The sequence below is a fragment of the Bufo gargarizans genome, chromosome 6, assembly GCF_014858855.1.
Source record: "Bufo gargarizans isolate SCDJY-AF-19 chromosome 6, ASM1485885v1, whole genome shotgun sequence".
In the NCBI taxonomy this organism is placed as follows: Eukaryota; Metazoa; Chordata; class Amphibia; order Anura; family Bufonidae; genus Bufo; species Bufo gargarizans.
In genome coordinates this window covers 241,284,801-241,428,979 of record NC_058085.1, presented here as the reverse complement: position 1 = coordinate 241,428,979, position 144,179 = coordinate 241,284,801, and the positions used below count along the sequence as shown (strand labels likewise).

The following is a 144,179-nucleotide window of genomic DNA, read 5'->3' as shown; positions in this document are numbered from 1 at the left end:
AACAAGTACACTGGTCAGGGATCTGATATGTGGCATATACCAAGTAGACTGGTCAGGGATCTGATATGTGGCATATAACAAGTAGACTGGTCAGGGATGTGATATGTGGTATATAACAAGTATACTGGTCAGGGCTGTAATATGGGGCATATAACAAGTGCACTGCTTCTGGTCAGGGATGTGATATGTGGCATATAACAAGTAGACTGGTCAGGGATGTAATATGGGGCATATAACAAGTGCACTGCTTCTGGTCAGGGATCTGATATGGGGTATATAACAAGTACACTGGTCAGGGATCTGATATGGGGTATATAACAAGTACACTGGTCAGGGATCTGATATGGGGTATATAACAAGTACACTGGTCAGGGATCTGATATGTGGCATATACCAAGTAGACTGGTCAGGGATCTGATATGTGGCATATAACAAGTAGACTGGTCAGGGATCTGATATGTGGCATATACCAAGTAGACTGGTCAGGGATCTGATATGTGGCATATAACAAGTAGACTGGTCAGGGATGTGATATGGGGCATATAACAAGTACACTGGTCAGGGATGTGATATGCGGCATATAACAAGTACACTGGTCAGGGATGTGATATGCGGCATATAACAAGTACACTGGTCAGGGATGTGATATGGGGCATATAACAAGTACACTGGTCAGGGATGTGATATGGGGCATATAACAAGTACACTGGTCAGAGATGTGATATGGGGCATATAACAAGTACACTGGTCAGGGATCTGATATGGGGCATATAACAAGTACACTGGTCAGGGATCTGATATGGGGCATATAACAAGTAGACTGGTCAGGGATCTGATATGGGGCATATAACAAGTAGACTGGTCAGGGATCTGATATGTGGCATATAACAAGTAGACTGGTCAGGGATCTGATATGTGGCATATAACAAGTAGACTGGTCAGGGATCTGATATGTGGCATATAACAAGTAGACTGGTCAGGGATCTGATATGTGGCATATAACAAGTAGACTGGTCAGGGATCTGATATGGGGCATATAACAAGTAGACTGGTCAGGGATCTGATATGGGGCATATAACAAGTACACTGGTCAGGGATCTGATATGGGGCATATAACAAGTACACTGGTCAGGATCTGATATGGGGCATATAACAAGTAGACTGGTCAGGGATCTGATATGGGGCATATAACAAGTAGACTGGTCAGGGATCTGATATGGGGCATATACCAAGTAGACTGGTCAGGGATCTGATATGTGGCATATACCAAGTAGACTGGTCAGGGATGTGATATGGGGTATATAACAAGTAGACTGGTCAGGGATGTGATATGGGGTATATAACAAGTAGACTGGTCAGGGACGTGATATGTGGCATATAACAAGTAGACTGGTCAGGGATGTGATATGGGGCATATAACAAGTAGACTGGTCAGGGATGTGATATGGGGCATATAACAAGTAGACTGGTCAGGGATCTGATATGTGGCATATGACAAGTAGACTGGTCAGGGATGTGATATGGGGCATATAATAAGTACACTGGTCAGGGATGTGATATGTGGCATATACCAAGTAGACTGGTCAGGGATCTGATATGTGGCATATACCAAGTAGACTGGTCAGGGATCTGATATGTGGCATATAACAAGTAGACTGGTCAGGGATGTGATATGGGGCATATAACAAGTACACTGGTCAGGGATGTGATATGCGGCATATAACAAGTACACTGGTCAGGGATGTGATATGGGGCATATAACAAGTACACTGGTCAGGGATGTGATATGGGGCATATAACAAGTACACTGGTCAGAGATGTGATATGGGGCATATAACAAGTACACTGGTCAGGGATCTGATATGGGGCATATAACAAGTACACTGGTCAGGGATCTGATATGGGGCATATAACAAGTAGACTGGTCAGGGATCTGATATGGGGCATATAACAAGTAGACTGGTCAGGGATCTGATATGTGGCATATAACAAGTAGACTGGTCAGGGATCTGATATGTGGCATATAACAAGTAGACTGGTCAGGGATCTGATATGTGGCATATAACAAGTAGACTGGTCAGGGATCTGATATGTGGCATATAACAAGTAGACTGGTCAGGGATCTGATATGGGGCATATAACAAGTACACTGGTCAGGGATCTGATATGGGGCATATAACAAGTACACTGGTCAGGGATCTGATATGGGGCATATAACAAGTACACTGGTCAGGGATCTGATATGGGGCATATAACAAGTACACTGGTCAGGGATCTGATATGGGGCATATAACAAGTAGACTGGTCAGGGATCTGATATGGGGCATATACCAAGTAGACTGGTCAGGGATCTGATATGTGGCATATACCAAGTAGACTGGTCAGGGATGTGATATGGGGTATATAACAAGTAGACTGGTCAGGGATGTGATATGGGGTATATAACAAGTAGACTGGTCAGGGACGTGATATGTGGCATATAACAAGTAGACTGGTCAGGGATGTGATATGGGGCATATAACAAGTACACTGGTCAGGGATCTGATATGTGGCATATGACAAGTAGACTGGTCAGGGATGTGATATGGGGCATATAACAAGTACACTGGTCAGGGATGTGATATGTGGCATATACCAAGTAGACTGGTCAGGGATGTGATATGTGGTATATAACAAGTGGACTGGTCAGGGATGTGATATGGGGCATATAACAAGTAGACTTGTCAGGGATGTGATATGGGGCATATAACAAGTACACTGGTCAGGGATCTGATATGGGGCATATAACAAGTAGACTGGTCAGGGATCTGATATGGGGCATATAACAAGTAGACTGGTCAGGGATCTGATATGGGGCATATAACAAGTAGACTGGTCAGGGATCTGATATGTGGCATATAACAAGTAGACTGGTCAGGGATCTGATATGTGGCATATAACAAGTAGACTGGTCAGGGATCTGATATGTGGCATATAACAAGTAGACTGGTCAGGGATCTGATATGGGGCATATAACAAGTACACTGGTCAGGGATCTGATATGGGGCATATAACAAGTACACTGGTCAGGGATCTGATATGGGGCATATAACAAGTACACTGGTCAGGGATCTGATATGGGGCATATAACAAGTAGACTGGTCAGGGATCTGATATGGGGCATATAACAAGTAGACTGGTCAGGGATCTGATATGGGGCATATACCAAGTAGACTGGTCAGGGATCTGATATGTGGCATATACCAAGTAGACTGGTCAGGGATGTGATATGGGGTATATAACAAGTAGACTGGTCAGGGATGTGATATGGGGTATATAACAAGTAGACTGGTCAGGGACGTGATATGTGGCATATAACAAGTAGACTGGTCAGGGATGTGATATGGGGCATATAACAAGTAGACTGGTCAGGATCTGATATGTGGCATATGACAAGTAGACTGGTCAGGGATGTGATATGGGGCATATAACAAGTACACTGGTCAGGGATGTGATATGTGGCATATACCAAGTAGACTGGTCAGGGATGTGATATGTGGTATATAACAAGTGGACTGGTCAGGGATGTGATATGGGGCATATAACAAGTAGACTGGTCAGGGATCTGATATGGGGCATATAACAAGTAGACTGGTCAGGGATCTGATATGGGGCATATACCAAGTAGACTGGTCAGGGATCTGATATGTGGCATATACCAAGTAGACTGGTCAGGGATGTGATATGGGGTATATAACAAGTAGACTGGTCAGGGATGTGATATGGGGTATATAACAAGTAGACTGGTCAGGGACGTGATATGTGGCATATAACAAGTAGACTGGTCAGGGATGTGATATGGGGCATATAACAAGTAGACTGGTCAGGGATCTGATATGTGGCATATGACAAGTAGACTGGTCAGGGATGTGATATGGGGCATATAACAAGTACACTGGTCAGGGATGTGATATGTGGCATATACCAAGTAGACTGGTCAGGGATGTGATATGTGGTATATAACAAGTGGACTGGTCAGGGATGTGATATGGGGCATATAACAAGTAGACTTGTCAGGGATGTGATATGGGGCATATAACAAGTAGACTGGTCAGGGATCTGCATGTGCTATGGGGCATATAACAAGTAGACTGGTCAGGGATCTGATATGGGGCATATAACAAGTAGACTGGTCAGGGATCTGATTATGTGGCATATAACAAGTAGACTGGTCAGGGATCTGATATGTGGCATATAACAGTAGACTGGTCAGGGATCTGATATGTGGCATATAACAAGTAGGACTGGTCAGGGATCTGATATGTGGCATATAACAAGTAGACTGGTCAGGGATCTGATATGGGGCATATAACAAGTACACTGGTCAGGGATCTGATATGGGGCATATAACAAGTACACTGGTCAGGGATCTGATATGGGGCATATAACAAGTACACTGGTCAGGGATCTGATATGTGGCATATAACAAGTAGACTGGTCAGGGATCTGATATGTGCATATAACAAGTAGACTGGTCAGGGATCTGATATGTGGCATATAACAAGTAGACTGGTCAGGGATCTGATATGTGGCATATAACAAGTAGCACTGGTCAGGGATCTGATATGGGCATATAACAAGTAGACTGGTCAGGGATCGATATGGGGCATATAACAAGTAGACTGGTCAGGGATCTGATATGGGCATATAACAAGTAGACTGGTCAGGGATCTGATATGGGGCATATAACAAGTAGACTGGTCAGGGATCTGATATGGGGCATATAACAAGTAGACTGGTCAGGGATCTGATATGGGGCATATACCAAGTAGACTGGTCAGGGATCTGATATGTGGCATATACCAAGTAGACTGGTCAGGGATCTGATATGTGGCATATACCAAGTAGACTGGTCAGGGATGTGATATGGGGTATATAACAAGTAGACTGGTCAGGGATGTGATATGGGGTATATAACAAGTAGACTGGTCAGGGACGTGATATGTGGCATATAACAAGTAGACTGGTCAGGGATGTGATATGGGGCATATAACAAGTAGACTGGTCAGGGATCTGATATGTGGCATATGACAAGTAGACTGGTCAGGGATGTGATATGGGGCATATAACAAGTACACTGGTCAGGGATGTGATATGTGGCATATACCAAGTAGACTGGTCAGGGATGTGATATGTGGTATATAACAAGTGGACTGGTCAGGGATGTGATATGGGGCATATAACAAGTAGACTTGTCAGGGATGTGATATGGGGCATATAACAAGTAGACTGGTCAGGGACGTGATATGTATTGCAATACTTGATTCCATTCGATGTCCGTGTTAAACCTTATCTGCCCAAGCCTCCAATCTATCCAGATCCCTCTGTAGTGGTATACTGTCCTCTTCAGTGTTACTTTACACAGTTTAGTGTCATCTGCGAAAATGGATACTTTACTATGCAAGCCTCTACAAGATCATTAATAAATATATTGAAGAGAATAGGACCCAATACTGACCCCTGAGGTACCCCACTAGTGATAGTGACCCAATCTGAGTATGTACCATTAATAACCACCCTCTGTTTTCTATCATTGAGCCAGTTACTTACCCACTTAGACGTTTTCTCCCAGTCCGAGCATTCTCATTTTATATACTAACCTTTTATGTGGTACAGTGTCAAATGCTTTAGAGAAGTCCAGATACACGACATCCATTGATTCGCCGCTGTCAAGTCTAGAACTTATCTACTCATAGAAACTGATTAAATTAGTCTGACATGACCGATCCCTCACGAAGCCATGCTGATATGGCGTTATTTGCTTATTTCCATTAAGATGCTCTAACATAGCATCTCTCAGAAAACCTTCAAACAGTTTACCCACAACAGATGTTAAAGGGAACCTGTCACCTCCCAAAACCATCCCAAGCCGCCAGCAGCGTGTTTCTGATGATGCCTTTCTTCCCGAAGGCAGATGCAGCAAAAGTACTGAAAACGTTGTTTTATCCCATGCCCGGAGCGCTTTTCCACACATGCTTGAAGTCAAGGAGGCAGCGGCACTTTTAATGGGGAATTTACTTTTACATTTTGCATTTTACCCGACAGTTTATTTTTTTCAGTGAATACAGTGGAGAAAGAAATAGCTTTTGCTTTTTCCTCATCGCTATTAATATTTTAGTAGTTAAGATTTTTATATATAAAATTGGTAAAGGTTGAGATTTAAACTTTTTAATATTTATTTATTTATTTTTGGCACAGTTCTTACTTGTATTTTTTTGTACGGTGTTCATCTGAGAGGTTAGGTCAGGTGATATTTTTTATAGAGCTTGTTACGGACATGGCGATACCTAATATGTCTACTTTTGTTATTTATTTCACTTTAACACAATAAAAGCATTTTTGAAACAAAATAATTATTTTTTTGTGTCTCCATATTCTGAGAGCCATATTTTTTATTATATTTTTTTGCCGATTTTCTTATGTTGGGGCTCATATTTTGCGGGATGAGGTGACGTTTTGATTGGTACTATTTTCGGGGGCATACAATTTTTTGATTGCTTGGTGTTGCACTTTTTGTGATGTAAGGTGACAACAAATGGCTTTTTGACATATTATTTTTTATTTTTTAATTTTTTTTAGGGAGTCTGTCACCTCCATATGGCCATATACAGTGCTTACATGTCTTTGTAGCACACCTATGCAGGATTGTAATGGTACCTTTGTTCTTTTCTTTAGACATATGCAAATGAGCACTCGCAAGTGCCCAGGGGAGGAGTTCAGTGTGTAAGTGCCCAGGCTGCCCTGCCTTCTTTTCACTTTACTCCTCCCCAGTCTCTGCCTTTGCCCGCCCTTCAAGTCTCTTGCCTCATCGATAGGTCCGGACTTGGGGGCGGGCAAAGGAAGAGACTGGGGAGGGGTAAAGTGAAAAGAAGGCAGAGCAGCCTGGGCACTTACACACTGAACTCCTCCCCTGGGCACTTGCGAGTGCTCATTTGCATATGAATTTAACTTCGTTTTTCCTGCTGGTGCAAGTCTAAAGACAAAGACAAAGGTACCGTTACAATCCCGTATCGGTGTGCTACAGAGCCATGTAAGCACTGTATATGGCCATATGGAGGTGACAGACTCCCTTTAATGGTGTTTGTCTGAAGGGGTAGATTATTTGACATATTTGTAGAGCCGGTCGTTAAGGAGGCGACGATAAATAAACCTGTTTTTTTAACTTGAAACTTTAGTTTTTATTATTAAAAACGCTTTTTTTTAACTTTATTTCTGTCCCACTCTAGGACTTGAAATTTTGGGGGGTCTGATTTTCTCTGCAGTGCATTACAGTACATCTGTATTGTAATGCATTGACTATTAGTTATTTTGTATTATTTATATTACTGTGTAATACAGGTCCTTCTAAAAAAATTGCATATTGTGATAAAGTTCATTATTTTCTGTAATGTACTGATAAACATTAGACTTTCATATATTTTAGATTCATTACACACAACTGAAGTAGTTCAAGCCTTTTATTGTTTTAATATTGATGATTTTGGCATACAGCTCATGAAAACCCCAAATTCCTATCTAAAAAATTTTGCATATTTCATCCGACCAATAAAAGAAAAGTGTTTTTAATACAAAAAAAAGTCAACCTTCAAATAATTATGTTCAGTTATGCACTCAATACTTGGTCGGGAATCCTTTTGCAGAAATGACTGCTTCAATGCGGCGTGGCATGGAGGCAATCAGCCTGTGGCACTGCTGAGGCGTTATGGAGGCCCAGGATGCTTCGATAGCGGCCTTAAGCTCATCCAGAGTGTTGGGTCTTGCGTCTCTCAACTTTCTCTTCCCAATATCCCACAGATTCTCTATCGGGTTCAGGTCAGGAGAGTTGGCAGGCCAATTGAGCACAGTAATACCATGGTCAGTAAACCATTTACCAGTGGTTTTGGCACTGTGAGCAGGTGCCAGGTCGTGCTGAAAAATGAAATCTTCATCTCCATAAAGCTTTTCAGCAGATGGAAGCATGAAGTGCTCCAAAATCTCCTGATAGCTAGCTGCATTGACCCTGCCCTTGATAAAACACAGTGGACCAACACCAGCAGCTGACATGGCACCCCAGACCATCACTGACTGTGGGTACTTGACACTGGACTTCAGGCATTTTGGCATTTACCTCTCCCCAGTCTTCCTCCAGACTCTGGCACCTTGATTTCCGAATGACATGCAAAATTTGCTTTCATCCGAAAAAAGTACTTTGGACCACTGAGCAACAGTCCAGTGCTGCTTCTCTGTAGCCCAGGTCAGGCGCTTCTGCCGCTGTTTCTGGTTCAAAAGTGGCTTGACCTGGGGAATGCGGCACCTGTAGCCCATTTCCTGCACACGCCTGTACACGGTGGCTCTGGATGTTTCTACTCCAGACTCAGTCCACTGCTTCCGCAGGTCCCCCAGGGTCTGGAATCGGTCCTTCTCCACAATCTTCCTCAGGGTCCGGTCACCTCTTCTTGTTGTGCAGCGTTTTCTGCCACACTTTTTTTCCTTCCCACAGACCTCCCACTGAGGTGCCTTGATACAGCACTCTGGGAACAGCCTATTCGTTCAGAAATGTCTTTCTGTGTCTTACCCTCTTGCTTGAGGGTGTCAATGATGGCCTTCTGGACAGCAGTCAGGTCGGCAGTCTTACCCATGATTGCGGTTTTGAGTAATGAACCAGGCTGGGAGTTTTTAAAAGCCTCAGGAATCTTTTGCAGGTGTTTAGAGTTAATTAGTTGATTCAGATGATTAGGTTAATAGCTCGTTTAGAGAACCTTTTTTTCATGATATGCTAATTTTTTAGATAGGAATTTGGGGTTTTCATGAGCTGTATGCCAAAATCATCAATATTAAAACAATAAAAGGCTTGAACTACTTCAGTTGTTTGTAATGAATCTAAAATATATGAAAGTCTAATGTTTATTAGTACATTACAGAAAATAATGAACTTTATCACAATATGGAGGACCTGTACACTACGGCTGGGTTCACACGGGCGAGATTTCAGGCCCCATAGAAGTGAATGGGGCTGTGTGAAAATCGCAAGTATCCGCAAGCAAGTGCGAATGCGGTGCAATTTTTCACGCATGGTTGCTAGGAGATGATTGGGGTGGGGACCTGATCATTATTATTTTCCCTTATAACATGGTTATAAGGGAAAATAATACCATTCTTAATACAGAATGCTTAGTAAAATAGAACTGGAGGGGTAAAATAAATAAAATAATTTTAACTCCCCTTAATCCACTTGTTTGCACAGCCGGCATCTCTTCTGCTCTTCTGTCTTCATCTGTGAGGAAAATGACCTTTGATGACGTGAATAACCATGTGATGAGCATAGTGACATCACCACAGGTCCTTTACCCAGGTCCTGAAGAAAGAAGACAGAAGAGATGCCGGCTACGCGAACAAGTGGATTAAGGTGAGTTAAAAAAATGTATTTATTTTTTAACCCCTCCAGCCCTATTGTACTATGCACTCTGTATTCAGAATGCTATTATTTTCCCTTATAACCATGTTATAAGGGAAAATAATAATGATCGGGTCTCCATCCCGATCGTCACCTAGCAACTCACCTTAATCCACTTGTTTGCGCAGCCAGGCTTCTCTTCTTTCTTCTTCTTTGCTGTGCAGGAGGAAAAGGACCTATGGTGATGGATCATGTGATGGACCATGTTATGAGCGCAGTGATGTCATCAAAGGTCCTTTACCCAGGTCCTGAAGAAAGAATGGAAGCCGGGTTGCGCAACAAGTGGATTAAGGTGAGTTTTATTTTTATTTTTTTACCCCTCTTGCCCTATTTTACTAAGCATTCAAGAAAATAATTACATCTACACAACCTTGAACCGAAACCTGAACTTCAGTGAAGAAGTTCGTGTCTGGGTACCACATTCAGTTTTTTATCAGGCGCGTGCAAAACGCATTGCACCCGCGCGATAAACTGACTGAAATTGCGTACCTACTCGCACGGGTTTGCCCAATGCACACAGGACGTATCCTAAACAAATCCGTCACGCCCGTGTGAACCCATCCTAACAGTTTCCTAGAAGACCCAGCTTGGGGCTGGATCTCTTAGGCTTCCATAGAAGGCAGGTCCCGATTCCTCTGCAAGGAATCGGGCTGCGTTCTCACCCATCGGGTCCCCATCACTGCAGCAAGGGGACCCAATGGAGATCCTCACTCGCCATGAACACCCTGCTTGTGGCATAGAAAGGGTTAATCTGCTGGCATAAGCTTTTACAACGATGCTGGTGAATACAGCAGGGGCCCGGCTGTCAGTGACTGCCGGGCCCCTGCTCTGATCGGGCGGGAATGGTGCCTGCCCGATCAGCAGGACCTAATAGTACGTCAAATAGCAGGAAGTCACTAGTGATTATTATTATTATTATTTATGAAAAGGAGTATACATAGATAATACAGACAGTTGCATAAAAAAAAAGCATAAACAAGACGAGTTACAAACTGGTACAGAAGGAGAGAGGGCCCTGCCTTCTCCCATACCACGTACAATCTACGTGGTATGGGAGAAGGACACAATAGGTGAGGGTGAAGCCGGTCATGGCGGTAGAGGCAGCAGGGTCACTGGTTGTAGGCTTGTCTGAAGAGGTGGGTTTTCAGGTTTCTTTTGAAGGATTCCACTGCAGGTGAGATCTGATATGTTGGGGTAGCGAGTTGAATGAAAAATGAAACATCCGAAGTTGATTTGCATAAAACTTTGAATACTGTACGCAGCGAGTGCTCCATACAGTATTAGAATGTATTGGCTCCTATGAGCGAAAGTTATAACTTTGCGAAGTCTCGAGGCTTCAGGTAATAACTTCATAAATTGATTCCTACTGTAAAAAAAAACATTTTCCGAACTCGGGTTTGGTAAAACGGCTAGGGCTGTGCTAAAGCCTGCCGATCAGAGTGAGTGATGTCACCGAACACACTGCTGAGCGGAAGCCTCCGTCTCGTAGTGTAAAAACATAAACAAAAAAGCCCTTTCACTGCGCATTCCAGCGCGGGGCAAGGGAGAGTATCGGAGCACAGAATACTCTGATGCTCATGGCAGGGGGGCTGCCTGGGTGAAAATGTGGGTATGTCCAGTTTCAGCTCTGAACCCAGACAACCCCTTTAACTTTATTATTATACTACTATGTAGTATTATTCAACCTCTGGACATTCGAAGAAAGAATTTTAAGTAATCCATGCAAAAAATATATATACGGTATATCTTCTCTCCTCCCCCACTTCTCCGGAAAGCCAGTAAGCCTTAGCTACTATTTCAGTCGTCCTCTCAATCTCAATAAATATCACTCTGTTAAAATGTGGATTTACACTGCCTGAATATCGGACAGATTATTGGGATCGAACATTCGTGCGAACGCTTATTCCCGGCAATCTCGCTGTGTGTAAATGTGTTGCTGATGAACGAGCAAAACTCTTGTTCATTAGGTGATCCTGTTCTTAAGGCAGGCACATCAATCATCCTTCCTGTGCAGCAGACTGCGCTGTCTAAACAGCGTTCTGCCACCCAAAAATAGCGCAGCTGTATGGTACGAGCGATCGCTTGTTTTCATACTGTGAAGGAGATCACTGCATGTAACTGAACGAGCAGCCAACTGTCGGGAATGAACACTCTGGGGTCCTCTGGTGGGCGTAATTACTGCTGGGGGGCCACGCTCTGGTGGGCGTAATTACTGCTGGGGGGCCACGCTCTGGTGGGCGTAATTTGTACTGTAGGGTTTAGGATAAAAAAATAAAAAAAAATTAAAATCATCTTTTTAAGGGTCCATTTATGTCCGAAAATGGATCTGCATCCGTTCTGCAATATCGGGAACGGGTGCCGATCCATTCATTCTCTATCGGGCTGGAAGAGATGCGGAGAGCACACTATGTGCTCTCCGCATCCCTATTTCCGGAGTGCGGCCCCGAACTTCTGGGCTGCGGCTCCGAAAAACAATTGAACATGTCCTATTCTTATCCACAATTGCGGACAAGAATAGGCAGTTCTGAACGGATCCGATCATATTAATGCAGACGGAGGCTCCGTTCAGTACGGATTCGTCTGCATTAATAACTTAGAAAAATTTCGCAAGTGCGCAAGTAGCCTGAGCGGATCCGTTCAAACTTTCAATGTAAAGTCAATGGGGGACGGATCCGCTTGAAGATTGAGCCATATGGGCTCATCTTCAAGCGGATCCGTTCCCATTGACTTACATTGTAAGTCTGAACGGATCCGCTCGCCTCCGCACGGCCAGGCGGACAGATGAACGCTGCAAGCAGCGTTCAGCTGTCCGCCTGTCCGTGCGGAGGCGAGCGGAGGCTGAACGCCGCCAGACTGATGCAGTCTGAGCGGATCCGCTCCATTCAGACTGCATCAGGGCTGGACGGAGGCGTTTGGGTCCGCTCGTGAGCTCCTTCAAACGGAGCTCACGAACGGACCCATGAACGCTAGTATGAAAGTAGCCTTAGAAGTAAATCTTGACATTTTTCAGAAATTTTCAAAAAAAAACAACACTTTTTAAGGACCAGTTCAGGTCTGAAGTCACTTTGTGAGGCTTGCATAATAGAAACCACCCAAAATGTACCCCATTCTAGAAACTACACCCCTCAAGGTATTCAAAACTGATTTCACAAATGTAGTTAACCCTTTAAGTGTTCCACAAGAGTTAATGGCAAATGGAGATAACATTTTAATCCATTTTTTCCAGTAACAAAGCAAGGGTTTGCAGCCAAACAAAACTCAAGTTATTGCTCTGATTCTGTAGTTTGCAGAAACACCCCATATGTGGTCGTAAACTACAGTACGGGCACATGGTAGGGCGAAAGGAGCGCTGTGTGGTTTTTGGAAGGCAGATTTTGCTGGACTGGTTTATTTACACCATGTCCCATTTGAAGCCCCCCTGATGCATCCCTAGAGTAGAAACTCCATAAAAGTGATCCCATTTTGGAAACTACAGGATAAGGTGGCAGTTTTGTTGGGACTATTTTTAGGGTACATATGATTTTTAGTTGCTCTATATTACATTTTTGTGAGGTAAGGTTACAAAAAATAGAAATTTTGAAATGTCATCTCTTTTTGCCATAAACTGTTGAAGAAACACCTAAAGGGTTAATAAAGTTTGTAAAATCAGTTTTGAATACACTGAGGGGTGTAGTTTCATAGATGGGGTCACTTTTATGGAGTTTCTACTCTAGGGGTGCATCAAAGGTTCTTCAAATGAGACATGGTGCACAAAAAAAAAGGCCATCAAAATCTGCCTTCCAGAAACCATACGGCGTTCCTTTCCTTCTGCGCCCTGCCGTTTAGTCATACAGCAGTTTACGACCACATATGGGGTGTTTATGTAAACTGCAGAATCAGGGTAATAAATAATAAGTTTTGTTTGGCTGTTAACCCTTGCTTTGTTACTGGAAAAAAAAAGGATTAAAATGGAAAATTTGCCAAAATAGCTGTTTTGGCACCGTTTTTTATTAGATTTTTTTGACCGTGTTCATCTGAGGGGTTAGTTCATGGGGTATTTTTATAGAGCAGATTCTTACGGACGCGGCCATACCTAATATGTCTACTTTTTATTTACTTCGGTTTTACACTATATTATGCTTTTATAAACAAACAAAAAACATTTTAGTATCTCCATTGTTTTGTTTTTTGCCGGGCTCATTTTTTGCGGGATGAGAGGACTGTTTTATTGGCACTATTTTGGGGGCATATGACTTTTTGATCATTTGCTATTACACTTTTTGTGATGTAAGGTGACAAAAAAAAACCTTTTTTTTTTTTGTACCGTTTTTATTTTATTTTTTTGACCGTGTTCATCTGAGGGGTTAGGTCATGGGGTATTTTTGTAGAGCAAATTCTTATGGACGCAGCGATACCTAATATGTCTTTTTTTTTTTTTTTTCCCCAAAATAAAATTTTTGAAAAAATTTTTTTTTTGTTTTAGTGTCTCAAGTCTGAGAACCATTTTTTTTTTTTTTTCGATTTGTCAGTGGCTAAATGGAATTAGAATTGGGGGAGGAGATTATAAATTGGGTACTCCATGGAAGTGTGGTACTCCCTGAAGCAACCGTCAATGCCGGATTATCGGGGCACTTGTCACACTGAGTGACAACAACTTTGTATGCCCGGGTTTCACGCATGGCGTTATATGGCTTGAGAACTTGATCAGAGAGATCAACTCCTCCCATATACCGATTGTAGTCGACGATACAATCGGGCTTGAGGACCGTTGCCGTGGTACCTCGCACCGGGACAGGGGTGATGCCGTTACCGTGAATTGTGGACAGTACAAGGACATCCCTCTTGTCCTTATATCTGACCAGCAACAGGTTTCCACTGGTAAGGGCACGGGTCTCACCCCTGGGGATAGGTACCTGGAGGGGGTGGGTAGGGAGGCCGCGTTGATTTTTCCGCACGGGGTCACAAGCGGATGTGGATCTGGCGGCGAGGGACTAAAATAAGGGGATACTAGTATAAAAGTTATCCACGTACAGGTGGTAACCTTTCATCTAGCAGTGGGTGCATAAGGTCCCACACAAGTTTGCCGCTAACACTTAGAGTGGGGGGACATTCTGGGGGTTGAATACGGGAATCTCGCCCCTTGTACACACAAAACTTGTAAGTGTACCCTTGCCCGCTTAGAGGGAACATACTGGCGGAAAATGAGTCTCCCCTTGAAAGCAATAAGAGACTCATCAACCGTGACCTCCCTTCCAGGTACATAGGCCTCCAAAAATTTGGCCCCGAAGTGATAGGGTGCCGTTGACCAGTACTCTCGCAGATGGTGCAGAGTACAAAGTGTAAATAGCTCTAATGAAGTCCTCGGGGAAGCCAAAGGCATTTAGTTCTTTACTCATATAGGCCCAACTGACCCTATCGAACGCCTTCTCCGCGTCTGTGCCTAAGAGCACAAGGGGGGACTTAGTTTTGATGGCGTGGGTGATCGCATGTATCACTCTACTAATATTATGCCTGCAACAAAACCTACTACTAGCCCAGGAAGCAACCTCGACATCCTAGTATTAAGCAATTTAGCCCACCATTTCAGATCAGTATTCAGCAGCGAAATCGGCCTGCAACTTCCACAGGCCTCCTTATCCTTCCCTTCCTTGTGGATAATCGTTATGTGTGCCTCCTGGGCTTGTGGGGTCAAAGAACCACCCCTAAGGAGGAGGTTACATACATCAACAAAATGGGGGATTAGAATGTCCTTGAATTTTTTATAATAGGAGATTGGGAACCCATCAGGCCCGGGACTCTTGCCGGAAGGGATAGAGGCTAGGACCTTGTCTACCTCTTCTACTGTAAACTGCTGAAGCAGCTGGTGCATATTATCCGCAGATAGCTTCGGGATAGTGATGGAGCTAAGAAACTCCGACAGTGCGTTCACCAATTTGCTGTCTGGTGAGGGGTACCGGGAGGTTATACAAGGTCGAATAAAAGGAGCAAAACTCCTGAGCTATCGCTGGGGTATTAATAAGTCGGGGCCCGAGTCTGATTTGATGGCTTGAATAAAGGACTTGTTCCTTTGGCCCTTGATAAGGTTGGAGACTAGTTTGGAGCCCCTATTCCCGTGAAGGTATTGTTTAAAACGTAGGGTCCTCAATGCCCTAGCCGCTCGGACGTTCAAAAGATCAGTAACCTTATGCCTCAAACACCGAAGCGACACCAAGACCTCATCTGATCTTGTTTTCTTGTGAAGAGTTTCAAGTGTGGAGATCAGCTAAAGGAGGGAGTCTAACTGTTTCCGTCTATGTCTCTTGGCACTAGAGCCTAAGCTTATAAGTTCCCCTCTGACCACAACATTATGTGCCTCCCAGAGTGATGTCCCATTAGCGAGATCTCCAGCATTTTCCTGAAAGTAGTTTTCAAGACATTGCTCAACGGCCCGCCTATGTAGTTCCTCATCCAGGAGCGTCTCATTCAACCTCCAGATCCAGGATCTTGGAGGTAGGGCGTGAATTCTCACCTTCACACTCACCGGCGCATGGTCAGAAACAACTATGTTCCCTATTCTGGCCTCAGTAACCGAAGACAGCAGGTGGTTAGAGATAAAAATATAATCCAGACGCTGATATGTATTATGCGTCCGTGAGTGGAAGGTGTAATCTTTTTCCTCAGGATGGAGGAGGCGCCAGACATCCGAGACCCCTAAGTCCCTGAGGGTGATAAGTAGTCTCCTCAGCTTTCTCCTAGAGGGGGGACGACCTGTAGAGATCGAGTCTTTGGAAGGGTCAAGTGTGAGGTTAAGGTCTCCCCCCATGATGAGGTATCCCTCCTTAAATATTTTTAGAGTATCCAAAGTGTGGAGCAGCCAAGTGAACTGCCCACTGTTTGGAGAATACAGGTTCACCAGTGTGAACATAGTGTTTGCTGCTTTACCTTTTAAAAACAGGTAGCGCCCATCAGGGTCAGCTAGTTTGGACGCCAAAGTCAAAGGAAAATTCTGCCCTAGGGCTATAGAAACTCCTCTGGCTGCTGAGGAATAGGAGGCATGATGCCATACAGGAAAATGTTTGTTTACGGTTTTGGGTATGTGTAAATGTCTAAAATGGGTCTCCTGCAAAAGCACTAAGTCAGTACACTCCTTTCGGAGCAAATGGTAAATTTGACTCCTTTTCTGCAGGGTGTTCATACCATTCACATTAAAAGACAGTACCTTCAAGTCAGACATGTCAATAATGGGTGGTTCTGAGCAGATAGGCTAGAAGACCAGGTGAGGGGGGGGGGGGGGGGGGGTGACACGGGGCAACAGATAAAACACAAAATATGAACATATCAACTGATAAAGCTATTGAAGGTAAACACTGAAAAGGTAATATCTACCTAGGGGGTCACGGACCCCGGCAGGGGGGGAATTAGTGTGAAAACACCCAAGAACCAGGTCCCACACACTAAGCCCAACACAGGGAGAACAGACAGTAGACATATGAAAAGCTATGTAGAGCAGGAGCGTGGTATATGCAACAAGCTCTCTGAAATACTGCATAGTGTCACCGCCGCAAGCGCAAATAAGACCAGGGTGACTGGACCCCATGTGCGATCAACAGAAAGCGGTCGGGCGGCGCACACTATACTAAAAATGGCGGTTTGGTAACAGAACAAAAAGTAGAACAAGGGGGAAGGAAAGAGAAGCAAAAAAAGTGGAGGGGTATGGAAAGGTGAGGGAAAAGCAGGTGAGGATAAAATCGACAGCATGGAAATCAAGGAAATTAGACTAATATAACATACAAAGGGGGCAATGAAGGGGCAGTTAGGCAGGAGACATAGAACCTGAATCCTGCAAGGCTGAGACACAGCAGCCGCCGCAATCTCAATGGCGGTGGGCCCCGGAGTCCCGTATCAGATAGACCTCAGGAAACTCCTGTGGGAAACAAGCTAAGGGATCCTCTTCTTTGGGGATCTCTTCTTTTGCGCTAGATGCCAACCCTCCGTCTGTGGCAGGCTTGGAAGGTCCGTTATCGGGTTGCATGGAAGCCATGATGAAATGTCCAGGGCTTCTGATCCCCAGGCCTCCCATATAGGCGGTTAGTCCTCCTGGAGTCTCACAGTGCACTGTTTTCCTCCAATAGCGATACTAAGGCCGAAAGGAAACAGCCATCTGATCGGTAATTTCTTATCTCTTAACAGCGTGGTTAATGGGCGCAGGTTCCTGCGCTTGGCTAACGTGCTCGCTGCCAGGTCTTGAAACAAAAGCACCTTATGGCCGTCCAGGGAGACATCGCCCTTCTCCCTAGCCGCTCTTAGCACTGCTGCAGTATCTAGAAAGTTCATGAGGGCACAGACAACGTCTCTGGGCGGTTCACCCGCAGCCGGTTTGGGCCGAAGAGCTCTATGAGCTCTCTCAATGACAATGGCGGCGGCCTGCTCTTCACCTACTAGAGAGGCAAACAGAGAGCATACAGTATCGGTCAGAGATTCGCCTCAGGCGAAAAATCCCTGTTTTCCTGGTCCTCCAGGTTCAGGAAAGCCGTGTTAATCATCTTGGACATAGCCGTCAGGTGGTTGTGAACACCAGCTTCATGCTGGACTAATAAATCATGGCTATCTTCCAGGTTTTCCACCTGGTGGCCAAGCTGCTGGAACTCGGCCTTGATATCCGACAGTTCTTTCATGACCGGGGTAAGGGCCTGGGCCTGCGATTGCTGTAGGAAGCTTCGGGTGAGAGTTAGGGAGTCCGACTCGCCTCTATTGTATGTTTCAGTGTCAGAGCTATCAGCTTCCGAATCAGCTCCTTCCCGCTCAGAGAGGTTGCGCGCCATCTTGCCGCCATCAGGGTGCGATGTAGATCGCCTATTAAGGAATTTGTTCAGGTCCCCCTGGGTCTTTTTTGTCTTCAAAGTGGTCCCCGAAGCTCAGTTTCTGTCTCTGAGAGTTTTCCCCATCTTGGGATCTGCGTCTGCTGATAAAGCTGGGCTAGCAGTGTGGAGCTCTGGTGAAGACTACCTACACCATGGCTTGCTGGCACCCCATTCTGCAAACTACACCCCTCAAGGAATATTTCAAGGTGTGTAGTGAGCACTTAGACCCATCGGGCGTTTCACAGAATTTCGAAACGCTTGGCTGTGAAAATAAAAAATTTAAAAAAAATTCCAGAAAAAGTAGCTTTACACCCACATTTTTCACTTTCACAAGGGGTAGCAGGATGAAATGCTCCAGCCAATCGCAGCGCTGGGAAGGGACACCTGTGTCTGGTGTCCCCTCCCTGACCTAGGAGAAGACATGGGCTGATGTCATCCTCCCCCTCCCACCTCTCGCTGAGCCCCCTGCAGCTCTATTCATTGCCAGCGCTACGATGGGCTGGTCTTCACTAGCCAGCCAATTGCAGCGATCGGGGCTTCAACGGGGTGGAAAAACTTCATCTAAGATGGCTGACTGCCGATTAGTGCTGGGGGATCAGTCAGGAGCTTCCATTGCACTGCCTCTTTTTGTCTGTTAAAATGTCAGTTTTCTTAAGCTGCATCTTTTAAAACATGTAGGTTTTCTAATACAAACCAGATACCATTACAGTTAGTGCAGTCCTTCAGGTGGCGTTCGTTTTATAGATAATGCCATCTGTCCAGGGGTGTTGATTATTAAGTTATTGTGGTCTGTCAGGTAGCGTTTATTTTATGTTCAGTGCGGTCCATCATGTTCATTTTATAGTGCGGTATGTCAATAGCTGTTGAGTTTATAGTCCGTGCAGTCCATCAGGTGGTGCTCATTTCTGTCATTTGATGGAAATACCTCTTCTATTAATTACATTTTTTTTTTTCTTCTACAGTGGATGTTTTTTGTGATTGTTATTTATTTTGGGCCACTAAATTTTGTGTAATTTCTAAAATATATTATAAAATTGTTGTTCTACTTTCTACTTTTATCCTTTTAAAAAAACATCTGTGGATGGCACTGCTGTGGGGGGGCATCTGTGGATGGCACGGCACTGCTATGGGGGGCATCTGTGGATGGCACGGCACTGCTATAGGGGGCATCTGTGGATGGCACTGCTATAGGGGGCATCTGTGGATGGCACTGCTATAGGGGGCATCTGTGGATGGCACTGCTATGGGGGGGCATCTGTGGATGGCACTGCTATGGGGGGGGCATCTGTGGATGGCACTGCTATGGGGGGGCATCTGTGGATGGCACTGCTATGGGGGGGCATCTGTGGATGGCACTGCTACGGGGGGGGCATCTGTGGATGGCACGGCACTGCTACTGGGGGGGCATCTGTGGATGGCACGGCACTGCTACGGGGGGGGCATCTGTGGATGGCACGGCACTGCTACGGGGGGGGGCATCTGTGGATGGCACGGCACTGCTACGGGGGGGCATCTGTGGATGGCACGGCACTGCTACGGGGGGGCATCTGTGGATGGCACGGCACTGCTACGGGGGGGCATCTGTGGATGGCACGGCACTGCTATGGGGGAGCATCTGTGGATGGCACGGCACTGCTATGGGGGGGCATCTGTGGATGGCACGGCACTGCTATGGGGGGGCATCTGTGGATGGCACGGCACTGCTATGGGGGGGCATCTGTGGATGGCACGGCACTGCTATGGGGGGGCATCTGTGGATGGCACGGCACTGCTATGGGGGGACATCTGTGGATGGCACGGCACTGCTATGGGGGGGGGGCATCTGTGGATGACACATATATAGCATCTTATCTAATGTGTCATCCACAGATCCCCCCCATAACAGTGTCATTGGCAGGGGTGTAGCTAAAGGCTGATAGGTAGAGATGAGCGAACTTCTGTTTTAAGTTCGGCGTCTAAAGTTCGGGGGCGGGTTAGCGGAGAATCCCGATCTGGAACCGGATATGGATTCCGACTTCCGTTGTGGTCCGTGGTAGCGGAATCAATAATCGGCCATTATTGATTCCGCTACCACGGACCACAACGGAAGTCGGAATCCATATCCGGTTCCAGATCGGGATTCTCCGCTAACCCGCCCCCGAACTTTAGACGCCGAACTTAAAACAGAAGTTCGCTCATCTCTACTGATAGGCCCTGGTGCAAGAGTTCAGTTTGGGCCCCCCAGGGCTCCAGATGGCGACCAAAATGGTCGCCAATGCGACTTAGAATTTACAAATGGCGACAAGAATTTTTAGTCTTGTCGCCATTTGTGACTAGACCCGCCGCCGCAGCTCTGCCGTTGAATACAGCGGCGGGGCACAGGAGATGATAGTTCTCTGCCCTGCCGCCGCTGTTCTTCTTAGCAGCACAGTGGAGGAGTCTCTCCCTCCCTCCTGTGCTGCTGCCGCTGCCTCCGCCAATGAGAAGAGTGACGGGAGGAGGAGGGGAGGCCTGTGGCCACTGAGCCACCAATGAATATAACTGACCTGTTAATACAAATACAGGAGGCGGGTGCCGGAATCAAATAGCCGACACCCGACCTCTGACAGGGAGCTGCGATCAGCGGCAGTTGAGTTAACCCTTCAGGTGCGATACCTGAGGGGTTAACTGCCGCTGATCGCAGCTCCCTGTCAGAGGTCGGGTGTCGGCTATTTGATTCCGGCACCCGCCTCCTGTATTTGTATTAACAGGTCAGTTATCTTCATTGGTGGAGCAGTGCGCCCCCCCCCCCACCCCCCAGTATAAGACACATTGGTGGCACGGTGCTCCCCACCCAGTATAAAAAAAAAACATTGGCACAGTGCGCCCCCCCCAGTATAAGAAACATTGGTGGCACAGTGCGCCCCCCCCCCCCCCCCAGTATAAGAAACATTGGTGGCACAGTGGGAAGTGCCAATGAGGGTTAAAAAAATAAAGAAAAATTAACTCACCTCCTCCAATTGATCGCGTCGCTGCCGGTCTCCTGTTCTTTCTTCAGGACCTGTGACGTCGCTGAGCTCATCACATGGTCCATTACCATAGTGATGGATCATGTGATGTATCATGTGATGAGCACAGTGATGTCACCACAGGTCCTTTGACAGGTCCTGAAGAAAGAACAGGAGACGATCAATTGGAGGAGGTGAGATAATAATTTTTTTATTTTTTAACCCTCATTGGCACTGCCCACTGCGCCACCAATGTTTATTATATTGAGGGGGGGGGGGGGGGGGAACACTGCGCCACCAATGTTTAGTATACTGGGGTGTTGAGGGGGGCGCACTGAAAAAGTTGCAAGAAAAAGTATGTGAACCCTTTGGAATGATATGGATTTCTGCGCAAATTCGTCATAAAATGTGATCTGACTTTCATCTAAGTCACAACAATAGACAATCACAGTCTGCTTAAAGTAATAACACACAAAGAATTAAATGTTACCATGTTTTTTATTGAACACACCATGTAAACATTCACAGTGCAGGTGGAAAAAGTATGTGAACCCCTAGACTAATGACATCTCCAAGAGCTAATTGGAGTGAGGTGTCAGCCAACTGGAGTCCAATAAATGAGATGAGATTGGAGGTGTTGGTTACAGCTGCCCTGCCCTATTAAAAAACACCCACCAGTTTTGGTTTTGCTTTTCACAAGAAGCAATGCCTGATGCGAATGATGCCTAGCACAAAAGAGCTCTCAGAAGACCTACGATTAAGTATTGTTGAGTTGCGTAAAGCTGGAAAGGGTTATAAAAGTATCTCCAAAAACCTTGCTGTTCATCAGTCCACGGTAAGACAAATTGTCTATAAATGGAGAAAGTTCAGCACTGCTGCTACTCTCCCTAGGAGTGGCCGTCCTGTAAAGATGACTGCAAGAGCACAGGGCAGACTGCTCAATGAGGTGAAGAAGAATCCTAGAGTGTCAGCTAAAGACTTACAAAAGTCTCAGGCATATGCTAACATCCCTGTTACCGAATCTACGATACGTAAAACACTAAACAAGAATGGATTTCATGGGAGGATACCACAGAGGAAGCCACTTATGATCGGCCCTTTAAGACTGTAATAAATGTGTAAATCACCTACTGTCTCTAATTGCAGAGGTACACTCCCTCAATACATGAAATTGCACAATAGAAATAGAGTGCGACCACACTAATATCCAATAATAAAAAAATCTATTGTATTCATATCAATTGTATTACAATATATAAATTAGCAGGGACATGACACAGTCATACATCGCCCTGCCAGCAGTCCCATCACAATAAGGCCTCATGCACACTCCGATCCGATGGTATAAAAGGGACTCCTGACTTTACAGTAAAAGTCAATGGGAGACGGCTCCGTTTGCAATTGCACCATATTGTGTCAACGTCAAACGGATCCGTCCCCATTGACTTGCATTGTAATTCAGGACGGATCCGTTTGGCTCCGCACGGCCAGGCGGACACCAAAACGACTTTTTTTTCATGTCCGTGGATCCTCCAAAAATCAAGGAAGACCCACGGACGAAAAAACGGTCACGGGTCACGGACCTACGGACCCCGTTTTTGCGGACCGTGAAAAAATACTGTTGTGTGCATGAGGCCTAATGCTGAGAGATATACCCCCTTAATCTATAACACATGGAACACATGACGGTAGAAGTTTATCCGTCAGTAAGCAGCTTTACAAAAGTCGCAAGTTTTTATGAAAAAGTCGCACGTTCTATTAAAAAGTCTCATAAGATAAGCATGGTCCTCACTGGAGTGAAATTGCGACTTTTTTGAGACTTTTTAAATAGTCCCAATAGTAAATCTGTCTAGAGATTCATTTACATTATAAAACACGCCTACTTTCAGAAAACTGGCGAGCATAGTGCAGAGCAGAAAAAAGTCGCAAATTTGTGTGCAGTTTTAGCACTTGGGACTTTTTTGGGGACTTTTTCACTCCATTATTCTGACCTGAGCTAATGATAAATCTGGCCCTATGTGTGGAGAAAAAGAGGCACAGCACACCAACATCAAAACCTCATCCCAGCTGTGAAGTTTGGTGGTGGTGGCATCATGGTTTGGGGCTGCTTGCTGCGTCAGGGCCTGGACGGATTGCTATCATCGAAGGAAAAATGAATTCCCAAGTTTATCAAGACATTTTGCAGGAGAACTTAAGGCCATCTGTCCACCAGCTGAAGATCAACCTAAGATGGGTGTTGCAACAGGACAACGACCCAAAGCATAGAAGTATTATCAAATATTTAGAAAAGGCTCAACCAGCAAACTACTGGAGCACAGCCTTTCAGTTACCAACTGAAAAAAGAGAATAAATCAGGAATAATATAGGTTGGCTCACAGTATTTTTGCATAAATGTTTTATTAATACACTAAATCAATTGTTAAAAATTTGCTAGCTTTGTGCCATCATATCAGCATACATACATACATGTGTACAAAATAGGTTATTATGTGCGGAGCTCTCGCACAAACCTAAATAGTTGGAGTACTCCTAAAATGAGACCAAATAGCTACAGTGAGGCTGCAAGAGATGATTGCTTGAATTGAACCGCTTGAATGTCCAGGGCATGGATATCACTTTGCCAGAAAATTGAAACAAAGGTTGCAAAATGTCTTTGCTATAGTTGCCACAGGAAGGTTCTCTATTCATAGAAGTAAATCAACAACAGAATGGCTTAAACAGAAGAAAATACGCCTTCTGGAGTGGCCCAGTCAGAGTCCTGACCTCAACCTGATTGAGATGCTGTGACATGACCTCAAGAAAGCGATTCACACCAGACATCCCAAAAATATTGCTGAACTGAAACAGTTCTGTAAAGAGGAATGGTCAAGAATTACTCCTGACCATTGTGCACGTCTGATCTGCAACTACAGGAAATGTTTGGTTGAAGTTATTGCTGCCAAAGGAGGTTCAACCAGTTATTAAATCCAAGGGTTCACATACTTTTTCCACCTGCACTGTGAATGTTTACATGGTGTGTGCAATAAAAACATGGTAACATGTAATTCTTTGTGTGTTATTAGTTTAAGCAGACTGTGATTGTCTATTGTTGTGACTTAGATGAAGATCAGATCACATTTTATGACCAATTTGCTAAATAAACACCATTTCAAAGGATAAGGACAATGTATAAACAGCAGGATAAAGTGCAGTAATGTATGTGTAATGTATAATATCTCAGTAGCAGGACAATGTATGGTAACATTTATAGAGTACATGCACTATAACAAATGAGCCGCAAAACTTTTGATGTATATTCTACCATGGTGTTATACACAGTCAAGTCACATTAATATGACCAGGTATGCTTCGGCTCCCTCTGGCGGTGATCGGAGGAGCCGTAGCTTGTATGCAACAGCCCCAGTCAAAGAGAATGACAGGAGGCTGGGGCATATTGTTTCCTATGGAGCCCCTGTCTGTAGCAGGGCTCCATAGGAAACTAGTAAATTTTTCGCAGACTCCAATGCTCAGTGCATTAGTCTATGAGAATAGCAATGATGCTTCTATAAAAAAAGTGTAAAAAAAATAAAAAAATATAAAAATTCAAATCATACTATAAAAACTCAGTTTTTTTCCCCCCACAAAAAAAATCATTAAAAAAGTGATCACAAAATCATACTCAACCCAGAATTGTATCAATGAAAAGTACACATCTCCCAGCAAAAGAAGAATGCCTACTCAGCTCTATACACAAAACTACAAAAAAGTTAAAGGGGTCAGAATAAAGCGTTTTTATTATTTTATGAGTATCAGAACACAAGAAAACAATTATTTAGTATGGGGACGAGTGATTGCATTAGCTATCACTCGTCCCCATAATGAGGAGATCAGTGCATGTAATAGCAGCGGTCTACTCCGCTACCAAGCAGGCCATTGCTGGGAAGAAGCGCTTCCTTCCCAACAATCAACTGTAGAATCTGTAGCTGTAATAGGGCCCCTAGTGACAGACTAGTACATGCACAGTACTATACTATAGTGTACACCACCAGCATAGGTCATCAATATGGGTTAGTGTGGGTCCGACTGCCAGCACCCCTGCAAATCAGCTGTTTGAGGAGACTGTAGTGCTCCTGTGGATGCTGCAGCCATCTCCTGGCTTACCAAGCACAGCATTGTAGATAGATAGCAGCTGTGCTTGGTATTACAGATCAGTCCCATTCACTTGAATGGGACTGTTCTGCGCCTTGGCCATATAACCAATTTACATGATGTCACATGGCCTAGGAAGTTTGGTATAGTTTTCTTTAGCCCCTTCTACCTTGGACCAGTTTTCACCTTCCTGCCTAGGCCATTTTTTTCAAATCTTACATGTCTGATAGATTAACAATTTACCAAAAATTTGGAAAAATTCAAAATTTTCTAAATTCGAATTTCTCTACTTTTAAGACAGATAGTAATGTCTCTTAAAATAGTTATCAGTCATAATTCCCCATATGTCTATTTTATGTTGGTATCATTTTGTAAATGTAATTTTATTATTTAGGATGTTTAGAAGAATTAGATTTTTAGAAGCAATTTTTCAAATTTTCAAGAAAATGTTGAAAACCATTTTTTTTAAAGCACCAATTCAGTTATAAAGTGATTTTGAGGGGCTTATGTAATGGAGACAACTTATTTGTTAATCATTTAGGTATTCCACAAGGATTAAAGGAAAATTGAGTTTTTTTGCTGATTTTTCATCATAATTTTTTCTTGCAACACAGCAAGGGTTAACAGCAAAATAAACCTCCAATATGCATTACTCTGATTCAGCAGTTTACAGAAATACCCCATATGCTATAGTAAACTGCGGTAGTGGCACATGGCAGTGGTCAGAGATGTGCCATATGTTTTTTTTTTGGGAGGCAGATTTTGCTATAATGTTTTTTTTGGCACCATTTTGTATTTGAAGAGACCCTGAGGTACCCCTACAGTGGGAACCCTCAAAAAGTTACCCCATTTTGGAAACTTCACCCCTCAAAGAATAGATTAAGGGGGGTACTGAGCATTTTGACCCCATAAGCGTTTTACGGAATTTAGAAACACTTGGCTGTGAAAATGACAAGTTTCATTTCTTAAATCTCTGCAACGGTGCACTACAATATATGCAAATGAAAATACAAGGCTAACCTCTCACGCTAGATGTTAAAATCAGACTTTATCCGATATATTCAGTTCAAGAACATATTGGAGCCCGCGCACCCTGTCCAGATATTTCAGTTGGTGTGGGACCTACCGCTAAAACCTACCTATATTGTGTGAACACTGTCTGATAGGTGCTAAGGTCTGACTCGCAGCCAAGCTTCCACAAACCTCCAAAGTAAGATCACAAATGCAATGGGAGGAGAAAGGAGGCGTAAAAATGGCACATTCCATATATATATATATATAGAGACAAATCACTGAATAAAGTGGCCTAAATGGGAGGAAATGCTCTGAATCCCAAATACTGTAGCGTATTTATAACTGTGGGAGCAAAACCTCCACATGGGATCCACTGCAAACAGAAATCCCCATCATACAATGGAGGATGCCGGCAGTGGACCACATGTGCCACAAAAAAAAAAATCCTACACAAGATGGAATAATGTGTGGATTAAACTATGAGAATAAATAAAACGCTGCAATATATTCAATATATATAAATATATTCAAATAAAAATACAAGGCTAAACCCTCACGCTAGATGAGGTTTCATTTTTTCCAATAAAATGTTGCTTTAGTCCCCAGTTTTATTTTTTATTTTTTTATTATGTAAAAAACTTTTTTTGGTCCCACTGTGGGACTTCAACTTTTGGGAGTTGGCTGTAAGAGTATTTACACTTCCACACACCCACACTTGCTGTGGTCAGCATCTGCGCTGGCATCTGTGTTTTTACCGATGCCGCTGCTCGGCTGTCAGTGACGGCCTGGCCCCTGCTGCTGATCTGGTTCCTGCACCCGCCCGTTCAGGACTGAAGCCGGTAGGGAAGGGGTTAATATTTCTTTGTTTACCAGGAAAAAAAAAACTATGCAAGGGAACACCAAGAGGGGATAGTCAGTCAGTAAAAAAAGGGGGGAGGGGACCAGTTGGGTAAACAGCCTCTAATGCATTTAATCCACCCCTGATATGAATATTGGGTCTGAATTATGAAAGGATGAGAATTAATGTTTTTTTAAAAACTATAGCTCTCCAGACTTTTGTCAGTCCATAATGTTCCAGAGATTGACGCTTGTACAGCATATTAATCTTTGTTTATATAGCACCAACATGTTCTGCAGCTCTTTACAATTCAGGGGTTCGTAGCAACAGACATCATTTGCGTTATTGATGGCTATATTTAAAACTTCATTGTATTTATTATTTTTGTTTCATATTTTACTTGGTGCGATGCAGTTTTTTCAGCATCTATGATCACCTGAAAGTGCTCTGGGGTCTGGATGGAATATGTTCTTTCAGGAAGAGTTCACCCTGCAGAATTGGCTTGTATTGGCTAAGTTTCTTTCTCAGGATCCCATGGTTGTCATTAGATTGTCACAAAGCTAGATTTCAACTTTTCCATATTGTTGTTTTTTTCCCTTCAGGTTCAAGAAATTCTTGTTGAGTGCCATTGCTTTTCATAAAAGCTGCCTCAAGCATCTGCTTTCTTCAAGAATGTTTTGGTTTTAATAGTTTCCCCTTAATTGAATAAAACTATAATCAATAGATAAGGCCAAATGGTGGGCTATGAATGAAAGAAATTAAAAGCAAGGCTTCTTCCAGGCTGCTATCCCAAATGAGTAACACCACTAAGCCACACCTCCACATAATATTAATAACAAATATCTTTATTAAAATCTCATTAAAACATATATGACAATAATTCACTATATAAAAAAAAAAAAAAGGATCCCATATGTTGCAACCAGGAGGTAATCACCAGCAACTCTGGTCAGTGTGTGTGTGTGTGTGTATATATATATATATATATATATATATATATATATATATACACAGTCAGGTCCATAAATATTGGGACATCAACACAATTCTAACATTTTTGGCTCTATACACCACCACAATGGATTCGAAATGAAACAAACAAGATGTGCTTTAACTGCAGACTGTCAGCTTTAATTTGAGGGTATTTACATCCAAATCAGGTGAACGGTGTAGGAATTACAACAGTTTGCATATGTGCCTCCCACTTTTGTTAAGGGACAAAAAGTAATGGGACAATTGGCTTCTCAACTGTTCCATGGCCAGGTGTGTGTTATTCCCTCATTATCCCAATTACAATGAGCAGATTAAAGGTTCAGAGTTCATTTCAAGTGTGCTATTTGCATTTAGAGTCTGTTGCTGTCAACTCTCAAGATGAGATCCAAAGAGCTGTCACTATCAGTGAAGCAAGCCATCATTAGGCTGAAAAAACAAAACAAACCCATCAGAGAGATAGCAAAAACATTAGGCGTGGCCAAAACAACTGTTTGGAACGTTCTTAAAAAGAAGTAACGCACAGGTGAGCTCAGAAACACCAAAAGACCCGGAAGACCACGGAAAACAACTGTGGTGGATGACCGAAAAATTATTTCCCTGGTGACAAAAACACCCTTCACAACAGCTGGCCAGATCAAGAACACTCTCCAGGAGGTAGGTGTATGTGTGTCAAAGTCAACAATCAAGAGAAGACTTCACCAAAGTGAATACAGAGGGTTCACCACAAGATGTAAACCATTGGTGAGCCTCAAAAACAGGAAGGCTAGATTAGAGTTTGCCAAACGACATCTAAAAAAGCCTTCGCAGTTCTAGAACAAAATTCTATGGACAGATGAGACCAAGATCAACTTGTACCAGAGTGATGGGAAGAGAAGAGTATGGAGAACGAAAGGAACTGCTCATGATCCTAAGCATACCACCTCATCAGTGAAGCATGGTGTAGTGTCATGGCGTGGGTATGTATGGCTGCCAATGTAACTGGTTCTCTTGTATTTATTGATGATGTGACTGCTGACAAAAGCAGCAGGATGAATTCTGAGGTGTTTCAGGCAATATTATCTGCTCATATTCAGCCAAATGCTTCAGAACTCATTGGACGGCGCTTCACAGTACAGATGGACAATGACCCAAAGCATACTGCAAAAGCATCCAAAGAGTTTTTTAAGGGAAAGAAGTGGAATGTTATGCAATGGCCAAGTCAATCACCTGACCTGAATCCGATTGGGCATGCATTTCACTTGCTGAAGACAAAACTGAAGGGGACATGCCCCAAGAATAAGCAGGAACTGAAGACAGTTGCAGTAGAGGCCTGGCAGAGCATCACCAGGGATGAAACCCAGCGTCTGGTGATGTCTATGCGTACCAGATTTCAGGCTGTAATTGACTGCAAAGAATTTGCAACCAAGTATTAAAAAATGAGTTTGATTTTTGATTATTATTCTGTCCTATTACTTTGGTCCCAAAACAAGTGGGAGGCACATAGGCAAACTGTTGTAATTCCTACACTGTTTACCTGATTTGGATGTAAGTACCCTCAAATTAAAGCTGACAGTCTGCAGTTAAAGCACATCTTGTTCGTTTAATTTCAAATCCATTGTGGTGGTGTATAGAGCCAAAAATGTTAGAATTGTGTCGATGTCCTAATAATTATGGACCTGACTGTATATATGGATGATAAAAGAATACACCCCCAAACTTTCTAAGTTGTCTTCCTATTTATAAGATCCTCATCACAGCTGCACGTGTCATTGCTTTATAGCGTGTTGAGACTGTCATGCCCTGCTCTGACTATGTGCGGAGGTCGGCCAGAATAGCAGCACGTGTTTAGTGTTTGTTTTGGAGTCGTGCTGGATCTGCCTCCCATCAGGTGCACTGGGTGGGGTCATTAGTTTAAATGGCTTTCAATTCCAGTGCTCTGAGCGGGTTATAGAAATCAGTCTGGCCTTGGAAGCAAGGAAGGAAGGTTGTCTGTTCCAGCTCAGATAAGATAAGTGTGGTTTCAGTTTTTGTTGTTTGCTGTCTAAGTTGTGTTTGTGTCATCTCTCCCATCCAGGTTCTGTGCGAGCAGGCTGCTCCTATTTCCCCTTTTCACCATCTCAGGGAATCTAGGGTGTTTTAGCCCAGGCACGGGGACACATCATTCCTACCACCAAGGTCTGCATGTGGGCTGAGCAGTGCAGGGAGAGAGGTCAGGGATTAGCTAGGAGGTGACCCTTCCCCCTGCTTCTCGCCTAGAGCCTGGTTGTTGGTTTATCTGTGTGTCTGAGTTAGGGTTGTTGCGGGTATTGAAATTTCGATACCCAATCGATACTTTTGTCCCGGTATTGATAAGATACCGGGATTTCAGTTTTTTCGATACTGGGCTGCGCTTCTGCGCAGTCTAGTATCTCTGAACATGAGCGCGCTGCTATCGGCGCGCTCATGTTCTCTCAGCAGCACGGGGAGAAGGAAGCTGTCCTCCTCCCTCCCCCCTGTGCTGCTGCCGCTGCCACCAATAGGAAAAGAGGGGCGGGCGCACTGCGCCACCAATGAGAAGAGAGGGGCGGGTGCACTGCGCCACCAATGATAGGACTATTCCCTTACAGAGCGGCGCCCAGCGATGTCTCAGCACTCACCATTAGTTCTGGGCGCCGCTCCGTTCGCCCGCAGTGCCCCATTACTGTCTCCTGCGCTGCGATTGGACAGCGCTACAGCCAGGGAGAAGGAACGCCCACTAGTGACGCTGATGTCTCCTTCCATCTCTCCGATAGTAATCAGCAGCATGTGGAGCAGGAGAGGAGACAGTAATGGGGCACTGCAGGCGAACGGAGCGGCGCCTAAGGTGCGGCGCCTAAGGGGTTAACTGCCGCTGATCTGCCAGTACCCGCCTCCTGTATAAAGGGGTAATATCATTGGTGGCACAGTGCGCCGGCCCCTCTCAACCACCCAGTATTAAAATCATTGGTGGCAGTGGGCACAGGGTCCTCTCCCCCTCATTGGTGGTGCAGTGGCAGCTTCTGATCGGAGCCCCAGCTGTGTAAGCCTGGGGCTCCGATTGGTTACCATGGCAGCCAGGACGATACAGAAGCCCTGGTTGCCATGGTAACATCCCTGATGCTGTGTGCACAAAGCACAGAGCAGCAGGGACAGTGTGATGTCCTATTCACCCTGATAGAGATCTATCAGGCTGAATAGGACAAGGGATGAAAGATCCCAGGTTCTAGCCCCTAAGGGGGGAAATAGTTATTAAATAAAAAGTGTAAAAAAAAAAAACCCCCACCAAAATATGAAGTATAAATCGCCCCCTTTTCCCAATTTCACATATAAAATATATAAATAATAAACATATTACATATCGCCACGTCAGAAAAATTCCAAACTATTAAAATATAAAAAAAAATCTAGGTGGTGAATGCCGGAACAGAAAAAAAAAAAAAAAAACTGCGCGATTCGCCATTTTTAAAAATGCGGAATGCACGTGGCTTTTTTGGTTTATTTTTTCCGCGTGGTATTGAATGGTATCGAGTATCGCAATACTTTTTCATGGTATCGAAACCGAATCAAAAATTTGGTATCGCAACAACTCTAGTCTGTGTGCTCGTCCGCCCTGACATTATAACCCGCCAAACTTTGACTGTCATTGCTCAGCGGTTTTGTTATGGCGTCAATTGAAGCGTTAGTTGACCGCATGCAGGGGCTATCCCTAGAGGTTGCGGAGCTACGTGGTTCGGTCACACTGTGTCAGACTGCTCTGGCATCAGATGCAGGTCAAATTTGTGTGGAGCCTAAAGTGGCTCTTCCTGATCGTTTTTCAGGGGGTACGGATGACTTTTTCCGTTTTAGAGAATCCTGCAAATTGTATTTTCGGCTGCGTCCATCGTCATCAGGTGATAAGAGTCAGAGGATAGGAATAATCATTTCTCTGCTTAAAGGGGACGCGCAATCCTGGGCCTTTTCTCTGCCACCCGGTTCTCGGGCCCTCCGGTCGGTGGAGGAATTTTTTAAGGCTCTGGGATTAATCTACGATGACCCAGATCGGGTCTTGATGGCGGAGTCGAGATTATGTAATTTTATTTCAGGGTGAGCATACTGCAGAGGCTTACTGTGTTTAGTTTAGGAGATGGGCTACTGAATCAGAGTGGAATGATCCCGCGTTACGTAGTCAGTTTCGTCAGGGGTTATCTGAGAGATTGAAGGATGCCCTTGCTTTTCATGAATACCCAGACTCTTTGGAGAATGCCATGTCTTTAGCAGTACGGTTAGGCTACTTTCACACTAGCGTTCGATCGGATCCGTTCTGAATGGATCCGATCATAATAATGCAGACGGAGGCTCCGTTCAGAACGGATCCGTCTGCATTATATTAGCAAAAAAAAGCTAAGTGTGAAAATAGCCTCGGACGGATCCGTCCAGACTTTCAATGTAAAGTCAATGGGGGACGGATCCGCTTGAAGATTGAGCCATATTGTGGCATCTTCAAACGGATCCGTCCCCATTGACTTACATTGTAAGTCTGGACGGATCCGCATCCATTCAGACTGCATCAGGGCTGGACGGAAGCGTTCGGGTCCGCTCGTGAGCCCCTTCAAACGGAGATCACGAGCGGACCGACGAACGCTAGTGTGAAAGGAGCCTTAGATAGACGTATCAGAGAAAGGTGTAGGGCTTCCTCCGTGCGAGGGATCCCTTCTGTGAGTGGTTTCGTCTCTCCTGCCTCCCCGGGTGATGTTACAGGTAACTGTGGGGTAGCGGAGGAACCCATGCAGCTGGGTCAGATTTCTTGCCATTCTGATAGTAGAGACTTTAGGAAATTGCACAAACTGTGTTACTATTGTGGAACGAGTGGTCATTTTATTTTTGCTTGTCCTTATGTTAAACCGCAGGTGGAAGAGAAAAAGAAAGAAAAAAAAAACTTCCCTGTCACTTGGTAGCGTGAATGGTGTGGTGGAGCAGGCAGGTATGCAAGCTCCCTGCAGTTCCTGTTTTCTCCTTCCAGCTGTGGTGACGCTAGAGTCAAGAACATTTTTTGTTGAAGTATTCCTTGATTGTGGTGCTGGGGTAAGACTAATTGACTCTCTCTTTCTTCAAAATCTAGGACTAAGTACTTGCACTTTAGAGAATGAGATTCAAGTTTTTGCAGTTGATTCTTCCCCGCTTTCTCAAAGGAGTCTTACTCACATTGTTCATGGTATTCACTTTAGGCCTCATGCACACGACCGTTGTGTGCATCCGTGGCCGTTGTGCCGTTTTCCATTTTTTTTCGCGGACCCATTGACTTTCAATGGGTCCGTGGAAAAGTCAGAAAATGCACCGTTTGGCAGCCGCATCCGTGATCCGTGTTTCCTGGCCGTGAAAAAAATATGACCTGTCCTATTTTTTTCACGGCCAACGGTTCACGGACCCATTCAAGTCAATGGGTCCGTGAAAAAACACGGATGCACACAAGATTGTCATCCGTGTCCGTGATCCGTGTCAGTTTTTTTCTATAATTTCAATGGCAAACTTGACTTTGCTTTTTTTTTTCATTTTTCATGTCCGTGGATCCTCCAAAAAACAAGGAAGACCCACGGACGAAAAAACGGTCACGGACCTACGGACCCTGTTTTTGCGGACCTTAAAAAAAAACGTCCGTGTGCATGAGGCCTAAGGGTGGGTGATTCACATGTTGAGATTATTTCTTGTTTTGTCATGAAGGATTTGCCAGCTCCTATAGCTTTGGGGTTGCCATGATTGACTAAACATAACCCAATTATAGATTGGAAAGCGAGACAAATCATTGGTTGGAGTGAGTTTTGTTCGGATAATTGTCTTGGCACATCTATCTCTGGTCTGTCCACTGCGGCTTTACCTCAGTATCTCTCAGATTTTGCGGATGTCTTTTCGGAGGGTGGGGCTCAGGAATTGCCCCCTCATCGAGACTATGATTGTCCAGTTAATCTCATCCCAGTGGCTAAATTGCCAAAATCTCGGCTTTACAACCTTTCTCAACCCGAAAGAGAGGTCATGCGAAAGTATATCGCCGAGAGTTTGGCAAAAGGTCATATTAGGCCATCTAAGTTTCCGGTGGCAGTAGGCTTGTTCTTTGTAAAAAAAAAAAAGGATGGATCGCTGAGACTGTGTTTGGATTTCCGGGAATCGAACCGTATTGCGGTCCGGGATCCATATCCCCTGCCTTTTGATTTCTGACCTTTTTGATCAGATTGTGGGAGCCAAGGTGTTCATCAAGTTGGATTTGAGAGGGGCCTACAACCTGATCAGAATCAAGGAGAGGGATGAGTGGAAAACGGCCTTCAATACACACAAGGGTCATTTTGAGAATATGGTTATGCCTTTTGGGTTGACGAACGCGCCAGCAGTATTTTACAGATTCGTCAATGACCTTTTTCATCATTTGGTGGGGAGGTTCGTGGTGTTTTTTTTTGGATGACATTTTAAATTACTTCCTGATCTGAAGACCCATCAGGATCATGTGAGACAGGTTTTGACGATCCTTCGGGAGAATAAATTATATGCTAAATTGGAGAAATGTTTATTTTCGGTGCAGGAGCTTCCGTTCTTGGGATATCTGCTTTCTGACTCTGGTTTTCGTATGGACCCCGAAAAGGTCCGGGCGGTTCTGGAATGGGACCGACCAGAGAATCAGAAAGCTTTAATGCGGTTTTTGGGGTTTAATAATTATTATAGGAAATTTATTTCAAACTATTCCACCATTGCAAGACCTCTCACTGATATGACTAAGAAGGGCGCTGACGTCTCTGTCTGGTCGGATGAGGCATTGCAGGCCTTTTCGGCTATTAAGGAGCGTTTTGCATCTGCTCCCATTCTGGTGCAGCCTGATGTGTCTCAACCATTCATTGTGGAGGTTGATGCATCTGAAGTGGGGGTTGGAGCGGTACTGTCGCAGGTTTCATCTCCTGGCAAATGGGTCCCATGTCCCTTTTTCTCCAAGAAGCTCTCGGTCGCCGAGAGGAATTATGATGTTGGAGATAGAGAGTTGCTGGCTATCAAGTTGGCCTTTGAAGAGTGACGTCACTGGTTGGAGGGGGCGTCTCACCCCGTTACAGTATATACAGACCATAAGAATTTGGCTTACTTGCAATCTGCCAAGCGTCTGAACCCTAGACAGGCCAGATGGTCACTGTTTTTTTACCAGGTTCAATTTTGTGGTTACCTTTCGCCCACGGGTTAAGAACGTCAAGGCAGATGCCTTGTCTCGCAGCTTTCCTGGGGCAGGTGATTCAGAGGATCCTGCTCCGATTTTGGCTGATGGGGTGGTGGTCTCCGCTCTGTACCCCGAATTGGAGATGGAGGTGTTAGGAGCCCAGGAGGGGGCTCCTGGTTCTTGTCCCCCAGGGAGGTTGTTTGTTCCTAAGGGCCTGCAATACAAGGTATTTAAGGAACATCACGATACTGTCCTTGCTGGACATCCTGGTGGTAATCCACCTGTGATCTGGTATCCCGGAGGTTCTGGTGGCCAGGGTTACGTAAGAGCATTGAGGATTACGTGGCAGCTTGTGAAACCTGTGCTCGGTCAAAGGTTGCTCATACTCGACCGGCTGGTTCACTCCTTCTATTGTCTATTACGTCTCGTCCCTGGACGCACTTGTCTATGGACTTTATTACGGATCTACCGAGTTCCTCCGGGAAAACAGTAATTTTGGTGGTAGTTGACCGTTTCAGTAAAATGGCTCACTTTAGATCTTTAACTAGTCTGCCTAACGCCAAGACCCTCGCACAGATTTTTGTGGATAATATTGTGAAATTGCATGGTATTCCTTCGGATGTGGTCTCCGATTGGGGCACGCAGTTTGTCTCCAGGTTTTGGAGGGCGTTCTGTTCTTGGCTGGGCATTCAACTTTCGTTCTCTTCGGCTTTTCATCCGCAGTCGAATGGACAGACAGAGCGTACTAATCAAAACCTGGAGACCTACTTGAGGTGCTTTGTGGCTGAGAATCAGGAGGACTGGTCCTCATTCTTGTCTCTAGCAGAATTTGCTTTGAATAACCGTAGGCAGGAGTCCACGGGTAAGTCGCCGTTTTTCGGCGCATACGGCTTTCATCCTCAGTTTGGTACCTTTTCTGGAACTGGTTCCTCTGGGATGCCAGAGGAGGAGAGATTTTCTTCTGCCTTGTCTTCCATCTGGCGGAAGATCCAAGGGAATTTGGATAAGATGGGTGAGAGGTATAAGCGAATGGCTGACAAGAGACGTGTGACTGGTCCGGACCTGTGTGTGGGTGATCTGGTAAGGTTGTCCACTAAAAATATTAAGTTGAGAGTGCCATCTTGGAAACTGGGTCCAAGATTTATCGGTCCGTACAAAATATCTGCGGTGATCAACCCAGTAGCGTTTTAGCTGGATCTTCCGCAAACCTGGAGGATCCATGATGTGTTCCACAGGTCTTTACTGAAAAAATACGTGAAACCGGTGCAACCATCGCCATTGCCTCCTTCTCCTGTTCTGGTCGATGGAAATTTTGGAGTTCGAGATCTCCAGGGTTCTCGACTTTAGATTTCTTCGGGGTTCCCTTCAGTATCTGGTACACTGGAGGGGATACGGCCCTGAGGAGAGGATGTGGGTGCCGGCACTGGATGTCAGTGCCAGCCGACTGGTGAGGGCTTTTCATAGATCCCATCCGGATAAGGTTGGTCCGGGGTGTCCGGAGGTCATTTGTAGAAGGGGCAGTACTGTCATGCTCTGCTCTGACTATGTGCGGAGGTCGGCCAGAATAGCAGCTTGTGTTTAGTGTTTGTTTTGGAGTCGTGCTGGATCCGCCTCCCATCAGGTGCACTGGGTGGGGTCATTAGTTTAACCCCTTAAGGACTCAGCCCTATTTCACCTTAAGGACTTGGCCATTTTTTGCTAATCTGACCAGTGTCACTTTAAGTGCTGATAACTTTAAAACGCTTTGACTTACCCAGGCCGTTCTGAGATTGTTTTTTTCGTCACATATTGTACTTCATGACACTGCTAAAATTGGGTCCAAAAAGTAATTTTTTTTGCATAAAAAATACCATATTTACCAAAAATTTGCTAAATTCTAAGTTTCAGTTTCTCTACTTCTGTAATACATAGTAATACCCCCAAAATTGTGATGACTTTACATTCCCATATGTCTACTTCATGTTTGTAGCATTTTGGGAATTATATTATATTTTTTGGGGATGTTACAAGGCTTAGAAGTTTAGAAGCAAATTTTGCAATTTTTCAGAAATCTTCAAAATCCCTTTTTATGGACCAGTTCAGGTTTGAAGTCACTTTGTGAGGCTTACATAATAGAAACCACCCAAAAATGACCCCATTCTAGAAACTACACCCTCAAGGTTTTCAAAACTGTTTTCACAAACTTTGTTAACCCTTTAGGTCTTCCACAAGACTTCATGGCAAATGGACATAAATTTTAGGAATTTAGATTTTTTAGAAAAATTTTCCAATATAATCTTAATTTTTTTCCTAGAACAAAACAAGGGTTAACTGCCAAACAAAACTCAAAATGGGTTGTCCTGATTCTGTAGTTTGCAGAAACACCCCATATGTGGTTGTAAACTACTGTTTGGCCAAACGGGAGGACATAGAAGGAGGGGAACACCATATGGGTTTTGCAAGGCAGATTTTGCAGGACTGGTTTTGTTTATACCATGTCCCATTTGAAGCCCCCCGTTGCACCCCTAGAATAGAAATTTCAAAAAAGTGACTCAATCTAAGAAAGTACACCCCTCAAGGTATTCAAAACTGGGTTTACAAACTTTGTTAACCCTTTAGGTGTTCCACAAGAGTTAATGGCAGATGGAGAAACAATTTAGACATTTCTATGGGTTGCCTTGATTCTGTAGTTTGCAGAAACACCCCATATGTGGTTGTAAACTACTATTTGGCTAAACGGCAGGACATAGAAGAAGGGGAACGCCATATGGTTTTCGGAAGGCAGATTTTGCTGGACTGGTTTATTTACACCATGTACCCTTTCAAGCCCCCTGATGCACCCCTAGAGTAGAAACTCCATAAAAGTGACCCTTTCTAGGAAACTACGGGATAAGGTGGTTGTTGTTTTGGGACTATTTTAGGGGTAAATATAATTTTGGTTGCTCTATATTACTCTTTTTTGAGGCAAGGTAACAAAAAATGTAAATTCTAAAATTGTTTCTACATTCGCTATTTAGTTTTGTAGAACACCTAAAGGGTTAACATAGTTTGTAAAGTAACTTTTGAATACCTTGAGGGGTGTAGTTTCTTAGATGGGGTCACTTTTTTGGAGTTTCTAGTCTAGGCTACATCAGGGGGGGCTTCTAATGGGACATGGTGTCAAAAAAAAAAAAAAAAAAAAAAAAAAAAAAAACAGTCCATCAAAATCTGCCTTCCAGAAACCATATGGAGTTCCCTTCTTTCTATGCCCTGATATGCGGCTATATAGCCATTTACAACCACATATGGGGTGTTTCTGCAAACTACAGATCCAGGGTAATAAATATTTCGTTTTGTTTGGCTGTTATCCCTTGCTTTATTACTGGAAAAAAGGATTCAAATGGAAATGTTGCCCAAAAATGGGTGTTTTGGCACCGTTTTTATTTTATATTTTTAACGCTGTTCATCCGACGGGTTTGGTCAAATGTTATTTTTATAGCGACGACTTTTTTGCACGCGACGATGTCCAATATGTGGTGGTGGGGGCAAGTGGCAGGGGGGGGCTGGGGTCTGAAAGATGGAACAAAGAAAGTTTAGATAAAATTTTTATTTATTTATTTCTAACTTTTCCCTTCTATCCCTGCCTAACGGTGCCTCTCCCTCACTGACCCTAACCTACCTGGATGGCGATGGGTGCAGGAGGGTGATGGATGCCGATTAGGGGGACTCAGGAGCTGGTGCTGGACGGTGCTGCAGGGTGCTCGTGCAGAACAGGAAGAGTAGGGGAGAGAGGAGCGCAGGAAGTTTGAATCTCACGCCTCTCTCCCCTGCACCAATCCGCACCCTGGACAGCAGCATTCAGCACCAGGTCCAGCACCGCCTCTTCAAATCTTCGTACTGCGATTGGCGGTGTATAATCACACCACCGATCGCAGTCTTTTTCCGGTTCATCGGGTCACAGGAGACCCGAATGGACCGGAAACGCAGAAAACCGCAGGTTTGAATTGACCTGCGGTTTTCTGCGATCGCCGATACGGGCAAATGACCCCCCTTGGCGTTGTTACAGGATGCCGGCTGAATGATTTCAGCCGGCATCCCGTTCCGATTAACCCCCGCGGCGCCGGAATCACGATTTAAAGCTAGGACATACCGGTACGCCCTTCGTCTTTAAGGGGTTAAATGGCTCTCGATTCCAGTGCTCTGAGCGGGTTATAGAAATCAGTCTGGCATTGGAAGCAAGGAAGGAAGGTTGTCTGTTCCAGCTCAGATAAGATAAGTGTGGTTTCAGTTTTTGTTGTTTGCTGTCTAAGTTGTGTTTGTGTCATCTCTCACATCCAGGTTCTGTGCGAGCAGGCTGCTCCTATTTCCCCTTTTCACCATCTCAGGGAATCTAGGGTGTTTTAGCCCAGGCATGGGGACACATCATTCCTACCACCAAGGTCTGTATGTGGGCTGAGCAGTGCAGGGAGAGAGGTCAGGGATTAGCTAGGAGGTGACCCTTCCCCTGCTTCTCGCCTAGAGCCTGGTTGTTGGTTTATCTGTGTGTCTGAGTGCTCGTCCGCCGTGACGGAGATCTACAAACAAGTACGAACCCAAACTCCTCCGTACATCAATCTAGGTAGACATAAGTCCATCCATTGAAAGTAAACAGGTACATAAATCCTGACATTTGCAGCATGATTCATCCAAAATACACCAGGAAACAACAAAATAAGATTAAAGCAACAAGAAAAAAAAAAAAAAGACCACAATGCTGGTGTGCCACCTCCACTTTCCCGACGTACATTTCACTCTTGCTTCCTCCAGGGGGCATGTCACATATGCCTGCCAACTGGGTTTAAATATCCAGCAATCTTCTCCCCAAACCACATGCAAACAATCTCACATTACCCATATCATTACACCAGTATGCGCCATCCCTCCTCCACAGAGCGTACTGTGTCATCCGGGAAGTCTCACGGGATTGCAGCCCTGCAGCCAGCCGCATCCTGGAAGTCGGAAGTTTACATTCCGCCATGTTGGAAATGGGCAAAAGAGCATACAATACATAGAATAAAGCTGGCAATCTGTCCCATTATGCCGGGAGCATGTCTGTATTACCAGGGGACATCAGGCCTATTACTTATTACTACACACCATAAGTTTATGGATAAAACATAATCTAGTATCAGTCAGCATGATATTAATAAAATAAATATAAGAAAATTAACCAGACAATTAAGTGAAAGTGACAAGGTGCAAAGTGCAAGTGCCCACACGTGCAAGGTGCCATTGTGCAAAGCAAAAAATGAATAAAAGGACATGCAACAAGGTATAACAAAAATATAAAAAATATATACGAATTTATATCAAGATAAAAAATAGAATAAAATGTCATATAATTCATACCAATGCAAAGTATGGTGTCATGATTATCAAAAAAATGACATAGCATTAAACTTATCAAAATAAGCAGTGAATAAACAAGACTATGTACTGTGTGTGTATATATGTATATACAGTACAGACCAAAAGTTTGGACACACCTTCTCATTCAAAGAGTTTTCTTTATTTTCATGACTATGAAAATTGTAGATTCACACTGAAGGCATCAAAACTATGAATTAACACATGTGGAATTATATACATAACAAACAAGTGTGAAACAACTGAAAATATGTCATATTCTAGGTTCTTCAAAGTAGCAACCTTTTTCTTTGATTACTGCTTTGGACACTCTTGGCATTCTCTTGCTGAGCTTCAAGAGGTAGTCACCTGAAATGGTTTTCACTTCACAGGTGTGCCCTGTCAGGTTTAATAAGTGGGATTTCTTGCCTTATAAATGGGGTTGGGACCATCAGTTGCGTTGTGGAGAAGTCAGGTGGATACACAGCTGATAGTCCTACTGAATAGACTGTTAGAATTTGTATTATGGCAAGAAAAAAGCAGCTAAGTAAAGAAAAACGAGTGGCCATCATTAATTTAAGAAATGAAGGTCAGTCAGTCCAAAAAATTGGGAAAACTTTGAAAGTGTCCCCAAGTGCAGTCACAAAAACCATCAAGCGCTACAGAGAAACTGGCTCACATGCGGACCGCCCCAGGAAAGAAAGACCAAGAGTCACCTCTGCTGCGGAGGATAAGTTCATCCGAGTCACCAGCCTCAGAAATCACAGGTTAACAGCAGCTTAGATTAGAGACCAGGTCAATGCCACACAGAGTTCTAGCAGCAGACACATCTCTAGAACAACTGTTAAGAGGAGACTGTGTGAATCAGGCCTTCATGGTAGAATATCTGCTAGGAAACCACTGCTAAGGACAGGCAACAAGCAGAAGAGACTTGTTTGGGCTAAAGAACACAAGGAATGGACATTAGACCAGTGGAAATCTGTGCTTTGGTCTGATGAGTCTAAATTTGAGATCTTTGGTTCCAACCACCAAGTCTTTGTGTGACGCAGAAAAGGTGAACGGATGGACTCTACATGCCTGGTTCCCACCGTGAAGCATAGAGGAGATGGTGTGGGGGTGCTTTGCTGGTGACACTGTTGGGGATTTATTCAAAATTGAAGGCATACTGAACCAGGATGGCTACCACAGCATCTTGCAGCGGCATGCTATTCCATCCGGTTTGCATTTAGTTGGACCATCATTTATTTTTCAACAGGACAATGACCCGAAACACACCTCCAGGCTGTGTAAGGGCTATTTGACCATGAAGGAGAGTGATGGGGTGCTGCGCCAGATGACCTGGCCTCCACAGTCATCGGACTTGAACCCAATCGAGGTGGTTGGGTTGAGTGAAGGCAAAAGAGCCAACAAGTGCTAAGCATCTCTGGGAACTCCTTCAAGACTGTTGGAAGACCATTTCAGGTGACTACCTCTTGAAGCTCATCAAGAGAGTGCAAAGCAGTAATCAAAGCAAAAGGTGGCTACTTTGAAGAACCTAGAATATGACATATTTTCAGTTGTTTCACACTTTTTTGTTATGTATATAATTCCACATGTGGTAATTCATAGTTTTGATGCCTTCAGTGTGAATCTACAATTTTCATAGTCAATAAAGAAAACTCTTTGAATGAGAAGGTGTGTCCAAACTTTTGGTCTGTACTGTATATATAAAAACATATTTATATTTCAAGTGACAATAAACATGTGTCTTTCTCCCAATCAGTCTGATCCACCCCCCAGGCACGCACAAAAGTTCGGCATAATGGAACATTATCTGTTCTTTCTCTTTTCTCTCTCTTTTTTTTTTTATTCTTCCCCTCTTGTCCCTTTTCCTCTTTTCTATTTTAATTCTCCCCCTCTCCATGTCAATGCACCATACAGACTCCATTTATCATAGACCGCTCTGGGAAATACGTGAACAGCGGAAAAAAGGCATAAAAGAAAAAACAAAAGCACGTAAGTACACAAATTAAGATTTGTTCAAATTGGTGGTTCCAGAGCAGCTAGATAAGTATCCCAATAAAATAAGTACATATATCCTAAGTAAAATACCACAACAATGTGGTAAAAAAAATTGATAAAAAATATTAATTTAAGAAACACAAAGGTCAAACCCAGGCCAGAAAACCCATCTAGAGAATGGCCACAAAACTATCCAATCAATATATCCATTTGGTCTCTCGTTGCGCTAAGATCCTTTTCCAATTGCCCCCCTGTGGAGAGACGAGCACCCTATTAATCCCCCTGAACCTAAAGAGTGATCCATCAAAATTGTGTTGGTCCCGGAGATGTTTGAAAATAGGTTGTAAAGTTTCCACCGCCTGTTCTTCTTTTGCTGCTTCAATGGCCAGTATGTGTTCACACACCCGAATTTTAAAAGGCCAGGATGTCATGCCTACATAAATCTTTTTACATGGGCCTGTGGCCCAATGGACCACACCCAGTGTCGTGCAGGTGATTGTGTGTAAGATGTTCTATTTTCGGGATCTATTCCAAAATTGTTGATCCTATCAATGTTGTTACATGCGACACAATCCCCACAGGGTCTGCATTCCCATTTCGTACCTTTTGAACCAAAGATCCAACCAATTGTGGGACCCACATAGTGTTTCTTTCCGAACATATCTCAGATTCCTCGCCCTCCTATAAGACACAGAGGAGGGCCATGAGCCAATTGCCCCCAATTGTTGAGGATCAACCCGTAAAACCTACCAATATTTCAACAGGGCCTGTCTTACCTCTTTCGAACCTTCATTAAGTTCTGTGATGAATCTTACTAGGGTACAGGATGGGTTTCCGATCCGTGATTTTAGCCCCTTTATATGCCCTTCTGATGTCACACTCCTTATAACCACGTTGCTGGAAACATTTCCATAGAATGTCTGCTTGTTTTTCAAAAGCCACTTCTGTAGAAAATACTCTTCTGAGCCTAACGAATTGTCCCACCGAGATATTCTTGATAAGGTTTCTCGGATGTGCTGAAACCGCATGTAAGAAGAAGTTTACAGCAGTCTCCTTCCGAAATAAATCTGTTGAGATCCAACCATCCCTCCCAACCATCAACCGGATGTCCAGGAAGTAAATTTCATTTTTACTGACCTTCGAAGTTAATTTGATGTTTAAGTCATTCTCGTTCAGGCCTTTGATAAACATTCCAAAGTCCTCCTCAGTCCCCCGCCATATGATCAGAATGTCGTCTATGTATCTTCCCCAAAAGAGGACTCGCTCGATCATGGGCTGGGGGGTCTGTGAGGAAGATGCGTCTCTCCCACAGCCCAGGAACAAATTAGCATATGAGGGCGCACAAGACGCCCCCATTGCTGTCCCCTGAAGCTGCAGGAAAAACGCACCCCTGAACAGAAAAAAATTGTTTCAGCACAAATTCCAATAGTTCTAATAGGAACTTAAATCTTTCTTCCTGTATTTCCGATGACCTCAGAAAGAATTTCACTGCAGCTAAACCGTTTGTATGTCGGTATCTAGTGATTCCACATCGCAAGTTGCAATTAACATCTCAGACTCGAGTTGCATCCCCTCCATTTTTCTTACTACATCAGTAGTATCTTTCAGATATGACGGCAGGGTCTCCACTAGAGGATGTAAGAAGGCATCGATACATTTACATACAGGATCACAGATCCTATTAATCCCTGACACAATCGGGCATCCCGGGGGACAAATAGCGTTCTTGTGGACTATTGGTAATAGGTAAAAAGTGGGGATAGTTGGTTAATTTGTCATTAAATACTTAGACTGTTTTGGTGTAATACAGCCTTTTTCACATCTCCTATTTACAATAACCTTTAGTTCTGCAGTGAACTTCGAAAGTGTGTTGAATCGCAAATGAGTATTAAATCATCAATGTAACTCTTGTAGAGTACTATATTCTTTTGCTAGTAACAATTTTCATAAATTTTAAATTCTTCAAAACAGCACATATTTAGATTGGCGAAACTGGGTGCAAATCTTGTCTCCATCCCTTTTGCTTTTATTACAGCTTTCATGTCTTTATTTAGTTGTCCCAGCTCAAGAGTCCAAGTAAAAGGCACCCTGTCTGGTTTGTTTGATGTACGGAACATTATCAGACAGGGTTGCCCCCTATCTACTTCACTTTTCATTCTGTTGTTAGAGACCCTATTACAGGCTATTCGAGACCACCCATTCTTTAGTGGACTGGAGATAGGTGGTAATTTATACCAAACAGCAGAGTTTAATTTTTTTAATATTGATTTCCAACCTACCACATATACTTGGGGGATGGAGGAGCAACCTGTGAGGAGGCCAACCTAAATCTCAACCTGTAGTTCTGATGTGACCCGATGTTGATGTTATACTTTGGATGTATATTGTACATTCTTTGCTAGACCTTGGCTTATACAAATTGTTATGCTATATCTTCACCACTGTAACGTATTTATACCTTTCCTTCACATAGACTCTCTTAATATGGACTAATTCATGAACGTCAGATAGAACATGTTTCACCCTTGTTGGTTTGGTTATATTTAGTGTCCTTGTCTACTCACTACATAATGACTATATGGTGCTATGACTATATGGTGCTTTGTTTTGTATTTTCTACTCTCAATAAAGAGTTATGAAGTAATACAGGGCTGCTACATCAAGTGTTAACCATAAGTAGGGTTCCCGCCATTTAATTTCATTCAAAAGACTGATCATGCTCGATGAGACTTTTAGGTGGGAATGTAAATTGGTTAAGGACTTTTGAACGAAGACATCCATGTAATTTAAGGGGGGGAAGAGGAGATACCACCTAGGATTAGTTACATCTTTAAAGTGTAACCGTCTATCAATGATTGTCAAAAGATCTGTAATTGCCTTATAATAACAGCTTTCATTAACGTCCTCTCTCCCTTTCCACTGCTTCCTTAAAACAGCATTGCTAGGGCAGTTCTGTCTTCCCTTTAGTGTAAACAGTAGAAGAGGGACTGTCCTCCACACTGCATGCCTGCATTAAGCTTCACAGTGAGGAGGCGTGTCTCTTAGTAATCAAAGCTGATTGGCTGGCAGGAAGCGCTGGCTACAGCAAGCTTGTATGTGAAGTGAGGGAAGGCAGTTTCAGCCTCAGAAAACTGTCAGAGGAGCCATCTTGAGAAGATCCACATAATGTAGGTTTAAAAACAGTCGTTACTAAGGGAAAAACGTAAGGAAAGTAGTAGTATGTGAAGAAACTAAAGATTGCTTAATGCTGCAGCAATAACATGCTAAAATTAATTTAAGTAGTGAAAGTTCAGAGCAGTAAGTAGGAGGAATGAGTTTTCATGGCAGGGAGGATATTGATTCATCACTGGGAATGTTGAAACTACCCATGATGAGCATTGGTTATGAATAGTGATGAGCGAACTTCTGTTTTAAGTTCGGCGTCTAAAGTTCGGCTTCCGGTTAGCGGAGAATCCCGATATGCTTCCCGATATGGATTCCGACTTCTGTTGTGGTCCGTGGTAGCGGAATCAATAATCGGCCATTATTGATTCCGCTACCACGGACCACAACGGAAGTCGGAATCCATATCGGGAACCATATCGGGATTCTCCGCTAACCGGAAGCCGAACTTTAGACGCCGAACTTAAAACAGAAGTTCGCTCATCACTAGTTATGAACTCTACCTATTTTATACTCCTTTACAAATTTCCGCTTTTTATTCTGAATGCCTCTACATTGTTTTTTCTTATTTAGGTTTTTAGAAAAAATAGAAGCAATTACGGACAGTTTTCAACGTAGACCTTTCTGCAATTGGAATGGAAGTTGATAAATCTCAAATGGCTGAGAGGATATTGGACCTAACCATGGAGATAATCAATCTCCTTACTGGAGAGGTGAGGATTTCTGGAACATACATTCCATGGCATTATTCCTATATCTATAATTCAAACAGAGACATAGCTAATAAGGTGGAGGATTTAAAAAAAAAAAACTCAGAAAAGGTCCAATGCCACTTCCAGACTACTGAAAAGCATAGTCAGATACTGATTTAAATGAAACTTTGACTGTTTTTTGCCAGCACACGGGCAGACACTGTGTAACAAAATAAACCCCCAACAGTGACATTAAAATTGGAAAAAATGTCACCTTTTTTATTTTAGATTTTGAATTTATTTAAGTAAATATAGGTGGTACTCAACTCAAGTGACTTAAAGGGGTTGTCCAGGCTCAAAGCTAAACCTGGACATAATCTCATCTTTACTCATTTAGCATGTCTGAGTGGAGCATCGGAGCATATCTTGCTCCGATGCTCCCCCTTGTCTTGCGCTGCATTGCACAGGGCAAGGGCTTTCTCTTTACTACTGGTGACATATTGGGCTTCAAATGAGTATGCTAGGCGGAGACTTTCTCCTAGCAGTGTCACTGGCACAAATGGGTGGACTTATACCGTTGCCCTAGGCTGTTTTAGAGCCTAGGGCAACTGGGATCACTGCTAGGCAGAAGCCTCCACCTAGAATAGTGAGGAAGTAAACAAAATAGACAACAAATGCTCTGATGTTCCACTCAGAAAATGCTAAATGAGTAACAATGAGGTTAACCCCTTTAAAGGTATTGACTCACTTTGTCTACATGATAAATACAATTTGCTAAACTTAATACAAAGCACTTATTAATGTATTGTGATTATCCATATCGCCTCCTTTGCTGGCTTGATTTCATTTTTCCATCATATTATACACTGCTCGTATCCAGGGGTTATGACCACCCTGGAATCCAGCAGCTGTGGGCGTGCTCGCATACAGTAGGAAAAAGCACTGGCTTATGTGCACTCCTGTGGTACCTGTGAGAGGCTAGCACCTTTTTACTTTTTCCTATTTTTTGTAGGGAAAATTAAAACAGCATTTTGTGCAGTTTATTTTTACAGCAACATAACTTCAGTATGTGCGTTAGTACAGTCATGACAGTGCCAAATTTATATTGTATTGGGACACACACAGCAAAATGGTACGGGCTTGCTTCTGTAATCAAAATAAAAGTTTATGGAAATAATAAAGAAACGGTGATACAGACTTCTCACCAGCTTGTAGGTTTTCAGCCCGAGATTCCACTCTGCAAAGTGGTCTTGTCCAGGGGTCTTTCTCTCAGACCAACACACACACCAACTGCTCTCTGGCAGCGTGTCTCTTTTCCTCCTGCTTGAGGTAGGAACACCCAGGATGGAGTATGGGAGTGACCTTCCCACTCAACTCTTCGGTCACTCCTAAATCCCGGACCCAAACTCCAGCTACCACAAACTCAGTGATCTAACATCACTGGTCACAACTTACCTCTGGGATTTATATCACTGAGAGTAGCAGCCTCAGTAATACATACAGTACCTGCCATCTATGACTTCACCCATTGAATGTCTACAATTGTTATAATACTTGCATAATAAAACCAATTGATTTTACAAAATTATTTGTTTTAGTGTCGCTGCATTCCAAGATCCAGAACATTTTTTTTTTTTACTACATAATGTGAGAGATAATATATAAGATTCCTCTATAGTATTAATCATTAATGCTAATCATAACTGTAGCCTGTAGCAGGAATAGCTAGAGAGCATAACAAGAATAGCTAGAGAGAAGTCTGCATATTGTATGTTAAAGATAAGATATGGGCAGGAGGGACAGTATAAAATGGAAACTTTGTTGATATTTGTGTGGGATACAAGTGTTTGGTGTGGCTTATTTAACACTGTGATCTGGACGCTGGTAAACATGTGGGTCATGGCGTCAATAACCTTATTTGGTGCAGGGGGGTGATTAGATGATCTTCTCACTCCTTTCCTGGAAAAAAAAGACTTCCATATGTGACAGTCAGAGAGCAAGTATGGTTTCTGATTGATAGAGGGGAGAGGGATAGGCAACATGCACAGTCCATGTTACCCTCCCCCTGAGCTATGTACAGGTAAACAAGGAGACAGAATCTGCTCCTCTACTCCTGCTGGCTGTCGGCACACCACAGTCCACAGCCAGCTGAAGGGGGAGTGCTACTTTAATCTGTCAAATCTTGTGCCGGTCTTGTTTGAATGCTGACAATATAGGCTTTAAAACAAGACCAGGATCATAGCATTAGCTGCTTTACATCAGGAGAGATAGCCTTTAGAATTCGGGTTGGAGTGAAAGCAGTTGAAACTTGTTTTCACACTACAGTATGTAAAGCAGCGAATGCTGCAATCTTGTTCTTCAGTTAGAGCGTAGCTTTGAAACAAGACCAGGCCCACGTTTCTTGCTTCTACACAGGGCAAGATATGAAGGGTTACATCACCTCTCACCCTGCTGCACAAGCTCTGCTTTGGCTGAACCCTTAGGTCCCTATTAAGACCCTATTACACTTAACTGCTAAGGTATTTCAATTTCTCCCAGTAGCTCTGACAAATTTATTTTGTATGTAGTGCTAAAAACTAGATAGGCAACTTAGAGACAAAAGAGAACAAAGGACAAATGTTATTTTTGTAAACATATAGGGATTTTGAGGAACAGACACAGTAAGAAACATTTATAAGGATCTATACGCCATAATTGTGGCATAAAAAAGTTGCACATTATGGAGCATGGCATGTGTGCACCATAATTTGTGACTTTTTGAGCTTCTCAGCACTTTTCAGAAGTGCCTATAAGAAGGGGGTGTGGCTTTGCGCCACCACCACCACATTTACTATAACTTCAGTTATAGCTGAAATGCTGGCGTAGACTTCAGTTTCTGGAGCACGGCGGGGCAGAGATGCACCTGATATGTTAAGGGGCTTCTGCCTCTTAGCAAGTTGGGCACATGTCATGCCAGTTCAGGGAGATCAGTAAGTATTAGAATCAAACTGGGGTTCCCATGCTGTACCCGCATGGGCATAAAACTACTTCAGATACATTGTCCTTTTCCTATGTTTCAAGGTATAAATTCCTTCCCAGTATATGAAAGTGCTGTCTTTCAGGAGGACTAGGAATACAGTGTAAGATAAGAGTAACATCTGTACCAATTCTTCCATTAAGCAAACTTACTTGCCACTTGACCAACTTTCTTGTGTATTTTGGTTATATCATGATTTATTTGTGTTGTATTGAACCAGATGATTCACATTTTAGGCTTGACACTTCTATGTTCTCCTAATGTCTATTTACTTTGAATTTTTTGTTAAAATGCTATTGTACTTTGTAGTTAAGAGTTTGAGTAACATGAATTTCCTTCCAGTGTGATGTTTGGATGGGTGCAGATAGGCTGTGGCGTCTGTACATTCGGATAGTGCTGAGGTGGTGGTGCAAAAGTAGACCTTTAACATTTTGTAAAATTGCTTCCCAGAAAGTTACATTCATCGGTGCATGCATTAAAGAGGTTTTCCGAGATTTTAATACTGATGACCTATCCTCTGGATAGGTCATCAGTATTTGCTTTGTGGGGGTCCGACACCCTGGACTCATTCAGCTGTTTGAGATGGCAGCAGCGTTTCTGTGAGTGCTGCAGCCTTCTCCAGCTTTCCCTAGGCCAGTGACAACATGTTTTTATCGGTCACATGGTCTTGGAGCATCTCGGCCCCATAGAAGTGAATGGGGCTAAGCATGATGTCGAGCACAACCACTATACAATGACATCGCTGTGCTTGGTAAAGTGTGAAAAGGCCTCGTAGGAGCACTGGTGCCTTCTCGAACAGCTGTTTGGCAGGGGTCCCGGGTGTTACACCCCCACCGATCACATGATGACCTACCTGAGGATAGGTCATCATTATGAAAATCTTTAAAAACTCTTTTTAAAATTCACATTTGTGGCTAAAAGTCTGAGAGTACACAAATGCTAATTTGCTTCAGCAAGTGATTAGATGTGAATCCCCAGAAATGGGACACTAAGTGGAACCATACTCCCAAAGAACTCTGGCAGGCTGTTCTAGCAGACGAACGGCCTGTCGGATCCGTGCTGCTGCTAGTGCACGCATGCCCCCGGACTAACGCTTCGGCCCCATTGACTATTATGGGGGCGGGCCGGAGTTCCGGTGGCAGCATGACAAACATGCCGACATGTAGTTTTATTCCTCTTGGCATGTTTGCCGTGCTGCTGCCGGAACTCCAGCCCGCCCCCACTATAGTCTATAAGGCTGGAGCGTTAGTCCGGGGGCACGCATGCACTAGCGGCAGCACGGATCCGACAGGCTGTTCACCCGCCGGAACAGCCTGCCGGAGTTCCTTGCCGCTAGTGTGAAAGTAGGCTAAGTCGGATGAAAACACAAAGTTCCAGTGCCTGCCACTACTGTTGAGCGAAGTGAGATGTGGATGCTTCATCCGAAGTCACTTTGTTCAAAACTTCGGAATAATACTGTATGGAGATCCGTCTATGTACAGTATTAGAATGTATGGGCTCCGATGAACCGAAGTAAGTTATTAGTTGCGCATTACTTCATTGAATAACTTCGGTAGTTGATTTTTAAAGTGAAAAAACACTTTAAAACTTGAAGCCGAACTTGGGTTCAGTTTCGATGTACTTGGCTTATCATAGCCTATACATTCTAATACTGTACGGAGACGGATCTCCCTCCCATACAGTATTATCCTAAAGTTTTGAACAAAGAGACTTTGGATGAAGCATCCGAAGCTTGCTTCGTTCAACACTACCTGCCACTGTACAGTAACAGGCTATGATCTTTCTTCCTGATAAAAATAAATTATTACCACTCCTATTTTTGAAAGCATTCTTACTTTGAAGCATTTTTTTTATACCTGCCTACAACTTTTTAATAGTACTGTATACCCACTGGTTCCAACGAACCAGTGCTGCCACTCTGATCCTCCCAGCCACTGCAGCCATGACATGCCTGTGTGCCACACGTGATTGTGGCAGCCGATCATTGGCACAAAAACACTAAGGCCAGTTTTGAGCGTTCACATGTGGTATACAGGCACGTCACTGCTGCAGTCATATAAACAAGCTTGGTTGAGGGGATCAGAGCTTCTCCGCTAGAGCACAGGGTGTTTGAGAATTGATTTGTTCAGCCTAACGAGTAATGAGGCTTTCCCCGCCACTTAATTGACAGGGACGGACATCATGCCCGGCCCTGACAACCTTTGCCACTGGTCTGAGTAGTGGTCCAAGCGCAGGGGCTTTGCATGTGCTATCGGAGCAGTGACTGTGCATATACCGGAAGCTGAAGCAGAGCCTCCTGCACTTGCTGCACTGCATGGAGCTGCGGCACAGATGCGAGATGTCCGGCTCTGGCAGTCAAACAGCAGGTGGGGAGCTTCGTCTGCTGAGGGGACAGACACTCACAGGTGTAGAACTAATTAAGATAAATGTTTATTTCCAATTTTACCATATCTGGCTTTCACTCATTTTATTACCTCTGACAACCTTTTTAACAAGAAACAAACTTTTAATCAGTAACTCATGGGGTGAGATTTATCAAAACTGGTGTAAAGGAAAACTGACTTAGTTGGCCCTACTAACCAATCAGATTCCACCTTTCATTTTTCAGAGCTCCTTTGGAAAATAAAAGGTAGACTCTGGTTGCTATGGGCTACTAAACCAGTTTTCCTTTTCACCAGTTTTGATAAAACTCCCCCGTGGTGTTCAATAGTTAGTACAGTGCATTGGGCTGTTCTGGGCATGCGCTTTCACTATAATAATACAACATTTACACATCATGGTCTGGATGAAGAAGCCTTAACAGCACTAAAGACTATCTGCCACAGGCTATATCCTTAGACAGACTATACCTCGAGAACGAGCAGCATTTTTTCTCTTTACAGTTGTTACACTTGACTGCATCAGGCAGCATTTCACGCAATAAAAATATATTTACATGCATATTGCAGTTTATTTCCCTCTTAATAGTATGTTGTCCCAGACGCCGCCACAGTTCCTGAAATCCTGTGCTCTTACTGATATGCTGTGCTGTGACCTGACTAGGGTTCTTGGAATACCAAAATTTTGATTTGTTTTCGATGCCATAAAAAAGTATTGCAATTCTTGATACCATTTGATACCAGGCGAAAAAAAATAAAACACCAAAAAAAGCATTCCGCATTTTATGGAACGTCTGTTGGGGGGACAAGGTGTCTATAAAAAAAAATGGCAAATTGCACGGTTTTTATTTTTATTATTTCTGTTACGGCATTCACCGCATAGAAGATAATTTTTTTCATATTTTAATAGTTGACACTTTTTTGGACATGGCGATATGTCTTATGTTTATTTATTGTTTATATATTTTATCTTTAAAATTGGCAAAGGGGGTGATTTAAACTTAAGATTTTTTTTATTTTTTTTTTCACTTTTCATTTAATAACTATTAGCCCTCTTAGGGACTAGATCCAGGGCTTTTTCATTCCTTGTCCTATTCACCCTAATCAAGCTCTGTCAGGGTGAATAAGACTTCACACTCTCCCTGTGCACACAGCAGCAGGGAGGTTACCATGGCAGCCAGGCCTTCAGTAGCGTCCTGGCTGCCATGGTAACTGCTGGGGCTCCGATCAGAAGCTGCCACCAATGAGGAGGAGGGGAAGGGACCCTGAGACCACTGCCACCAATGATTATAATACTGGGGGGGTTGGGAGGGGGGCGCACTGCACCACCAATGTTTTTACTACTGGGGGAAGGGGTGGGCGCACTGTGCGCCACCAATGAATATAAGTAACTCTTTAATACAAATACAGGAGGCGGGTGCCGGCTGCAGAATCACAGAAAGTATAGATTTGGGTATCGATAAGTCGATACCCGCTACAACCCTAGACCTGACGTTGCACAGTGTGAGGTCACTGAGAGCACCTACGTACCCATGCTGTGCGCAGGTCACAACACAGCGTGTGGTGCCTGCAGAAGACTAGGTAGATTGTGAGTACAGATCCAGCCCAGGAAGCACTGTATTCACTGCTCCCTGGTCCTACTATGTACTACTGAGCGTTTCAATAATGGAAGCACTTATTAGTATTCGCCCCATAAGATGCACTGAAATTCCCCCTCCCCCGTCTTATAGAGTGAAAAAATGTGTTAGTTATTCATTCACCATATGTTTACTTTATGTTGGCATCATTTTGTAAATGTCATTTTATTGTTTAAGATATTAGAATTTTGTAAGCAATTTTTCACATTTTCAAGAAAATTTCTAAAACCGACTTGTGACTTCTGACATAATAGAAAACACTGATAAATTACCCAATTTTAGACACTATCCACCTTTTTTTTTTGTCTACTTATAATCCCTATCCTGCCATATTGCCATACAATATGTTATTAATAATTTTCGTTCAGTAGATTTAGCTAAAAACTTACTTTTATGATATGCTAATTACCTTTCTACCAGCAAGTAGGGCATCTACTTGCTGGTAGCAGCCGCAGAAAACCGTCCCCTCCTTGTGTTGATTGACAGGGCTAGCCGCGATCTCCTCCTCCGCCCGGCCCTGTCAGCATTTCAAAAATCGCGCACCTGTGTTGATTTGGCGCAAGCGCTCTGAGATAAGGAGGCTCGTCTCCTCAGCACTCCCTCAGTGCGCCTGCGCCGATGACGTCACCAAAAGAGAAGACGTCATCGGCGCAGGCGCACTGAGGGAGTGCTGAGGAGGCGAGCCTCCTTCTCTGAGAGCGCCTGCGCCGAATCAACACAGGCACGCGTATGGCAGGATAGGGATTATAAGTAGACAAAAAATAAATAAATGCGTTTAGTGGGGTGACAGAAGACCTTTAAAGGTTTTCTGGCTTCTATTGGCTAACGCAGACATTTTTATACATGTAAGATATATATAAAGCTGAGTGTGTGTGTGTGTGTCAGCTAAAGGAATCCGCACCCTCGCATTTACAATCACAAAATTTGGTACACAGGTACATCAGGTGTCTGGGAAGGTTTTAGACCAGGTCTCAGCTCTCTAGGATGTACCATTCCTGACATATTCCCAAAAAATGCATTAACCAATAGAAGCCTGGTCACATGACCCTTTTCAGCTAATAGAAGCTTGCAGGTCCTCCAGCCTCCACATACACAGTTTTACTCCAGGTTTCCATAACAACCCAGCCATTTTTCTTCACTGCTATAGCTCAGCTTTAAAGGAAATCTGTCACCAGGATAATTGCTATTGAAGTAAACCCATGGCGTAATAGCACTTAGTACCTTATTTCCAGATGTGCCTTTGTTCCAGCAATAGATGTTTTTATCCTCTGAAAATACAGTTTATTTGGTATGCAAATGAGCCGTTTAGGTGACCAGAGGTCGTCACTCTTTCAGGAAGGAGCCCAGATACGCCCCTGCCACAATGTGTCCACCCTCAAAAGACTAACTTAAAAACCCGCCCCCAGGTCCAAGCCACACCCCTGATCCAGGTAGGTCACGCCCCTCCCACTCAGCCGACAGGGATTAAAAATGAGGTTAAAAATCAACTTCTGTCAGCTGCAGGGGTGGGAGGGAGGGTGACTTTCTCCTGCAGCTCACACTCAGACAGTACAGAGCTGCTGTCTTAGGGCTGTTTCACACGAACGGATGCCGTGCGTGACATCCGCTCCGGGAAAGAGTGCCAAGACCCGATGCGGACAGCAGAAGCACGAGCATTAACATGATTGATAATGCTCCGCGCCTCTCTGTGATCTCTTTACTACGAAATCACAGTGCCAACTTTATCTCACTGTGATTTCGTACTAAAGAGGTCACAGAGAGGCACGGAGCATTATCAATCATGTTACTGCTCCATGCTTCTGCTGTCCGCATCGGGTCTTGGCTGTCATTCACGGAGCGGATGTCACGCACGGCAGGGGCGGACTGGGCCGGGGGGCAGGGGGGCAATTGCCCCCCGGGCCTCTCTGTCAGCTCATTGTCCCGGCCGGCTGGGCCGGAATGATATGTGACTGCTGCAGCCTGCGGAGGGAGATGGGGAGCGGGGGAGGCGTGCGGCCGGCAGCCTATCAGAGAGGCCGCCGGACCGGCGCAGGCAACGCGATGACGTCATCGCGCGGCCGTAAAGTAAAGACATCGACAGCAGCGCTGGAGGCGGGACGGGAGTATTTCAGTGAAGGTGCTGGAGGTAAGTATAAGTCCGCTTTTTTTCCTTCTTATTTCTGTCACTGATAGGGGGCCCTATCTGGCTACTTGCACATTATAGGGGGGCCCTATCTGGCTACTGGCACATTATAGGGGGGCCCTCTCTGGCTACTGGAACATTATAGTGGGGGGCCTATGGGCTACTGGCACATTATAGGGGGGCCCTATATGGCTACTGGCACATTATAGGGGGCCCTATATGGCTACTGGCACATTATAGGGGGGTCTCTATATGGCTATTGGCACATTATAGGGGGGCCCTATCTGGCTACTGGCACATTATAGGGGGGCCCTCTCTGGCTACTGGCACATTATAGGGGGGCTATGGCTACTGGCACATTATAGGGGGGGGGCTATGACTACTGGCACATTATAGAGGGGCCCTATATGGCTACTGGCACATTATAGGGGGCCCTATCTGGCTACTGGCACATTATAGGGGGGCCCTATCTGGCTACTGGCACATTATAGGGGGGCTATGGCTACTGGCACATTATGGGGGGGTATGGCTACTGGCACATTATATAGGGGGGCTATGGGTACTGGCACATTATAGGGGGCCCTATCTGGCTACTGGCACATTATAGGGGGGCTATGGCTACTGGCACATTATGGGGGGGTATGGCTACTGGTACATTATATAGGGGGGCTATGGGTACTGGCACATTATAGGGGGGCCTATGGCTACTGGCACATTATAGGGGGGGCTATGGCTACTGGCACATTATAGGGGGGCCTATGGCTACTGGCACATTATAGGGCGGCCTATTGGCTTCTGGCACATTATAGGGCGGCCTATTGGCTACTGGCAGATTATAGGGGGGCCTATTGGCTACTGGCACATTATAGGGGGCACTATGGGGACATTAGCTCAACTGGGGACATTACCTGGGGACATTAGTGTATTTTTGGCACTGTCTATTATAAGGAGAATTATTACTACTGGGGGGCATTATGGTGGGCTTTATTACTCCCCCATGGTATGACCTCCTAGTAGCAGCACCAGCCTCTCCCTGCTCTGCTATCCCTCTGCCCCTTCTCCGAATCCTTATTATGATATTTTTCTCATTAGGATAAAACACATCAGCTCCGCCGAGCCCCCGGCCAAAGTGTGGAAGTGTCCGAGATCCCCAAGGGCCAAGTAACTGTAAGTTTTCATATGAAATATGTTTATGTTATACACACATAGCATATACCGTGCCCCACAATATACAGTTTCTTCTGCAAAAGTCATCAGGTGTCATTGGGGGGGGGGGGGGGTTGGGGGGGAGACACGGAGCAGCGCCCAGCGGGGAGGAGAGAATACACGGATGCAACACTGTATCAGCCAGAAAATGACACTTTCGGCATTATACCAAAAATGCCATTTTCGGCTGATATATCGGAGCATCCTTAGTTTATTTTGTTTCCCTGTGTTGTAATTTACATGACTGACGAAAGTGTTAAGGGGGGGGGGGTCAGGAGGAGGCAGGGGAAATGGGTAAGCAGGAGGGGGGCTCAGTGGGCCTCTGCGTGTTACTTGCCCTCTGGGCCAAAAGTTGCCAGTCAGCCCCTGACGCACGGCATCCGCTCGTGTGAAACAGCCCTTAGAGTGAGCTGTTCAAAAGGACACGCCGATCCATTAAAATTCACTGTTAAGGGGGTGGTGTGCTGTGAAACTCACTGTTAAAAGGGAAGGCTGCTGTAAAGGTCAAAGTTAAGGGGGTGTGCTGCTGTGGAGGTCCAATTTTAAAGGAATGGGGCACTGTGGGGGAGGTCAGTGTTAAGGGGTGGGCTGCTGCGGAGGTCCAATTTTAAAGGAATGGTGCACTGTGGGGGAGGTCAGTGTTAAGGGGTGGGCTGCTGCGGAGGTCACTGTTAAGGGGGCGGGGTGCTGTTGATGTCACTGTTATAGTGTTTAGTGTTGATATCTTTTAACGACACACACAAACATTAAATGAAATAGAGTGAAGCCGGGTCCTTCAGCTAGTCTAATATATAAAGCTGTGTGTATGTCCACTTACGGTCACAAAATTTGTCCGGGAAGGTTTTAGTTAAGGCTTATACCTAGTTTTCTGTCTAGGAGAGAACTGCCTATCGTCAGCAGATGGGTGAGAGAGCAGGAGATTAGGAATAACCAGGACTCTTCTCTGGTAGATTTGACTCTTTTCCAGGCCTGTGCTGCAGTGGTTATGATGCTGGTTCTCAGCAACCACAAAGTCATGGTTCACACTTGAGTGTATTTGATACACGCTTTTTACGCGCGTTTTTGTTGGACGTTTTCCGGGCACGTTTTTGGAAATAGGAAACGTGCGTCGTACGCGATTGACCACAGAGGCATCCAATGAAAAGCGGAGGTATTTATGTACAGAACGCGCGACAATACGCCCCAAATAAGCTCCTGTAGTTCTTTGGGCGTAGGGCGTTTTGCAGCGCGTTCGCATGCGCTATAAAACGCGCAGGTGAGAACCACGCCCATAGGGAAACATGGGTTTTTACCTGTTGAGCGTTTTACAGCATGTAGGAACACGCTGTAAAACGCTTAGGTGTGAACCAGGCCTTACACAGATGTGCCATTTCTGTGCCTGTTATAGTGTGCCATGCATATGCCAGTGTGAAAAGCCCTCTCATTATTATGCTGTGCTTTCTGGTTTTAAGAACACCCTACATACATCTGAACAGACAACAGTAAAGGAGAACCATGCGTATTTGATGCCTAATGTGATCTACACAGCTTGTGCTGACAACTGTACAGGCATAATTGGAACCTCTGAAGTGACAACAATTTGGAAACCAGGCCTCTCAATGTATTTATTAAGTTTTGGAATGAGCATTTTGACCCCACATTTGTTTTGCAAAAAGTATTCCACTGCAGATGGTATAAAGTGAAAATTGCTAATTTTCCACACATTTGCCATTCCAGTGCCTAAAATGTTGGGCTTTTTATGTGCTAGTGTGAAAACTAAGCCCTCCTATTATTATGGTGTATTTCTGGGTTTTAGAAACACCCTACATGTGGCCCTATTTTTTGCTTAAATGTATGAGAGGGCTCAGGATTAACCGTAGATGTCAGTGTTATGGGGGCACTTTGGATGTCAGTGTTATGGGGCATCCGTATGAGTTATAGGGCTGATGCAAACTATGTGATCAGCCTAGGAATTGTGGTCCATGTGACGGCTTTATTTCTCGTGGCTTTCATGACCTGCACTGCCTGTAAGATAGTAATGTGATACAGCCAGTCTTTATCTGACCGCAGGGTGATTGTCATGTACTCACCTCATCACATGTACATATTCCACGATCAGAGAGAGATTGGATGTATTATACATTATTGTGATACAGTCAGTCCAGGTCTGGAGAGTGTGGTCGGCCTGGGAGATGTGGCGACACACATACTGTGTTCCCCAGGCTGATCATGGTCGTATCACACATGGGCCAAGATAAACACTGCAGTTGGCAGGACCTAAAAAAATAGTATTAGTCCTCATTCACACGACTGTATACTTTTTGCGGTCTGCAAGTCGCTGATCCGCAAAATACGGATACTGTCCTTGTGCAATACATATTTTTTTGCAGAGCCATTGAGTTCTATGACCTTTAGATCTGTATTTTGACATGTTCTAGCTGTGTGATGGCTTATTTTTTCCAGAGTAAGTTACCATTATCCATTATCATTGGTTCTATTTTGGGGTATATAAGACTTTTTGATTGCCTTTTATCCAACTTTGAGGAAAGCAGGACAAAGAAAAGGCAGCAATTCCATTTGTTATGAACACCGTAATTACTAAATATGTCTTTTTTCACATAACATTTTTCATTTTTATAAAACGCTTTATTTTATTTTTTTACTTGACATTTTTGTCCCAATAGGGGACTTCAACTTTTGAGGGTCTGTTTGCTGGTACAATGCAGTATAATACACCTTTTAGTCACATTATTATGACTACTTTTGACGTTGGCAGCACGTAGCTCATGAAGGAAGCTGCGTGTCGTGAGCTGACTTGCTGAGGTGTGCGGTAGGTTGTCCCTCACTGCTGTCATGGGTAAAAGGGATGAGAGTTGCAAAAAGAGATGATTATTGGCTTTTGGGACAACGGTGGCAGTATTTCTGAAACTGCGCAGTTTGTGAACTGTTCGCCTGCTGCTGTGGTAAAAGTGTATAATGAATGTACAAATGGCACCATTGTGAATAAGCAGTGTGGAAACTACAAAGATCAGTGAACCCTGCTGTGTATGGGGCTCCGAGGAAGACAGATGGTCACTGAACCTCTGCTAATAAAGTTGCATTGGCAGAAAGGTCTTCAATTTTTACTTCAGTATCGGAATTGGACCTTAGCTTATTGGCAATAGGATTGCCTCCTCCTAGGAGTCACATTTCCTGCTTCATCGAATGGATAGAGTTTAGTGTGTCAGATGAGAAACATCAGAGAACAAACGCCTTGCTACCATTGGTGGAAAAACACAATCTGGTGGTGGCAGCATTGTGGTCTGTTTTCATGGCATTCTCTAGACCAGGCATGCTCAACCTGCAGCCCTCCAGCTGTTGCAAAACTACAACTACAACCAGCATGCCTGAACAGCCTACAGCTGTCAACCTACAGCAGGGCATTGTGGGAGTTGTAGTTTTACAACAGCTGGAGGGCCGCAGGTTGAGCATGCCTGCTCTAGACCAACTCATCCATGTGGAAGGCTCTCGCAACCGATCTTGGCATGAATTCATGCTTGCAGATCACGTACACCCATACATGCATTGGCCACTGCATCTAAGAGGTAAAACACCAGGGGCCTTTCTGTCCGTGAATGCTTTGTTTGCTGCAATGGCTATATATATACAGGGCTCATCCTTAACCCCTTAGTGACTGCCAATACACTTTTTTGCAGTGTTCACTAAGGAGCCTATGGCTAGGCCACCGCCTTTTTATGGTGGCCTAGTCTAAGTGCTGCACAAGTCTCCCATGCAGTGGAGAGCAGGGGCACGGCTCTCGCATGATAGTCAGGCTTCTACTCTAATGGCCCAGATGCACAACAGTGCCAATCTGGGCCGTATAACCTCTTAAATGCCGCTGTCAGTAACGACTGTGGCATGTAAGTGGTTTAGGTGGAGGGAGCTCCGTCTCGCATTGGCACCCTGTGAATGAGATTGTGGGGTGCTGATCTCTTCACATGGCAGCTTTGGACCTAATGAAGGCCTGCAATGTAAGCCTAGCAGGTTGTTTCTCTCTGCCATAGCCAGCTGGTGACTGTCATTATAGCAGTGACTGTATAATACATTGTAATGCGTAATCACTTTAAAAGGGTTTTCCAAGATTTGGATAGGTCATCAGTATCTGATTAGTGGGGGTCTGACACCCCACCCTTAACGATCAGCTGTTTGAAAAGGCAGCAGTGCTCCTGTGACCACCGCGTCTTTCTGTCTGCCCTTCGTAGTTCATGCGTCATGTGACCTAGGAGCAACTCAGCTCCATTCAAGTGAATGGGGCTGATCGCAATACCAAGCACAGCTGCTATACAATGTATGGCGCTGTGCTTGGTAAGCTGTGAGAAGGCAGACCCCACGATCAGATACTGATTACCTATCCTGAGGATGTCATCGGTATAAAAATCTCTGAAAACCTTTTTTAATGTATCTTATAAGTGTAGCCTGTAATTGGTTAAAAAATAGTAAATGGTTAACAAAAGTAAAAAAAAAAATTCCAATGGGAATTTTTTTATGTATATATAATCTTCCATTGAAAATTTTAATCCTCTCCACATATTTGTTATTGCTGCATCCATAATGACCCACTACACAATTATCAGTCCGTTAAGAAAAAAATAAAACAATACTATTATTGCTGTTTTTTTGCTTATTCACCACAAAAATAAAGTAAAAAGCTATGAAAAAGTGTTATGTAACCCACAATAATACCAATAAAAAGTACATGTTGTCCTGCAAAAATCAAGCTCTCACGCAGCTCCATAGAAAGAATATTTAACAAGTTATGTGTCTTGAAATGATATGAAGCAAAAATATAGTATCTTATTGTGCAAAAGTAGTAAAGATTAACATAAAATCTCTGTTGCAGTATTTCTATCTCCCCCCTAGATAGAGTTAATAAAAGTTTAATCAGTTAGTTATGTGTACCACCAAAATGGTGCCATTAAAAACTACAACTTGTGGAATGCAACAATGAAAAAAATGGATTGATCCATATGGCCAAAAACAGGCTGGTCACTAAGGCTATTTGCACACTAGCGTTTATGATCTGGCAGGCTTTTCTCTCTGCATGAACATCCCTATCTGGCCCCTTTAATTATATTGGGACTGGTGGAGATCCAGCTGCAACCCGGCATATATACAGAGAATTGCGCAAAGGTTTTATTCCGGTTGATTCTCAGCATATATGCCGGGTTGCAGCCGGATATCTGCCATTCTCCATTATAGTTATTGGGGCTGGACGGGACTTTCAAGTTGACAGCAATGCCGGAATGCAGAGAGATCCAGCATGCTGTTCTATGCCGCCACAGCCTAACAGATCCTAAACGCTACTTAAGACTTTAAACGTGGTGCTCGCAGAGGAGCGGGCGCCATAGCTGGTGTGAGACAGCTCCCATTACAGACTTTTAACTCTTCATATGCCATGGTCAATTGTGACAACACCTGAGTGATCAATAAAAGGGAATGTGCCATCGGAAAATGACCTATTGTTTAAATTACATTTACATGTTAAACATTTTTTTTATTTTTTTTTGCATTTTTGGTGAGCTTTTTAAAAAGCGGTTTTAACCACTTCAGCCCCGCTAGGTGAAACCCCCTTCATGACCAGAGAACTTTTTACACTTCGGCACTACACTACTTTCACCGTTTATCGCTCGGTCATGCAACTTACCATACAAATGAATTTTACCTCCTTTTCTTCTCACTAATAGAGCTTTCATTTGGTGGTATTTCATTGCTGCTGGCATTTATGCTGCTGGTTATTAATCAAAATGTAACGATTTTTTTGCAAAAAAATGACATTTTTCACTTTCAGCTGTAAAATTTTGCAAAAAAAACGACATCCATATATAAATTTTTCGCCAAATTTATTGTTCTACATGTCTTTGATAAAAAAAAAATGTTTGGGCAAAAAAAAAATGGTTTGGGTAAAAGTTATAGCATTTACAAACTATGGTACAAAAATGTGAATTTCCGCTTTTTGAAACAGCTCTGACTTTCTGAGCACCTGTCATGATTCCTGAGGTTCTACAATGCCCAAACAGTAGAAAAACCCCACAAATGACCCCATTTCGGAAAGTAGACACCCTAAGGTATTCGCTGATGGGCATAGGGAGTTCATAGAACTTTTTATTTTTTGTCACAAGTTAGCAGAAAATGATGATGATTTTATTTTTTTTATTTTTTCTTATAAAGTCTCATATTCCACTAACTTGCGACAAAAAATAAAAAATTCTAGGAACTCACCATGCCCCTCACAGAATACCTTGGGGTGTCTTCTTTCCAAAATGGGGTCACTTGTGGGGTAGTTATACTGCCCTGGCAATTTAGGGGCCCAAATGTGTGAGAAGAACTTTGCAATCAAAATGTGTAAAAAATGACCGGTGAAATCCAAAAGGTGCACTTTGGAATATGTGCCCCTTTGCCCACCTTGGCAGCAAAAAAGTGTGACACATCTGGTATCGCCGTACTCAGGAGAAGTTGGGGAATGTGTTTTGGGGTGTCATTTTACATATACCCATGCTGGGTGAGAAAAATATCTTGGTCAAATGCCAACTTTGTATAAAAAAATGGGAAAAGTTGTCTTTTGCCAAGATATTTCTCTCATCCAGCATGGGTATATGTAAAATGACACCCCAAAACACATTCCCCAACTTCTCCTGAGTACGGCGATACCAGATGTGTCACACTTTTTTGCTGCCAAGGTGGGCAAAGGGGCACATATTCCAAAATGCACCTTTCAGATTTTGCAGGCCATTTTTTACACATTTTGATTGCAAGGTACTTCTCACACATATGGGCCCCTAAATTGCCAGGGCAGTATAACTACGCCACAAGTGACCCCATTTTGGAAAGAAGACACCCCAAAGTATTCCGTGAGGGGCACTGCGAGTTCCTAGATTTTTTTATTTTTTGTCACAAGTTAGCGGAAAATGATTATTTTTTTTTTCTCTTTTTTCCTTACAAAGTCTCATATTCCACTAACTTGCGACAAAAAATAAAAAATTCTAGGAACTCACCATGCCCCTCACAGAATACCTTGGGGTGTCTTCTTTCCAAAATGGGGTCACTTGTGGGGTAGTTATACTGCCCTGGCAATTTAGGGGCCCAAATGTGTGAGAAGAACTTTGCAATCAAAATGTGTAAAAAATGACCGGTGAAATCCAAAAGGTGCACTTTGGAATATGTGCCCCTTTGCCCACCTTGGCAGCAAAAAAGTGTGACACATCTGGTATCGCCGTACTCAGGAGAAGTTGGGCAATGTGTTTTGGGGTGTCATTTTACATATACCCATGCTGGGTGAGAGAAATATCTTAGCAAAAGACAACTTTTCCCATTTTTTTATACAAAGTTGGCATTTGACCAAGATATTTTTCTCACCCAGCATGGGTATATGTAAAATGACACCCCAAAACACATTCCCCAACTTCTCCTGAGTACGGCGATACCAGATGTGTGACACTTTTTTGCAGCCTAGATGCGCAAAGGGGCCCAAATTCCTTTTAGGAGGGCATTTTTAGACATTTGGATCCCAGACTTCTTCTCACGCTTTAGGGCCCCTAAAAAGCCAGGGCAGTATAAATACCCCACATGTGACCCCACTTTGGAAAGAAGACACCCCAAGGTATCCAATGAGGGGCCTGGCAAGTTCATAGAATTTTTATTTTTTTTGCATAAGTTAGCGGAAATAGATTTTTTTTTTTTTCTCACAAAGTCTCACTTTCCGCTAACTTAGGACAAAAATTTAAATCTTTCATGGACTCAATATGCCCCTCAGCAAATACCTTGGGGTGTCTTCTTTCCAAAATGGGGTCAGTTGTGGGGTGTTTGTACTGCCCTGGCATTTGAGGGTCTCCGCAATCATTACATGTATGGCCAGCATTAGGAGTTTCTGCTATTCTCCTTATATTGAGCATACAGGTAATGAGATTTTTTTTTCTGTTCAGCCTCTGGGCTGAAAGAAAAAAATGAACGGCACAGATTTCTTCATTCGCATCGATCAATGTGGATGAAAAAATCTCTGCCAAAAAAAAAAATGGAGGGGAAAGGCGTCTGCCAGGACATAGGAGCTCCGCCCTACATCCATACCCACTTAGCTCGTATGCCCTGGCAAACCAGATTTCTCCATTCACATCAATCGATGTGGATGAATAAATCATTGCCGGGATTTTTTTTTTATATATATATATATATATATATATATATACAAAGTGCTTGCCAAAGCATAGGAACGCCGCCTCCTCCTCAGCTCGTATGCCTCGGCAAACGTATCTGTCACTGCAGAGGAGAAAATCCCGTCTTGCAGCGCCGCATACACCGACTTGCGTGTAATCTGACAGCGGCGCAATGCTTCTGTCAGAATGCACATCGGTGCTGCAGCTGGTCGATCGGTTGGTCCACCTGGAAGGTAAAAAAAGAAAAAAAAAAAAAAAGAAAAAACCAGGCCGCAACGCAATAATTTTATTAACTTTGCAGCAGAACATGTAACTTTAACTTTTTTAACTGAACATTAACGTGTTTGCTTACTGGTGTGTTTTTTTTTGTTTTTTTACCTTTATAGAACAAACCTCTCCTTCCCCATGGGTCAATGTGCAAAGCGCAAATCGCCCAAAGATGTGGCGAAGTGCGTTATGCACTTTGTCCCATGTGAAAGGAGACGTTTGCAGCAGCAGTGAGTGAATGGGCCCTAATAGCCCTGTGTGCCTGTCCTGGTGAGATGATCCCTATGCTAATAGTGTACCTGTGAGTGGTACTTCCGGAAACACTCTCCAAAGCATAGGGCAGGGTGGTCCGGACAGTCAGGACAGAAATAGCGGGTGTCACGCCTTATTCCACTCCTGCTACAGACACGACATCTTTTTCGGGGTGACGGTTGGGTTGAGGTACCAGGAACGACATTGGGGAAATGTCGCTCGTGTAGACGGCTAACTACACTGGTGGTTGGAGCCACGGAACCTCCTGGATACAGGAGGTTCTCGATGATCTCTAACTGAAATTTGAGGAAGGATCCAGTTCTCCCAGCCTTACTGTAGAGAACAAAACTATTGTACAGAGCCAATTGAATTAAATATACAGACACCTTCTTATACCAGCGTCTGGTGCGTCGGGAAACTAAATACGGAGACAACATCTGGTCATTGAAGTCCACCCCTCCCATGTGGAGGTTATAGTCGTGGACTGAGAGGGGCTTTTCAATGACACGGGTTGCTCGCTCAATTTGTATTGTCGTGTCTGCGTGAATGGAGGAGAGCATGTAAACGTCACGCTTGTCTCTCCATTTCACCGCGAGCAGTTCTTCGTTACACAGTGCGGCCCTCTGCCCCCTTGCAAGACGGGTGGTAACGAGCCGTTGGGGGAAGCCCGCGCGACTAGTTCGCGCGGTACCACAGGCGCCAATCCGTTCTAGAAACAAATGCCTAAAGAGGGCCACACTTGTGTAAAAATTGTCCACATAAAGATGGTACCCCTTGCCGAATAAGGGTGACACCAAGTCCCAAACTGTCTTCCCACTGCTCCCCAGGTAGTCAGGGCAACCGACCGGCTCCAGGGTCTGATCTTTTCCCTCATAGACCCGAAATTTTTGGGTATAGCCTGTGGCCCTTTCACAGAGCTTATACAATTTGACCCCATACCGGGCGCGCTTGCTTGGGATGTATTGTTTGAAGCCAAGGCGCCCGGTAAAATGTATCAGGGACTCGTCTATGCAGATGTTTTGCTCTGGGGTATAAATATCTGCAAATTTCTGGTTGAAATGGTCTATGAGGGGCCGAATTTTGTGGAGCCGGTCAAAAGCAGGGTGGCCCCTGGGACGGGAGGCGGTGTTGTCACTAAAGTGCAGGAACCGCAGGATGGCCTCAAAACGTGCCCTGGACATGGCAGCAGAGAACATGGGCATGTGATGAATCGGGTTCGTGGACCAATATGACCGCAATTCATGCTTTTTTGTCAGGCCCATGTTGAGGAGGAGGCCCAGAAAAGTTTTAAGTTCGGAAACTTGGACTGGTTTCCACCGGAAAGGCTGGGCATAAAAGCTTCCCGGGTTAGCGGTGATAAATTGTGTGGCATACCTGTTTGTTTCGGCCACAACTATGTTTAAAAGCTCCGCAGTCAAGAACAGCTCAAAAAATCCCAGGGCCGAACCGATCTGAGCCGTCTCAACCCGAACTCCAGACTGGGCAGTGAAAGGGAAAACTACAGGTGCGGCTGAAGTTGGGGACTGTCAATCAGGGTTTGCCAGCACCTCTGGGATTCTAGGGGCTCTACGGGCACGTCTTTGCGGTGGCTGCGACGGGGTCACTACTGCACGTGCCACCGTACCAGCTTCAACTGCCCTTCTGGTGCTCGCTACTTCACCAGGTTGTACGGCAGTGCTGGTACTAGGTCCAGGGAGGGCTGGGCTGCTGGTGTATGCCTCACCACGTAATCCGACAGCACCAGCCCCACTCTGCTGCTCTTGAAGCGGATCCTGCGCAACCTGCGGTCTAGCGACACGGGGCCGGGTACGCCTGGTGGTATCAGGGACCTCAGCCTCCTCGTCCGAACTTTGGGTCAGAGAGCCACTGCTTTCTACAGGTTCGTATTCTGACCCGCTGGATTCATCAGATGAGGGTTCCCACTCCTCATCCGACTGGGTCAGAAGCCTGTAGGCCTCTTCAGAAGAATACCCCCTGTTTGAAATGTGGGCAACTAAATTTAGGGGTATTCCCTGAGACTACCCAAGAAAAAAAAAGCAAGCCTGTCTTACAAAGGGGAGGCTAGCGAAGTACCGGAGGCCGCTGCGGTTGATAAAAAATATCAAAACTGATTTTTTTATCGCCGCAGTGCGTGTAAAGTGAATGTGCAGTGATCAAAAAAACTTTTTTTTTTGTCACTGCGGTGGGGCGGGTGTGGGCGAACGCACGTGTGGGCGACCGATCAGGCAAACACTGCGTTTTGGGTGGAGGGCGAACTAAAGTGACACTAATACAATTATAGATCTGACCGTGATCAGTTTTGATCACTTCCAGATACTATAAAAGTACAAATGCTGATTAGCGATACGCTAATCAGCGAATAACGGACTGCGGTGCGGTGGGCTGGGCGCTAACTGATCGCTAACTACCTAACCAAGGGACCTAAACTATACCTAAAACCTAACGGTCAATAACAGTGAGAAAAAAAAGTGACAGTTTGCACTGATCACTTTTTTCTTTTCACTTGTGATTGACAGGGGTGATCAAAGGGTTAATTGGGGTTCAGGGGGGTGATCAGGGGCTAAAGTGTAGTGTTTGGTGTACTCACTGTGAAGCCTGCTCCTCTGCTGGATCCAACCGACGAAAAGAACCAGCAGAGGAGCAGGCAGCCATATATCAGATCATATTTACTAATATGATCTGATATCTGGCACTTTGATTGGATTTTTTAAAAATCAGCAACCTGACAGCCACGATCATTGGCTGGCAGGTTGCTGACGAAATACTTCTGTGCGAAATGCCGGCGCGAACTGCGCATGCGCGCGAGACGCGAGATGACGCGTATATGCGTGACTGTGCGCAGCGCTGCCACCTCCGGAACGCACATGTGCGTTAGGCGGTCCGGAGGTGGTTAAAAAATGTATATAATCCTGCAATTTTCACACTGGTCACTAGGCCTAAAATATGTGGACAGAAGATGATGCCGTTGACTTATATGGAAGAGTTTTTTAGGCATGCTCTGTGACCTTTTCATAGGTCAAGAAAGAGATGATAAGGAGTTATATTACCTATTGTGAACAGTGTATCCTTTGTTATCTATATAGAGATGTTACTTGTCATTATGATTCTGCTTGTGATGATAATAGCTACTGAAATGTTACCTGTACACCCTTCAAGATTGCGGTAACCATTCAGTTGACAGACTGGGATTTTTGGAAGGCTTTCAAGGCCTGCCAAAGTTCATATTAAGCCCTGCCTCAAATTTGGCTTGATACGAAGATAGTGCTGTTGCCATAGACTGCAATAATGTTTGATTGCAGTCTATGGTATAAGCCATGATCAGATATTCATATCCCCTTAAATTAATGTAAACAGAATTAAACAAAAAAAAAAAACTTTCTCCTCCTTTTGTCATTTTACAAATAGTATCTCTGGTATCGCCACATCAAAAAATGCCTAAACTATTAAAATATAGAGGAGGAGCATTGGGGCAACATGAGGGGTAAGTGCCGAGGGCATTTACATTATGGATTCCTCCAGCTCTATTAGGATAGAGCAATCCCCAGAGCCTCCTGTCCAGGGTCATGTGAGTAGAAAACCAAACTTGGTTTAAAAAACGGGCCTTAGAGCAATAATAAGGGAAGAAATAAAAGCATCTGTGACATCCCTTGTACCCCCTCCAAATATCGGTAATACTCCGAGAGCTAAGAGACCTAGAGAGGTCTTAGATTCCGACTCAGAGGATATGGAGGTACAATATACTCAGTCGGACGAAGGAGATGAAGAAGAAATTGATTCTTTACCCTATGATGAGCAGTGGAAATACTGCTTCTCATCAAATGAAATAAATTCTCTTCTCACTGCCATTCGGGAAACTATGGACATAGATGACGAACAACAAAAAAGATCCGTTCAGGATGAAATGTTTGCAGGCTTAATAGCAAAAAAGAGAACATTTTTCCCTATAAATTCTAGTCTAAAACAGATGATTTTATAAGAATGGGAAGATGTGGAACAAAAGACTTTGTTTCCAGGACGTCCCCCATGACAGCACATGGGAGGATGTCCAATCCAATCACTGTTGGGACAGGAAGTGAAACAGATTAAAAGCCCCCCCCCCCTTCCCTCCAATCTCCAGTGTCTTCCTGTCCCTACTGGGATAGGAGTGAAGCAGGTTATAGTACTAAGAATCGGGTGCTTACCTAGGCACCAGGGGGCCAGGTCGTGTCGGGGGTCCGGTACTCCCCTCTCAGGCCAGGTCGGGCGGCGTCCCGTACGGCCCCGCTAGCTCCCCCTCCGGGGGTTCTCTAGCTTGTCCCGACCTGCCTGGGACGGCGGCAGGCGGGACGCTGATGCCGCTTCTCCTCCGGGAGCTCTGGGCTCAGCGGCGCGCTCCCAACGGCGTCGTCGTCGCATCATCATGACGTCACTTCCGGGTCAGCCGGAAACAAGATGGCGGCGCCCAGCACAAGCGCTGGAGGCCTGGAAGCCCGGCCTCGCGCTCAGGGGTTGACTCCCTCCCCCCGGGGGGGTTGAGTTCCCCTTATAAGAACGGAGCAGCGCGGCAGCAGAGGTGGAGGTAAGCCCCAGTGGGGAAGTTGTGAGCGGCGGTGTGTTTGCTTAGCCACCATGGAGCCCCAAGCGTCAGCTAAATCCGAGATTGTGTCTGACCCCTCTGCTGCAGCCCATGTAAGTGTCCTTATCCTTATACCCTGGTGTACTCTCCCCAGTCATTTAGCACGGTTTCTCGGATTTCTTCCTAGGATAAAAAGAGTTCTGGGCAGTCGGCTTCCCAAGACCCCAGAAGGAAACCGAAAAAGTGTGCGACTTGCGGGGAAAAGATGCACATATCTTACAAGAAGCAGCTATGTGCTGATTGCATTGCCAGGTTAATGAAGGAGGAGCAGCCGTCCTTTCTCACAGAACTTAGGAATATCGTTCGTGAAGAAGTACAGGCTACGGTTTCTTCTCTAAACCCTCCGCCACCTCCTTCTCAACCTGACTCCCCTCCCCCCAAAAAAAGGAGGACTCTGATTCTGATAATCAGGAAGTCTCGGACGGAGAGATTGAGGACGACACCATCTCTGCTTCCGGCTCTTCAGACCACCCTAAAAGATTTTTATTTTCTACTGAAGACCTAGACGCCCTCCTCCATGCGGTTAGAGATACCATGCAAGTAGAGGAAGCTAGCCCTCCCATATCCGTTCAGGACGAGATGTTTGGGGGGTTAGGGGCAAAAAAGACTCGCCTATTCCCAGTAAACTCCCATCTGAAGGAGATAATTCTGGAGGAATGGAAGGAGGCCGAAAAGAAGCTAGTCATGCCTAGGGAATTTAAAAATCGGCTGATTTTTAATCCTGAGGATACTAAACTATGGGATGAAATTCCCAGGATAGACATTCAGGTGGCGAAGGTCACAAAGAAGACCACCATCCCCTTCGAAGATTCCTCAAACTTAAAGACCCTATGGATAGGAAGGCGGAGGGGCTACTTAAGAAGGCCTGGGAGTGTTCATCTGCTCTTATTAATGCCAACATTACTGCCACCTCGGTAGCCAGGTCTATGGGGTTATGGCTGAATCAGCTAGAGAACCACCTTAGACTAAAAACCCCAAGGGAGGACATTCTAGAATCCATTCCCCTTCTTAAGATGGCTACGGCCTACCTGGCGGACTCTTCGGCCGAATCCATCAGGATTTCAGCTAGAAACAGCACCCTGGCGAATTCGGCTAGAAGGGCCCTTTGGCTAAGAAGTTGGTCAGGGGATGTAGCGTCTAAGAATAAACTTTGTTCGATCCCTTTCTCAGGTTCACACGTGTTTGGCCCAGTCCTAGATACAATCCTTGAGAGTGCCGCGGACAGGAAAAAGGGCTTTCCGGAAGAGAGGTCTAAGAAGACTCAGTCCTTTCGGAGGGATTCAGGCCAGGGACAGTCACAGAATTTTTCAGGTAGAGGGAAAGGCAAATCGGGCAGGTGGAGCTACCCCAAAGGTGGGAAGGGGAGGGGGTTCCTTCTCAAACCCAACACTTCCTCTTACCAGAATAAATGACGCCAGACCAGTGGGGGGGAGACTTCGGTTCTTCAGTCATCAATGGCCTTTAGTAACTCAGAACCCCTGGGTACTTCAGACGGTACGAGAGGGGTACAAAATAGAGTTCTGTCGTCCTCCCCCTCAGAGATTCTGTGTTACCACTCCCCAGTCTCCGTCTCTAAAGAACCAGATGGTTCAGGACTTGGAGAAACTTTGCGCAATGGAAGCAATAGTTCCTGTTCCAAGACCCCAACAGGGCAGAGGTCACTACTCCAAACTGTTCTGGGTAAAAAAACCAGACGGTTCACTAAGAACTATCATAAACCTGAAGTTCCTGAACAGATGGATCCAATATTTCAGGTTCAAGATGGAGTCAATACGTTCAACGGTTCCACTGATTCCAGCAGGGGCATTGATGTGCACCATCGATCTCAAAGATGCCTACTATCATGTCCCCATTCATCCAAGCCATCATCAGTTCCTCAGGTTCGCGGTGACGTTAGACGGCATAGTGCATCACTTCTAGTTCCAATGTCTTCCATTCGGGATTTCAAGTGCTCCACGCATCTTTACGAAACTAATAGTAGAGATAATGGCGTTCCTGAGACAACAGGGAATAACAATAGTCCCGTACTTAGACGACTTCCTCCTGACAGCATCCTCAGAGGTCCTTCTGCGGAACCATCTGCAGACAACGTTACGGGTTCTACAAGATTTAGGCTGGATTATCAACCTAGAGAAATCAGATCTTTGCATGAGCGAAAGGAAGATCTTTCTAGGCACCCTTCTGGACTCCCAGAGACAGATGTCCTTCCTTCCAGATTCAAAACGCGACGCTTTCATAGAAGAAATATCCTCCTTCCAAAGAAAAAACCTCTGCTCCATCAGAGAGGCTATGCGGATACTAGGCCTGATGACATCCTGTATACAGATGGTCCAGTGGGCCCAGATCCACTCAAGGCCACTTCAGGGTCTAGTCCTCACCAAGTGGGACAAAGACCTGAGGTCTCTAGACAGGAAGATCAGGATCCCAATGTCCATAAAAGAGTCCTTGAACTGGTGGATAACTCCCGGCAACCTACAGAGAGGGGTTCACTGGTTGAGAAGACCTTGTTTGACGGTGGTGACCGATGCCAGCATGACCGGCTGGGGTTCACACATAGAAGACCATCTCTTTCAGGGTTCATGGTCCCTGGCAGAGAGTCAGCGTTCCTCAAACGTAAGGGAATTAACGGCGGTACTAAGGTCTCTCCAAGCAGCAGAACTTCTCTTAAAAGGGAACCACGTTCAAGTTCTGTCAGACAATATAACTACAGTCTGCTATATAAGGCATCAAGGGGGAACTCAGAACCCAGGCCTTCAGGAGGTCGCAGAAAAAATCTTCCTTTGGGCACAGGAAAATATCCTATCTATCTCAGCCCTCCATATCAGAGGGAAGGACAATGCTACAGCAGACTACCTGAGCAGAAGAAGATTCCATCCGGGAGAATGGATGCTGAACAGGCAAGTCTTTCACCAGATCTGCAGGAAATGGGGGTACCCCCAGGTGGATCTCCTAGCCTCCAAAGAAAACGCCCAGGCGTCTCAGTTCTTTTCCCTAGATCCCAGCGGGGATCCTCTGGGGATAGATGCCATGTCAAAACCATGGGACATGGATTTAGCTTATGCCTTCCCGCCAATCCCGCTTATCCCGGCCACCTTGAGGAAGATCAGCGAGAGCTCGGGGAAGTTCATTTTCATAGGCCCAGCCTGGCCGAAGAGGAGCTGGTATCCCCTGTTAGACAGGCTAAAGGTAGAAGAACCAATATCACTCCCTCTGAAGCCGGACCTTCTCACTCAGGGGTCCCTTCTCCACCCGGATCTGGAAAAGTGGAATCTGAAAGCCTGGATCCTGAAAGGAGAATGCTGAGCAGGCAGGGCTTGTCACATGCCGTAATCTCCACTCTACAAAAAAGTAGGAAACCAGTGACAAATGCTATATATAGGAAGATCTGGAACAGATTTAATTCCTGGTTGGCTGATACACATCCGTCCAGATCAACTCCTTCCATCGCGCAGATTCTTGACTTCCTACAGAAGGGCTTTGACCTAGGGCTACGCCCTAGCACGATCAAGGTGCAGATATCAGCCTTATCATCCTTCCTGGACTACCCACTAGCAGAGCATCGTTGGATAAAGAGGTTCGTAAAGGCTATATCCAGACTAAAATCCACTCTGAGACAGACCGTTCCTCCTTGGGACTTGTCTATAGTTCTAGATACCCTCTGTAAGATGCCCTTTGAACCCTTGGACACCATTCCGTTAAAATTGCTCTCCTGGAAGACGGCCTTCTTGGTAGCCATCACTTCAGCACGCAGAATTGGTGAACTTCAGGCCTTATCCATGAAGGAACCTTTCTTAAGAGTCTGCCCGGATCGAATAATTCTTCAGTTAGACCCGGCATTCCTCCCTAAAGTCGTCTCTACTTTCCATAGGGAACAAGAAATATTCTTACCTTCTTTTTACGCCTCTCCTAGAGATCCGGAAGAGGAGAAATTCCACTGCCTGGACGTCCGTCGAGCAGTCCTTGAATACCTTCGCCGAACAGAGCCTGATAGGAAGGACTCAAACCTCTTTGTACAATTTGGTAAAGCAGGAAGAGGGAAGAAGGTGACTAGAAGGACTCTGACACAGTGGATCAAGTCAACAATTATGGAAGCATATCGTCTTCAGGATAGTCCCTGTCCTATCTCTATCAGGGCACATTCTACTAGGGCAGTCGCAGCTTCCTGGGCGGAGAAGGCGAACGCCTCTATAGATCAGATTTGTCAGGCTGCCACCTGGACAAGTTATAACACCTTTTGTAGACATTACAGGTTGAACCTACCGTCCAATCGTCAGCTTTCCTTTGGGCGTAAGGTTCTACAGGCTGTGGTCCCTCCCTGATGGCTAAGTTGGTAACTCTCCCATGTGCTGTCATGGGGGACGTCCTGGAAATCGGTAGTTAGTCTTACCGGTAACGTTCTTTCCAGGAGTCCAACATGACAGCACTACTTATTCCCTCCCTAATATGTGATTCAGTGTGATGTTAACATTGCTTATCATATTAGTAATAAAATTGTGTTGCATCCATCCGGTGTAGTAATTTAGAAGACACTGGAGATTGGAGGGAAGGGGGGGGGCTTTTAATCTGTTTCACTTCCTGTCCCAACAGTGATTGGATTGGACATCCTCCCATGTGCTGTCATGTTGGACTCCTGGAAAGAACGTTACCGGTAAGACTAACTACCGATATTCACAAGGAATTTAAGAATTGTCTAGCCTTTGATAAACAGGAGACATAATTGTGGGAAGAAATCCCAAAAATAGATATTCCTGTGGCCAGAGTGTCTAGAAAAACGGCTATTCCCTTTGAAGATTCATCACAGTTAAAAGAACCATATCATGAATCATACATGAAGGCTACACAATACAACTTTTGTCAATTCCTCAACAAGAAATATTTGCTGACCTGGTGTGGAGAAAATACAACTCAAAGAAATGTGATGTCACAAAATAAAAAAATCTAGGTGCCCTATTCAAGTCCCAAAACATCAGGAAGGCAAAGGGTATTACTCAAGACTGTTCGGGACCATAATAAATCTGAAACCTCTGAACAAATCAATAAAATATTGACGCTTCAAGAGTTTATCAGATCTACCATACCTCTAATTCCTCTCGGAGCGATACAGGAAAATCTGATAGAAAAAAATAGGAATTTTTCAGAAGAAATCAGTTTGTACGATCAGAGAGGCAATGAGTGTCCTAGGTCGGATGACATCTTGTATCATGACAGTGCCATGGAGCCAGTATCACACAAGATCGCGTCATAAGATGAGCCTCTCTGTTTGGGATGGGAACCATCAATCCCTAAATCAAAAAATTCTTATAAAAGACGACGCTCGGAAATCTTTGGAATGGTGGAAGAATATGGACAACCTGTTAAAAGGATTTACCTGGAACCCAAGCCCCTATATCGTTGTAACAACAGATGCCAGTCAGCAGGGATGGGGGGCAAAGATTGGAAATCATTGCTACCAAGGAACTTGGGATCAAGAGATAAAAGGAAAATCCTCAAACTACCGAGAACTCCGAGCAACAGGGTCAGGATCTTCTGCTGGGTCGTCACATAAGAATTTTGTCGGACAACATGACGACGGTGGCGTTTCTCAAACACCAGGGGGGGACAAGATACCCTCTACTTCAGAGTCTCTCCAGCAAGATTTTTTATTGGGCAGAAGGAAAAATCCTATCAATTTCAGCGGTTCACCTAAAAGCCTCAAGCAATTAATCGGCAGATTTTCTCTGCAGGCATTACCCAGACCCAAGCAAGTGTTCCCTAAACAAACAGGTTTTCCTGGATTTGACAACTAAGTGGGGACATCCCGAAATGGACCTTTTTGCCACACAGAAAAATACTCAAATACCTTCTTATCCCGGGACCCAGTAGACCATCCGACGGCGGTAGACGCTTTGTCCCAGAGATGGGATATGAAGCTGGTCTATGCCCCCCCCCCCCCCTCCCTCTAATTCCGGCTATTCTGAGGAAAATCAGGATGGGGTGATCAAAAGTAATTTTAATAGCCCCGTTCTGGCCGTAACAAGCGTGGTTTCCTGTCCTAAACTCGTTGGCCTTGGAAGATCCAATAACGCTTTCCCTGAGACCAGATCTGCTGTCTCAGGGTCCAATTTGGAACCCGGAAATAGGCAGGCTAAAGTTCACAGTGTGGATTTTGAAGGGGACTTATTAAAATTACAAGGGTTTTTGGACAATGTAATATCAACCCTTCAAAAAAGACATAAACAAGTAACCACTGCCATCTATAATAAAATTTGTGAAAAATTCTGTTCATGGATAGCATTGAGAAACGGAAATCCGGTGCTTCTGGATTTGGGGGAAATTCTGAACTTTCTACCAGATAGCTTTAATAGGGGGTCTTAGACCAAGCACCGTAAAAAAAAAGGTAAGATAGCAGCCTTGAGCTGGTTTCTACACTATTCTTTGGCAGAAAATAGATGGATAAGCAGGTTTATAAAAACAACCACACGGATCAGGCCAACTCTGAAATCCTCAGTCCCACCTTGGGACCTAACTATAGTTCTCAATGGTTTAATAAAGGACCCCTTTGAACCTATGCAAGCTCTTTGAAACATCTATGTAAAAAAACTGCCTTTCTGGTGGCGATAACATTGGCCCGCAGGTTATGTGAAATTCAAGCTTTAAAGGGGTTGGCCACTTTCTGGCTACTTGTGCCCAATGTGTTTGTAACATGATTATATGTCGTTTACTAATATAGTCTTTGTTGAAATTCTGCACCACTTTCTAGTTTTCATAAGGTATTCTCCCTTGTTTCTTTTGTTCTGTCCATACAGAGGTCATGTCCATAAGATGGCTGCTGATGGAGGGTCATGTGACCAGGCAAATCACCTCCATGTGATGTCCTCTGCATTCAAATACACTGCACCTGCACCAAGCTCTAAACAGAACAAGTGCAGGTGGCAGGTACAGTGTATTTGAACTGAAGAAACATCACATGGAGGTGATTTGCCTGGTCAGATGACCCTCCATCAGTGGCCATTTTATGTGTGTGGACAGCACAAAAGACTTGGCAAACAAGGGAGCATACCTTATGAAATATAGAAAATGGTGCAGAGTTTCAACAACGACTATATTAGTAAGTGTCATATAATCATCTCACAAACACATTGGTTAACAGTAACTAGGAAGTGGCCAACCCCTTTAACCACCCAAGAACCTTATCTTAAAATTTTAATTTTAAATGATAGTTTAATTTTTAGACTAGATCCAACCTTCTTACCAAAGGTAGTTTCTACGTTCCATCTAAATCAGGAAATTATATTGCCTACCTTTGTGCGGATCCAATAAATGACGGGGGGGGGAAGCTTCCACTTGCTAGCTGTCAGGCATTCTCTTCTGATCTATTTAGTAGCTGCCAGTGCATTTAGGCAGGACACTAATCTGTTCATACAATTTGCCAACCGAAACAAGGGCAAGAAAACTTCTAAGACAACACTAGCCAGGTGGATAAAAACGACAATTAGGGATACCAGTTGCAGGGAATATCCTGTTCTCAAGATATCAGAGCCCATTCCACCAGAGCAGTTGCAGCTTCATGGGCAGAACACGCAGAAGCCTCTATTGACCAGATTTGCAAGGCGGCTACATGGTCGAATTCTCATACCTTTTGCAAACACTACAGATTAGATATTGCTGGAAACCATGACCAGAGGTTTGGACGGAAAGTTCTCCAAGCCGTAGTCCCTCCCTGTATATTAATCTAGTAGTATTCCATGTGGTGCTGTCATGGAAGACGTCATGGATAGTAAGAATTAGTCTTACCGGTAATTGTATTTCCAGGAGTCCGACATGACAGCACCTGGAGTTCCCTCCCTAATTTCCCTTTAAGGTTATTATTTAAAGAGGTTTCGTTAGATATCCATTATTGGGTGATGATAATTTAAAAGACACTGGTGTGTGTGGGGTGGGGGGCACTTTTAACCTCTCTCTGTTTCCTGTCCCAATAGTGGGCAGAGAGACATCCTCCATGTGATGCTGTCATGTCGGACTCCTGGAAATACAATTACCGTTAAGACAAATTCTTACTTTTTTGGTTGCTTCACCTCCCACAAAAAATTGAATAAAAAGTGATCAAAAAATCATACATATCCCTAAATTGTATCAATAAAAACTAAAGCTTACCTCACAAAAATATCCCTTACACTGCTCTGTGGATGAGACTGTAAAAAAGGTATGGATATCAGAACATGGCAAAGAAAACCTGTTTTTCCAACATTTTTTAAAGTATTAAAGGGAATTTGTCACCTATTTTGAGCATATCAAACTGTTAACACAGCAATGTTCCATAAAGTACCTTCATTCAAGCATGTATCTTTTTTCTTTTATTCAAGTTTTCATTTAGATAAAAAAAGCGATTTTTCTGATATGCTAATTAAGCTTCAAGGTGCCCAGAGGGGCGTTATTACTCCTCAGAAATAAATTTACTCCCACATGTTTGCCAAACGGCGCCGCCCACCCCACTACGTCATGTAATTTATTCACCCCACCATCCTTGCGTCCTCCTTTCTTGCACTCCGAAATCTCGCGCAGCCGCAGTGTCGCTGACTGCCTGTACGATACTCCGGCTTCTGAGGGCAACAGCCTCAATAGTGTCACTAAGCATGCGCCGAGCCCAGTAATGTAATCAGAGCACTGTTGCCTCAGGAGCCGGAGTATCGTACAGGCGCAGGCAGTCAGTGATACTGCATGAAAATTGGCTGCGGCGGGAAGGGGTTATCTGTGGCTTTTTGATTTGTGAGGAAGGCCATACCAGACTTCTTGTCACTCCTTGAATAGAATGACAAACAGTAGTGTTCAGTGATGAAAGCAGGTTTTGCCTTGGTACTAATGATGACCGCATTAGTGTTCGAGGAGGGCTGGAGAGCGCTTGCTGTCATAATTTGTAGTGTGGAGACTCACAGGACTATATATAATATATATAGATATCTATCTTTTGCACATTAATGCTTCTTCTGTGCTCTATAAATATTCACTGCATGCTAAAGCGTCACGGTGTGAAGCAACATTAGATACAATGTCCGTTTCTGTCTAGTATTTGTGGAGGAAGGGAACAGTGACCAGTCTTTAGTATGTCCAGGACATTTTGTAACCGGCCTAAATGCCTTTTTGTCTCGGGAGAGGAAAGGTTCCAACAAGATAACACCTGCCCACAGACTACCCAAACTTACACAATGTGTTCTTCGAGTATAGTGTATCTCCCCTGGCCAGCCTAAATCACCAGATTTCTCCCCCAAGCCAAAATAAAGGGTGCACCATGTTGATTGTGTGATCATTGTCCAGGTGTTCTTTTTATACATTTTCCAGTAGTGTATTTGATGGTGTAGTTGAGGGTAATACCCTTTAGAGGTATGTTAGACCTCTAAAAAAAATATTCATTTTATTGTGTATTCTGTTTTAAACAATATAATACTAAAAAATGTTAATTTGAGCATAATATAGGGACATGGAAAAGTAAGGGCTTTTGAGAATGTGTTATGACTTCACTTTTTCATGACACAAAGTACAACTAAGCAAATACAGTTTAGAAGGCTTCAGACCTCTTCATGGTATTTTCTATTTTGATTATCAACATACAGGACTGTATAATCATGAAGAAAGCAGATCAGTGTGTCTCACACAATAAACGTGGATCTGGAGGATGGAGCAAGACTCAGAACCAAATAACAGTGCGTCTACCTCACTCACTAATGCATGAAAGGAACAATGATGAAAAGATCTTGGCACTCACATACAAGATCATTCATCTGCTGACTGGAGAGGTGAGTATTGCTGGGACATTACGAGGAAAGACCAAAAGGTGGTGTCTGGATAATGAATGCATGGTATTATGTACATTGTGTGCGTGATAGACTTCTATAAGGTGTCAGGGTGTCACTGTCTTATTTGTTTGTTCAGGACTGGAAGTATTTAAAAGTACAGAGGGCTCAATACAGGGATGTCATGATCGAGAATAATCAGCCCTTCCAATCACAAGGTAAGAGGAGATGCAGGAGAGGAGGGCAGTTTTGGGGCTCACCTAGGTGCACCCATTATCTAATCATTCCATAAAATTAATTTGTTCGCGCTATCTGTGTGGTTATGTTTCCTAACAGATGATTCCAGTAACAGAAATACACCAGAGAGAAGTCCCAGTCCTATGTATTCCCAGAAATATGATGAAGAGAATAGTGACAACCCTCCTGAACATATGGTAGGTAAAGCCGAGGTTAAATGGTGAAAGTAAATCTAAACTTTTAGAACAAATAAAAATGAAAATTGGAGGGTGAAAGAGTATTATCCTTCTCTATGCACCTTGAATTCTTCCTTTATCCCCGAAGACAGGCCCGGAGAACGTGTCAGTGACCGATGCTGTATGATGTCAGTAACAGTTCTATTTATTGTTTGTCATACATGGGCCTTATATACTTTCAAGCATACATACAAGAATAGCTGCAGCTCTCATTACAATAATGCTGACTAGAAACTTTTCCTTATAAAGACAGGAGGTAAATGTATACATAGTCACCCTTCAATATGATGTCACCCAACCTCTTGTCCTTCATACAGATTATACAGCTAATTCTGTTTAACCCTTTAGAGGGCACTCAAATATCAGGAAGTCAAATGGAGATTAGACACATTTATTAGAATAAAAAACCCTATTTTTAAAAAAAAAAAAAAAAAAAGCTATGCGGTCTTTACAAAATACCAGACTGTGATTTCAATAGTACTGATATCCTATTTCAGTGAGATCTTTCTGGGAATCCCTGTGTGGATGGTCCACACGGATATCAGTGCTCCCCCCTTGATATAGGGTAGAATGGTATTGCTATGATGAGCACTATCTCCACCTGAAGCATCACCTCAGTGCTAATCACAGAGGATAATTGGATTGCAATAAATTAACACGCAATAATTTTGCAGAGACTATGCATCTCTCATGCATCTTTTATGTGGTATGCATTCAATATGTATAAACATAATAAATAGATGGATAAAGGAATAGACATACGCATATATTAATATTAGTCCATATGTTGCCTCCTAAAAATGTCCAACATAGTAGAAAAATAATAAAAAATATAAAAATGTATAACAGACAATAATAATGAAAATGTAATACAAGGTATAGTGCATATTAAAATCTTGAAATACTGGATATTGACAATTCTGTAGATGATTGTGACTGTGGGACTAATCCTGTCCCTAAATTTTCTTATTTAATACGGTAGGCTTTTTCCATAGTACATATTTGGGATACTATATCCCTAATATGGGTAATTGACCGTATGTATCATAAATATAAAAATAACTGTACTAATAATAACTCTCTTATACCGCAATAGTATTAAAAAAACAATAATAAATATAGTAAAATATGAGAAGGTAAAATGATAAAATCCATAGTGTAGAAATGAATATAGTAGAAAATAGGGAATTATACTGGAATGAATGATGGATTGTGAGATATATATAATGGATGTTCACCTATAGGAAGGAATACTAATATGAAGGGCTGATGGACATACCGAAAATGTTGATTTGAAAGTGATTCGTAGCGATTGATAGTTGGGATGTTATATTCTCTATGCTTATGGTTATATGTTTCTTCCTTCTCTCTTTCCATTTCTATAACATCCCAACCACCAATCGCTAACATTTTTTTAGATCATACTCCACCACCCCACAGAATAAAAACCAGAGAGAGCTTTCCAAGAACTCCAGAGAGGAGACAAATGGGAACACTACAACAGACAGACACCAGGATCAGCGAGATTATACAGAAAGGAGAAGACCCTCAAATCACGGCCACTATCACCAAGGGGGGAATCGCAAAACACACAACCATCCACACACAACAGTAAACCGAAAAAAACATGAAGGGGGGGAAGACTACACAAGACGACCACAAAGACATTACAGAACACAAGTATAGTGGATAACTCAATAGTAAATTTGAGCCAAGTGACCCTAACCGAGGCCCATACAAAACTTCTCAATAAGGTACTAAAATTTTCACCCACAATTACACTGGATAAATTTAACACGTATATAGGTATAGAGAAATTTGTTAGGAATATGTGCCTTAAAAATACTTTATAAAAAATCCTATAATACCAATTCATGACACCACAAGCAATAAATATAGACATACAGAGCTAAAAGAAAGATCTAAACGATATCCGAAACAAGAAATTAGTGATGGAATAGCCACTTTCAGGAAAAATATAGATGAGATCAGGAAATTAAAAGGCAGATCAGTCTCCAACAATTTAACTAAAAGTGAGATCGACGCCATTAAACAATTGCAAACTCAACAGAACATAACTATTAGACCAGCGAATAAGGGGGGAGCAATTGTTATTCAAAACACTGAGCAATACAAAAAGGATGCCTAAGACAATTATCTGACACCATGACATATAAAAAATTTAGTAATGACCCCATCCACAAATATTATGGAGAATTAGTCGAATACTGTGATAAAGGAAAAGAAGCAGGAATTTTATTGGAACGGTGATCATAAATACATAACAGGTACCACAAAACGAATACCCATATTCTACTGTATTCCAAAAATCCACAAAAACTATAATGAACCTCAAGGACGCCCAATAATATCAGGAATAGGGTCAATAACTTCGAACCTACCAGTGTATTGATAGGTTATTACAACCGGTGTGAAAACAGATCTCATCCTATATTAAGAACACTACGGACATCATATCAACACTAGAAAGAGTGTTTTTTGATGACATATGGATATTGGGCACCATGGATGTGAATTCTCTATATACCATTATAGACCACAACAAGAGCATAGAAGCCCTAGGTACGCAATTACAAAATAGTGGTCAACTACAGCAGGAGCATATTGACTTTATAAAGAGGGCATTGGATTGATCCTGTCACAACTATTTCTGGTATGAATCTGAGTTTTATGTCTAGGAAAGGGGCACCGCCATGGGTATCAGGTTCGCCCCCAGTTATGCCAATCTCTTTATGGCGGAGACCATTCATCCACACCTGGAGACAAGCCTGGTACTCTGGCAGCGGTATTTAGATGATATCATCTTCATCTGGAATACTAAAGAGGAAAATTTAAAATCTTTCCTGGAAGACATCAGTAGCAATAAGAGAAACCTTAGCTTTTCCGCAAACACAAGCAGGTGCCATATTGAGTTTCTGGACTTAAATATCACAATTATGGATATGGAAATTAATATGCAATACTTACCATAAACCGGTGATGAAGAACAGCTACTTCTTGTATTCAAGTTGTCACCTCCCAAGATGGTTGATCAATATCCCAACCAGTCAGTTTAGAAGACTAAAGAGAAATTGTACCGTCAATGAGCAATTTGAGAAGGAAGCTACACAGTTAACAGTTTGTGACCAAAGAATATCTAGAGAAGTTAGTGGAGACAGCACTCCAAAAGGTGAATGGTTTAGATAGAGGATTTCTTTAAAACTAAGCAAAGGGCCACTACACAAGATAGCGACTTGAGAATCATACTTCCATTCCATGCACAACGCAGGACAATAGAGAAGACCATAAATAAACAGTGACATCATCTATTGAGAGACAGTTATGGGCCCCTTATTGACCCCTAAAAACCACTTATAACATACACCAGGGCACCAAATCTGGGTCTATTAGTTGCACCATCTATAAAGAATAGAACGTCATTGGAGGCCAATACAAACTGGCTTTTGTCAAAAGGAATCCACATATGTGGATTGCAGACTTACCAATTTCCTGGGGAAAAAAAACCACGGAAATCCACTCATCCCAAAACTCTTTCCATTTTAAAATTAGAGATAGCTTGTCATGCAATTCAACGGAAGTGATATACATTTTGAAATGCCCATGTAGAAAGCAGTACATTGGACGGACGAAAAGAACATTGAAAAAACACGTATAGCCGAATACATTAATAATATCAAAAAAGGATTTGAAAATCACTCACTCTCACAACATTACAAACTATTCCACAATCAAGACCCAAACACACTTAAGTTCGCAGCCCTGGAAAAAATTAGGAGATCGTGGCGAGGGGGGAACTCTGTTGCAAAAATGTCCAGAGCAGAGAGGCAAGAAAGATTTATGAATTCGACACATTAGCCCCCACAGGCCTTAATACGGAGATGTTCGGCTTTTTTTAAATCAAGTTCAACTTGACCGGGCGGATGCCGATGGGGGATGGGAAGCCAGGGCCAGGCTGTTTACCAGCATCCCAACCTCTCCTTCCACGTCGGCCCCCGTCCCTTATACGACAAACAGCCATTATATATATCTCACTATCTATTCCATCATTCATTCCAGTTTAATTCCCTATTTTCTACTATATTCATTTCTACACTGTGGATTTTTTCATTTTACCTTCTCATATTTTACTATATTATTATTATTTTTTTAATGCTATTGAGGTATAAGAGAGTTATTAATAGTACGGTTATTTTTATTTTTATAATGCATACGGTCAATCAATTACCCATATTAGGGATATAGTATCCCAAATCGCCTTTTTCCATAGTACATACCGTATTAAATAAGAAAATTTAGGGACTGGATTAGTACCACAGTCACAATCATCTACGGAATTGTCAGTATCCAGTAAATCAAGATTTTAATATGCAGTATACCTTGTATTACATTTTCATTATTTATTATTGTCTGTTATATATTTTTAGATTTTTTATTATTTTTCTACTATGTTGGACCATTTTTAGGATGCAACATATGGACTAATATTAATTGGACTAATATTAATATGTGTGTATGTCTATTCCTTTATCCATCTATTTATTATGTTTATACATATTGAATGCATACCGCATAAGAGACGCATAGTCTCTGCAAAATTATTCCGGAGTATGACTACCTGCCGATCCATTGGAATCTGCTCCAAATATTATGCCCTTCTGAGTTTTTTCCTCCCCATAATGCCAGCTTCGCTATAAAAAGGTACTAGCATCAATATACTGTCTATCACTGAGGAAGGGACCGTAATCCCGAAACGCGTTTGGTATTGACCATATATGAATTCAAGAAAATTGAATTATTGGAATGTTCCAAGATAGCCACCTGACTATGAATGGGGACGATCATCCTTGAATTACAGACAGCGCAGTAAAGAAAAAAACAGCAATCCCAGTACATGTGGGAGGCCGACCTAAGCGCCCACTATCGTAACAACTGAGAGACACATACAAGGCGGCACTATCCTACCAAGTCCATCAGAGGGTAATGTAGCCCTTGTGGCAAACATACAGATTAATAGTTCTATTGGTGTATGTGGCAGTACTTGCTGATGAATGATTATACCAAAACGGCATTACTTACAATTTAATTGCGGCAATACACAGAGAGACTGCAAGAGAGGTCTGGACAGTATATGCATACCCCTGTTAATTTAGTGAATCAAGAGGTATTGGTCTACCCTCACTGAAGTGGATTAATGTACTGCATTTAGGAGGATTCCATTTTTAATCCTATTTATATTCTTTTCACATTTTGGAAGAATTATTATATTGCATTGCAGCGGGACATGTCATCCACATGATCATTTGGAGGAATCCTGAATAGACATAATTTTTTTATTCTGCTGCAATTTTTATTCTGCAAATTACCATTCTTATCATTATTATCATATTATTGTATTTTTATTTTTTGTCTATTTTCATTTGTACTATATTGTATACTAGTGTTAATTTATTGCAATCCAATTATCCTCTGCGATTATCACTTGGGGGATGCTCCAGGTGGAGATAGTGCTCATCATAGCAGTACGATGCTACCCCATATCAAGGGGGGAGCACTGATATCCGCGTGGACCATCCACACAGGGATTCACAGAAGGATCTCCCTGAAATAGGATATCAGTACTATTGAGATCACAGTCTGGTGTTTTGTAAAGACCGCATAGCCTTTTTTATTTTATATATTTTTTATTCTAATAAATGTGCCTAATCTTCATTTGACTTCCTGATATTTGAGTGCCCTCCAATTTTTATTTCTATTTGTTCTATACGTTGTACGGGCTTAGGGTGTTGCTCTTGGAGTGAGCACCATCTCATGCTCTATTGCATCCTAAACTTTGTAGTTTGCAAATGTCTACAGTATGTGTCTGTGTGTGTGTGTGTGTGTGTGTGTGTATTCCGGTCAGTTAACTCCAAAAAAACTTCAGTGTTTTATTCACACTTATGGCAACAAAACAGTACGACAGTCCATTTGCAGTTTTGGTGTTCGTTTACACCTAGACAGTTCATACAGCAACACAGTCACCTGTTATTCTAGGTGTTAGTTCACACCCGATCAGCATTACTCAGGACAGAGCAGACCACCCAAACTCAGGCCTCCAGCCTAGCACACGGCTCAGATCCCAATCCAGCGATTGCCAGAGCTCCTCTGTCAGAGAGAGGTTATCACACCCAGCTGACACTGCCAGCTGGGTTTTTTATATGCCAGTCAAGACTCGGCCTGGAACGTGGGGAGTAGTCACCCAACCAGCACTTTGACTACTCCCAGTAAGAAATATAATTTTAAAAAAATCAAGAGAGCACTACTTACTGAGTCCTTTCAGCTAATCCATTTAGTGGCGGTGCCCACAGTATCGAGTCCTGGCCTCTAGGTCACAGAGCGCCCTCACGCTATGCGCAGCTTTTACAGCCAACAGCCAAGGACCAGGAAGCGGTGGGTACAGAGCCTTCACCGCTTCCCAGTCCTCCGATACTAATAAACGCTTCCATAATGGAAGCACTCATTAGTATTCACCCGATAAGATACAAGGGCATTTTTCCCCCAGTTTGGGGGGGGGGGGGGGGAACTGCGTTTTATGTGGCAAAAAATACAGTAAGTAGAAGAATGCAATGGTGATTTCCTCATTTCAAACAATTTATTGAAACAAAAGCCAACAACAGTGGTAGGTATACCCCCACAAAAATGTTAATGTCTCAAAAACTTGGCATGTGACCTTAAGCATCAATTACAGCTTGACAACGACGTATCATGATATACACAAGTCGACTTATTGTCTGCTGAGTCATGGCATCCCACTTTTCTTGAAGGGGTGGCCCTCAAGTCATTTAGATTCTCGGATACAGAGTTACGAACCTCTAGACAGTGACTCCTCTGATCCCAAAGGTTTTCAATGGGATTCTGGTCTGGAGAAAGTGCATGCCACTCCATTTGAGGTACCCCAGTCTCCAGCAGCCGTTCCCTAATTATGCAACCTCGATGAGCTGGCGCATTGTTGTCCATGAAGATGAAATTAGGCCTGTGTTGTTCATGCTGAGGCACAATGACTGAATTAATGATGTTATTCAAGTAGTATGGGCTTGTCACTGTACCATTCACAAAGTGTAGGGCAGTTCTGCATTAACTAGACACACCTGCCCACTCTGTAACACGACCACACCCAAAGGCTCGTCTGGTGACAACAGGGGCTGACGCATAGCTCTCTCCTTGACTTTTTCAACATCACTTGCGGCCGCTCGTCCAGTGTATATGCTCCCTGGCCCATGCAAGACCACGCTGATGTAAACTGTTTTGAATGGCCTGACATGACACTTGGGTGCCTCTCACCTTCCTTAAATGTGCATGGAGTTGTGTGGCATTCATCATCCGGTTCCATAGGGCATTGTTCACAATTACGCGTTCATCAATGTGGGATGAAAGGACGTCCACTTCTATGCCTTTCTGTGACTTCCAGTCTCTCTGTATCACTGTTGCAACCTGCTGATGACACTCTGTGACACTCTAATCTCAGAGGCCACTTTCATCTGAGAACATCCTGCTTGAAGCCTTACAGTGTCGAGGTACTATTGATCAATTGTTAGGTGTCATCTTGGTCTCATGATGTCAAAATGTGAACAGCATGATGAGGAGGACTGTTTAAATACCATTTCTAATTAAACCACAAAATTAATGGGCGATTCATGGATCAAACACTTGTTGTGAATTTTGCTGTTAAGCTCCTTGTTATAGAACAGAAAGTTGTGCAAAAAGTACAGAAACATTGAACAGTTGGACATGTGCATTCAAAAGTTTAGAAAAGGTCACATTAAGGTCACTCGTAAATTTTACAGTGCATTTTAGGTTCATCCTGAAATTTCACCGGCAACCCAAATATCCTTTGACAGTAGTGAGTGTGTGTGTGTGTGTGTGTGTGTGTGTGTGTGTGTGTATGTATGTGTGTATATATATATATATATATATATATATATATAAAGAAGAAAAATCCACAGCACATCCAAGTTGTAAAAAGTAAAAGACGGCTTTATTCACCAGACACGCGACGTTTCGATCCGCTCAATGGGATCTTTTTCAAGCAGTGACAAAAGTGGGCAGTGCATAGTGCATATTTATGCAGTTTAAACATCATTAGATAATTGATAAATCAAATACATTTAGTACATATAATATAATAAAAAACAACAATACAAATAATATTTTCACAGTCAGAGTCTGTACCTCATTTGAGTGTATCACAATGGCATTATTCAATCTTATACAATACAGTATACACATCAAATTCCTTTCTTTTCCTGTGACGTGATGTATCTAGTCACGTGATCGGGTACGTGATCACGTGGTGCGATCACATGCTTCAAGGTCCTTGGACATGCGCACTACGTGACCGGCTTACGTGCGATCATGTGACTGAGCTGTGTGGAAAGGTCCTTGGACATGCGCACTGCATTGTCTGATACGCCGAGATCCATGTGTTTTGACTCCATACTCCCACGATTCATGTCATCCTCAACTAAAGGTACACCTGTGCACTTTAGATTATTAAGGTATTAGAAAAGATTTGCACCTGTACTCACTATCACCGCAATTAGCTTATTATATCATATTTTTGATGTGTATACTGTATTGTATAAGATTGAATAATGCCATTGTGATACACTCAAATGAGGTACAGACTCTGACTGTGAAAATATTATTTGTATTGTTGTTTTTTATTATATTATATGTACTAAATGTATTTGATTTATCAATTATCTAATGATGTTTAAACTGCATAAATATGCACTATGCACTGGCCACTTTTGTCACTGCTTGAAAAAGATCCCATTGAGCGGATCGAAACGTCGCGTGTCTGGTGAATAAAGCCGTCTTTTACTTTTTACAACTTGGATGTGCTGTGGATTTTTCTTCTTTATATCCTTGGAGGTGGATCGCCTCCTCAGCCGCTGGCACTCCGACCGTACTGTCCAGATAGCTGTGCTGCCCACACCTTTCTACCTGTATATATATATATATATATATATATATATAGTGGATATGAAAAATCTACACGCCCCTGTTAAAATGTCAGTTTTCTGTGCTGTAAAAAAATGTTACAAATATAAATCATTTCTTTTTTGAATCAGATTATTATTTAGTTTCGTTCAAATAAGTTGACCATACAAAGTGCAAAGCAGAAGATTACAATCAAGCAGGATCAGAGGTCATAATACAACGTCATGACATAACATAGTTACAATAGTGTAAAAATTAAATACACAAACACGAAAAAAAGAACCCCCCCCCCCCCCCCCCCCTTGAGACGGATTTATAGTATTATCAAAGGATTATCAAATCGTATTAAGGCGCCAATAGCCGAGAAATATCATACATATCCAGATATCTAGAGCATATTCCACCCATAACGATCACAAAAATTCACTCATATTTAATGATACCCACATTGCACATCACCTTATGTGACTCCTATCCCTCTAGAGAGAGCTAGCCAAGGACTACACACCCCTGAACTATCTATCCAAAGGCCCCAGATATTTTCAGATTTGGACAGGCAATTACGTTTAATGTATCTTATCCCATATTTTCCTCTTGAGCCCAATAATCGGGACCTTTTTTCAATTTTACATCTACCTCTCTCTCCAAGAACGTAACAGGAGGAGAGCACCCAGAAGCCCACTTTACAAGCGTAACACTCCTTCTACCTCCTCCAACTACCCTCCAGCTCTTAAAATGCTGTGCTTGGGTGGCTACAAAGTATAGAAAAGGTATAGGTAAAGCTAGGCCACCCATTTCTTTACCTCTCTGCAGAGTTTCATATTTGATCCTACTTCTATTTTTTTCCATAACACAAACCAGATTTTTTTTTTAACCTTGTAAAAGTAGTGCATGGGAACCCAAACATGTGCGTTATGGAGTAAATATAAAAGTTGCGGCATCAAAACCATTTTCAGCAGATTACCCCTACCCATTAGAGACAAGGGAAGTTTATGCCACGATATCGCTTTAAGTTTAAATTTGGCAAATATTGGTATTATATTGTCAGGAATATACCTATGGGGGTTAGTTGAAATTTCAACTCCTAAATATCTAAAAGATGACACTACTTTGAGTTTAGTATGGGCAAGAGAGAGAGATTGCGGAAGAGGGGATAATGGGAGAACAGATTTATCCCAGTTTATGAGTAGACCAGACTGGTTGCCAAAATCCAAAATAATCAAAATTATGGGGTTAATGGTGGAGGTCAGGTTTCCCACGTATAACAAGTCATCCGCATATAGCGATACTCGTTTCTCCATCCTCCCTCTTCCAATACCTTTTATCAGTGGAGTAGCTCAAATCAGACACGCTAGTGGTTTAATTGCCAGTGCAAAAAGCAGAGGGGATAGAGCACAGCCCTACCTCCAGTTCCAGCACCTGGGACACTCCACCATTTATTCTGAGCCTAGCTCTCGGCTGATCATACAGTAGTTTAACCCACTTAATGAAACTAGGGCAAAACCCCAAGTTTGACAATGCCGCCCACAGGTAGTCCGACTCGACGCTATCAAAAGCTTTGGCAGCATCAAGAGAGACCACAGCACTACAATCTTCCCCCTCCATTCCCAACTGGAGATTAAGGAAAAGACGCCTAAGATTAAGGGAGGTGGATCTGTCTGGCATAAAACCACATTGATCTCCATGTACAATAGTGGAGATAACCCCTAGCAATCTGTTTGCTAAGACTTTGGCGAGTATTTTAATATCCGCGGTCAGTAGGGAAATGGGCCGATAAGAGTCAACTAAAGTAGGATCTTTACCCGGTTTTGGGATTACTACAACCACTGCTTCTCTCATCGAGCTCGGTAAGGCACCTGTACTATAGGAATCCTTATATATGTTCAAGAGGTGTGGGAGTAATAAATCTTGATGTTTCTTGTAAAATTCCCCTGGGAGGCTATCTCCACCCGGCACCTTTTCATTTGGGAAAGAGCTCAGTGCCAACTCTAGTTCTTCTAATTGAATATCTCTATCTAGAAGTTCCCTTTGTTCCACAGAGAGAGTAGGCATTACAATTTCACTCAGATAGCAATCCCTATCCTTTGAAGTAACTGTCAACCTAGACTTATAGACTTCCTTAAAGTGGGCATGAAATGTCTCAACTATATCCTTATTCCTGGTAACCAGGATAGCATTCCTATCTTTAACCACCTCCGGACCGCCTAACGCACATGTGCGTTCCGGAGGTGGCAGGCTGGCGCACAGTCACGCATATATGCGTCATCTCGCGAGACGCGAGATTTCCTGTGAACGCGCGCACACAGGCGCGCGCGCTCACAGGAACGGAAGGTAAGCGAGTAGATCTCCAGCATGCCAGCGGCGATCGTTCGCTGGCAGCCCGGAGATCCGAATTTTTTAACCCCTAACAGGTATATTAGACGCTGTTTTCATAACAGCGTCTAATATACCTCCTACCTGGTCCTCTGGTGGTCCCTTTTGTTAGGATCGACCACCAGAGGACTCAGGTAGGTCAGTACAGTCGCACCAAACACCACACTACACTACACTACACCCCCCCCCCCCCCCCCCCCGTCACTTATTAACCCCTTATAAACCCCTGATCACCCATGATCACCCCATATAAACTCCCTGATCACCCCCCTGTCATTGATCACCGCCCTGTCATTGATCACCCCCTGTCAGGCTCCGTTCAGACGTCCGTATGATTTTTACGGATCCACGGATACATGGATCGGATCCGCAAAAAGCATACGGACGTCTGAATGGAGCCTTACAGGGGGGTGATCAATGACAGGCGGGTGATCACCCATATACACTCCCTGATCACCCCCTGTCATTGATCACCCCCCTGTCATTGATCACTCCCCTGTAAGGCTCCATTCAGACGTCCGCATGATTTTTACGGATCCATGGATACATGGATCGGATCCGCAAAACACATGCGGACGTCTGAATGGAGCCTTACAGGGGGTGATTAATGACAGGCGGGTGATCACCCATATACACTCCCTGATCACCCCCCTGTCATTGATAACCCCCCTGTAAGGCTCCATTCAGACGTCCGCATGCGTTTTGTGGATCCGATCCATGTATCCATGGATCCGTAAAAAATCATGCGGATGTCTGAATGGAGCCTTACAGGGGGGGTGATCAGTGACAGGGGGGTGATCACCCTGATTACCCTGATCACCCCCTGTCATTGATAACCCCCTTGTAAGGCTCCATTCAGACGTCCGCATGCGTTTTGTGGATCCGATACATGTATCCATGGATCCGTAAAAAATCATGCGGATGTCTGAATGGAGCCTTACAGGGGGGGTGATCAGTGACAGGGGGGTGATCACCCTGATTACCCTGATCACCCCCTGTCATTGATAACCCCCCTGTAAGGCTCCATTCAGACGTCCGCATGCGTTCTGTGGATCCGATACATGTATCCATGGATCCGTAGAAAATCATGCGGATGTCTGAATGGAGCCTTACAGGGGGGGTGATCAGTGACAGGGGGGTGATCACCCTGATTACCCTGATCACCCCCTGTCATTGATAACCCCCCTGTAAGGCTCCATTCAGACGTCCGCATGCGTTCTGTGGATCCGATACATGTATCCATGGATCCGTAAAAAATCATGCGGATGTCTGAATGGAGCCTTACAGGGGGGGTGATCAGTGACAGGGGGGTGATCACCCTGATTACCCTGATCACCCCCTGTCATTGATAACCCCCCTGTAAGGCTCCATTCAGACGTCCGCATGCGTTCTGTGGATCCGATACATGTATCCATGGATCCGTAAAAAATCATGCGGATGTCTGAATGGAGCCTTACAGGGGGGGTGATCAGTGACAGGGGGGTGATCACCCTGATTACCCTGATCACCCCCTGTCATTGATAACCCCCCTGTAAGGCTCCATTCAGACATCCGCATGCGTTCTGTGGATCCGATACATGTATCCATGGATCCGTAAAAAATCATGCGGATGTCTGAATGGAGCCTTACAGGGGGGGTGATCACCCTGATTACCCTGATCACCCCCTGTCATTGATAACCCCCCTGTAAGGCTCCATTCAGACGTCCGCATGCGTTCTGTGGATCCGATCCATGTATCCATGGATCCGTAAAAAATCATGCGGATGTCTGAATGGAGCCTTACAGGGGGGGTGATCAGTGACAGGGGGGTGATCACCCTGATTACCCTGATCACCCCCTGTCATTGATAACCCCCCTGTAAGGCTCCATTCAGACGTCCGCATGCGTTCTGTGGATCCGATCCATGTATCCATGGATCCGTAAAAAATCATGCGGATGTCTGAATGGAGCCTTACAGGGGGGGTGATCAATGACAGGGGGGTGATCAGGGGGTCTATATGGGTGATCACCCCCCTGTCATTGATCACCCCCCCCCCCCCCCCCCCTGGTAAGGCTCCATTCAGACATTTTTTTTGGCACAAGTTAGCGGAAATTTTTTGTTTGTTTTTGTTTTTGTTTTTTCTTACTAAGTCTCATATTCCACTAACTTGTGTCAAAAAATAAAATCTCACATGGACGCACCATACCCCTCACGGAATCCAAATGCGTAAACATTTTTAGACATTTATATTCCAGACTTCTTCTCACGCTTTAGGGCCCCTAAAAAGCCAGGGCAGTATAAATACCCCACATGTGACCCCATTTCGGAAAGAAGACACCCCAAGGTATTCCGTGAGGGGCATATTGAGTCCATGAAAGATTGAAATTTTTGTCCTAAGTTAGCGGAAAGTGAGACTTTGTGAGAAAAAAACAAAAAAAATCAATATCCGCTAACTTATGCAAAAAAAATAAAAATTCTAGGAACTCGCCATGCCCCTTAATTGAATACCTTGGGGTGTCTTCTTTCCAAAGTGGGGTCACATGTGGGGTATTTATACTGCCCTGGCTTTTTAGGGGCCCGAAAGTGTGAGAAGAAGTCTGTGATCCAAATGTCTAAAAATGCCCTCCTAAAAGGAATATGTGCCCCTTTGCGCATCTAGGCTGCAAAAAAGTGTCACACATGTGGTATCGCCGTACTCAGGAGAAGTTGGGGAATGTGTTTTGGGGTGTCATTTTACATATACCCATGCTGGGTGAGAAAAATATCTTGGTCAAATGCCAACTTTGTATAAAAAAATGGGAAAAGTTGTCTTTTGCCAAGATATTTCTCTCACCCAGCATGGGTATATGTAAAATGACACCCCAAAACACATTGCCCAACTTCTCCTGAGTACGGCGATACCAGATGTGTGACACTTTTTTGCAGCCAAGGTGGGCAAAGGGACCCACATTCCAAAGTGCACCTTTCGGATTTCACCGGCCATTTTTTACATATTTTGATTGCAAGGTACTTCTTACACATTTGGGCCCCTAAATTGCCAGGGCAGTATAACTGCCCCACAAGTGACCCCATTTTGGAAAGAAGACACCCCAAGGTATTCCGTGAGGGGCACGGCGAGTTCCTAGAATTTTTTATTTTTTGTCACAAGTTAGCGGAAAATGATGATTTTTCTTTTTTTTTCTTTTTTCCTTACAAAGTCTCATATTCCACTAACTTGCGACAAAAAATAAAAAATTCTAGGAACTCGCCATGCCCCTCACGGAATACCTTGGGGTGTCTTCTTTCCAAAATGGGGTCACTTGTGGCGTAGTTATACTGCCCTGGCAATTTAGGGGCCCAAATGTGTGAGAAGAACTTTGCAATCAAAATGTGTAAAAAATGCCCTGCAAAATCCGAAAGGTGCACTTTGGAATATGTGCCCCTTTGCCCACCTTGGCAGCAAAAAAGTGTGACACATCTGGTATCGCCGTACTCAGGAGAAGTTGGGGAATGTGTTTTGGGGTGTCATTTTACATATACCCATGCTGGGTGAGAAAAATATCTTGGTCAAATGCCAACTTTGTATAAAAAAATGGGAAAAGTTGTCTTTTGCCAAGATATTTCTCTCACCCAGCATGGGTATATGTAAAATGACACCCCAAAACACATTCCCCAACTTCTCCTGAGTACGGCGATACCAGATGTGTGACACTTTTTTGATGCCAAGGTGGGCAAAGGGGCACATATTCCAAAGTGCACCTTTCGGATTTCACCGGTCATTTTTTTACAGATTTTGATTGCAAAGTACTTCTCACACATTTGGGCCCCTAAATTGCCAGGGCAGTATAACTACGCCACAAGTGACCCCATTTTGGAAAGAAGACACCCCAAGGTATTCCGTGAGGGGCATGGCGAGTTCCTAGAATTTTTTCTTTTTTGTCGCAAGTTAGTGGAATATGAGACTTTGTAAGGAAAAAAGAGAAAAAAAAAATCATCATTTTCCGCTAACTTGTGACAAAAAATAAAAAATTCTAGGAACTCGCCATGCCCCTCACGGAATACCTTGGGGTGTCTTCTTTCCAAAATGGGGTCACTTGTGGTGTAGTTATACTGCCCTGGCAATTTAGGGGCCCAAATGTGTGAGAAGTACCTTGCAATCAAAATGTGTAAAAAATGGCCTGCAAAATCTGAAAGGTGCACTTTGGAATATGTGCCCCTTTGCCCACCTTGGCAGCAAAAAAGTGTGACACATCTGGTATCGCCGTACTCAGGAGAAGTTGGGGAATGTGTTTTGGGGTGTCATTTTACATATACCCATGCTGGGTGAGAGAAATATCTTAGGCAAAAGACAACTTTTCCCATTTTTTTATACAAAGTTGGCATTTGACCAAGATATTTTTCTCACCCAGCATGGGTATATGTAAAATGACACCCCAAAACACATTCCCCAACTTCTCCTGAGTACGGCGATACCAGATGTGTCACACTTTTTTGCTGCCAAGGTGGGCAAAGGGGCACATATTCCAAAGTGCACCTTTTGGATTTCACCGGTCATTTTTTACACATTTTGATTGCAAAGTTCTTCTCACACATTTGGGCCCCTAAATTGCCAGGGCAGTATAACTACCCCACAAGTGACCCCATTTTGGAAAGAAGACACCCCAAGGTATTCCGTGAGGGGCATGGCAAGTTTTTAGAATTTTTTATTTTTTGTCGCAAGTTAGTGGAATATGAGACTTTGTAAGAAAAAATAAAAAAAATAAAATCATCATCATTTTCCGCTAACTTGTGACAAAAAATAAAAAGTTCTATGAACTCACTATGCCCATCAGCGAATACCTTAGGGTGTCTACTTTCCGAAATGGGGTCATTTGTGGGGGTTTTCTACTGTTTGGGCATTGTAGAACCTCAGGAATCATGACAGGTGCTCAGAAAGTCAGAGCTGTTTCAAAAAGCGGAAATTCACATTTTTGTACCGTAGTTTGTAAATGCTATAACTTTTACCCAAACCATTTTTTTTTTTGCCCAAACATTTTTTTTTTTTATCAAAGACATGTAGAACAATAAATTTGGCTAAAAATGTATATATGGATGTCGTTTTTTTTGCAAAATTTTACAGCTGAAAGTGAAAAATGTCATTTTTTTGCAAAAAAATCGTTACATTTTGATTAATAACAAAAAAAGTAAAAATGTCAGCAGCAATAAGATACCACCAAATGAAAGCTCTATTAGTGAGAAGAAAAGGAGGTAAAATTCATTTGGGTGGTAAGTTGCATGACCGAGCGATAAACGGTGAAAGGAGTGTAGTGCCGAAGTGTAAAAAGTGCTCTGGTCATGAAGGGGGTTTCACCTAGCGGGGCTGAAGTGGTTAAAGTATAACTGTCATATTTTTTTTTTTGGAGTATTGGATTGTGGTGATTAATATCTCCTTGGTGGCCCTATTTAAACTTTTTTCACTGTGTATTCAAATACCCCTTAATTCCACAGTTTTGTTCCCTGTACTGCCTGCTTTTACCTCTGCTTAAAATCAGGTTGCTAGGCATGGTCCGTCTATGTGTTGAAGGACGGAGGACGCAGAAGCAGGCAGCGTGCAAGGTCAGATTACTGACAGCCAGGGACTGCAAGTAAATGATTAAACAAGCCAGGTCCTCCCCAGCAGCTGATAACAGTGCCTGGGCTGTGTGCACTTCTCCCTGTCCCTCACTCAGCAGACTTGGACAATGCAGAGCCGAAGCAGTGCAGACCAGAGAAGGGAGATCTGCCATCTGCTCAGTGTATAAATGAAAGCAACATGTGGTAAGAGGGCCCCTTTGTGCTGCAGGAGATTAACCCTTTAGGGGGAGGGCTCTGGTTACTGACACTTTTGGGGGGATATTGTTACTGGCTAGTGAGGGCAGGCGGGATTAGCCTCAGGGTGAGGGCAGTGGCGGCCATCTTAACTCTATAGTGAAATTGCAGTTTTATGCAGACTGGTTGCTAAGGGCTGAATCTTATTAAATATGGGGTAAGTCAGTCTAATAGTAACTGATTCTGGAATATCATGTTATTAGTAACTACATATATGAAAATTGAAATTAGGGTCTAAGTGTGACAGTTATCCTTTAACAGGAGGGACCTGATTGTGCTTTTACAATGGTAGCCAAGAGATGGCCAGCACTCTCACCCTGCATAAAATATTCCTGTGCCCTGAAAAAGCATTTAGCTCCTGCCTTATCAATCAGATGTTCTTTCAACAGATCCTGGGCCTCAGTCCAGTTGTTAGTATTCTCTGGTGTCGGATTGGCAATACATTTAACTTCAGTTTCTAGCACTCTATTAGACATTTCTATTGAAAGGGCCTTGTTTTTGGATTTATGTATACTAATTTCTTTAATATATACCCCTCTTACATATGCCTTTAAGGCTTCCCATACCATTGATAAATTGGCTGAGCCAACATTAATGTCGAGGAATTCTTTTAAGCATTCAGATATTTTGTCACCTGTGTCTACCAGCTATGTCTACCACTCTCAGGCAGCCTCTCACTACCCTAGTCCCCATTCTGTCCGAATACTTCTGCCTTTGTTGGCACCTGGTAGTTTTTCAAAGACTCTTCCTTTGAAAGTCTGTGATTAACACTCTTTTTTTCGGGCGGCAGTATCTTTTGTCCCCCTCACTTCTTTCTTCTCCTGTCTACCAGCTGAAGCCAGAATGGGTTCAGACGCCACATAGGCCTCGGGCCTTGTTTTACATTTCCCAGCTCCACTACTACTAAAGTTGGTCAATGGTCCGAGATACTCCTAGGAAGATAGGAAGCTTCTCTCACCTTATCCAATAATACAGGGGATCCCAATATTAAATCAATTCTGGACAGAGAGTTATGTGAGGAGGAGTAGCATGAGTACTGCTGTACTCTTGGATGTTTTGTTCTCCAAATATCACAGAGGTCAATTTCCATGAGTAATCTGCTTAATGGGGTAGGAGATGATCCCATAGTACCCCCTCCTGGATGAAATTTGTCAAGGGCTTTATCAAGATACATCCCCTACCATTAGAATAGGAACACCTGGATATTTAGCAGTAAAGTTTAGCACTTTTTTCAAAACTTCACTTGAGTATTGAGGGGGAATATACACTCACCTAAAGAATTATTAGGAACACCATACTAATACGGTGTTGGACCCCCTTTTGCCTTCAGAACTGCCTTAATTCTATGTGGCATTGATTCAACAAGGTGCTGATAGCATTCTTTAGAAATGTTGGCCCATATTGATAGGATAGCATCTTGCAGTTGATGGAGATTTGAGGGATGCACATCCAGGGCATGAAGCTCCCGTTCCACCACATCCCAAAGATGCTCTATTGGGTTGAGATCTGGTGACTGTGGGGGCCATTTTAGTACAGTGAACTCTGTCATGTTCAAGAAACCATTTTTCCAGTCTTCAACAGTCCAATTTTGGTGAGCTTGTAGCCTCTTTTTCCTATTTGTAGTGGAGATGAGTGGTACCCGGTGGGGTCTTCTGCTGTTGTAGCCCATCTGCCTCAAGGTTGTGCGTGTTGTGACTTCACAAATGCTTTGCTGCATACCTCGATTGTAACGAGTGGTTATTTCAGTCAACGTTGCTCTTCTATCAGCTTGAATCAGTCGGCCCATTCTCCTCTGACCTCTAGCATCAACAAGGCATTCTCGCCCACAGGACTGCCGCATACTGGATGTTTTTCCCTTTTCATACCATTCTTTGTAAACCCTAGAAATGGTTGTGCGTTAAAATTCCAGTAACTAAGCAGATTGTGAAATACTCAGACCGGCCCGTCTGGCACCAACAACCATGCCACGCTCAAAATTGCTTAAATCACCTTTCTTTCCCATTCTGACATTCAGTTTGGAGTTCAGGAGATTGTCTTGACCAGGACCACAACCCTACATGCATTGAAGCAACTGCCATGTGATTGGTTGACTAGATAATCGCATTAATGAGAAATAGAACAGGTGTTCCTAATAATTCTTTAGGTGAGTGTGTATATATATATATATATATATATATATATATATATATAATATATTGACCAATATCATTCGGATCTGAAATTTAGTGCAATCAAGACATATGAATTGTCCCTCAGCATCAATGCACACTTCATTAGAAGTGAATGGAAGACTCCTATGTACAAGGATGCAGACACCCCTTGATTGGGTGGAATATGTAGATTGAAATTCATGTGCCATCCATGCTCTGTGTACAAGATGTGTTTTATCTGAAGTAAGATGGGTTTCAGACAAGCAGAGAATAGCCGGCTGATGGACTTGCAAAGCATGAAGTATAGCATTACGCTTAGCAGTCTGGCCCATCCCCCGTATATTCCAAGCTATAACCTTAAGGGTCCCCATCGTCCAACCAATTCCAGAATTGTAGTCGGCTGTTACTGCGATCTCTTATAACGATAATACAAGGCCTCATATACCATTCGTCATCTGTCTCAAATATTCCCCCAAAAAACTCCCACCCCCAAACATAAAACAGTAAAACAAAAGGACATTTCTCCTATCAAGAGGAGAACTGGGATATTCAAAATACCTGAACTCTAATATAGCAATCTGTCAAAACTGTCAATAGGTCAACTATTACAGTTAGAATACTCTGCTTTGAACTCTGGCAAGGCATATGTCTTTACCAATCTCCTACTTACTGATATTACACATATATAAACATTATAACTAAAAGTTGTATGCAACTCATTTACAGTAAGTACTTTCTGGATGAACACAGGATGAACTCAAGTATTTCCATGCAAATCTCTTTCATGTGCATGTAGCCATTGGCATGCATCTTCAGGACTATCAAACATATGGGTCTTATCTTTTGCAACCACCCGCAATTTTGCCGGGTATAACATTGAGTAAGGGAGCTGGAGAATCCGTAGCCTTTTCTTAATGTCCAGAAAACGAGCACGTCTCTTCTGAACTTCAGCAGAAAAGTCAGGGAATAAGGAGATCCGGCTAACATTTATAGTGAGATCAGTACAGTCTCTGGCACCTCTCAGGATGGCATCTCTGTCCCTGAAGTGCAGAACTTTAACCCCTTAAGGACTTAGGGCGTACTGGTACGCCCTGTTTCCCGAGTGGGGGCGGGGGTTAATAGGTGCGGCGGGGGTTAATAGGAACGGGCATCCACAACATCGCCGCAAACCGCAGGTCAATTCAGACCTGCGGTTTGCGGCTTTTACCTTATCCGGCGGGCTGAGGTGCCATCAGGTCCCCATGTGGCTGTGGGGGGGAACCGATGGCATGGAAACCAGCGCGATGTCTAAGGAAGGCATCGCTCTGCCTTCCGGTGAAGAGCCTGAGAGATCCAGCCCCCTGGATCTCACAGGCCCCGGAAACTGTACGAGTGATACACACAGTATTACTCATACAGCCAATGCATTCCAATACAGATGTATTGGAATGCATTGTAAAGGATTAGACCCCCAAAAGTTCAAGTCCCAAAGTGGGACGAAAAAAAACAAGTTGAAAAAATAAAATCCCCCCCCAAAAATTTTTTTTCAGTTTCAAGTAAAAATATACAAAAACATCATTTTCCCCAAATAAAGTAAAAAAAAAAATGGTAAAAAAATAGGGGGGGGGGGAGTATACATATTTGGTACAACGTTTGCCCCTCATCCTGCAAAAAATTAGCCCCTACCTAAGATAATCGCCCAAAAACTGAAAAAACTATGGCTCTCAGAATATGGAGACAATAAAACATGATTTATTTATTTTAAAACTTACATAAATAAATAAAAAAGTATACATATTAGGTATCGCCGCGTCCGTATCGACCGGCTCTATAAAATGATCACATGACCTAACCCTTCAGATGAACACCGTAAAAAAAAAAGATGCTAAACAAACCATTTTTTGCCACCTTACATCACAAAAAGTGTAATAGCAAGCGATCAAAAGGCCACACACACCCCAAAATAGTGCCAATAAAACCGTCATCTCATCCTGCAAAAATCAGACCCTACCCAAGGTAATCGCCCAAAAACTTAAAAAATTATGGCTCTCAGACTATGGAAACACAAACGTGATTTTTTGTTTTGCTTCAAAAAAGAAATCATTGTGTAAAACTTACATAAATAAAAAAAAATTTGGGTATCGCCACATCCGTGACAACCTGGTCTATAAAAATGTCACATGATCTAACCTGTCAGATGAATGTTGTAAATAACAAAAAAAAACTGTGCCAAAACGGCTATTTCTTGTTACCTTGCCTCACAAAAAGTGTAATATAGATCAACCAAAAATTATATGTACCCTAAACTAGTACCAACAATACTGCCACTCTATCCCGTAGTTTCCAAAATGGGGCCACTTTTTGGGAGTTTCTACTCTAGGGATGCATCAAGGGGGCTTCAAATGGGACATGGTGTCAAAAAAACCAGTCCAGCAAAATCTGCCTTCCAAAAACCGTATGGCATTCCTTTCCTTCTGCGCCCTGCCGTGTGCCCGTACAGCGGTTTACGACCACATATGGGGTGTTTCTGTAAACTACAGAATCAGGGCCATAAATATTGTGTTTGGTTTGGTTGTTAACCCTTCCTTTGTAACTGGAAATGATTAAAATGGAAAATCTGCCAAAAATGTGAAATTTTGAAATTGTATCTGTATTTTCCATTAATTCTTGTGGAACACCTAAAGGGTAAACAAAGTTTGTAAAATCAGTTTTAAATACCTTGAGGGGTGTAATTTCTAGAATGGGGTCTTTTTTGGGTGGTTTATATTATGTAAGCCTCGCAAAGTGACTTCAGACCTGAACTGGTCCTTAAAAATTGGGTTTTTGAACATTTCAAAAAAAATTTAAGATTTGCTTTTAAACTTCTAAGCCTTGTAACATCCCCAAAAAATAAAATATAATTCCCAAAATGATCCAAACGTGAAGTAGACATATGGGGAATGTAAAGTAATAACTATTTTTGGAGGTATTACTATGTATTATAGAAGTAGGGAAATTGAAACTTGGAAATTTGCAATTTTTTTTGCAAATTTTTTATAAATAAAAATGAATTTTAACTTCATTTTACCAGTGTCATGAAGTACAATATGTTACGAAAAAACAGTCTCAGAATGGCCTGGATAAGTCAAAGCGTTTTAAAATTATTAGCACTTAAAGTGACACCAGTCAGATTTGCAAAAAGTCCTTAAGGTGAAATAGGGCTGAGTCCTTAACGGGTTAAGCAATAATGGTCTCTGTGGCGCCCCCGGTGGTGGAGGGCGGAACGGTACACGGTGTGCACGCTCAACAGCAAAAAACGCAGGCAGCTTATCTTTGCCAACTTTTCTATTATCCACTTTTCTACAAATGTAACTGCTTCCGATCCCTCTGCTCTTTCAGGCACTCCAATCATACTGACATTAGTACGTCGCAGCCTGTTTTCCATGTCATCTGTCTTGGATATGAGCAGCGTGACATTATGAATCACGCATTTTAAGATCACGCTGCATTGGCGGTACTTGACCCTCCAAGTCACTTACACGTGTCTACATTATTCAAATTTTCTCCCGCACTTGCTTAATATCTTGTCTGATAAGCCCAATATCTTTCTTCAGGCCACCCATATTATTGCTGAGTGAGGCAAGCGCTTTGTTACTTTGCGCTATTGCTACAAACACATCTTCGATAGTAGGTTCTCTATCAGCGGCAAATACCCATTCTGAAATTTCACCAATGTGGTTGTATAAGTGTGCACACCCTCTTATAACTGGGGATGTAGCGGTGTTCAGAATAAAGCAATCACATTCAAAATCGTGTTAAATCTCCTTTTTGACGCCAAATGAAGGAAACATCATTGTGACCAAACAATTAAATTTTTGTTTCATCTCACCATTTTGTTTCATCTGACTTCTTCTTTGTCCAGATGAGCTTTTGCAAAGGCCAAGCGAGCTTTTGTGTGCCTTATCTGGAGAAGTGGTACCCAGCAGTGTACAGTGTTCGTTGGATTGTCTTCCTTGAGACATTGCCACCAATCAGAACCCAAATTCACTAGGATGGCCTTGGTGGTGATACTTGGATTCTTTTTCACCTCTCTAACTATCCTCCTGGCCAGCATAGGTGTCACTTTTGGCTTCCGACTACATCCTCTGAGATTTTCCACAGTGCAGAATATCTTGTATTTTTTTTGTGAATAAAAGTTGAGGAATGTTTTTTTTTCCCCCCCACAATAATGCCTCTTGTACATCGTCTTATTATCTTTTGGGAGACACCTATGTTCTTTCCCGTAAAAAGGAAACTTCCCTATCTGACATAGAGCGTGCAGCCAACCGCTGCGACCTCCTGACCCCGGGTACAACGGAGTCAGGCGTGGCTCTTGACACCCTCGTGACAGTCCCACCTGATAAGACGCTACCTTGTCGCCTGGTAGGTGGACCCGAACATATTTTTGATCAATAATATGCGCTAAGAGCTTCTTCACTGCATTTGCAGTAAGTATTGGCGTCATGTATTTGACCCTGTTCACACATTTACTTTGACATATGACGTAATAATACGTCATAGCGGGACGGGACTTCTGGTGCCCGCCCGATCAGTGCGGGGACCTAGCAGTCACTGATAGCCGGGACCCTGCTGTATCCGCCAGCGGATTAACCCCTTCTATGCCGCGGTCAGCGCTGAAAGTGTTTGCAGCGGGTGAGGGATCCTGCAGTGACCAGATGAGTGAGAAGGCAGCCCGTTGCCCCAGGCTCGGTCTCCTAGACAACTGTTAGTGTATTACACAGTGAATACACTAGCAGGCAATGCATTACAATACAGATGCATTGTAATGCATTGCAGAGGGGATCAGATCCCCAAAAGTTGAAGTCGCAGAGTGGGACAGAAAAAAGAAAAAAAAGTGTTTTTAATAATACAAAATTAAAGTTTCAAGTAAAAAAAAAAAAAAAAAAAAGCCGCTTTCCACCGATTTTATAATAAAATTTTTAAAAAACACACATTAGGTATCGCCGCGTCCGTAATGACCGGCTCTATAAATATATATCATATAATCCACCCCGTCAGATAAACACTGTAAAAAAAATAAAATAAAAAAGCCATTTTTGTCACCTTACATCACAAAAAGTGCAACACCAATCGATCAAAACGTCGTATGCACCCCAAAATCAAACCATCATCTCATGTTGCAAAAAATGAGATGCTACCTAAGACAATTGGCCCCCCAAAAAATCTATGGCTCTCAGACTATGAAGACACTAAAACATCATTGTTTTGGTTTCAAAAATGCTTTAATTGTGTACAAAATAAATAAGAAAAGTATACATACATATTGGTTATTGCGCCGTCTGTAATGACCTGTTCTATAAAAAAAATCACATGGCCTACCCCCACAGGTAAACATTATTAAAAAATAAATAAATAAATAACAACTGCCAAAACAACACATTTTTTGATCACCTTTCCCCATAAGTGTAATATTGAATAATAAAAAATGATATGTACCCAAAAATGGTACCAATAAAAACTTTTCCTGCAAAAAACAAACCCCTGTCCAAGATGATCGGATGAAAAAAATAAATGCCGTTCAGAAAATGGAGACACACAAATATACTTTTTTTTCCCAAAAATGCTTTATTATGCAAAACTGAAACAAACAAAGAAAGTAGACACATTTGATATCATCGCGTCTGTAAGAACCTGCTCTATAAAAATATCACATGATCTAACATAAGTCAGATGAACATTCTAAAAAAAAATAAAAAATCTGTGCTAGAACAGACATTTTTTGGTTACCTTGCCTCACAAAAAATGTTATATAGAACGATCAAAAATCATATATACCCCGAAAATACTACCAATAAAACTCTCCCATTATCCCATAGTTCCCAAAATGGGGTCACTTTTTGGGAGTTTCTATTGTAGGGTGCATCAGGGGGGCAGGATGATGTGTTACAGAAAAAAATGCATTAAAATGGAAAATCTGCCAAAAAAGTGACATTTTAAAATTTCATCTCCATTTTCCTTGAATTCTTGTGAAATACCTAAAGGGTTAACAAAGTTTGTAAAATCAGTTTTGAATAACTTGAATGGTGTAGTTTCTAAAATGGGGTAATTATGGGGGGGTTCTATTATGTAAGCCTCACAAAGTGACTTCATTACTGAACTGGCCTTTAAAAAGTGGGTTTTGGAATTGCTTCTAAAATTCAAATGCCTTTTACAAAATAACACTCACATAAAGTAGACACATGGGGAATGTTAAATAATAATTATTTTATAAGGTATCACTTTTTGTTTTAAAAGAGAAATAGAAATTTTGGAAATTGCTAATTTGTCAAAATTTTGGGTAAATTTAGAATTTTTTCATAAATAAAGGTGAAATATATTGACTCAAATTTATGACTGTCATAAAATACAAAGTGTCACGAGAAAACAGTCTCAGAATGGCTTGGGTAAGTAAAATTGTTCCAAAGTTATTACCACACAGGCTCGGACTGGCCCACAGGGATGCAGGGGATGTGGTGGGCCCCTAGTCTCCCACCTCCTGCACAATTGGTACATAACACATTAGACTTGCTGCACTACATACATATATTTAGAGATTATGCCGTCATAATAGAAGTCTATGGGCTGCAAAACGGATCAGTTTCTGTTATGCAGCGGAGTCCTTAGTCGTCTTTTTTCTAAAGTGAATAACCCTAGTTTTGATCATCTTTCAGGGTACTGTAGTCCTCCCATTCCAGTTATTACTTTAGTTGCCCCACCTCTGAACCCTCTCCAGCTCTGCTATGTCTGCCTTGTTCACAGGAGCCCAGAACTGTACACAGTACTCCATGTGTGGTCTGACTAGTGATTTGTAAAGTGTCAGGACTATGTTCTCATCACAGGCATCTATGCCTCTTATGATGCAACCCATTATCTTATTAGCCTTGGCAGCAGCTACCTGACACTGGTTTTTACAGCTTAGTTTGCTGTTCACTAAAATAGTCCTAGGTCCTTTTCCATGTCAGTGTTACCGAGTGTTTTACTATTTTGTATGTATTTGTTTGTCTGTATTATGTACTTAATAAAGGCATATCATTTTTCATACACATACATTTTTGTACTGTATGAGGGGTGCTTGGGATATGTACTGTATTTGTTTATAGTTGTATTTCTATTTGGGTACATTCTAGCACCCCGTTTGATTGGGTAGTGCCCACTTTCCTGTATGCAGTAATTACAATGTTGCTTTTTGTGATTGTTATTTAGGACAAAGACCTCCTCAATATTAAAGTGGAAGTTAAAGATGAGGATGGAGAATATATACAGGGTGACCAGATGCATACAGATGAGAAACTTCCTACTGATATGAGTCCAGGTGTGTAATAACAAATCAATATTTGATCTTTAATATAACAGTACATGAAGGTGATATGATTATTTTGGTGTGATTTAGAATTAGCTTTTAGATCTTTTTTTTTTTTCCAGCCATTCTTTGGTGGATTTACTGGTGTGTTTAGGGTCATTGTCACAATATGAGGTCACCTTTAACTGGAATTCATTTTTCTGACAGGTGGTATATTTTCCGAAAAAGAAGTATGAACAGTATCTTGTTCAATGTGTGATTTCGTTTTTTTCCAGCATTTATTTTTTTCACAGACCGCAATGCCGGATCCATTTTGCTGGAACACTTGGGGCCGGGACCGCCATTAATGCATTTCAATGGGAAAAAATGGCGGAATTTTGGATGGAGACAATACCGCAGCATGCTGTGGTATTATCCCCGTCCTGAAAAGGCAAAAAGACTGAACTGAAGACATCCTGAACGGATTACTCTCCATTCAGAATGCATTAGGATAAAACTGATCAGTTCTTTTTCCGGTATTGAGCCCCTAGAATGGAACACAATGCCGGAAAAGAATAACACTAGTGTGAAAGTACCCTAAATCGTATACAACCATGGATTAAGCCTTCATAGGGGACATATAAGAGACTGGTGATGAGCACATGTCCTATGAACAACCTGGAAGAAAAATCATGAATTCCAAACAGTATTTTAGACGAATAGTTTCTCAATCATACTGGATGTGTCTATGTGATAATACAATCTATAGTCCATAGTTATGTATAGTACCAAAATATGAGACTAATGGCAGCACTTAAAGGGGTTGTCTGCTTTGTTTATATTGACGACCTATCCACAGGATAGGTCATCAGTATCAGATCGGCAGGGGTCTGACACCCAGCACCCCGCCTATCAGTTTGAAGAGAAGGCAATGTTTCTATGAGTGCGAACTTCCCTTCATTGTTTACCTGCTCGCCGTCGTAACCACAGCGGTGAGCAGGTGTAATTACATGTAAGCCGTCCCTTTCACTTCTGGGACGGCTCATTCCTAGTCAGGTGTATAGAATGAAATTGGGTGGAGAAAAATGCAAATAGCTTTTTTTCCAAAAATGTTTGATTCAGTGACCTATTTTTCACAGTCGCCACGTCGCCTTGAAAAAACAAGGTTTACCAAACGTTCATATACTCATGCCTTTTGCAGTGATACCCTATATGTGCTTTTTACATGTTTTTGGACTGGAAGACTTCAAAGGACTGGAGTGCATTTTGGACTTTAAAGGCCTATTTTTGTATTGCTGGTTATATGGCACCGTCTTGCCAGAACAAATGTTGTACATTACCAAAACATTAGAAACACCCACAAAGTGACTACTTTTTAAAATGTTGACCTCCCAAGGTATTCATCATGGGGAAATTTGGACATATACTTCTGCTGTTTATATACTTCAGCCTGATTAACTGATGGCACATTGCTTATGTCAATTTTTTTCGTGATGTGATATGGGGGCTGGGCTGCAATTTTCCCTGTTCACACAGTGGAGAAGGAAGGGAAAGTGTCCCTCCCTCCTCACTGTGACGCAGCCGGCTACTGGCACCAATGAAAAAGGCCAGTGGCCCGATGGGGAAGTGTCTGTGAGGAAAGGAGGAGGGGAAGAATAGGAGGGCAGTGGAGGAAACTCGCAGTGTCCAGGAGGTGGGCCTGAATTCTGATGGGGTAAAGGACCATTGAAGATATCATCGCCATGTGATCAACTTGTTTGTGATCACATGGCAATGACATCATTAAAGGTCCTTATAATTTGTAGCAAGATCTTCCTGTATGCTGATAAGGTAAAGGACCTTTAATGATGTTATTGCCATGGGACCAATAACCTCCACTTGCTACTGGTCATATGGTGATATCATCAAAGGTCCCGCTCCATACATGGAGGTTGCTGGCGGTATAATAGAGCAGGCACCCAGCCACAATGAAGGGGAACAGCGATTACGCTGAATCTCTTCATTTAACCCTTCAGATGTCAGAATCTTATTCACCCTAATACTCTATTATGGTGAACGGGACAAGGAATCAAAAGAGCCCAGGTTCTAGCCACCCTAAGGGCGCTAAAAGTTAAGTAAAAAAAAAAACATAAACAGCAGCAGTCAGGTACAAACAACTTTTGATCACCAACTTTTTTGGGGGGGCAAGGTAAGGTGACAAAAAAATTGCATATTATTATTGTTTTTTCTGTTATGGCTGTTCTCCACAAAGGAACATTTAAAAAATATATATATTTTATTAGTTCAGACATTTTCGGATGCAGCGCTACCTTATGTTTTTTTTTAATTTGTTTATATTTTTTATATGTAAAATTGGGAAAGGGGGGTGATTAAAACTTTTAATATTTAGTGTTTTTTTTTTTTTTGTTTTTTTTTTTACTTAATTACTTTTAGGCCCCCTTAAGCGGCCAGAACATGGGATCTTTTATCCCATTCGCCCTATTTGAGATCTATTAGGGTAAATGGCATTCTGACACGCTCCTTACAATTTACCATGAAACGCAAGCTGTTTCGAACCAGGTATCAATGTATCGAAAAAGTATAGACTTTGATACACGGTACAACCCTACTTGGAAGCACTGTAGGGTAAAAAAAAAAAAAAAAAAAGACTGAACAATTAGGACATGCCTGAACTCATTCTAAGTCATCGAATAATTAATTGAAAAGAGCATAAAGGGAATGTGTCATCAGAAAATGACCTATTATTTTAGTTACATATGTATCCTATTATAAAAACAGATGTGTTACTATCTAGTTTTAACTGACAGATAAAATGTTTGGTGACACATTTCCTTTAACAGCATTTAGAGAGCATTAAGAAAATTGCTTTATGGCTACAATGGACTGACGGGGACCTCATTGACTAATATGGGAGAGTTTTCTAGACATGATGTGAGACCTGTGCAGAGGTCATTGTACAAGGAAAGAATAGATATGCTGTGATGTCACCTATTGTGAATGGTGAATTCTGTTTTATCTGTCATTCTAATTATGTCTGTAATGATATCACCTCTGTGTAAAGATAAGCAGGTGATTGTAGTAAAGTGATCTACACAGACCAATAAGTGATGCCTATTATAAGGCTTAGTGGCCAGTGCGAAAACTGCAGAATTTTAGGGTTTTTGTTTAAATATAGATTATTATAGAATATAGACTATTAAATATATAAATAACACCACCCAATTTTTTTTTCAAAATGTTAGACATAAAAAACGTGATTTAAACAATAGGATATTTTCTGGTAATACATTGCCTTTAAGTCGGCAATAGTGATCTATAAACGTCTGTATAAATACAGACATTTGAGCCACAATCCAAATCAGGCTAAACATGTTGAGGTTTAAAAAAGAAACAAATACAAGAAATACATCTGGGAATCGGTTTATTTAACATACATTATTGCAAAGTTAATTTGTTGTTTTTGTTTCATGTGCATAACTTTCACTTTTATGTACTATCTGAATGAAGATACAATCTAGATATCTCCAACTATATTAATCCCATCTTCCTATTTATGTCATTTTTTTTTTATCACTTAGGATTTGCACGCAGTAGTCAGAGTGTCTCAGAAGAACATTTTTCTTTTACTTCTCAGTGTAAAATAGAAGATGGTGAAATAAGACAAGCTTCAATAGGAGAAGACACCATTTTACCACAAACAGCATACCGATCACCCTCTCTCTCTGAACATCAGCAATATGCATTGAACACAGGAGCTTCTTGTAGCACAGGTTGTGGCAAAACAAAACCTCTGTCTATTCATCAGAGAGTCCTAAATGGCGAGAAGCCGTTTTCTTGTTCTTACTGTGGGAAATGCTTTTCTTATAAATCGGATCTTATTCGACATGAGAGGATCCACACAGGGGAGAAACCGTTCACATGTTCTGAGTGTGGAAGAAGTTTTACCTATAAATCAGTTCTCATTCAACATCAGAGAATTCACAATGGTGAGAAGCCATTTTCCTGTATGGATTGCGGAAAAAGTTTTGCACAGAGGTCTGTTCTTTTTAAGCATCAGAGAATTCACACAGGTGAAAAGCCATATTCATGTCCTGTGTGCGGGAAATGTTTTAATCAAAAATCCTCTCTTGGTGAACATCTTCTAATACACTCCAGTGACAAACCATACACTTGCTCTGACTGTGGAAAATCCTTTACTCAAAAATCACACCTTGCCCAACATCAAAAGATTCACACAGGTGAGAAACCATTTTTGTGTTCTGAGTGCGGCAAATGTTTTCGATTTCAGTCCTGATCTTATTCGACATAAAAAAATTCACACAGGAGAGAAGCCGTATCCCTGTTTAGAGTGTGGAAGATCTTTCACATACAAGTCAGTTCTTATTCAACATCAGAGGATCCACAACGGTGAAAGGCCCTTTCCTTGCCTTGATTGCGGAAAATGTTTTACTCAAAAATCGATTCTTGACAAACACAGAAAAGTTCATGCAGCATCAGTAAACTAGTGAAACAAGTAAAAGTTTACTCAACCAAGCATTATTTCTGAAGGAAACTTGCATCATTAGTGGAAAGAGAGCTCTTCATATTTTACATTTTGTTCTCTTCAGACAATGTGTCTTTGGCCTTCCGAAGAGGATCATCTTGGGAGCTACAGTATAAAATTATAGTGTTGCATCACAATATTGATCAATATTATTTAGTTCTCCAACTGTTTTCGGATACATCTGTCTTTCCTTGGATTTGAGGCCTAGCTTAAAAAGGATAATTGTCAGTTGAACAGAAACATTAAGTCCTTCATTGATGCATACAAAATTTGCCTGAAAGACAGGATGTAAAGTAACATTTAGCATCTTGCTGGCTATAGATTTTGTGATTGTCTACTTTGATGTAGATTTGTCTTAAATACTTGGGACTTTGCATTTGCTATTTATACACAGTAGATGAATCTGCTACATTTACCAAAATCAGTTAAAGCTTCTACCAAGTTCCTGACCATTTATTAATGCAAGGAGATTGATACTAGCTGAAGAAAACAGGCTCGCCCGTCTTTGAATCTGTAAACAATGCTATTGTGAATCCATGATGTGGGGGCATCTCCCAAATTGCAATAAATTCAATATGAGGGTCTTCATAACCTAATTAATACATATTTATAAATATATACCAATATGTGTCTCAGTTATGCATGGTGTTTGCAACGTTACAAGAGCATCAACTATAGATGTACTAATTGGCAACTTTATTTTACGCTCAAAACTAAGGCTCAGGTATACATATCCTTAACACCCCCCAAACTAGAGGAAGGGGTGTATAGTGTAAGAGTCCATTAATTTAATTCTTACCTAGATACTCACTTGAATTCCGATGCTGTGCTCCCACAAACCAGCAGTAAAATGCATTGAGAGAATTCTTATTTGAGTCCTCTCCAATATGCAAATGATATCAATGCATTTTACTGCTGGTTTTACATAATCTGACTCTACATCACTTACACTATACGCCGCTTACTCTAGTTTGGGGGGTTTACAGAGCTGACAGATTCCCTTTAAAGAGGTTTTCCAGGACTTTAGGACATTGTGTAGTGGCAGTGCCTGATTACTACAATGCTACTACAGTCACGCTGCAGTAATGAGGCACAGCCACAACAAATTGGACAGAGATGTGTAGTTCTGGCACCATAGCTACTGCAAACAGTTGATCAGTGCCAGAGGTCGGACCTAAGGAAAGGTCATCAGTTCTTAAGTTCTAGAGAACCCCTTTCACTGTAGCCCAATGGGTATCTAACATGTTACCTAAGTGAAATGTTAAGATTGCTTATTATGTTCATAGGCTAACCACTATAGGGGGGAATTTAACAGTTAAATAGGTTGTTTCAGCCACACTGTGGCAAAACAAGGGCACTTATGGAAAATTGTACACAAAAATTTGAAATTGAAAACTTCTGGATTCTTTAAAGAGAACCTGTCACAAAGTAATGTAATTCAGTCTATATAGTTAGTATATAATTTTGTGGGAAAAGATTCAATTGAACTATACATTTAAATCGCTGCTCTTTATGACTTATGTTATATTTGAGGCCATTTTATCAGTGATTATCACTGTGTGTATTTCTATAGAGAGCAGTCAGTCACTGATAGTTGTACATGGGGTGGTCTTAAACAGGTTGTAGAACTTTAATCTTTTTTTTTAACTGACCTTAGACAGTGACCAGACTCACAGTGGTGATCATGATTACCTGTTCTCTGTCGCTGGATTATTGCTCCATCAGTCCACGGTCACCCATGCAGGGCCTGGGTCTCTCGGAATCAACATCCTGTTGATGAGGGACATGTGACTGCTGCAGCCAATCACTGGCCACATTTGAGCCCTGTCACCTATGCAGCACATGACCAAATGACATACCGCATGGGTGACAGGTCACTGCGGCAGCCAGTAATTGGCTGCAGCAGTCACATGACCTTCGTCAACAGAATGTTGATTCGAATGCAGAACCTGTGCAGACTGGCCATGTAGTGATGGAGACAGAACCCAGTGGCAGGGATCAGGCAACTCTTTAAATCTATAAATTACAAGTTTTACAAAATCTTTACACAAAAATATACATCAAATCTGCTCAGCTCCTCCTGCTCTATAATATGCTGCCTGCAGATTACATTGCATTTCGTGGAACAGGCCCTCTTTAACCTCCTCCCGACCGCCTAACGCACGGATGCGTCCTGAAGGCGGTCGATTCATTCCTCCTGGACGCATCCGTGCGTCATCTCGCGAGACGCGAGATTTCGGACTGAGCCGGCCCACGCATGCGCATCGCGGGCCGGCAAAAGTTGAAGCACTATTTCGTCACCAGCCTGCCAGCCAAAGATCGTTGCTGGCAGGCTGGCGATTTTTAAAATCTCCATTCACAAGCCAGTTGACATATTTGTAAATATGATGTGTTAGGCTACTTTCACACTTGCGCTTGATCGGATCCGTTCTGAACGGATCCGATCATATTAATGCAGACGGAGGCTCCGTTCAGTACGGATCCGTCTGTGCGCAAGATGCCTGAGCGGATCCGTTCAGACTTTCAGTGTAAAGTCAATGGGGGACGGATCCGCTTGAAGATTAAGCCATATGGTGTCATCTTCAAGCGGATCCGTTCCCATTGACTTACATTGTAAGTCTGAACGGATCCGCTCGCCTCCGCACAGGCCAGGCGGACAGCTGAACGCTGCAAGCAGCGTTCAGCTGTCCGCCTGGCCGTGCGGAGGCGAGCGGAGCGGAGGCTGAACGCCGCCAGACTGATGCAGTCTGAGCGGATCCGCTCCATTCAGACTGCATCAGGGCTGGACGGAGGCGTTCGGGTCCGCTCGTGAGCTCCTTCAAACGTATAAAAATTTCAGGAAGAGATCATCGAGAATCTCCTGTATCCAGGAGGTTCCGTGGCCCCATCCACCAGTGTAGTTAGCCGTCTACACAAGCGACATTTCCCCAATGTCGTTGCTGGTACCTCAAACCAACCGTCACCCCGAAAAAGATGTCGTGTCTGTAGCAGGAGTGGAATAAGGCGTGACACCCGCTATTTCTGTCCTGACTGCCCTGACCACCCTGCCCTATGCTTTGGAGAGTGTTTCCGGAAGTACCACACACAGATACACCTAGCATAGGGATCACATCTCACAGGACAGGCACACAGGGCTATTAGGGCCCATTCACACACAGCTGCTGCAAACCTCTCCTTTCACCCGGGACAAAGTGCATAATGCACTTCGCCACATCTTTGGGCGATTTGCGCTTTGCACATTGTCCCATGGGGAAGGAGAGGTTTGTTCTATAAAGGTAAAAAACCAAAAACAAAAAAACACCAGTAAGCAAAAAAGTTAACATTCAGTTCCAAAAGTTAAATAAAGTTTATATGTTCTGTTCAAAGGTTATTATAAAGTTAATAAAATTATTGCGTTGCGGCCTGTTTTTTTTGTTTTTTTTTTACCTTCCAGGTGGACCAACCGATCGACTAGCTGCAGCACTGATCTGCATTCTGACAGAAGCATTGCGCTGCTGTCAGATTACACACAAGTTGGTGTACGCAGCGCTGCAAGACGAGATTTCTCCTCTGCAGTAAAAGATGCGTTTGCCGAGGCATATGAGCTGAGGAGGTGTTCATATGCTTTGGCAAACACTTTGTATATAAAAAAAAAATCTAAAAAAATCCTGGCAATGATTTATTCATCCACATTGACATTGATTGATGTGAATGGAGAAATCGGGTTTGCCAGGGCCTACGAGCTAAGTGGGTATGGATGTTGGAGCGCCTATGTCCTGGCAGACGCCTTTCCCCTCCTTTTTTTTTTGGGCAGAGATTTTTTTCATCCACATTGATCGATGCGAATGAAGAAATTTGTGTCGTTCATTTTTTTCTTTCAGCCCAGAGGCTAAACGGAAAAAAAAAATCTCATTACCTGTATGCTCAATATAAGGAGAATAGCAGAAACTCCTAATGCTGGCCATACATGTAATGATTGCGGAGACCCTCAAATGCCAGGGCAGTACAAACACCCCACAAATGACCCCATTTTGGAAAGAAGACACCCCAAGGTATTCGCTGAGGGGCATATTGAGTCCATGAAAGATTGAAATTTTCGTCCCAAGTTAGCGGAAAGTGAGACTTTGTGAGAAAAAAAAAAAAAAAATCAATTTCCGCTAACTTATGCCCAAAAAAAAAAATTTGGATTAACTCGCCAGGCCCCTCATTGAATACCTTGGGGTGTCTTCTTTCCAAAATGGGGTCACATGTGGGGTATTTATACTGCCCTGGCTTTTTAGGGGCCCTAAAGCGTGAGAAGACGTCTGGGATCCAAATGTCTAAAAATGCCCTCCTAAAAGGAATTTGGGCACCTTTGCGCATCTAGGCTGCAAAAAAGTGTCACACATGTGGTATCGCCGTACTCAGGAGAAGTTGGGGAATGTGTTTTCGGGTGTCATTTTACATATACCCATGCTGGGTGAGATAAATATCTTGGTCAAATGCCACCTTTGTATAAAAAAATGGGAAAAGTTGTCTTTTGCCGAGATATTTCTCTCACCCAGCATGGGTATATGTAAAATGACACCCCAAAACACATTCCCCAACTTCTCCTGAGTACGGCGATACCACATGTGTGACACTTTTTTGCCGCCTAGGTGGGCAAAGGGGCCCACATTCCAAAGAGCACCTTTCGGATTTCACAGGGCATTTTTTACAGATTTTGATTTCAAACTATCTTCTCACGCATATGGGCCCCTAAAATGCCAGGGCAGTATAACTACCCCACAAGTGACCCCATTTTGAAAGAAGACACCCCAAGGTATTCCTTGAGGGGCATGGCGAGTTCATGGAAGTTTTTTCTTTTGTCACAAGTTAGTGGAATATAAGACTAAAAAATAAAATAAAAAAAATCATCATTTTCCGCTAACTTGTGACAAAAAATAAAAAGTTCTATGAACTCACTATGCCCATCAGCGAATACCTTAGGGTGTCTACTTTCCGAAATGAGGTCATTTGTGGGGGTTTTCTACTGTCTGGGCATTGTAGAACCTCAGGAAACATGACAGGTGCTCAGAAAGTCAGAGCTGCTTCAAAAAGCGGAAATTCACATTTTTGTACCAAAACATTTTTTTTTTTACCCAAACATTTTTTTTTATCAAAGACATGTAGAACAATAAATTTAGCGAAAAATTTATATATGGATGTCGTTTTTAAAAAAAAATAAAAATTTGCAACTGAAAGTGAAAAATGTCATTTTTTTGCAAAAATTTCGTTACATTTCAATTAATAACAAAAAAAGTAAAAATGTCAGCTGCAATGAAATACCACCAAATGAAAGCTCTATTAGTGAGAAGAAAAGGAGGTAAAATTCATTTGGGTGGTAAGTTGCATGACCGAGCAATAAACTGTAAAGGTAGTGTAGTGCAGAAGTGTAAAAAGTGGCCTGGTCATTAAGGGTGTTTCAGCTAGGGGGGTTGAAGTGGTTAAAGAGACATTCCCTTCTCAGTCTTTTATGGCATATCCACAGGATATGTCATAAAAGTCTGATACATACAGCTCCCCATCTGGACCCTGCATCAATCTCAAGAACAGGGCTGAGTTTGCCTTTTGCAGTGTATGAACAGGTGGCCACGCATACACAGCTCTCAACATTTACTTCTATTAAGAGTTCTATATTTTGGATTTGTGTATAAAAATTTGAGATGGGAATATCCTTTTAAAGGCCATTCAAATAAAGTCAAACTTGTCTTCCAGTAAATAAGTCTAGCTTATATTGTCTATAAAGGCACACTTCCTCCACATGCAGCTTTGACGCACAAGTTTTGAAACATTCCTATATGTTATCATTATATCACTGTAGGTGTTGTATTTTTCGCACTAAGACACACCTAAGTTTTAGAGGAGGAAAATAGGAACAAAAGAATCCCATTTAGACCCCCCAATGTTAGAACTCAGATTAGAGCCCCAATCAGACCCCCAATGTTAATCAGACCTCAGTTCAGAGCCACAGTCAGACCCTTAATGTTCATAAGACCCCAAATTAGACCTCAGATCAGAGTCCCGATGTCAATAACACCCCCATTCAGACCCCCAATGTGAATGGCTCCCGAACAGACCTCAGATCTGAGCGCCAATGTGAATGAGCACCCCCCCCCCCCACACACACACACACACACACACACACACACACACACACACACACAGCAGACCTCAGATCTGATCCCAATGCTCAGAGCAGACATTAAAAAAAACTAAATTAACCTGCTCCAGCTGCCACTCCTAACATCCACCCTTTTTTTTGTTCTTCCTGTATGAGGTCACAGCGAACCAACGTCCTTAAGCTGTGCGCAGTCACAGCACAGTGAGCGCCTTAGGAAGAACATGAAGCGGTGCATTCACTGCTTCCAAGTCCTCCTGTACTAATGGGAGCTTTCATAACGGAAGCACTCATTAGTATTCACCCCATAAGACGCACTGATATTTTCTCCTCACTTTGGGAAGGGGGGGTGCGTCTTATAGGGCGGAAAATACGGTATATGGATTAGATTTATACAAGCTAGTCTAAGTACATTTTTTGGTTTCTTTTGCAAACAGAGCAAACTTGTTCTTTTCAGTTCTCATTATGCAACATATGAATTGGCTTTTACAGCTGCTTGTATTGCTGTTAGCCAGTTTGACTTTAATTGGTTCTAAAAATGTCATGTAGCCATTTTCCACATTAATGTGAATGTAGCCTTAGAATCTCCAAATATGGTGCTTTAGTAGTTTAACATGGCCACTGAAGGTATTATGGAACCAATGTGGAGCACGTATAGGACCTGGCTAACTAGAATAGAGAACAATACAAAACCTGTGGCTAGGGCTGAATGATTTATCAAATTAATTCTCCATTGAGGCATCTGAACATTCTGTTTTTTAACGGAATCATCAAATCTATTTGGCCCACCCTGCTGTGTCACTTGCCTTGTCATGGTAGACTGGCAGTGCAGGGGTTATTGTACATATACCAGGAGTGCAGGGGTTATTATATACAGTGAGGAACATAAGTATTTGAACACCCTGCAAATTTGCAAGTTCTCCCACTTAGAAATCATGACTGGGTCTGAAATTCACATTATAGGTGCATTCCCACTCTGAGAGACAGAATAAATAAATAAAAATTCTGGAAATCACATTGTATGATTTTTAAAGAATTTATTTGTCTTGCACTGCTTAACATAAGTATTGGAACACCTGAGAAACAGCAAGAACTCTGTATCTCAAAGATCTGTTACTGTGCCTTTAAAAAGTCCACCTCTACTCAACTCATTAATCTAACTTAGTAGCACATGCCTGGGCTCTTTAAAGACCCCTGTCCTCCCCATAGTCAGTCAGATGACAACTGCTACCATGGGAAAGAGCTGTCAAAAGACACATTGTGGACCTTCACAAGGCTGGAAAGGACTACGGGACAATTGCCAAGCAGCTTGGTGAAAATAGACCAACTGTTGGAGCAATTGTTAGAAAATGGAAGAGGCTAAAGGCGACTGTCAGTCTCCCTCAGACTGGGGCTCCATGCAAGATCTCATCTCGTGAGGTATCACTGACGATAAGAAAGGTGAGGAATCAGCCCAGAACTACAAGTGAGGAGCTGGTCAATGACCTGAAGAGAGCTGGGACCACAGTTTCAAAGGTCACTGTTGGTAGAACACTACGCCGTCATGGTTTCAAATCATGCATTGCACGGAAGGTTCCCCTGCTCAAGTCATCACATGTCCAGGCCTGTCTGAAGTTTGCCAATGACCATCTGGATGATCCAGAGGAGGCATGGGAGAAAGTCATGTGGTCAAATAAGACCAAAGTAGAACTTTTTGGTCTAAATTTAATTCGTCGTGTTTGGAGGAAAAAGAAGGATGAGTTGCATCCCAAGAACACCATCCCTACTGTGAAGCATGGGGGTGGTAACATCATGCTTTGGGGTTGTTTTTCTGTTAAGGGGACAGGACGACTGCACTGTATTAAGGAGAGGATGGGGCCATTTATTGTGAGATTTTGAGCCACAACCTCCTTTCCTCAGTCAGAGCATTAAAGATGGGTCGTGGCTGGGTCTTCCAACATGACAACGACCCGAAGAGCACAACCAGGATAACTAAGGAGTGGCTCTGTAAGAAGCATATTAAGGTTCTGGAGTGGCCTAGCCAGTCTCCAAACCTAAATTCAATAAAACATTTTTGGAGGGAGCTGAAATTCTGTGTTGCTCAGCGACAGCCCCGAAACCTGACAGATCTAGAGATCTGTGTGGAGGAGTGGGTCAAAATCCCTGTTGCAGTGTGTGCAAACCTGGTCAAGAACTACAGGAAACGCTTGACCTCTGTAATTGCAAACAAAGGCTTCTGTACCAAATATTAACACTGATGTTCAAATACTTATGTTCAGCAGTGCAAGACAAAAAAAAAATTATTTTTATTTTATTCTGTCTCTCAGAGTGGGAATGCACCTACAATGTGAATTTCAGTCTCCATGATTTCTAAGTGGGAGAACTTGCAAATTCGCAGGGTGTTCAAATACTTCTGTTCTTCACTGTATCTGTGTGTGTCTATATATATATATATATATATATATATATACAGTACAGACCAAAAGTTTGGACACACCTCATTCAAAGAGTTTTCTTTATTTTCATGACTATGAAAATTGTAGATTCACACTGAAGGCATCAAAACTATGAATTAACACGTGGAATTATATACATAACAAAAAAGTGTGAAACAACTGAAAATATGTCATATTCTAGGTTCTTCAAAGTAGCCACCTTTTGCTTTGATTACTGCTTGGCACCCTCTTGGCATTCTCTTGATGAGCTTCAAGAGGTAGTCACCTGAAATAGTTTTCACTTCACAGGTGTGCCCTGTCAGGTTTAATAAGTGGGATTTCTTGCCTTATAAATGGGGTTGGGACCATCAGTTGCGATGTGGAAAAGTCAGGTGGATACACAGCTGATAGTCCTACTGAATAGACTGTTAGAATTTGTATTAAAAAAGCAGCTAAGAAAAGAAAAACGAGTGGCCATCATTACTTTAAGAAATGAAGGTCAGTCAGTCCGAAAAATTGGGTAAAACTTTGAAAGTGTCCCCAAGTGCAGTCACAAAAACCATCAAGCGCTACAAAGAAACTGTCTCACATGCGGACCGCCCCAGGAAAGGAAGACCAAGAGTCACCTCTGCTGTGGAGGATAAGCTTATCCAAGTCACCAGCCTCAGAAATCGCAGGTTAACAGCAGCTCAGATTAGAGACCAGGTCAATGCCACACAGAGTTCTAGCAGCAGCAGCAGACACATCTCTAGAACAACTGTTAAGAGGAGACTGTGTGAATCAGGCCTTCATGGTAGAATATCTGCTAGGAAACCACTGCTAAGGACAAGCAACAAGCAGAAGAGACTTGTTTGGGCTAAAGAACACAAGGAATGGACATTAGACCAGTGGAAATCTGTGCTTTGGTCTGATGAGTCCAAATTTGAGATCTTTGGTTCCAACCACCGTGTCTTTGTGCGACGCAGAAAAGGTGAACGGATGGACTCTACATGCCTGGTTCCCACCGTGAAGCATGGAGGAGGAGGTGTGATGGTGTGGGGGTGCTTTGCTGGTGACACTGTTGGGGATTTATTCAAAATTGAAGGCATACTGAACCAGCATGGCTACCACAGCATCTTGCAGCGGCATGCTATTCCATCCGGTTTGCATTTAGTTGGACCATCATTTATTTTTCAACAGGACAATGACCCCAAACACACCTCCAGGCTGTGTAAGGGCTATTTGACTATGAAGGAGAGTGATGGGGTGCTGCGCCAGATGACCTGGCCTCCACAGTCACCGGACCTCAACCCAATCGAGATGGTTTGGGGTGAGCTGGACCGCAGAGTGAAGGCAAAAGGGCCAACAAGTGCTAAGCATCTCTGGGAACTCCTTCGAGACTGTTAGAAGACCATTTCAGTTGACTACCTCTTGAAGCTCATGAAGAGAATGCTAAGAGTGTGCAAAGCAGTAATCAAAGCAAAAGGTGGCTACTTTGAAGAACCTAGAATATGACATATTTTCAGTTGTTTCATACTTTTTTGTTATGTATATAATTCCACATGTGTTAATTCATAGTTTTGATGCCTTCAGTGTGAATCTACAGTTTTCAAATATATATATATATATATATATATACACGCACACACACATACACTGAACAAATATATAATGAACGCAACACTTTTAGTTTTGAAACATTTTCTACATACACAAAAGACCCAGTACTCTCAAATATTGTTCATAAACCTGTGTTAGTGAGCACTTCTCCTTTGCTGACATCCATACCACCTTACAGGTGTGACATATCAAGGTTCTGATTAGACATCATGCATATTGTACAGGTGTGCCTTAGACTGCCCACAGTAAAAGGCCACTCTGAAATGTGCACAGTTTTGCCTTACAAGGGGGGGGGGGTCAGAAAACCAGTCAGTATTGGGTGTGGCCACCATTTGCCTCACGCAGTGCAACACATCTTCGTTGCATAGAGTTGATCAGGTTGTTGATTGTGGCCTGTGCAATGTTGGTCCACTCCTCTTCAATAGCTGTGCGAAGTTACAGAATATTGGCAGGGACTGGAACACGCTGTCGTTTACGCCGATCCAGAGCATCCCAAACATGCTCAATGGGTGACATGTCCAGTGAGTATGCTGGCCATGCAAGAACTGGGATGTTTTCACCTTCCAGGAATTGTGTACAGATCCTTGCAATATAAGGCAGTGCATTATCATGCTGCAACATGAGGTGATGGTCGTGGATGAATGGGCCTCAGGATCTCGTCATTCAAAATGCCATCAATAAAATGCACCTGTGTTCGTTGTCCATAACATACGCCTGCCCATCCCATAACCCCACCGCCACCATGGGCCACTCAATCCACAACGTTGACGTCAGCAAACTTCTCACCCACACGACACCACACACGTAGCCCATCTGCCCTGAACAGTGAAAACCGGGACTCATCCGTGAACAGAACACCTCTCCAACGTGCCAGACGCCATCGAATGTGAGCATTTGCCCACTCAAGTCGGTTACGATGACGAACTGCAGTCAGGTCCAGACCCCGATGAGGACGACGAGCATGCAGATGAGCTTCCCTGAGACGGTTTCTGACAGTTTGTGCAGAAATTCTTTGGTTTTGCAAACCAATTGTTGCTGCAGCTGAATATGCTGGAGGTCCTGGGCTGGTGTCTCCGGTTGCAAGGCTGGTTTTATGTACTGCCAAATTGTCTGAAATGCTTTTGGAGATGGCTTATGGTAGAGAAATGAACATTCATTGCATCGGCAATAGCTCTGGTAGACATTCCTGCAGTCAGCATGACAATTGCACACTCCCTCAAACGTTGCGACATCTGTGACATTGTGCTGTGACAAACTGCACATTTCAGAGTGGTCTTTGATTGTGGGCAGTCTAAGGCACACCTGTGCAATATTCATGCTGTCTAATCAGCACCTTGATATGCCACACCTGTGAGGTTGGATGGATTATCTCGGCAAAGGAGAAGTGCTCACTAACACAGATTTAGACAGATTTGTGAACAATATTTGAGAGTAAGGCCTCATGCACACAACCGTTCTGTTTTTTTGAGGTCCGCAAATTGCGGATCCGCAAAACACGGACGCCGCCCGTGTACCTTCCGCAATTTGCGGAACGGACCAGACGGCCCATTGTAGAATAGGATGTTATATTTTTTGCGGGGCCACGGAACGGAGAAACGGATGCGGACAGCACATGGAGTGCTGTCCGCATCTTTTGCGGCCCTATTGAAGTGAATGGGTCCGCACCCGAGCCGCAAAAACTGCGGCTCGGATGCGGACCAGAACAACGGTCGTGTGCATGAGGCCTAATAGGTCTTTTGTGTATGTAGAAAATGTTTCAGATCTTTGAGTTCAGCTCATGCAAAATGGGAGCAAATACAAGTGTTGCGTTTATATATATATACACACACACACACACACAGTGCGGGGGTTACTGTGTAGAGATATAACCCTTGCACTGCCAATCTGTATAGTCTTTTTTTTGTTTAATTAACAAAAATACGAAAATCGACATTCAAATCGGTTGAAAAAAAATCTTAGATTTTGGCTATATCTGGCTTAGAGTTACTAAAGAGTTGAAGAGCAGCACACAAACAAATAAATGGTGCAATACCTTAAAAAAATACCAAGGACCAAGGTCTTGTTGCATATACCAAAAAAGAAAAGCAAAGGCAGCGCACTGGTATCTGTGTCAAACAGTGGGTAATTTAATAACCCATGTGATAGCAACAATTCAGCTCACTCTATGTGGAGCTTTTGTCAAACCAAGATTTAGATTACATTTACTATAGATTAAGGATTAAAGGGAACCTGTCACCCAAAAATCGTCTATCAAGCTGGTTACAGTACCTTATAGTGCTGTGTCCTCGTTTCTCGATGCACTTTTTCTTCGTTTGGCCGCATGTCTGCTCATTCCGAAATCGTAGTTATATTCAGCTGCTGCCCCGTGCTGCAAGTCAGGCTTGAAGTCACGGGGGCAGCGGCCTCGGCGTCTTCCATGGCCCTCTCCCCGCCCCCTGCCTCTGTGACTGACACCCGAACATCCGAATCCGGGACCGCGCTCAACGGCCGCATGCGCAGTAAAGGGCGGCAGGAGCGCGGTCCCGGCTGCCGCGCGTACTACGCGCCGTCTTACTTTCGCCGCACTGCGCATGCGCCCGACATCCTGTATCAAACGCGCCCGCGCCCAGATGGGGCGCGGGCGCGTTTGATACAGGATGTCGGGCGCATGCGCAGTGCGGCGAAAGTAAGACGGCGCGTAGTACGCGCGGCAGCCGGGACCGCGCTCCTGCCGCCCTTTACTGCGCATGCGGCCGTTGAGCGCGGTCCCGGATTCGGATGTTCGGGTGTCAGTCACAGAGGCAGGGGGCGGGAGAGGGCCATGGAAGACGCCGAGGCCGCTGCCCCCGTGACTTCAAGCCTGACTTGCAGCACGGGGCAGCAGCTGAATATAACTACGATTTCGGAATGAGCAGACATGCGGCCAAACGAAGAAAAAGTGCATCGAGAAACGAGGACACAGCACTATAAGGTACTGTAACCAGCTTGATAGACGATTTTTGGGTGACAGGTTCCCTTTAAGAAGGACATTTTATAATACGCATGTAGTAGAAATGCAGCCCGTAGTGTTGTAACCTTGGCTTTTAGTGTCCCTGCATTTTTTTTAAACTATTATTTGTTTTAGGTTCTCTTCTTCAAGCCATAAGACTGTACAACTGAGTACAACTAAGGCTACTTTCACACTTGTGGCAGAGAGATCCGGCAAGTAGTTCCGTCGCCGAAATTGCCTGCCAGATCCGGCAAAACGTATGCCAACTGATGGCATTTGTAAGACTGATTAGGATCCTGATCAGTCAGAAAAATGTATTGAAATGCCGGATCCGTCTTTCCGGTGTCATCCGGCAAAACGTATCCGGCATTTTTATTTTTTCACCTTTTTTTTTAAATCTGCGCATGCGCAGAGTGGAAGGACGGATCCGACACTAATACATTCCTATGGAAAAAAAATGCCGGATCCAGCATTCAGGCAAGTCTTCAGTTTTTTGGGCCGGAGATAAAACCGTAGCATGCTGCGGTTTTATCTTTTGCCTGATCAGTCAAAATGACTGAGCTGAAGACATCCTGATGCATCCTGAACGGATTACTCGCCATTCAGAATGCATGGGGATATGCCTGATCAGTTCTTTTCCGGCATTGAGCCCTTTTGGCGGAACTCAGTGCCGGAAAACGCAAGTGTGAAAGTACCCTAAGGCCTCTTTCACACTTGCGTTGTCCGGATCCGGCGTGCACTCCACTTGCCGGAATTACACGCCGGATCCGGAAAAACGCAAGTGAACTGAAAGCATTTGAAGACGGATCCGTCTTCAAAATGCTTTCAGTGTTACTATGGCAGCCAGGACGCTATTAAAGTCCTGGTTGCCATAGTAGGAGCGGGGAGCGGGGGAGCGGTATACTTACAGTCCGCACTGCTCCCGGGGCGCTCCAGAATGACGTCAGAGCGCCCCATGTGCATGGATGACGTGCCATGCGATCAGGTGATCCATGCGCGTGGGGCGCCATGAGGTCACTCTGAAGCGCCCCAGGAGCCGCACGGACGGGAAGTATACTGCTCCCCCGCTCCCCACTACACTTTACCATGGCTGCCAGGACTTTAGCGTCCCGGCAGCCATGGTAACCATTCAGAAAAAGCTAAACGTCGGGTCCGGCAATGCGCCGAAACGACGTTTAGCTTAAGGCCGGATCTGGATCAATGCCTTTCAATGGGCATTAATTCCGGATCCGGCCTTGCGGCAAGTCTTCAGGATTTTTGGCCGGAGCAAAAAGCGCAGCATGCTGCGGTATTTTCTCCGGCCAAAAAACCTTTCTGGTCCGGAACTGAAGACATCCTGATGCATCCTGAACGGATTTCACTCCATTCAGAATGCATTAGGATAATCCTGATCAGGATTCTTCTGGCATAGAGCCCCGACGACGGAACTCTATGCCGGAAGAAAAGAACGCAAGTGTGAAAGTACCCTAACCTCCACGAAATTAGGTACCATATTTTACAGGCTGTAAGAAGCACCGCAGATTTAGACCATACAACATTGGAAAATAAATATTTTATACCTATCAAAACCTCCCTGGTAATTTAATGAAGCAGAGGGGTCTATGTCACTATTATAGTCTAGGGTAGAGTGGGTTAATAGTTTACAGACAGCTCCTTTTAACCCTAGTGTGTAATTTTCTGTCCATTGAAGCAAAGAGCAGTGCTACATGTGGTCACTTGTAAGGATGTGTCTCCTGTCATATGCATCTCCCATATAGTGTCTTGCCATGCTTGTTCTGCTATATTATTTTTTTTTTATGATTTTAAAGTATTTATTTACTCTTTTCATTGTCTTGACATTATACAAATACACAGCTCTGCTTCGTATGCAATACATATATACACCCAACTCTGCAGCAAACATACACAAACAGCTCTGCAGAACACACCCTATACCAGGGATGGCCAACCTGCAGCTCTCCAGCTGTTGTAAAACTATACCATGCCCTGCTGTAGGCAGTGTGGGCATCCTGGGAGTTGTAGTTTTGCAACAGCTGGAGAGCCTCCGGTTGATCATCCCTGCACTATACAAATTGTACTACTGCAGTAGATACACACAGCTCCGCTGAACACTTACCATACACCCACTTCTGCTGCATGCACAGCACACTTACACATTTGCCTGCAGGCATCAGACACAATATTGTCTTTAATAAACATCATGTTACTGGTACAGTACCCACAGTATAGTCCTTTACTTCTTCTTAGTTCTCCCCACTCAGGCGTGAAATCATCAAAGGTCCTCAATATGCAGTTAGTTGGAACTTTCATCTCCTTTTCTGCTGCCTGGGTACATTCAGCATGGTGACGGCTATATCTGAGTCACACAGACTGGTGTCAGGCAGGGAGAGAAGTGTGCGGGAGCACAACTCTTTCATTGACTGTGCATAGCACTGTACGAGTGCTCTGCTGGATCATTTAGGAAGTAGTCAGGGGGGACTGGCACTGCTGAACTACCCTAAAGTTTGGACTATTATATGCAGGCACTTTTTAGCAAGATTTTTTTTTCATGCTAAAAGTGCATCTTATAGTCCCAAAAAATTTTGACAACCGTTTGTCCCTCATGGACCCATGATGATTCTATTTGAAGATATATTTTTTCATGAGATAATCCTGTATATATAATTCATATAAAAAACTTAAATACATCAATAATAGAGGTTTATGGACCACAGAACTTAATTGTGGTAAAACACACGGGGTAGAGGTAGGATCTGGCTATTTTGGTGCTGGTATGTGCAGTTGTTAGAGATGACAATGAGGACATTTAACAGTGTAATGGATTAATTATTTAACTATTTTAATTGCTGTATAATGTAAATATTTTTGAGGTGAATGCATATACCCTCCCCAGCCAACCTAAAACCACTCCACACATACAATATGAACTAGAACCAAACCCGATTGTTACTCTAGGGACACAGATGTATTTTTGTGTCTATTTTTCAGGTTATTGTTTACCTTCATTATTTATATTATGATTTATGAGAATTTACATATGGACATTTATTAGGGTACTTTCACACTAGCGTTATTCTTTTCCGGCACAGAGTTCCGTCACAGGGGCTCTATACCGGAAAAGAACTGATCAGGCATATCCCCATGCATTCTGAATGGAGAGTAATCCGTTCAGTTTGCATCAGGATGTCTTCAGTTCAGTAGTTTTGACTGATCAGGCAAAAGAGAAAACCGCAGCATGCTACGGTTTTATCTCCGGCCCAAAAAACAGAAGACTTGCCTGAACGCCGGATCCGGCATTTTTTCCCATAGGGATGTATTAGTGCCGGATCCGGCGTTCAGAATGCCGTTAGAGTTCCGTTATGCGCATGCGCAGACTGAAAAAAAGTGAAAAAAATAAATGCCGGATCCGTTTTGCCGGATGACACCGGAACGACGGATCCGGCATTTCAATGCATTTTTTCGACTGATAAGGCATTTTTAAGACTGATCAGGATCCTGATCAGTCTTACTAATGCCATCAGTTAGCATACATTTTGCCTGATCCGGCAGGCAGTTCCGGCAACTGCTTTCCGGATCTCTCTGCCGCAAGTTTGAAAGTAGCCTTAGACAGCTATGTATTAAAAATTAGTTTGGACAAAGAAATAGTTTTACTTTGCATATCATTATTTTATTGTAGGTAACTATATATGTTTCACTTTTTTTTTTAACCCCTTCCCGACTAGCAGCTAGCACGTGTATAGACGTCATGGCAATTCTTTAATCCAAGTGCTGCAAAACGCTTGGATTAAAGCTTCTGCCCCTGTCCTGCTGCTGTCACGGACAGCATACAGTGCAGTAATGCCTGCAAGGGACCAATCAGAGTGGTCCCTTACCGGCAATCGATCCGATTGGTTAGTCTGTGCAGACTAACCAATCGGATCGCGGCAGTGTTAAAATGCCAGTTTCATGCTCTGATCTGCGTGCCCATCCGATCTGTACCCCCCACCCGCTCCGTGCGCCTCCAACCCCCCCTTGTGCGCCCTGCCCCTGATGTGGCCCCCCTGCACTATCCATATCGATGTATCCCCCTCCTCTATGCATCCTGCCCCCATCTGTATCCCCTCAATGCTGGCCGTAGCCCCCTCCCCCCGCTTTTCCAGCGCTGCCCCTGATGTCAGCGGCTCCATTCCTGAGTGCCGACATCAACAGCGAGTTTGAGCGGCATCCATCGGCGTCCGATGTTGCCACCTACAGGAAATCTGATAGTTTTATACTTTGCAATGCAAGAGCATTGCAAATTATAGTACAGCTATCAGCCCCACTGGATCTTCAAGATCCAAGTGAGACTATTTGATAAAAATAAAAAAAAAGTGAAAATAAATAAATGAAAGAAATAAATTGCCTTTTCCTATAAAAAATAAAAACAACAACAACACATATTACGTATCACCGAGTCCGTAACGTCCGTCTCTATAAATATTTCACATGATCGACTCCGTCCGATAAACACCATGAAAAAAATAAAATAAAAACTGTCAAAAAAAGCCACTTTTGTCACCTTACATCACAAAAAGTGCAACACCAAGCGATCAAAAAGGCATATGTCAAACAAAATGATACCAATAAAAGTCACCTCATCCCACAAAAAATTAGACCCTACATAAGAAAATTGCTAAAAAAAAATTAAAAAAATATAGCTCTCAGAACATGGACACACTAAAACATAATTTTTTTTAATTTCAAATATGCTATTATTGTGTTATAAGTGAAATAAAAAAAGTGTACATATTAGGTATTGCCGCGTCCGTAACAATATGCTCGATAAAAATGTCACATGACCTAACCCCTCAGATGAACACCGTAAAAAAAAAAAAAATGGGCCAAAAAAACTATTTTTGTCACCTAACATCACAAAAAGTGCAACACCAAGTGATCAAAAATGTGTATGCCCCCCAACATAGTACCAATCAAACCGTCACCTCATCCCGCAAAAAATGATACCCTATTCAAGACAATTGCCCAAAAAATAAAGAAGCTGTGGCTCTCAGACTATGGAGACACTAAAACATAGTTTTTTGAGTTTCAGAAATGCTATTATTGTTTAAAACTTAAATAAATAAGGAAAAGTATACATATTAGGTATTGCTACGTCTGTAACGATCTGCTCGATAAAACTGTCACATGACCTAACCCCTCAGATGAACGCTGTAAAAATAAATAAATAAAAACTGTTCCAAAACGGCCAATTTTATCGTCACCTTGTCCCATAAAGTGTAATAATGTATTATGAAAAAATCATATGTACCCAAAAATTGTACCAATAAAAACCTCAACTCTTTCTGCAAAAAAAAGAGCCCCTGCACAAGACGATAGGCAGAAAAATAAAAAAGATATGGCGTACAGAAAATGGACACACAAAAACATAATTTCTTTTTCAAAAATGCTTTATTATGGAAAACTGAAACAAACAAAGAGAGTAGACATATTTGATATAATTGTGTCCATAAAACCTGCTCTATAAAAATAGCACATGATCTTCCCTGTCAGATGAATGTTGTAAAAAATTAAAAATAACAAAACGGTTCTAAAACAGACATTTTTTGGTTACCTTGCCTCACAAAAAACGTAATATAGAGCAATAAAAACTCATATATACCCCAAAATAGTACCAATAAAACTGGCACCTTATCCCCTAGTTTCCAAAATAGGGTCACTTTTTGGGAGTTTCTACTCTAGGGGTGCATCAGGGGGGCTTTAAATGGGACATGGCATCTAAAACCAGTCCAGCAAAATCTGCCTCCCAAAAACCATACGGCGTTCCGTTCCTTCTGTGCCCTGCCGTGCGCCCTTACATATATTAGTATATGTGGGGGGGGGGGGGACTTTTCAAGATGGGTGGTGACCATGGCAGCCAGTTTGAAGTCGGCCATTTTGAATCCAACTTTTGTTTTTTCGATAGGAAGAGGGTCATGTGACACATCAGACTTATTGGTAATTTCACAAGAAAAACAATGGTGTGCTTGATTTTAACGTAACTTTATTCTTTCATGAGTTATTTACAAGTTTCTGACCACTTATAAAATGTGTTCAATGTGCTTCCCATTGTGTTGGATTGTCAATGCAACCCTCTTCTCCCACTCTTTACACACTGATAGCAACACCGCAGGAGAAATGCTAGCACAGGCTTCCAGTATCCGTAGTTTCAGGTGCTGCACAGCATATGCTGTGAAGATACGAGATGTGCAGCACCTGAAATTATGGATACTGGAAGCCTGTGCTAGCATTTCTCCTGCGGTGTTGCTATCAGTGTGTAAAGAGTGGGAGAAGAGGGTTGCATTGACAATCCAACACAATGGGCAGCACATTGAACACATTTTATAAGTGGTCAGAAACTTGTAAATAACTCATAAAAGAATAAAGTTACATTAAAACCAAGCACACCATTGTTTTTCTTGTGAAATTACCAATAATTTTGACGTGTCACATGACCCTCTTCCTATTGAAAAAACAAAAGTTGGATTCAAAATGTCCAACTTTAAAATGGCCGGCATGGTCACCACCCATCTTGAAAAGTCCCCCCCCCCCCCCCTCACATATACTAATGTGCCACAAACAGGAAGTTAATATCATCAACCATTCCCATTTTATTAAGGTGTATCCATATAAATGGCCCACCCTGTATATACACTAAAAGCCCAACCACTATCAGTAGCTGAAAAAAGGAAACTTTATAAACAGTAACCAGATCAAAACAAGGGGGAGAGCAAAGGGGGGGGGGAGGGGAGAGTTAAGGAATCAAGGGACTCATTCCGGTGGTAGAAATACTTAACCAAGGACCCCAAACCTTGTCAAACAGCATCGAGCTAGGTAAGAGAGTGGGAGTACATTGTTAACCTCTCTAATCCAAGGAGATTTAGTAGGTGTCGTCAGGTGTTTCCAGTTAGAAAGGATAACTTTTTTTAGCTTAATAAAGTAAGAGTTGATGTATGGTGTGCAGCGCTACAATGAGGGGGAGGTCATTTACCAAGCTAAAAGGCGCACTATGGGGCGTAATATATTTAGGGTAGTCAAATAAGTCTCCATAAATTCGAATATGTCCCAGAACATATGCAGCATCATACCATCTTTTAGTAGACACCTGGGGCCTTCAGCTGATGGTAAAGCACCCATGACATAGAGGCTGTGTGGAGTATAATATATTCTATGGGCAAATTTACACCCGGCACCCCCACTGATCGGCTGTATAAGGAGACAGCGTTTGCAGTGCACACGTGCCTTCTCCCTTCTTGTCCGCTGCTGCAGTGGTGAACAGGAAGGGAAATGGCACATACGCACTGCGCAGGCTGTCTCCTATCTTTGACAATCTGATATTGATGACCTATCCAAGTTCATCAATAGTAAAAGCCCGGACAACCCCTTTAAAATAATCTCATTTAGATCGGGAATGTTCCCTGCCATTTCATAATTATCTTATCCTGCATTGGTGCAAAACTTCAAGTCAGATACCCATAAAAAGGCAGACACAGGCTTTTATTTTGCACCATGCTCTTTTTGCACAGTGGAGAGGTAAGAAAGAAAGCTAAACCTCCAAATTGTGCTTGGAAGGCATGCTTAACCTCTTAAGGACACATGACGTACCGGTACGTCATGATGTCCTGGTACTTAAGGACACATGACGTACCGGTACGTCATGAATGGTTCCGATCACCGCCACTCGGCGGGCGGTGATCGGAACCCGGTGCCTGCTCAAATCATTGAGCAGGCACCTGGGGCAAATGCGCCGGGGGGTCCTGTGAACCCCCCATGTCGGCGATCGCAGAAAACCGCAGGTCAATTCAGACCTGCGGTTTTCTGCGTTTCCGGGTTATTTGGGTCTCTGAAGACCCGATAACCCGGAAAAGGATGGTGTGATTTCACTCCACCAATCACCATCCAGCGATCCTGAGTAGTGATGGTGACATCACCACTCAGGATCGCTTTCTGATTGGTCAGTGGGCGGTCCGGCGGCAGATTCAAAAGAGGCAGGCGCTCCTCTCCTCCTCCTTTTGTGTTCCGGAGCCGGAGGAGAGAGGAGCTGCCTGCACGTGTCTGCTGCCACCGCTGCACCGCTGCCTGCACCCGATCTGTGCCCCCAGGACCCGATCTCTGCCACCAGCACCCCCCCCCCATCAGGTACATAGGGACAGCTAGGGAAAGTTTGGGTTAGGCAGGGAAAAAAAGGGAAAGTTAGTTTTTTTTTTAACTTTTCATTGCATCACCCTAGTTAGGGTGTCTGGGGTCCACAGAACAGCTGTGCCACCTGCCCCCCCCCCTCCCCCCACTTTTTTGGGGTGCAGGATTTATTTTTTTTTTGTGTACGCTGACTGTGGCCGGCACTCTTAGCGTCCGGCCACTGTTAGCGCATTGCACACCCCACCGCTGATCAACTTCGGACGGTTGATCAGCGGTTTAGAATTTTTTTTTCAAATTTTTTGGCCTTTTTTTGTCAGGTTTTTTTTTTTTTTGTTAGTTTTAGGGTGAGTTTGTGAACACCCGTGCCCCCACACACACGCACACAAAATAAAGATTTCCACACACGCACATACGCACGCAGACACACACTCCCCTATGGCCCGCCGGACGTTCTCGGCCGAGGAGGCATACGCCCAGCTTGCCTCCGACTCCGAGAGTCCCAGTGAGGATGAGGATGACCCCACATTCCTGTTGTCATCCGCATCCTCCTCATCATCTAGCGATGATGATGAGCCCCCAAGGCGGCGGAGACGCCGCCAGGCGGAGCAAGGGGACCGCCATGTTAGGGACCCTGTGGCCCAGCCTAGTACGAGCAGCTCTGGGGCTCGTACTGGTTTCCCGGCCCACCAGTTAAATCCACCTGAGCACCCTGCCGGTGAATTTGTCTGGTGTAGCCCAGAGCGATACGAGCCCATGATTCCTGATTTTGTAGGCCAATCAGGAATCCAGATTTCCACAGTGGGCTACACTGAATATGACTTTTTTCGTCATTTTTTCAGTGACCCACTGGTAAATCTGATGGTGGAGCAGACGAATCTGTACGCCCAACAGTTCGTCGCTCAACACCCGGGCTCCTTTTTGGCCAAGCCCGGTGGCTGGACGCCGGTCAGTGCAGCCGAAATGAGGACATTTTGGGGCCTCGTGCTGCATATGGGCCTGGTCAAGAAACCCAGTGTCAGGCTGTACTGGAGTGAGGACGTCCTATACCAGACCCCACTTTACAGTACGGCCATGACACGCTCCCGGTTTGAGGCCATCCGGAAATGTCTGCATTATTCCGATAATGCAGCATGTCCCCCCCCCCCGAGGTGATCCTGCCCATGACCGTCTGTACAAGATACGGCCGGTCATCGATCACTTTGGGGCCAAATTCATGGAGGCCTATGTACCTGGAAGAGAGGTCGCGGTTGATGAGTCTCTCATTGCGTTCAAGGGGAGACTCATTTTCCGCCAGTATGTGCCCTCCAAGCGGGCGAGGTATGGCGTGAAGCTATACAAAATTTGTGAGAGTACCTCAGGGTACACTTACAAATTTCGTATATACGAGGGGCGAGATTCCCGGATTCAACCCCCAGAATGTCCCCCCACTCTGGGTGTTACCGGGAAACTTGTGTGGGACCTTATGTACCCACTGCTGGATAAGGGTTACCACCTGTACGTGGATAACTTTTATACCAGTATCCCCTTGTTCCAGTCCCTTGCCGCCAGATCCACGTTCGCTTGTGGGACCGTGCGGAAAAATCAACGCGGCCTCCCTGCCCTCCCCCTCCAGGTACCTATCCCCAGGGGTGAGACCCGTGCCCTTACCACTGGAAACCTGTTGCTGGTCAGGTATAAGGACAAGAGGGATGTCCTTATGCTGTCCACAATTCATGGTAACGGCATGGCAACGGTCCTGAAGCCCGATTGTATCGTCGCCTACAATCGGTATATGGGAGGAGTTGATCTCTCTGATCAAGTCCTCAAGCCATATAACGCCATGCGCAAAACCCGGGCATGGTACAAAAAAAGTTGCGGTCTACTTGGTGCAGGTTGCCATGTACAACTCTTTTGTACTATCCCGAAGCGCTGGCAGCACAGGGACATTCCTCCAGTTCTATGAGGCAGTCCTCAAGGCCCTGATCTTTTCGGACCGGGAAAGAGCAGGCCGGAGTACCTCGGGAACTGTAGGCGCCCGGATCGTCCCTGGCCAACACTTTCCAGGTGTAGTCCCCCATACTGGAAAGAAGGGACGAACCCAAAAAAGGTGCAGAGTGTGTCACAAGAGGGGGATTCGGAAGGACACCACAACTCAATGTGACACGTGCCCCGATCATCCGGGCCTCTGCATTATTGGTTGCTTCAGGGAGTATCACACTTCCATGGAGTACTAAATTTATATCCCAATTTAGGACTGACATCGGATAAAAAAAAACTGGTTCTCAGACTTGAGACACCCAAAAAAACTAAAATAATTTATTAAAAGTATACATATTAGGTATTGCCGTGTCGGTAATAATCTCCTCTATAAAAATACCCCATGACCTAAGCCCCCAGATTAACACGGTCAAGGAAAGAAAAAAAAAAAAGGTGCAAAAAAAGATTTTTTTTGTCACCAAACATAACAATAAATGTTATAGCAAGCGATAAAAAAGTCATATAGCCCCCAAAATAATGCCAGAAAAACCGTCCGCTCGTCCTGCAAAAAATGAGCCCCCACATAAGATAATCGGATAAAAAATAAATAAAAAAATGACACCTGGACTTTAGAGATACCCCAAAAAATTTTGGGTATCAAAAAGGATAATATAGTCAAAAACCTAAATAATTGTAAAAAAAAAGTAGACTTATTAGGTATCGCCGCGTCCGTAAGAATCTCCTCTATAAAAATATCCCATGACCTAACCCCCCAGATTAACACGGTTAAAAAAAAAACTGTGCCAAAAACGCTATTTTTGGCACTTTTTTTATTTCAATCCGTTTTTTCCGGTAACAAAAAACAAGGGTTAACAACCAAACAAAAGTTAATATTTATTACCCTGATACTGCAGTTTACAGAAATGCCATATTTGTGGTCGTAAACTGCTGTATCAGTAAAAGGGAGGCCGCAAAAGGAAAGGACCGACATGGTTTCTGGAAGGCCGATTTTGATGGCCTTTTTTATTGACACCATGTCCCTTTTGAAGCCCCCCCTGATGCCCCCTAGAGTAAAAACTCCCTAAAAGTGACCCCATCTAAGAAACTACACCTCTCAAGGTATTCAAAACTGATTATACAAACTTTATTTACCCTTTAGGTGTTCCTCAACAGTTAATGGCAAATGGAGATGAAATTTCTGAATTTTAATTTTTGGTAACCTTGCCTCACAAAAATGTAATATAGAGCAACCAAAAATCATATGTACCATAAAAATAGTCCCCCAAAAAATGCCACCTTATCCCATAGTTTCCAAAATGGGGTCACTTTTAGGGAGTTTCTACTCCAGGGGTGCATCAGGGGGGTTGAAACAGGACACGGTGTAAATAAACCGGTCCATAAAAATCAGCCTTCCAAAAACCAAACGGCGCACCTTTCACTCTACGCCCCGCTGTGTGGCCGTACAGTAGTTTACGGCCACATATTGGGTGTTTCTGTAAACGGCAGAGTCAGGGCAATAAAGATACAGTCTTGTTTGGCTGTTAACCCTTGCTTTGTTAGTGGAAAAAATGGGTTAAAATGGAAAATTTGACAAAAAAATGAAATTCTCAAATTTCTTCCCCATTTGCCAATAACTCTTGTGCAACACCTAAAGGGTTAACGACGTATGTAAAATCAGTTTTGAATACCTTGAGGGGTGTAGTTTCTTAGATGGGGTAATTTCTGGGAGGTTTCTATTATCTAAGCCTCACAATATGACTTCAAACCTGAACTGGTCCATAAAAAGTGGGATTTTGAAGATTTCTGAAAAATTTCAAAATTTGCTTCTAAACTTCTAAGCCTTGTAACATCCCCAAAAAATAAAATATCATTCCCAAAATGCTACAAACATGAAGTAGACATATAGGGAATGTAAAGTCATCACCATTTTGGGGGTATTACTATGTATTACAGAAGTAGAGAAACTGAAACTTAGAAATTTGCAAATTTTTGCAATTTTGGGGTAAATTAGGTATTATTTTGTGCAAAAAAAATTATTTTTTTGACTTCATTTTACCACTGTCATGAAGTACAATATGTGACGAAAAAACACTTAAAGTGAAAGTGGTCAGATTTGCAAAAAATGGCCTGGTCCTTAAGGTGAAATAAGGCTGTGTCCCTATGGGGTTAAGCTGATGATAATTATAGAAAGCAGTATTTGGGAACTGCAAGGTATCCATAATATGCGTCAGAGTAGTGATACAGTGTTTACTCCAAATATGGATATTAGGAAATCATACATGATAGGGAAGTCAGGGGTTAAAGGGACACTGACAGCCCCAATTAGCATATTTAGGTATATATACGTGAGTACAGGTCCTATAAAGTCTATTAAAATGATCTAAGTATCCCCCCTGTCCACCTTATAAGTACCAAAATATAAAGTTATATAACCTGCTTGTCCGGTCACCAATCTGCCCAAGGGGTGGCGTTTCATCACAAAATGCGCCCAGCCAGCCGCTCCCAACTGCCAGTCTGAAGCGCCGCCCAGCTCATCAATATTCACTTAGCTGGGCGGCGGCTACAACTCTCTGGACTCAAGTGCTTTATGCGCATGCGCCGGGCACTTGAGTCGGGAGAGTTGTAGCCGCCGCCCAGCTAAGTGAATATTGATGAGCTGGGCGGGGCTTCAGAACGGCAGTTAGGAGCGGCTGGCTGGGTGCATTTTGACATGAAACGCCACCCCTTGGGCAGATTGGTGACCGGACAAGCAGGTTATATAACTTTATATTTTGGTACTTATAAGGTGGACAGGGGGGATACTTAGATCATTTTAATAGACTTTATAAGACCTGTACTCACGTATATATACCTAAATATGCTAATTGGGGCTGTCAGTGTCCCTTTAAGCCATAAGGGAGTGTATGCAGACCATTTCGTCATCTCCTCAGGGATGCGCTTCAAAGAAAGAGTCCACACTTGGAGGATAACCATCATGGGTGCAGGGAGAGAGAGACGGTCTATAGCAGGGGTACTCAACTGGCGGACCGCGGTCCAAATACGGACCGCGGCCGCCAGTTGTCCGGACCTCGGCCATCCTTCAGAGCGCTCGCAGGGGGAGGAGCTTACCGGCACACTTCTTCCTGTCCCAGAGCGCAGTGAGACGGTGCTCCCTCCACATGTAGCGCTCCTCCTCTCCTGCACACTCTGGTACGTGCAGGAGGAGGAGCTTACCGGCGCACTTCCTCCTTCCCAGGGGCTCTGTGAGAGACGGCTCCCTCCACATGCAGGCACCACCAGCGCTTTCATCCGGCACCTGCACATGAAGGTAGCTTTCTCCCTCCTCCCCTGCAGCAGCACGTAAGGGAGCTTCAAGCTCCAAAGGACACTGGAGAGGGGAGGGACATCACCACTGCCACCAATGAAATAAATGTCACATTTGGGAAGAAAGGGGGGCGTGGAGAGGGCTACAGAGAGGCGGGAACACGTCACTGACTGCAGGAAAGGACTCCAGTCAGTGTCGTGTTCCCATCTCTCCTGGGCCATCTTCTTTAAAATCAAAGGTAACCTAATTAAATAAAGTGATAAAGCCCCATCAAACCATGATACAGGGAGTGCAGAATTATTAGGCAAGTTGTATTTTTGAGGATTAATTTTATTATTGAACAACAACCATGTTCTCAATGAACCCAAAAAACTCATTAATATCAAAGCTGAATATTTTTGGAAGTAGTTTTTAGTTTGTTTTTAGTTTTAGCTATTTTAGGGGGATATCTGTGTGTGCAGGTGACTATTACTGTACATAATTATTAGGCAACTTAACAAAAAACAAATATATACCCATTTCAATTATTTATTTTTACCAGTGAAACCAATATAACATCTCAACATTCACAAATATACATTTCTGACATTCAAAAACAAAACAAAAACAAATCAGTGACCAATATAGCCACCTTTCTTTGCAAGGACACTCAAAAGCCTGCCATCCATGGATTCTGTCAGTGTTTTGATCTGTTCACCATCAACATTGCGTGCAGCAGCAACCACAGCCTCCCAGACACTGTTCAGAGAGGTGTACTGTTTTCCCTCCTTGTAAATCTCACATTTGATGATGGACCACAGGTTCTCAATGGGGTTCATATCAGGTGAACAAGGAGGCCATGTCATTAGATTTTCTTCTTTTATACCCTTTCTTGCCAGCCATGTTGTGGAGTACTTGGACGCGTGTGATGGAGCATTGTCCTGCATGAAAATCATGTTTTTCTTACCTTGCAGACTTCTTCCTGTACCACTGCTTGAAGAAGGTGTCTTCCAGAAACTGGCAGTAGGACTGGGAGTTGAGCTTGACTCCATCCTCAACCCAAAAAAGGCCCCACAAGCTCATCTTTGATGATACCAGCCCAAACCAGTACTCCACCTCCACCTTGCTGGCGTCTGAGTCGGACTGGAGCTCTCTGCCCTTTACCAATCCAGCCATCTGGCCCATCAAGACTTACTCTCATTTCATCAGTCCATAAAACCTTAGAAAAATCAGTCTTGAGATATTTCTTGGCCCAGTCTTGACGTTTCAGCTTGTGTGTCTTGTTCAGTGGTGGTCGTCTTTCAGCCTTTCTTACCTTGGCCATGTCTCTGAGTATTGCACACCTTGTGCTTTTGGGCACTCCAGTGATGTTGCAGCTCTGAAATATGGCCAAACTGGTGGCAAGTGGCATCTTGGCAGCTGCACGCTTGACTTTTCTCAGTTCATGGGCAGTTATTTTGCGCCTTGGTTTTTCCACACGCTTCTTGCGACCCTGTTGACTATTTTGAATGAAACGCTTGATTGTTCGATGATCACGCTTCAGAAGCTTTGCAATTTTAAGAGTGCTGCATCCCTCTGCAAGATATCTCACTATTTTTTACTTTTCTGAGCCTGTCAAGTCCTTCTTTTGACCCATTTTGCCAAAGGAAAGGAAGTTGCCTAATAATTATGCACACCTGATATAGGGTGTTGATGTCATTAGACCACACCCCTTCTCATTACAGAGATGCACATCACCTAATATGCTTAATTGGTAGTAGGCTTTCGAGCCTATACAGCTTGGAGTAAGACAACATGCATAAAGAGGATGATGTGGTCAATATACTCATTTGCCTAATAATTCTGCACGTAGTGTAGTTTTGTTCCACATCCAATTCCCATTATTGGGGCATTGGATGCGGACCCCTTAGTTTCAATGGAGCGGAAAAAGATGCAGACAGCACACAGTTTGCTGTCTGCATCTCTTGTGGTACCATTGTAATTAAGGGGTCCGCATCCAATCCCCCAATAATGGGAATTGGATGCGGAACAAAACTATCATATGTCTGTTCTGTGGCTTGGGTTGCCACCCGGCCAGTAGTTCACCAGCAAGGCTGGTATTTTAGTTCCCTTTTCCTGTAAGGACTGTTAGGCTACTTTCACATTTGCGGCAGGACGGATCCGACAGGCTGTTCACCCTGTCAGATCCGTCCTGCCGCTATTTCGCCGGACTGCCACTCCCCATTGACTGACTATAGCGGGAGTGAAGCTACGGCACAGCATGGCAGTACATGGCGTGAGGCCGCCAGATGAAAAATTCGGCTATGTAGTACTTTTAGTCTGGCGGCCTCTCACCGTGCTGCGCCATAGCTCTGCCCCCATTCCCATTATAGTCGATGGGCACAGAGCAGTGGCACGGCGAAGTAGTGGCAAGATGGATCTGACAGGGTGAGCAGCCTGTCGGATCCGTCCTGCTGCAAGTGTGAAATACCCTTACTAATGAGCGCTTCCATCATGGAACGCCCATTAGTACAGCCTTTACCTCCACTGCTACTTGTGCTAGTAAATAGTAAAAAAATAAATAAAATTACGGTACCTCCACCTCCATTTGCTCATGCTGTGGAGAACACTCCCTGCTGACTAGAAGCTCAGGACAGGACCTACAAGACGTCATCACGTTGGAGCACCGGTCCTGAGCTTGCAGTCAGCAGCGGATGTTCACCGCAGCCAGATGAATGCAAATTTTTATTTTATTTTATTTTTTGCAAAAGCAGAGAAGGGGGCACTAATGGGGGCATTACTCTTACTGGGGCACTAATGTGGCCATTACTAATTCTGGGACTTACCCAGGGCGCTCCACTATAACGTCAGAGCGCCCCACGCTCATGGATCACATGATCGCATGGATCACGTGATCCGTGCGACGTAGGGGCGCTGTGACGTCATTCTGGAGCACCCCGGGAGCGGCACGGACGGTAAGTATCTTCTCCCCCTACTTTACTATGGTAGCCGGGACTTTAGTAGCGTCCTGGCTGCCATGGTAACACTGAAAGCATTTTTAAGACTGATCAGTCTTCAAATGCTTTCAGGTGTGTGGCGTTGTGACGGATCCGACGGGCATTTCCGGCGACGGAAGTGCACGCCGGGTCCTCACAACGCCAATGTGAAAGAGGCCTGAGGCTGGGTTCACACCTGAGCGTTTTACAGCGTGTTCCTACGCGCTGTAAAACGCTCAACAAGGAGAAACCAATGATTCCCTATGGGAATGGTTCACACCTGGGTGTTTTACAGCGCGTACGATCGCGCTGTAAAACGCCCGACGCTCAAAAAAGTACATGAGCGACTTTGGGGCGTTTTGACGCGCGTTTGTGGCCATAGGACACTGTAGTCAATCACACAAACGCGCGTCAAACGCGCGTTTACTATTACAAAAAACGCGCATAAAAATGCGCGACAAAAACGCGCGTAAAACGCGCGTTTGCGCAACGCTCAGGTGTGAACTAGGGATGAGCGAACTCGAACTGTATAGTTCGGGTTCGTACCGAATTTTGGGGTGTCCGTGACACGGACCCGAACCCGGACATTTTCGTAAAAGTCCGGGTTCGGGTTCGGTGTTCGTCGCTTTCTTCGCGCTTTTGTGACGCTTTCTTGGCGCTTTTTGAAAGGCTGCAAAGCAGCCAATCAACAAGCGTCATACTACTTGCCCCAAGAGGCCATCACAGCCATGCCTACTATTGGCATGGCTGTGATTGGCCAGAGCACCATGTGACCCAGCCTCTATTTAAGCTGGAGTCACATAGCGCCGCCCGTCACTCTGCTCTGATTAGCGTAGGGAGAGGTTGCGGCTGCGACAGTAGGGCGAGATTAGGCAGATTAACTCCTCCAAAGGACTTGATTAACTGATCGATCTGCAGCTGTGGATCATTGAGCTGCTGATCCTCAATTGCTCACTGTTTTTAGGCTGCCCAGACCGTTTGTCAGTCACATTTTTCTGGGGTGATCGGCGGCCATTTTGTGTCTTGTGGTGCGCCAGCACAAGCTGCGACCAAGTGCATTTAACCCTCAATGGTGTGGTTGTTTTTTGGCTAAAGCCTACATCAGGGTGAAGCTGTCACACCAAGTGCATTTAACCAGCAATAGTCTGTTAATTTTTTGGCCATATACAAAATCAGGGGCAAGCTGCGCCTGTCACCAAGTGCATTTAACCCTCAATGGTGTGGTTGTTTTTTGGCTAAAGCCTACATCAGGGTGAAGCTGTCACACCAAGTGCATTTAACCAGCAATAGTCTGTTCATTTTTTGGCCATATACTAAATCAGGGGCAAGCTGCGCCTGTCACCAAGTGCATTTAACCCTCAATGGTGTGGTTGTTTTTTGGCTAAAGCCTACATCAGGGTGAAGCTGTCACACCAAGTGCATTTAACCAGCAATAGTCTGTTTATTTTTTGGCCATATCCCAGTCTAATTCTGTCACTAAATCCATACCGGTCACCCAGCGCCTAAATACTAGGCCTCAAATTTATATCCCGCTAAATCTGTCCTTAGTGCTGTAGCTGGGCGAGTTATTTAGTGTCCGTTCAAGCACATTTCTTGTTCTGGGTTGAAATACAATTCCCAATTTAGCAATTTCATAATTTAGTGGTTTCTGCTATATCAGAGCTATTTGAAATCTATCCCTAAAAGGGTATATAATATTCAAGGTGCACATTGGGTCATTCAGAATAACTTCACACACACCCGCTACTGTGTATTTCCAAGTCTAATTCTGGCACTAAACCCATACCTGTCACCCAGCGCCTAAATACTAGGCCTCAAATTTATATCCCGCTAAATCTGTCCTTAGTGCTGTAGCTGGGCGAGTTATTTAGTGTCCGTTCAAGCACATTTCTTGTTCTGGGTTGAAATACAATTCCCAATTTAGCAATTTCATAATTTAGTGGTTTCTGCTATATCAGAGCTATTTGAAATCTATCCCTAAAAGGGTATATAATATTCAAGGTGCACATTGGGTCATTCAGAATAACTTCACACACACCCGCTACTGTGTATTTCAAGTCTAATTCTGGCACTAAACCCATACCTGTCACCCAGCGCCTAAATACTAGGCCTCAAATTTATATCCCGCTAAATCTGTCCTTAGTGCTGTAGCTGGGCGAGTTATTTAGTGTCCGTTCAAGCACATTTCTTGTTCTGGGTTGAAATACAATTCCCAATTTAGCAATTTCATAATTTAGTGGTTTCTGCTATATCAGAGCTATTTGAAATCTATCCCTAAAAGGGTATATAATATTCAAGGTGCACATTGGGTCATTCAGAATAACTTCACACACACCCGCTACTGTGTATTTCCAAGTCTAATTCTGGCACTAAACCCATACCTGTCACCCAGCGCCTAAATACTAGGCCTCAAATTTATATCCCGCTAAATCTGTCCTTAGTGCTGTAGCTGGGCGAGTTATTTAGTGTCCGTTCAAGCACATTTCTTGTTCTGGGTTGAAATACAATTCCCAATTTAGCAATTTCATAATTTAGTGGTTTCTGCTATATCAGAGCTATTTGAAATCTATCCCTAAAAGGGTATATAATATTCAAGGTGCACATTGGGTCATTCAGAATAACTTCACACACACCCGCTACTGTGTATTTCCAAGTCTAATTCTGGCACTAAACCCATACCTGTCACCCAGCGCCTAAATACTAGGCCTCAAATTTATATCCAGCTAAATCTGTCCCTAGTGCTGTAGCTGGGCGAGTTATTTAGTGTCCGTTCAAGCACATTTCTTGTTCTGGGTTGAAATACAATTCCCAATTTAGCAATTTCATAATTTAGTGGTTTCTGCTATATCAGAGCTATTTGAAATCTATCCCTAAAAGGGTATATAATATTCAAGGTGCACATAGGGTCATTCAGAATAACTTCACACACCCGCTACTGTGCATTTCCAAATCTAATTCTGTCACTAAACCCATACCTGTCACCCAGCGCCTAAATACTAGGCCTCAAATTTATATCCCGCTAAATCTCTCGTTACCGCTGTCCTGTTGTGGCTGGGAAAGTTATTTAGTGTCCGTCAAAGCACATTTTTTGTTCTGGGTT

The 144,179-nt window shown here is 43.4% G+C and overlaps 1 pseudogene; it reads left to right on the top strand.

Annotated features, from left to right (window-relative positions):
• The first annotated feature begins 42,406 nt into the window (after positions 1 to 42,406).
• On the top strand, positions 42,407 to 113,860 carry LOC122941352 (annotated as a pseudogene).
• The last annotated feature ends 30,319 nt before the right edge of the window (positions 113,861 to 144,179 follow it).